Source organism: Papio anubis, chromosome 1 (assembly GCF_008728515.1).
Source record: "Papio anubis isolate 15944 chromosome 1, Panubis1.0, whole genome shotgun sequence".
NCBI lineage: Eukaryota > Metazoa > Chordata > Mammalia > Primates > Cercopithecidae > Papio > Papio anubis.
In genome coordinates this window covers 82663576-82803003 of record NC_044976.1, presented here as the reverse complement: position 1 = coordinate 82803003, position 139428 = coordinate 82663576, and the positions used below count along the sequence as shown (strand labels likewise).

At 39.4% G+C, this 139428-nt stretch overlaps 3 protein-coding genes and 1 long non-coding RNA gene across 19 annotated transcripts; 2 read left to right on the top strand and 2 right to left on the bottom strand.

Annotated features, from left to right (window-relative positions):
* Positions 1-20163: 20163 nt before the first annotated feature.
* On the bottom strand, positions 20164-37223 carry DNASE2B (deoxyribonuclease 2 beta). Of its 6 annotated transcripts, none has more exons than XM_003892114.5 (7): positions 37114-37220; positions 36586-36949; positions 32931-33108; positions 26683-26764; positions 24186-24347; positions 22674-22871; positions 20164-20651 (listed from the first exon to the last, which is right to left on the bottom strand). In XM_003892114.5, the coding sequence occupies exons 2-7, from the start codon at positions 36708-36710 to the stop codon at positions 20311-20313; spliced, it is 1086 nt and encodes a 361-aa protein (XP_003892163.1). In that variant the 5' UTR covers positions 36711-36949; positions 37114-37220; the 3' UTR covers positions 20164-20310. The 6 variants fall into 6 exon arrangements, with proteins under 6 accessions (XP_003892163.1, XP_009210100.1, XP_009210095.1 ...); XM_009211836.4 differs by having other exon boundaries at positions 36811-36949; positions 37114-37218; XM_009211831.4 differs by lacking the exon at positions 22674-22871 and having other exon boundaries at positions 37114-37223.
* Positions 29744-70288, top strand: LOC100998784 (uricase). 7 transcript variants are annotated; one of them, XM_031650353.1, is made up of 9 exons: positions 37333-37504; positions 50656-50874; positions 53359-53475; positions 53575-53653; positions 63189-63375; positions 65371-65494; positions 67539-67622; positions 69573-69665; positions 69734-69822. In XM_031650353.1, exons 1-8 carry the CDS (start codon positions 37397-37399, stop codon positions 69630-69632), a joined length of 978 nt encoding a protein of 325 aa, XP_031506213.1. In that variant the 5' UTR covers positions 37333-37396; the 3' UTR covers positions 69633-69665; positions 69734-69822. The 7 variants fall into 7 exon arrangements, with proteins under 7 accessions (XP_031506219.1, XP_031506213.1, XP_031506205.1 ...); XM_031650345.1 differs by having other exon boundaries at positions 37334-37504; positions 69756-70288; XM_031650357.1 differs by having other exon boundaries at positions 37336-37504; positions 69603-69665; positions 69756-70288.
* A 14131-nt stretch (positions 70289-84419) lies between these two features.
* Positions 84420-133796, bottom strand: SAMD13 (sterile alpha motif domain containing 13). Of its 5 annotated transcripts, XM_017962994.3 has the most exons (5): positions 130396-132926; positions 130177-130277; positions 128907-128991; positions 109626-109737; positions 84421-85586 (listed from the first exon to the last, which is right to left on the bottom strand). In XM_017962994.3, exons 3-5 carry the CDS (start codon positions 128957-128959, stop codon positions 85443-85445), a joined length of 309 nt encoding a protein of 102 aa, XP_017818483.1. In that variant the 5' UTR covers positions 128960-128991; positions 130177-130277; positions 130396-132926; the 3' UTR covers positions 84421-85442. The 5 variants fall into 5 exon arrangements, with proteins under 5 accessions (XP_017818485.1, XP_017818472.1, XP_017818483.1 ...); XM_017962996.3 differs by lacking the exons at positions 130177-130277; positions 130396-132926 and adding an exon at positions 129507-130170 and having other exon boundaries at positions 84420-85586; XM_009211873.4 differs by lacking the exon at positions 130177-130277.
* LOC103886326 lies at positions 132921-137425 on the top strand. Its single transcript, XR_002524324.2, has 2 exons — positions 132921-133015; positions 134035-137425. It is a non-coding gene; the product is annotated as an uncharacterized LOC103886326 (long non-coding RNA).
* Positions 137426-139428: the final 2003 nt, after the last annotated feature.

Below are 139428 nucleotides of genomic sequence, written 5' to 3'. Positions count from 1 at the left end.
ACTCTCTTGGGGTCACCAGGGTCCTCTTAACAAAGCCAATGGTTTCTTGAAGTTCTCATCCTTGGCATGTCTTTGGTTTTGAACACGGTTGACTTCTTTCTTGAAATTTTCTTCTTCTTTGACTTCAATCCAATAATAATTTCTCTTAGTTTTTCTCCAAAATCTCTAAGCTTTCTGTTTCACTTTCCATTAATGGTTCCTCTTCTGTCTATTCATTAAGCTTTGGTGATGTTCCCTAAGTTTCCATGCTCAATCCTCTTTTTATTTTCTACATTCTTTCTTAGAATGATCTCACCCATACACATGATTTCAACTATAACATATAGGTTGATGATTTTAAAATTGATAACTCCATGCCCCAATCTTTCTCCTGAACTCTACTCCCTCTGCTAATAGCTAACTGGATAAATTGCAGGCACCTCACATTCATTGGGGCTCACCTGCCCCTCCACAATCTGACCAGGCCATTCCTACCGCTTCTCACCTTTAATGTTAGACGCATTCAATAAAACCTGTGGTGCAAGACACTTAAGACCTCTGTGGAATTCTCTCTTTTTTTCCTTTTCCTTCTTTACAAGTGACTAGTGATTAGTAAAAGTCACTAGTTAATATTATAAGCAATTTCCTGTCCTGGGCCTTTACAAAAATTCATTGGCATCCCAAAATAATTTTATTAAGGTGAGAAGGATCTGAGTCACTAGGCCCACCCTGAGTTAGAAACAGTCGGGGCGTGGTGGCTCATGCTTGTAATCTCAACACTTTGGGAGGCTAAGGTGGGTGGATCACTTGAGGCGAGGAGTTCAAGACAAGCCTGGCCAATGTGGTGAAACCTCGCCTCTACTAAAATACAAAAATTAGCCGGGCCTGGTGGCGCACACTTGTAGTCCCAGCTACTTGGGAGGCTGAGGCAGGAGAATTGCTTGAACCTAGGAGATTGAGGTTGCAGTGAGCTGAGATCATGCTACCATGCTACTGTACGCCAGCCTGGGCAACAGAGCGAGACTCTAAAAAAAAAAAAAAAGCAAGAGAGAGAGAAGAAACAAAGACAACCTCAAGCAGTGGCACGTGGTCAGATTTTGCTTTTTGTCTCATATATAGCAGGAAAGAACGTTTCAGGCATCATTTCAGTAAGTTTCTGATATTCTTGCAATACAGTTTTGCAGGTAAAGCCCAAAGTTATTTGCTAAAGATGTCTAATTGCCCTTTTCATTTTGTTTTAAACTGAAAAAAAGCAAAACAAAGCAAAACAAGAAAACAACATCCTGGACTTCTTGGTCAGCAGGGGGAGCACTATCACTTTGCTCTGGGAAGATTTTCACCAAGGCAACAACTATCTTTTAATATAGACCACATCCTAGCAACGAGGAGGAAAAAAATAATGACACGATCGATACATTTGCTCCCTGGTGGTTGCAATTTTTAAACACAGCTTTTTTTTTAGCCTTTGTATTTGAAAAATGTTTGCTTAGGAAGAGGTCATCAGCTGTCTTTTCATCTTTTCTGTCCTGCCTTTTAGTCACTTTCTAATTTGAGAGAAAGGTATTTAATCCAGAAGACACGGTTTTAAATGTGTCGTGGAGGCTGAGGTTACAGCACCTGGTTAGTATCTGGGCTATGTCTGTGTGACACAGAAATAAAGACACTGATTTGCTCATTTTATTTAAACTAGTCAATACAGTGAGAGAAATCAGCCAAACTGGATTTCTGTCTAAAGTGACCTTTTGTTTGAGTGAATTGATTCAAGGAAATTGAAATGGGGACATGGTGTCCTTCTCAGACTCAGCTGGAGCAAAGCCTATCAAGCGAGGGTGGCAGCATCGTCAACAGGAAGCATCGGGCAACCGGGCTCTCATCTGGCTTCTGCTCTGTGATCTTGGACAGAACGTGTAACTCTTTGTACCATGATTTCTTCTCTTGTAAACATCTCACACTTTTATGATGAGGAAATTACAAAATGGATTTGGAAGCATCTTGAAATATCAAGAAATGTCTATATTATAATTTACACAAAAGACCTAGCTTGGCTCATATATATCCAGACATATATAAGGTATAGAGGCATATATAGTACATATATACCCTACGTGTACATATGTATATACGTGTGTGTATAGCTTAATCCATATATTTATATCTATGTAAGATATATATACACACATGTAAGAGATATTATAATTATACACATAAAGGAGGTGTTTAGGTGAAGACAATTCTTTCTGAAAGTATGACAGTTTATAGTAATTTCCCCACTTACAGAATAATAATAGCTTACAGGCAGAAATAATAAAGAATCCAGGACTCATTTGATAATCTTTTACTTCCTAAAATTCTTATTTGGTGAAGAGAAGTTTATATCACTTACTTTCCACGCACATTTTATAAAGAAGGAATTCTAATCTCTAGATGCTGCTTTAACTAAAGCTATCCTTATCTAATAATATACCTGATTAAATAGTCTGCCAGAGTATTTTTCTCTCATCTCCTTTGTACCCCGAATGGAAGCATTGCATCAAAATATTTCTACAAGCATTTTAAGAGAAATAGATGAATAAGAGGAAATCTAGTTGGCACCAAAGAAACGTGCATTTTATTCACTCAGGATCTAAAATGGCTGACTCATTCTTTTAAAGTAAATCTTTCTCTTTTCCAAGTGACAACAAATAATTTAATGTGTGACATTAAGCCTTTTTTAAGTAATGAATTTTTAATAAACAAATGGAATAGCTTTCATTTTTAATAATATATTCTTCCATTATAAAGTACAATTTGATCTATTTGATCTGTGGCTTGTTAACTCAGAGGTTAAGAGTGAGGCGCTAATGAATTCAAAGAAATAAGTTAAATTCCTGTGAGGTTCAGGGTTATTTGATACTATGGCCACAGACATATCCCTAATCCTGAATAATCATCCGTCTTAAAAATTATTATCACTATCCAAATCTGAGACCACGCAATGTAATTTCAGGTAAATAAGGCAAAACTATTTCTACCATTAAGAGGCCACCAAGTCCATCTGTCCACTTGTAAGTGTTTTCAGTATCACCTTGGGATAGCTCCTTCATAATTATAGTTTATATTTTTGGAGTACTTAGGAAAGGTATAAGTTGGGGAATTCCAGGTATTTTAATTAAATCTTACAGGACAACTGTGGTATCGTACCTGACAAAAAGCTGAAGTACTGTGAAAAATATCTAGACTGGGAACTAGACATACTGTGTTTGAATCCCACCTCTTTCATTTATCAGCTTTGAGCCCTTAGACAAGTCATTTAATCTTTCCCAGCCTTGATTTCTTCATGAAAATGAGGACAGAAATACCTATCTCCCAGCTTATTGTAGGGTTTAAATGAATTAATATATGTGAATATATGTAAATGAGTTTATATATGTACTTAGCATGGTGCTTGGCACATAGTAAGTACTTAGTAAATAGTAGCTATCTCTAGCCTTCTCATCATTATTAGAACTCCTACATAAAAGGTATTGTAAGAATTAAATGAATATTGAATATGGACCACATTTTTTTTTTCTTTATTTTTTTTGAGATGAGTCTTCCTCTCATCCAGGCTGGAGTGCAGTGACTCGATTGCAGCTCACTGCAACCTCTGCCTCCGGGGTTCAAGCGATTCTCCTGCCTCAGCCTCCTGAGTAGCTGAAATTACAGGCATGCACCACCACGCCTGGCTCATTTTTTGTATTTTAAGTAGAGACGGGGTTTCACCATGCTGGCCAGGCCAACTCCTGACCTCAAGTGATCCACCTACCTTGGCCTCCCAAAGTGCTGGGATTATAGGTGTGAGCCACCGTGCCCGGCCCACATTCTTTCTTGAACTGAAGATATTTTGTTTAAATTAAATAAGCATTAAATTCATAGTAAAATGTTACAATTATCTCTTTATCCATTAATTAAAAACTCACATGACAAGTTATTGTGTATTATGCACAAAATATTGAGGAATCACAAGAGATTTTTTAAAAAGTGTGAGTATGAGACTTTCACTTCTGGGTAAGATGTAGAAGTTCATGGAAGACCAACACTCTCAGTGCAACAACTTGGAGTAACCTGGATAAATGTAGTCCCAGCTACTTGGGAGGCTGAGGCAGGAGAATGGTGTGAACCCGGGAGGCGGAGCTTGCAGTGAGCCAAGATCGCACCACTGCACTCCAGCCTGGACGACAGAGCGAGACTCTGTCTCAAAAAGAAAAAAAAAATTATGTTGTAAAGGCATCAAGTTTCTGTGGAAGCATGTGGATTAGATGAACCAAAATTCCAGATAAAGTAGAATCCTTGCCAAAGTGAGCTGACACTATCTTATATTTTTTCACCAGATATATGCCGATCCTGAGTGTGGGTTGAAGGATTTGCCTACACAGAGAATCTCTGCTGGGACAAAGAAAAACCAGTAAAGTTCTTGACAGTTATAAAGGGATGATGTGACAAATAGGAAGAAGGCAACTCAAACACATGGCTGATTTTCCCATAACATATTTGCTGAATTCTGGTACTGCACAGAGGGATATGAAACTAAGGCAAAAACTTTTAAAAGAGTGAAATCTATCTCTCATTGTCTTGTAAGGCTTAGGAAACAGGTCCTCAGGATACCTTCCCTTATATACACCTCCAGTTTTTTTCTTAAGACACTTGCCAAGTATTGAAGCTATGAGGGACAGAGGGCTAAAGATTTAGGCTGGAACTGCTGAAGGACAGAGCTGTATCTCCTGCAGTCTTTCAAGGCTGAGGAGATGAAGACTCCAAGGCTCACAATCACAAACCCAGAAGGAACATACCCTGGAACAGGAGCAAATTAGAGGTAGAGCAAGTCTTAGTAAAAATGCCGCTCACACTCTGCACAATTTCTCATTGTATCAACTTCTCCTGTGATCAAAATGACCAACTCCTTACCCTCTCTGCCTCACAGAGGAAAGGGAGAACCCTCTCTGATAGAAGGTAGCATTTGGAATCTTCACATTTTTTATACCCCATGTCTGACACCTAATAAAAAACTCGTAGATATGGGACAAGGCAATAAAATGTGGCCAGTAATAAAGAGAAAAGGCGGGTAATAGAAGCAGACTCATAGATGATCTAGATATTAAAGCCAATAGACAAAAACCTTAATTTAGAGCATAGGGCAGAGGCCAACAAAAGAACCAACACTTCCAATATAGAATAATAACTATTTATGATTGAGCGATGGTTTGTAGGGGGCTGTCCTCAATTGGGAGAAATTTTCCTGTTTCTCTTGTCCTTATTGAGGGAGGGGAGTTGGTAAGAATGGAGGAGAAGTGGTCCTTGGACTGTACACCAGGACCAGGCCTTGTGGCCTAGATTGCGAGTGAGAGTAAATCTTCTAGAGTTCCAGAAGAGGGATGGTGAGGCAGACTGGGAGAGCTGGGTAACCAAGTCTCAACTACCAAAGAGGAGCAAAGAAGCAGAGGTAAAATGTCCAGGAATCAAAGAGAACTGATGCATCAAGGTGGAGACTAAAGACATTTCCTGATATAAAATGCAGATAAAGCAGGACATAGGAGGCAAGCTGGAGGGAATAGATTTGAAATGTTAACGAGGCACAATCAAGAGGTGGTGGTGATTGTTTAGATGAATGAATGAAGGAAAGAAAAAAAGCCCATATGTCTCCAAAGCTGGGTTACTGGATTAATGGTTCCCAGAAAGGGACACTCAAGGAGGAAGTGTTCTGATGAGCAGATAGGAGTCATGGATATGGTATGTTTTCAGTGTCATCCAGGTGGAGGTGTTTACTACACAGTTTTTCACACCCACATGCATGTGCATGCAGACGCACACATACACACACACACACACACCCCAAGTGAGAACTTTGTCAGAAATATAATATGGGTGCCATCAAAGTGATAGTGGATAAGATTGCCCAGGGAAAATGTTGCAAGTGAGAAGAGATACAAAGATAGAACCTAGAGAAGTATTGACATTTAGAGTTCAGACAGAGAAAGGGAAACTTGAAAGGAGACCCCAGTAAGTCAGAGGAAGAAATGAAATAAGGTAAAGCAGAATCTCAGGGATGTGGAGGAGAGTGTGGCTTAAGAAGGGGGCACAGGCCAGTGGGCAAAGGATATAAACAAATCTTTTTTTTTTTTTTTTTAAAGCATTGAAAATTAGCAAGAGAAGAGTCATTGGAGAGGTAGCCGCAAGATTGAGAGCTTTTCCTACAAGTTTGATTGTGAAGGGAAGGAGAGGCATAGGTCAGTTCTAGGATAGGGTGTGGTGCTATAGAAACCAGGCAGGTTTTTTGTTTGTTTTGTTTGCAAGGTGGGAGAGCCTTGAACATGTTTCTATGGTAAAGAGAAAGATCTAATAGAGAACAAGTGGCTGAAGAAGCGGGAGGAGATAAATAATGGTGTCAAGTCCTGGAAGAAGTAGGAAGATATGAGATCTATTTAATAAAATAACCAGTGGTGAGATTTGATTAAAAAGTACACACTGTGTGACCATGTGCGCATGTGTGAATGTATATATGTATGTATAATATACTTATATATCAATAAGAACATATAAGTAAAAATCAATTCTTTCTGGATGGGGATTTTTAATAATGTAGTCTATCGAATATATCAAGTGGTACTATTAATTGTCAACATATTATAACCTAAACTTAAATGACAATTTTAAAATTTGATTTTAGAAAGTGATTTTTCCAAAACGTTTTACGTAGTACTTTGCCTTCTTAAATGAAATATTCGGAACACAATTTGACCTTTTCTTGATGACTCACTTTGAACATCAATCATTGTTCAATTCTGTAATACTGCCATGCCCTCAGGAGCCACTAAGGTCCACAGGGCTGTTCACCCAGTGCTAAATGGCTCCAGACAGCTGTGCTGTTAGAGTTCTTCTGTCTTTCCACCCTGTCATTTGTCACTTCTCTGCTTTTGTCAGTTGCCAAGACATCCTGCTTCTTTTTCTTTTTCTGTTTTTTTTTTTTTTTTGAGACAGAACTGTGCTTTGTCGTCCAAGATGGAGTATGGTGGCATGATCATGGCTCACTGTAGCCTCAATGACCTGGACTTCAGTCCTGCCTTAACCTCCCAAGTAACTGGAACTATAGGCATGCACCATCATACCCAGCTGGTTTAATTTTTTTTTTTTTTTTTTTTTTTTGGTAGAGACAAGGTCTCACTATGTTGCCCAGGCTGGTCTTGAATTCCTGGGCTCAAACGATCCTCCCGCCTTGGCCTAAGACTTCCTGCTTCTTATGTGCTGCCTTCACTCTGTATAAACCTACTGAGTGAGGACCTAAGAGCGGCTGCAGCCATTCCTAAAGTGCAGACACAGACACAGGGACAACTCGTTCAGACACTCGGGGGTCTTTTTGCAAAGCCCTGATGGAAAGATGGTTGGACTGGCCTGCCTCCATTCCTCCAACTGGGCCAAGGAATGGGCTGAGGTTGGCTGCAAGTCTGATTTCTTGGATATAGGGAAACAACTGGCTTGCAGCATGTACCAGTCTCTCCTTGGTCACCAGACACTGCTCCATCTCACAGAGGTATGTAGATAGACCTGAGTCATCCGGAGACTGGTTAAACCCTTATCTGCATATGGTCCTGAGCTACTGGGTATTACAGTAAATTAGTCATGAAATCTGACCAGTGTTTTGTTTTTGTTTTTCTGATGATGAGGACAAATTATGTTGTCTGTGGCAAAAGTAACTGGATTTTTATAGCTCCTTTTCCTGCTCTCTAGAAACCAGCTACCCCAGAGACAGATTGTCCCGTTGTTAAAATCTTTGTCTAACACCTCTGGGAGGAAGCACTACCTCCCTCGCACACACATCAAAGCGTGGGATTGCCATTTTCTTCCTTTGCCCCTTACCTCTCGCTCATCATTTGGCTGATCCAGAGTGGCTCAGACCAGCTCTATCTCCAAAGTCAGCAGCTCACAGCCCGCTCATGAATCAGCAATCTTTTCACCCAAAATGGAAACAAAAAGAAGCAGTCCCCTTTCCAGAAGGTTGTAGATATGTGACATTGATATAAATCCATTATTTAGGATAATCATTTTAAATTATACCTCTCCTTCAATTCTTTTTTTTTTTTTTTGATGGAGTCTTGCTCTTTTGCCCAGGCTGGAGTGCAATGGTGCAGTCTTGGCTCACTGCAGACTCCGCCTCCCGGGTTCATGCCATTCTCCTGCCTCAGCCTCCTGAGTAACTGGGACTACAGGTGCCCACAACCATGTCCGGCTAATTTTTTGTATTTTTTAGTAGAGATGGGGTTTCACTGTGTTAGCCAGGATGGTCTCGATCTCCCGACCTTGTGATCCGCCCGCCTCAGCCTCCCTCAATTCTGTTTTAAACACCTCTCAGCCATACAGTGATAATTCGAACATAGGGGAAGCTTAACACAGTCCAAGTATATTGAGAAGATTGTCTTCTGTGGCTAGCTCTCCTGCCAAAGTACCAGAAACTTCCTGATCTTACAGGAAATGAAGAAAAACAGTGGTGAAAGGAAGATATAGGATCTTGGGATTAGATTAGAATACTGCAGACCTAGCAAACTGGTGGCTTCGCTATCTACAAAGGTAATGAAGAAGATCCTGGACTAGCTATTGAGTACACAAAGTACTTCCATTAAAGCCAAAACAAATGACCAAATATTTATTGAACACTTGACTGCCTAATACCCAGATACAAAGTCTTCCTTTGTACTAAAGCACCATGTACACTTCAGATGTTGCAGCCCAAAAACCCTGATCAGAACACACAATTTTATTCAGCGAACCTTGTCCTAAGAGGGTAGGGATGCAATATATACTACCTGTTTATCTTGTGTAAGAACCTTATATATATTATTTTTCTAAATTTTCTCCATTTTACAGGTGAGGAAATCAAGGCTTTGAGGATTTAAGAAAATTGTCTGAGTCTGTAAAGTGCCAGGACTGTAATTTAAAATTCCAAAACCCTATTCTCATGGCATCGTGTATGTCTGCTCTGTAAATAATTACAGCAGCACCCTTTAATCTGCTTGTTAATATTATAGCAGGAACTTTTGTTCATACTGACAGCATTTGCAAAGAACTCCTTGGATGTTTATAAGGCTTTTGGGCTTGTGTTTGTAGCTTCCTCTTCCTTGAGAATATTTCTTCTAGTTAATTCCTCTTCCTTCGTCAAGTATGAGATAAAGTAAGAAAAATATTGGTCTTTATCTATTTGTCTGTTATTGAGAAAACACTATCACCATGGAGAAAGGGAACAATTCCAATAAATAGCACTCTCAGTTCCTTTATTTCTACCAATCTCTTAGACTGATTTCTTCACAGAATTGAGTAGTTGTTAGAATGTGGTACAGACAGAGCATTTGCTTTCCCTCAACTTCTGAATTAATATGATTAATTAATATAGTTAATATTTGTTGTTATTCTGCCAGTTAAAAATGGAAGGTAAAGTTTTTATGTGCTGGCATTGAACTGTTTACAGAGATTGCCTTATGCCTATTATTAACATTCTTGTTTTTCAGTTTAGAAACTGGCTTAGAGAGGTTAAGTAATTTGTTTAAGGTCACACAGCTCATAATTGCTCAAGGTTGACAAAGCTAGGTTTTCACCCACGCTGTGTGATTCCAGAGCTGTTATATTGTCCTCTGCTACCACCCAAATCCAACTGGGTTCTCATGGGATGTCATACTTAATTGATTCAAATAACACTAATGTATTTAACATTTCCTTCAAAGAGCTTTGCAGAAAATATGGGGAAACAATGGGAAAAAAATCAAGTAATATTAGAAATAAATCAGGCATGTAGAAAGCGAAGAAAAGAGGGACCAGTTAACAAAGAAGAGAGAGTGTAGTGGGGCTAGGGAAAGCCTGGATCTTGGACTCTAACCATCACTGCTTAAGGCAAGGAGTTGTGTGGATGCTTTAAAGGGTGTTTGGCAGAGAGTTACATGGCAAGAGTTACATGGCAAGAGTTACATGGCAACACACTGTCTACAGAGTGATGAGACATTTTTCTTGTTTGGTTAACATGGGGCTTCTGAAAGCCTTTCCTAAAGAGAAGTGTCAGAAAAAATGAGACTAGGATATGGGCTTTTAAAGTGATTAATTCCAGAGAACTACATTCATTTGGCTGTATTCAATTTTAAAGTGATTAATTGGAAAATATGACATTTATGTAAGTGCTGGTGAGATGGATAAGACATCACTTAAATCTCAATATGGCACTCCCTCATATATCAGGTTATAACAACTGGTCTGTATGGAGAGTGATTCTAATAGGGTCATAGTCATAGGTCACAGATGATGTCTATTTACAGTAGAGGACATCTTTTCCACCTGACCACGATGAGCCAGTTACCTGCAGGACACTGATGACAAAGCCATCTGAGTGAGAGAGTACATGCAAATTCATTTTCATTCTTACACAGGCTTGCAGATAGCCTGCTGATGTTCAATAATATGATCATTTTATGGTAAATAAGCAAATATTTATTGAGCACCTACTATATATTAGGTTCTCATTATGGAAATAACTATAGATATTATTAATTTAGGCATGAAATCATGGTGTTCATCTATCTCCTCAAGAATTTTCAGAGTTAGCTCACTGAGTTTAATTCATTGCTTGGTTTTAAGGTCCTACCTGCATTGCAGCCCCAGTCTACCTGTCTATCTCATTTTTCTCAATTTTCCAATCCACATTCTCTCCTTTAGTCAAGCCTAGCTCCTTACAGTCTTCTCCTCCTTGTATGGTACTTAGGTCTGCCTCTGAGACTTTGCTCACATTAGTCCTTCCTTCTAGAAATCCTTTCCCTCCCATTCCAACTGTCCAAATTCCACCCATCCTTGAAGAGCCCTCAATTTCCACCTCTTCATTAAAGACTATTTGACTGTTCTGGACTTTATTAATCATCTCTCTCTGAACTGATACTATAATTATAATGTGTTTCACAATTTAGTACTTACTGAAAAGGACTTTAAGATTGTCCTCAATTTATGCATGAATCCCCTCTATGCAACCCTCCCAATGAGCTTTTAGTCTGCACTCATCTTGGGAGATATTGCTGTCTTTTATATTCATTAATTTAACCAATATTTACTAAACAACTACATTTCAAGCATTACACTAGGGACTGGAGATGCAATAGTGAGCAAGACTCTAAAATACATATCCCCTCATAAAGATAATATTATATAGTGGTAAATGCTAAAATAAAATAAAATACTGAGTTGTGTTAGAAAGTGATTGGAGATGCTAATTTAAATAGGGTGACCAGAAAAGTCCTCTCATAAAGAATTTCTTTAATATCGAGGGCCACAGAAGGGGCCAGCTCTGTGCACATCTGGGAGAAAAGATTTTTAGACAGTGAGAACAAGTGCATGACTTTGAGGTGGGATTGGATTTGGTGAGTTTGAGGAATAGGAAGAAGGACAATGGATGAAGTGCAGCGAGTGGGTAGGCGAGAAATAGAGATGCAGCTACAGAGAGAGCCCAGGGAAGATCCTGTGGAGCTCATAGGCCGTGGCAAGAGATTTGGACAACATAGTTTGCACTTAATTTGAGCTGAATCTGGCTCACTAGATTTTTTATTCCTTTATCTCAGCTCTGCTTCTAGGCATCATATAGAGCTAGTATAGACCCTCTTCCATAGAATAGCCTTGTATATTTGAAGACAACTATGCTATCCCTAATGAGACTGTTCAGGGATAAACAATTCCATTTCTTTCTACTGTTCCTTCTGCAATCTCAGGAACTGTCCCCATTCTGGCTGATTTCTTTTACACACCACCTATATTACTCCTAAGGGCAGCACCTAGACCATGAATACAGGATACAGTCAGCCTGTTTCCTCACCCTTTCTAGGATATGTTTTGTTCATACAATTAAAAATTGTATTTTTTTTTCTTTTTTTAGCCAATTACACTGTTTAGTCATGGTGAGTTTTCTGCCAAAACCTTTGGATAATTTTCTACATCGTCTGTTGCTAAACTATACTTCCCTTCAACCTGTATCTCTGTGGTGAAGATTGTGTTTTGCTTTATTTTGTTTTGTTTAAAGAGAAGAATCTTAACATTTATTCTTATTATATTTAATATTATTTGACTTAATCCATACGCTAGCCTTTCAAGATCCCTTGGGATGCCAATTTCATCATCTGCTGGATCTGTTATTTTTCTTACCTGCATGTCATATACAAATTTAATAAGTGTATATTCCAAACACAAAAATCATTTAAAATGTTTTTGGAAGAGGACTGAAGACAGAGTCAACTATAAGATCTGTAAGAGCAGGAACTGTTTCGTTCCTTCTTCCTTCTGTTCATTACAATGCCTGGTAAAGAGTATGTTTAATGGATTCAATTGGAAAAAGTGCTTGGGCTCTGCTATAGTATGAATATCTTCTCCAAACCTCATCTTGACATTTAATTGTCATTGTGATGATATTAAGAAGTGGGACCTTTAAGAGGTGATTACATCCTGAGGGCTCTGCCTTCATAATTGGATTAATGTTGTTTTCACAAGAGCAGCTTAGTTATTGCAGGAGTTTGACCCTCTTTTTCTCTGACTTGTGCTCTCTGGCCCTATCCCATCATGTGATGCTTTTTGCCGTGTTTTGATGTGGCAAGAAGGCCCTTACCCGGTGCGGCCCCTAGATTGTGGACTTCCTAGCCTGCAGAATCATGAGCCAAACAAATATCTTTTCTTTATAAATTACTCAATCTGTGATATTCTGTTATATCTGCAGAAAATAGATCAGCACAAGCTCCTTTTAGCCATACTGATCTCTTTAGTAAATGGTTGTTCAGATACATCCTCAGACTTCTGTCCTGAAAATACTCTTTCTTTCTCTAACATATGGCTAGGCAACAAATTTTCCAAATTTTTACCCTCTGTTTCTCTTTTACTTACGAACTTCACTTGAAGGTCAATCTTTCGCTGCCGTAACTGAATGTAAGCTGTTAAAATACCCCTGCCACTTCTTGAGTGCTTTACTGCTTAGAAATTTCTTCTGCCAGATACCCTAGATCATCACTCCTAACTTTGGCTCTCCAGAATCCAGGGTTATGCCCTAGAACTTCCCTGCCTGCAGAACCATGAGCTAAACAAACCTTTGTTCTTTATAAATTATCCAGCCTCAAGTATTTTGTTATAGCAACACACACACACACACACACACACACACACACACACACACACACAAACAAGACAAATACCATTTACCTTTACTGAGAAGAAAGAAATAAAAGAGACAAATTTTTTTTTTTTGGTATTCACAAATTACTGTTAGCTCCATTGTAATCCTGATCCACACATAAGTATAAACCATTGTTTTAACTTTAGTCCTTTTTTTTTTTAAACAATCAGTAGCATTGAGGTGTTAGCCTGCATATAACTCTATGTATAAGTTGATGCCTTTCTTTTATTTTTCCTTGTTCATTGATCTCTTTTTTCCATAATATGTACCTATTAGGTTGTATATATATGAGTTTGTGAGAAGGTAGGCTATGTAGTTACATTGCTTTCTCTAGATTCTTCCTGCCTTTCCTCCTTATGGAGAAATAACATCGAATTTCATTTTAATCTCTTGAGCTGCATTTCCTTCAAGAGTCTTTTGCCACTAAATCACATTTTCTTCTGTAGTTCAATCTCAGACTTTTAAAACTTTAACTGTATTCAGTTTTCCTTTCCCTGATGATCATCCAGGACAGTTTTCTCCTAGGACATCATTTTTTCTTTCTTTTTGTTTTCTTTCTTTCTTTCTTTCTTTCTTTCTTTCTTTCTTTCTTTCTTTCTTTCTTTCTTTCTTTCTTTCTTTCTTTCTCTTTTTTTTTTGACAGGGTCTCATTCTGTTGCTCAGGCTGGAGTGTAATGGTGTATCACTCACTCTAGCCTTGATCACCTCCCAGGGCTCAGGTGATCCTCCCACCTCAGCCCCTGTAGTAGCTGGGACTACAGGTGCACGCCACCATGCCTGGCTAATTTTTGTTGTTTTGTTTGTTTGTTTTTGGTAAACACAGATTTTGCCGTGTTTCCCAGGCTGGTCTTGACCTCCTGGGCTCAAATGATCCACCTGCCTCAGCCTCCCAAAGTGTTGGAATTACAGGGGTGAGCCACTGTGCCCAACCCATTATTTTCGTTTCACCAACAAACCTCTCCTTGTCTGTAAGACTTACGTTCAGAGTGAAAGTTCCTCTAGTTATTTCATCTCTTTGGAAGATGACATTGTCAGTGAAGCCAAAAGTTAATCAAGAATTATACTTGCTGAATGAAATCCTTAGTAAATGTCTGAATATTTGAAGCCCCATCATTGCTCTTTCTTATTCATTCCCACCAAGTTCTTTCTGTTGCTTCCTATGAAAGCATATTCTCCATTCTATGCTACAGTTGCAAGTTTACTTTTTTTAATAACTCATGTTCTGTATCAGTCTGTAAAACATCTGAGATTGTGAGACTATGAGAATTGTTTATGACCTGTGTCTTAATGATTATTTCAATTGAAATGATTTGGAACTGCAATCACAATATCATTCTTGTTTCTACATGACTTAGACAAGAATTGTTTGCTTGCAGAAAACAGGAACCTACTGAGACTAACTTGAACTTAAAATAGGGGCATTTAATGAGAGACTACAGGGGTGTATCTTAGACTATATAACCAAAGAGACTAGTTCAGCTCTGCAAGGAACTCGATTGACATCTGGACAGCTGGGGATTGATTTCATTCTTTCTGTTCTCCTGGGCTTCTTGCAGTGTGTCTGCACCATTCTCCAGCTTCTGTAGCCCCACGTTTTCTGCTTTGGCATACATATGGCAGACAACAACCATCTTATCTCTAGTGCCCATGACCTTCAGATCAAGTGTCCAATCCCAGAAACTCAGTCTTCGTACGTCTACTTTAAACTCTCTCCCACATCTGACTGCCTTGGCTTGGCCTATGACTTACTTTCTTTGGTGTCACAAGCCCACTGTTGATTCAGTCATTTGGAGCTGGAGAGAAAAGGGTCATTGAATACCAACAGACTGTGGAAAATTACTTTTCTAAGAAGGGTGTGAGGGCAGAGCAGAAATGGTTTGGCATTTCCACATTATAACTGCCATTCTCTGTTTATTTCTGTTTTTATTTTACTTTCTCCACAATCACATTAAGTAGTTTCCAGCCAAACACAATCTTATACTTTTTTGTAAGATACACTCTCATCTTAGACTTGTCTTTCATTACAATATATTTTTTGTGTGAATATAATCAAATTATTTATTTAATTGACACATAATAATTGTACATATTCATGGGGTACAGTGTGATGTTTTAAAACATGTATACATTGTGTAATGATCAAATCATGATAATTAGCATATTCATCACCTTAAACATTTATCATTTCTTTACTGTGAGAGCATTCAAAATCCTCACTTCTAGTTGTTTGAAATATACAATGCATTTTTATTAGCTATAGTCATTCTACTCCACAAATAGAACACCAGAACTTACTCCTCCTAACTGTAACATTGTTCCCAATGACCAACTTCTTCCCATCTCCTCCATTCCCACGTTCACCCCAGTCTCTGATAACTACTATTCTACTGTTAACTTCTATGAGATTAAGTTTTTTAGATTCCATGTATGAGTAAGATTGTGTAGTATTTGTCTTAACGTACCTAGCTTATTTCACTTGGAAGACTGGATATCAACATGCAAAAGAATGAAATTTGACCCCTATTTCTTACTATACAAAAATCAACTCAAAATAAAGATTTAAATGTAAGACCCAAAACTATGAAACTACTAGAAGAAAATTCAGGAGAAACACTACACGACATCAGTCTGGGCAAGGATGTTTTTATGCTAGACCTCAAAAGCGTGAGCAACAAAAGCAAAAATAAACAATTGGGACTACATCAAACCAAAAAGTTTCTTTATAGCAAAGGAAACAAATCAGTAAAGTGAACAGACAGCCTGCAGAATAGGAGAAAATATTTGCAAATTATACACCTGACAAGGGATTAATATCCAGTATTTATAAGGAACTCAACTCATTAGTAAAAACGTAATCTGATTTAAAAATGGGCAAAAGACTTGAGTAGACATTTCTCCAAAGAAGACATACAGAGGGCCATGAGGTACATGAAAAAATGCTCAATGTCATTGTATTAGTCTGTTCTCATGCTGCTAGTAAAGACATACCAGAGACTGGGCAACTTATAAAGAAAAAGAGGTTTAATGGACTCACAGTTCCACTTGGCTGGGGAGACCTCATAATCATGGTGGAAGGCAAAGGAAGAGCAAAGTCATGTCTCACCTGGCAGCAGTCAAGACAGTGTATGCAGAGGAACTCCCATTTATAAAACCATCAGATCTCTTAAGACTTATTCACTATCATGAGAACAGCATGGGAAAGACCCATTCTTATGATTCTGTTACCTCCCACTGGGTCCCTCCCACAACACATGGGAATGATGGGAGCTACAGTTTAAGGTTTGGGTGGGGACACAGCCAAACTGTATCAGTCACTAACCATCAGAAAAATGCAAATCAAAACCACAGTGAGATACCATCTTTTTTTTTTTTTTTTTTAGATGGAGTTTTGCTCTTGTTGCCCAGGCTGGAGTGCAATGGCACAATCTTGGCTCACCACAACCTCTGCCTTCAGGTTCAAGCAATTCTCCTGCCTCAGCCTCCTGAGTAGCTAGGATTATGGCGTGTGCCACCATGCCTGGCTAATTTTGTATTTTTAGTAGAGATGGGGTTTCTCCATGTTGGTTAGGCTGGTCTCGAACCCTCGACCTCAGGTGATCTACCTGCCTCAGCCTCCCAAAGTGCTGGGATTATAGGCCTGAGCCACCGTGCCTGGCGATATCATCTTACCCCAGTTAGAATGGATATTATCAAAAAATGGATATTATTATATCAAAATGAATGCTGGTGAGGATGTGGAGAAAGGGAAACTCTTACACACTGTTGGTGGGAATCTAAATCAGTACAGCTATTATGGAAAACAGTATGAAAGTTCCACAAAAAATTAAAAATAGCTCTACTGTATGATTCAGCAATCCCACTACTAGGTATACATCCAAAGAAAATGAAATTAGAATGTCAAAGAGACATCTACACTCCCGTGTTTATTGCAGTACTATTCACAATAGCCAAGATATGGAATCAACCTAAATGCCCATCAATGGAAGAATGGATAAAGAAAATGTGGTATATATACACAGTGGAATACTATTCAGCTATAAAAAGGGATGAGATCCTGTCATGTGCAACAGCATGTATGAGCCTGGAGGACATTACATTAAGTGAAATAAGTCATTCCAGTTTTAGAGGGGGTTTGTTTTTGTTTCTGTTATGAGACAAGGTCTTGCTCTGTCACCTAGGCTGGAGTGCAGTGGTGTGATCATAGCTCACTGCAGCCTCAAACACCTCGGCTCAAGGGATCCTCCTACCTCAGCCTCCAGAGTAGCTAGGACTACAGGCACTCACCACCATGCCTGGTTAATTTCATTCCAGTATTTAAAACCATGATTTAGAACTTAAATTTCATTCGTTAATATCTCCCATATTCTCCTCTTTTTCCTAAAGGGAATCAATAAAATTATCCCCTATTTTCTAAAATGTATCAGTTTCCCTCCAATGATATTATTCCCAAAGATAACTTCTTCAGTCTCCCTGCAAGTATCAGCATGACTGGGTAGCAGTCCTGGGTATATGCCTGAGAAAGATTAGCCCTCTTTGGTTTATTGTGGTTGTCTTTAGGTTCTACAACAAGGAATTACCATCACCAAGATATACCAACACCCCTCCCACAGTAAGTATTAGGTATTCTTGAACTACCAGGACTGTTCAATTCCTTTCCAGCATTTTTTTCTTCCTCAAGGAGGGTCTGGCCACTTTCCATTTCCCCTTCAGCAGGTATCACATCCGTAATGTGTGTCTCCAGTGGGCCAGCATGTTCTTTTTCTTTGTTACATTCCTACACTCTTAATTATGTGAATCGAATTTTGCTTCTCCTCTCCTTCAGATTCAGGGGAGAAGGCTCCTACCTATTATGTATTTTTAGTCCAATAGAATTTCTTCACTTTTGCTTTTTTTCTCCTTTTCATTAATCTCTCTCTTTACCATTGGATCGAGTTTTGGCCCTCTTTACTTTTAAAGTCAGGATCTTGTACTTTAAAATTTTTCTTTAATGTTATTTGGATTACTTATGCTTTTTTGGCCTCAGATACTCTCTCAGAGGCCAAATAATTTTTTTTTTTTTTTTTTTTTTTTTGAGGCGGAGTCTCGCTCTGTCGCCCAGGCTGGAGTGCAGTGGCGCGATCTCGGCTCACTGCAAGCTCCACCTCCCGGGTTTACGCCATTCTCCTGCCTCAGCCTCCCGAGTAGCTGGGACTACAGGCGCCGCCACCACGCCCGGCTAATTTTTTGTATTTTTAGTAGAGACGGGGTTTCACTGTGTTAGCCAGGATGGTCTCGATCTCCTGACCTCGTGATCCGCCCGTCTCGGCCTCCCAAAGTGCAGGGATTACAGGCTTGAGCCACCGCGCCCGGCCAATTTTTTTCAGGCCTCTTTATATTTGCAAGCATGTTAGTTAGCTAGATAGCATACAACATAGTTTATGCTTGCTCCTGACAGGAAACAAAGTTAGTTTTTTCTGTTTGTCATTGAATTAGTGCCATGAATTTTGATTGGTATTGAGATATCAAGATCGATAGCCTCAGAGGTAAGATGGACCTCTATGATACTAGGCAAGTTACTAAAACTATGTAGGCCTTAGTTTCCTTGTCAGTAAAATGGGGATAATAACAGTTCCTACTACATATAATTGTTATGAAGATTAAAGAAAAATGTAATTAATCGGCCGGGTGTGGTGGCTTACGCCTGTAATCCCAACACTTTGGGAGGCCGAGGCGGGCGGATCACGAAGTCAGGAGATCGAGACCATCCTGGCTAATACAGTGAAACCCCGTCTCTACCAAAAATACAAAAAACTAGCCGGGCGTGGTGGCGGGCGCCTGTAGTCCCAGCTACTCAGGAGGCTGAGGCAGGAGAATGGCGTGAACCCGGGAGGTGGAGCTTCCAGTGAGCCGAGATCGCGCCACTGCACTCCAGCCTGGGCGACAGAGCGAGACTCCATCTCAGAGAAAAAATAAAAAAAAGTAATTAATCCTGAATTAATATGAGTTGAATACTTATTACATAGTAAGTGTTCAGTAAGTGCTAGCTTTAATTATTGTTGTAATTACTTTATCTAGGTTGTAAGCTGCTTGAAATTGTGAACAACACATATGTCAAATGTTATTAAACAATTAGTACTTAACACAAGTTTGTTATTATCCATTTATATGCTAGTTACATTTAGTAATAAGAATGCTAGAAAAAGAAACACATTGAAATTAAGATTATTGCATTTGGCTGGGTGCAGTGGCTGATTCCTGTAATCCCAGCACTTTGGGAAGCCAACATGGGAGGATTGCTTGAGCCCAGTTCAAGACCAGCCTGGGCAACAAAGCAAGACTTTATCTCTATTATTAAAAAAAAAAAAAAAAAAAAGACTATTGCATTTGATTCTGGTTTCATTATTTTACACTTCCTTATTTCCCTCAAGTTGATGAGTTGTACTATGGAGTTTTTTTTCTCCTAATGTGACTTTAACATTTTTCTTGTAAAATATTACTCATTTCTGAAACTTCTTTTGTCTTTTTTTTTTTTTTTTGCTGGAATGCAAACTCAAATTCCACTAGTATTTTTAAGTGTCATCTATGTGCCGGGCTCTGGGCTAGATGTTTGAACATATCTAGCTATTATCTCCCTTTCATAGATGAGAACAAACAAAGTTCAGAGAATCCAAGTGAATGGCTCAAGATCATCCAATTAATAAGTAGCAGCTGAAGGAATGACAAATAAGCCTTAACCATAAACCAGTGAGAAAGAACTTTAGGAGCAATATGATCAAATAGTATGAAAGAATATGCAGAGAGAGTTATTTGTTTTTCTTCAAAAAAGGGTGGAGAAGAGAGTCAGGGAAGTCTTTGTGAAGGAAATGAAATTTAGTCTACTAGGTGGCCAGTCAATCTATAAACAATTGGAGTTGACTAATGTGGAAAAATATTTTTCTTTTTATTTCCTCTGTTCTCAGTTGTGTATAATAGTTTATGATATATAGTGTAAAGTAAATAAATTACCATTAAATAGAAGATTAAATGGTAAACATGAGAGAAAAGTATTTTATTTTGTGATATGCAGGTTATGAGTATATTCACAGGCTTTTAAAATATAAAGGTATAATGGAAGAAGACCCATTATTAAGGTTTTCAATGATAGCACATATGTCCTTTCACCAAGTTTAGTTACAGCTTTCATAATATAATACTAATCCTTGAAATGCTTGGTAAATATGCCAGTTCTGGGTACAAATGAATCCTCCACTTCTGAAGGCTTGGTGTGGACTCCGATTTAGGTCTCCAATACATGTCCAGTGATTTTTGGTGCCCTTTTGGGAAATACACCACTTGGCATGATCCTGATAAGAACTGAAATAAGAGTGTCCTGATAACTTAATTGCTTTGATATTGTAGACATGGTAAGGAAGGGAGCAATTTGAGGGAAGCTCTTGTCTTTTTCGCTGCCAGGTTTCTGTTAACAAGTGTGTCTTCAGCCGTTGAGCCATCCAGGCTGCAAAGATGTCTAGGGTTTAGGAGGAGAAAGATAGTGAGGTTGGTATTTACACTTAGATTAGTCTCTGAAAATATACTCTGGAATGGAAATCATCATTCACCCCTGATATGTGGATGTCACAAGCACAATAATAACAATATAATTGAGATAGTGGATGAGAAAACATTTTGTAAATGCTGAAGTGATGTGTAAATGAAAGTTATTATCATCATTACTATGATGATGTTGGTGTTTGCAAACATCTTCTGTTCTATAAAACGAATGAAGCAATATATGTCTTTGTCCTGGAAAAACCTTTGGAAAAAATTAGACTAGAGAAGGAATCAGGGCCAGTTTCTAGGGAACTTTGTAAATCATGCCAAAATGTTTGGATTTTCCTGAAATCAATGGGGAGTTTTTAAAGGAATGTTAGTAAAGAATTAATAGAAACTGGTTTATGATAATAAATATCAGTTTATGATCATAAATATCAGTTGAGAGGCAATGGGCAGGTTTGGGAAGGACGGGTTAGAAAGAAGAAAGGAAAAACATAAAGCTGTCACAATAACTGTGTCAATAAACACAGGTGTGACCCATGGCAGTGGCAAAGAGTTTGGGGAAGATACAATAAATGTGAGTGTTATTAAGGATCTGGAACTGACTGAATTTGATAGTTTGATAGAGGGGTGAGAAGAAGAAGAGATGGGGAGTGACTGGATGACTATGCAGAATGCAAGAAAAAGTAGGTTTGTAGGGGATGATGATGCAGTGAGTTTGGCATGTTGAACTTGGTGTGGCTGTACCACCTTCAAGTAGAAATGTCTCACTTGCTGTTAAATACATCAGACAGTATAGAGGTCTGGGGTAGAGATCAAGACTTGAGAATCATTGGCAGGCTTGCTGGAATTGCCCAGCATGGGTATGTAGAATGAAATAAGGAAGGGTGGGGGGTACATGGCAACCCAGTCACCTAAAGAGTAGTCAGAGGAAGAGGACCCAGCAGAAGAAATTTAGAAGTGGGAGGAAGACCAGGGGACTGCGTATTCCCCAAAATCAGTGAAGGTGAGAATTTCAAAAAGGAAATGATTTCAACAGTGCCACATTCTGCAGAGACTATCTCTGTCCTGTCAAGTTTGAGATCTCTAGTGCCTAACACAGGGCTTGGCTAGTAGTAGTCTTTCAGTACATTTAATTCAATGTATAAAGGAAGGAAGCAATTAATCAAGGAAGACAGTGAGCAATTAATCAAGGAAGACTAAGACAGTCACTGGTGACTGGGGAAAGATTCAAGTGTCTACAGACAGAAGCAAGACTGCAGTGAAGGAACATTGAGCAAGTGAAGGCCCTGATGAGTTTAAAACAAATAAATCTGAAAGAAAAGGAAAAATAGACCTATAGATGCTTTAGAATTGAGGGAGGGTTTTTAGGCATGTTTGTATGTTATGAGGAAGGAGCCTGGGGAGTGGGAGAGCTGAAACAGAACAGAGAGAACAGATCAGGTGGACAAATCAAGGTATGCTGAGGCTGAGATAGGTTTCAGAGCATGGGGGGTTCATCACTTCTTTGGGGGTGGGGGATTACCCTGCAAAAAGGAAGGAGAACAGATAAGATTGTTGGAGGGGTGAGGGGCCACATTGAAGTGGTTTCTCCCTAGCGATCATTGTTCTATTGATGAAGGAGAAAAGGAAGCTATGAGTGAGGGGTCAGAGTAGTGTAAAGGACTTGAGAGTAAGGAAGGCTTAAAATAACTGCTCAGGGAATAGAAGAAATGGAGATGACTATGGCCCCATGCCAAGCAGAGGCTGGAGACTGAGTTTTCACTGGCTCCTGGCTGGATGGCTATGAGATACTTTTGTGGTTGACTCAGCAACCTGGCTATTCAAGTATAGCAGGCTACTGTTTGAACTGATCCTTGACTTTCCTTTTTCCTTTTCTCTTTGCTCCCTTTTTTCATCTCTCTTTCCCTGATACTCAGAATATTTCTCTAAGCTATCCCTACTGAGTTCAGCAGCAGAATTATATAGCATGTTGTTTGATGGTGGTCTTTCATACCGTCAAGAAAAGAATCAGACTTTGCAAAATGGAGGAATTTTTGTCCCTGGGCTGACTGAAGTGTGGTGAGGAGCCTGCCAGGAATCTCTGATGAGCTGGCCCTGGTGCACAGCTGGGGCATGTGAATGAGCTCCTGGTGAAAGGTGGCCGGGATGGAACAGCTATAGATGTTTGGGTTGCAGACCAAGAGCTGAGAATCTGAATCAAGAAACAGTAAAGAAAAGTTGAGAATTAAGACACAAATGGAAATGCTTGCTGATATTATAGATCTTATTGTGGATTAAAACACAAAACAACACAAAAACAAAGGCATTTATTTCTTTAAACCAATAGCCTTCAAATAACTTTTTGTTAATATAACTGACACCTGTTAAGCATTTCCTAGTTTCCAGACATGGTCCTACAAGTTTTACATGGGTTTACTCATTTAATCCTCAAAGCAACCATATTATCAGGTAAATTCTGTTGTTATCATTATCTTTACTTTATGGATGAATTAACTGAGAATTTACATTACATGCCCAAGATTATAAAGTTTGTAATTGATGAAATTGATATTCAAACCCAGGTAATCTGGCCTTGGAGACCATATATTTTTTCTTCTAAATGTACATATACATACACAAAAGTCGAGAATTCCATGTACCAATCAAACAGCTTTAAGAATAATCAGCTCCTCAGTGTGCATGCCTAATCTCTGTGATTTTCAGCATCATTATATGATTTCAACTAGTGAGACTAGAGCTTGACTTGGATGAAGAGCTCAGTGATCCTTGCCATAAGATGGAAATTTGATGAGAAACATTTTCTAAACTTCCTGTATCTATAGGCAAGTTGCTTTTCACTACTATTTAGCTACCAACCTGTCCCTACTTCTCCTTTCCCACCACAGTTTGCCAAATCTAAGTATTTTTGGCTGAGCTTGAAATCTTAAAGGAAGATTATGTGGCTCAGAGGTGTCATGTTGGTGGCCTACAAGGAACATGTGGCCTGGAAAACTTCAAAAAAAATTAAGATTGAGCTCATATTTAGAAATCAGTTTCTCTCTCTCTCTCTGACACACACACACACACACACCCCCTCTAGGTTTCTGGTACTTCATGAGAAATATGAAGATTTGTAATCATTAGGCTTGCGTTCCTGTAGAGCCACAATACAATGGAGCTGAGGCTTTAAGGGAAGCTAGACAAGGGTCAGCACCCCAGTCTGTCACTATCCTCACTTCCCATGTAACATCTGTCTGTTTCACTCATATATGTTATCTACCAGGCCCCTGAATACATTTGAAACTACTGCCCTGATCAAGTTCAACAACTGCACTGGTAGATTAAGAGCCAAAGCCCAGTAAGTGAGCCTGCCCAAGACCTCACTATGGCAAAGTCAGCATTAGAATCTAGGTATCAGAGGGTCTATGAATAGATCAATAAACGAAGTGACACATTTATGAATATATTTCCAAATCCTTTCTTCAACATAGTTATCTGTTTTTTTCCTCACATACTTTAGTTTTACCTATTGCCTCATACTGGTTGTACTTGAAAGTTATGCAGATGCCACTTTGTCCATTTCGTCTCCCTGTGGGTGGATAATCATAGCCTTCTTCCGGAATTGGCGGAAACTGAGGGATGGAATGAATCAGCCAGAACCCTTGAACTCTGTTCCACAGCAGTAAACCTACCAAAGATAAATTTAACAAAGATAAATCAGAAAAACAAAGCTTCTTTTAAAATAGGGTTCACAGTGGCAACATTTAAGCCCATTTATGCTTCAGAGTAGTGTTTTATTAGGCTAATAATCACAAGGATCATGCTTATTTTTCAAAGATTTCAAATACAATTCTGGCACATACCACATTGCCTGATTACTGATAAAAAGCCACCACAAAAAGGGAACCAAGGTAGCCAACCTGTGAAGAGTTAAGAGGAATTTCATGTTGAAATCACATGGAAAATTTGTTTTGGCAGAATGCAAATTTGCTAAATTGGAATTTGACCTTGTTAAACTGTACAGTCACCTAGCAAGATTTAGATAGTGTCTTCGCTGCTAAGCAGCTAGGCTGTTTTCAAAAGCCGACTGAAAAACAGAGTTGAAAGAGAAAATATCACATAAAGAAATGTACTCACAATAATTTGTTATAAAAAGCTGCTGCCCATTTATTGGCAGAAGAGTCACCATTTCTACAAGCCCAATAAAAGAAGCAAAGAGAAAAAAAGGAGGCTGTGCTAAAGCATCCTAGTTAATTACGTTTGTAAAAATCTCTAGAGCAAAATAAATAACATGAAAGCCAATAAGGAAGAAAATAGAAAGATTTTTATCACTTTGTGACATGGCAAAACGAACTTTGTAAAACAGACGCCTGACTATTTTTGTGTTTAGAAATTTATCAGGGTAAGTTTGGTATGATAGCTAGACTTTCCAGTTTGCATATGACTATACAAACATAAGATTCACTCATGTTTGCCTAATTGTTAGATTAAAAACCAAATGTCTTCTAGTTATTTTCTTTTCAAAGAGCCTATTTTAAGAAAGCATAGTGTTGTTCTTTGGGTGGAAATAGAATCAATACCTGTGTCCAGGTGGAAAATTTTGAAAGTTCTGTTGTGTAACAGAACTGGATAACCTTCAAGAGTTCTCCTCTGTGCAGATGAGTGTGCCAATTTGCTGGAATCCTAGCCTCCTGGTGGGTGTGTGTGTTCTCAGTATCAGAATGCCATAGGATATTAAGGTATCTGTTGGCCAAGAGAACCCCTCCACTTCATGTTGCACCCTACTCCTTTACAGCCATTTCACAAAACCATTGTGGCAGCTAGCAGGGTAGATCAGGAATGGTGTGGGAGATTGTTGGAGGAGAGGTTGAAGAATGTAGTATGTTATGAAAATTGTTGGGTTCCCAGTAAATAGGGCATTCAGGAGAGCTACTTTGCTAAATAAAAAGCTTTCAAAGTTCATGACCTTTGTCGCATTGCAAACTATATTCTAAATCAGAGGCTGCAAACTGACATCCATGAGCCAAATCCAGCCTATGGATACATTTTATTGGGCTTGCAGAGTATTTTTTAAACTTTGAACTTAGTGCCAACATTTAAAAACTAGGGAGATTTTCCACAAATATTAATTTTCAACATCTCCTGGAAAATTGTGTCCGTATCAGGCAAGTTGAATGGTAACTTCCTCCTTTCACTTGCTGACATCATTTGCCTGCTCCCTGAAGGCATTTGAATTTGGAACCTTCTGAATACTTGTTGCCATAGAAAGTTATGTATGAGATATTAAATTGAAAAAAGGTTGAAAAATAGTCATTACAGTAGTTTTGTAAAAATGTTTTAAAATATGTATTTTAGAAAAAGTAGAAAGGATTAAATATGGTTTATCTAATGGGTATTATGATTATAGATCTTTTTGTTTACCTATATTTTGAATTTTTCTGTGGTTCACAAACACGTATGCAAAGTTTAGAAATAGAAAAATTGTAAAAGTATAATAAAAATTACTGTATGTGATAATGTAAACAACATGATAAAAATTAATATAAAAAACTATTTAAAATACTTTTTTCAAAAGTGTATATTTCCAAGGGAACTGTATGTTAAGAAGAGTTCATTTTACTGTATATAAATTATATCTCAATAAATCTGACTAAAATGTGTTTGTGCATATATACTACATGCACATATACATATATACATATTAATATGCATATATATATATGTATATATATGAAATTGCTGGTGTGTGTGTCCACAGTGTCAGTGCCTGGATTCCTGCTGCAAAGCAAATATTTTAAAATGTATTAAGAAATAAAATGAGATTTCTAAAAATGAGAATGCCAAGTCAAATCATATAATTATATTATAACCAGTGATACAGAAGTCATACATTTCAATAGCTCAAATAAACTATTAAGAAGAAAAGCTATCTATTTAGTATGAATATAAGGATATTCAAGATGAAATATTTAAGAAAATGTTGATTTCCAATAGGAAAGAGAAACCAAGAATCTTTGTCATACCTTTGGTGTGTCCATACTTCCTGCTGCAATTCACAGATTTAGGGACTCCATCATTGTATATTAGATAGGCTGTGTTGTTACTCTGCAGGAATATACTAGGGTCAGAATGGTAAATCTTCCACTTAAAAACTCTCACAACATTTCTACCAGCTACCCAGCCTACAATACATTGCTTTCATTAATACACATGAGAAGTCATCTATTCCCCTAATAGGCAGCTTCCCCATCAATATGAAGCCTGTGACATGTAAGACAGGGAAAAGGAAGTCCATTTTTAACTATGCATGATTTTTACTCATGTGACAGAAGCCCTATGCATTGTGATCTGTGTTTGAGGGCAATGTTCCTATTTCTCTTGGTTGTTTTGGAACCAAATTTCTGATTAAGCAACCAGTGTATAATAAAGGAGTACTGAATTATTTGTTCAGGAAATGAAGTAGGAACAACCAACCAAGGATTACATCTAAGGTTTTTTCCATTGATATTATAGGCACAGTGCAGAACCGGCTGTCAGGATCTGATTTCCTCTGCCCACTTTGTGCTTCACTTCACTGCTGGGTAGTAGCTTTGTGTTTAATCAGGATTCCTCATTATCTGCTCTCCCTTCCTCCTGTTATGGGAAGATTTTTCTGCAATCCATTTTTCAGTGTCACTTCACCTTTCCAACTTGATATTTTCCTGCTTAAAAATGTGGTGAAATTTACTGTGTGATATTGGGTTTCCTCTGGTAAGGCCAAATATGAGTCAATTTTCAAACAGCCAAATCTTAGAGCCAAAATAAAGCTATTATTTCGATCATATCTATTTTTCATGTTTTAGAAACTTGCTAATATTTGTTTTAGGTGGTTCCATTTAATTTGTGTGATGATACGACTTTTATTGAAGCCAATAATGTCAATATTTTAAAAAATCTCAGTGACATAATTAAAAGCAGGAAAGGATAACCTATGTCCTTAAAAAAGGCCCTTGCTTTTTTCTTAGAAAACGAAGTCAATAAAGAAGCCTCTCATAGTTGCTTATTTGATGTAATAAAAATTTTTTTTTGAAAAATGCACAACATAGTCTGTTGCTGCATTCTTGTCTACTGTGTTTAGGAATCCCCTGAAAAGTCAGCTGTTTTCTTACCTTCATTTTCCATAATTGATCATAACTACTGAATGGCATTCATATCATCATCTGGAGAACTCTGAAGAGTTAGTTACTCTATGAGCCTGCACTGAATGTGGTAAGGAGGCCATTTGTGTGCCTTTGGGGTACAACATGGAGGAATTCTGGGATGATCCAGTAAGGAATTTATTCTTTATGATAAATGAAGTTTATTATTCTGAGTGTAACTACCAGCTGAAGTTAAGTGGATTGTAGCCTTAGTTGGAGGAGAGGCTATTGATAAAGGGAAAAGATCATGGACTTAAGAGTAGGTAGATGTAGGCGTGTGCCTTTGAACAGCTTTATTCCTTTAACACCTATGTTCTGTATTGTTTTGAACAATAGTCATATTGAGTGTTGAACGAGAGGGGTACAGTCTCTGCCCCCTGTCTAGCAGAAAATATAGTCAGACAAGTATAGGTAATATAGTTTGATAAATGTTTATGAAGGTGCATGGAAGATTCTTATTTGTAAATGCAAGAGAAGGGAAACAATTCCAAATGTAACCCAGCTATTGGCCTTGGTCACCTTCACATTTGAGATTTAAAACCAGTTGGTCTAATCTTGCATTTCACGCTCTGTCAGAGGTTCAACTCCAGGTCAAGGGGTGGAGGAGTAATATTCTCACAGTCATTTCTGGCACATAATTCCAGCTTCCAAAGAACACTGAGTCATACCTGGATATCAAACTGCTGTTGCTCCCTTCTTTTGGCTCTGTGCCAATCAAGCATAGAAATCAGTCCCTTTACTGTCATTTTCCCCCCAGAACCTATCACTCAAGACATTGCATGTGGCAGGTTTTACTAAGGGTAAGAAATATTGAATGGTTTTACATCACCATAAGGCCTTATCCCAGTCTCTCTCCGTGTTTCTTATGCTTTTTAATCCCTGGCTTCCTTCCATCCCTTTTTTTGTTTAGCAGAGCAGTTTAACTGTGTCTCCCTGCTAGGGTGTGGGGCTACCTTTGCACCTCCAAAGATCATTATTGTATTGGCCAAGCGAAGGCCTGTCTACTCCAGCTAAGGCAAGTAACAGAGGCTTTACAATGTTGCTCTTTCCTTCTTCCTCCCGCAGCAGTCTCATTGATGGGGAAGGGAACAATGTAGACATTATTTTCCCACTAATAGATATGCTCCTGGTCCCCATCCCCAACCTGGAAAGCAGAAGCAGCTGCGGGCAGTTTTCATTTTATATAATATGGTTGGCCCTTGGGTTTGAACTGCATGGGTCTATTTGTATGCAGGCTTTTAAAAACATATGTTGGACAATTTAGGGGGGATTTTTGACAATTTGAAAAAAAACTCACAGATGAACCACATAGCCTAGAAATATTTTTAAAAATTAAGAAACAGTGAGATACATCATGAATGTATACAACATATGCAGATACTAGTCTATTTTATCATTTGCTGCCCTAAAATATGCACAAATCTATTATAAAAAGTTAAAATTTATCAAAATTTACATACACAAACACAGACCAAACACGGTACCATTCACAGTCAAGAAATATAAACAAACATAAATATGCAGTATTAAGTCATAACTGCATTAAATTAACTGGAGTAATACTGTACTACTGTAATAATTTGATAGCCACCTCTTGTCACCATTGAGGTGAGCTCAAGTCTTGTGAATATCTGCTGAAAATGCCACATGACACTAACAACCTCCACACGAGCAGTTCTCTCCAGTAAATTGCATACTGTAGTCAAAAGTGATCTCTCACAGTTCTTGCGTATTTTTCATCATGTTTGGGACAATATCAGAAACCTTGAATAAAACCATAGGACCTATACTGAGTGCCACTACTGGTGCTGGAAATGCTTCTAAAAAGCAAAGACAAGTCATGACATTACAAGAATATGTTGAATTGCTTGATAAGTTCTGCGGATTGAGGTCTGCAGCTTCAGTTGCCTGCCATTTCAAGATAAGTGAATCCAGCATAAGGGCCATTGTGAAAAAAGGAAACGAAATTTGTGAAGCCCTCACTGCAGCTATGCCAGCAGGTATGAAAACCTTGCACTTTTTACAAAATACTTTTATAGCTCATACTTAAAATTAAAATGCAGCTTTTATATGGGTGCAGGATTGCTATAAGAAAGGAATACCATAGACTCTAATATGATTTGAGAAAAAGTGAAGTCACTATATGACAAAGCAGGAGGAAGGTAGATCATCTAAAGCTGGAGAATTTAATACCAGCAAAGGATGGTTTGACAATTTTAGAAAGAGGTTTGGCCTGAAAAAAAATTAAGATAACAGGAGAAATAGCTTTCACTGACCAAGAGGCAGCAGATGAATTCCCAGATGCTATCAATAACATCATTGAGGAGAAAGAATTTCTTCCTGAGCAGGTTTTTAATGCAGATGAAAAGTCCTTCTTCTGGAAAAAGTACCACAAAGGACATTTATTGGTAAGGAAGAGAAGCAAGCATCAGGATTTAAGGCAGGAAGGGACAGATTAACTCTACTGTTTTGTGCAAATGCAGTTGGGTTGATAATCAGGACTACACCTATCTATAAAGCTGCTAACTCTTGAGCCTTGAAGGGAAAAGATATATACCAGCTGCCAGTTGTACAAGAAGAAGACCTGGGCAACAAGAACCCTTTTACTGAATTGGTTCCATTGATGCTTTGTCTCTAAAGTCAGAAGGTACCTTGCCAGTAAGGAACTGCCTTTTAAAGTTCTTTTGGTATTGGATAGTGCCACTGGGCACTAAAAATCCCATGAGTTTAACACCAAAGGTGTCAAAGTTGTCCACCTGCCCCCAAACATAATGTCTCTGATTCAGCCTCTAAATCAGGTTCATAAGGACTTTTAAGGCTCATTACATATGGTGCTCTCTGGAAAGGATTGTCAGTGCTATGGAACACATGACAGAACATAGGAGAGGATTACAGCATTGAAGATGCCATTTCTGTTATAGGAAAAGCCATGAAAGCCATCAAGCCCAAACCAATACATTCCTGCTGGAAAAAACTGTGTCCAGATGTTGTGCATGACTTCACAGGATGTATGACAGAGTCAATCAAGAAAGTCATGAAAGTGATTGTGGATATGGCAAGAAAGGTTGGGGGTGATGGGTTTCAAGATATGATTCTTGGAGAAATTCAAAAGCTAATAGACACCACACTAGAGAAATTAACAGAGCATGACTCAATGGAACCAGGGCCAGATGATGAGCAAGAAGACATAGAAGAGGTGGTGCAAGAACACAAATCAACATTAGACAATCTGTTAGAAGCATTCTGATCATTCAAGACTACTTTTAGGCCAGGTGCAGTGTCTCATACTTATAATCCCAGCACTTCGGGAGGCCAATGTGGGTGGATTGCTTGAGTCCAGGAATTTGAGACCAGCCCGTGCCACTGCACTGCAGCCTGGGGGTCAAAGGAGATCCTGTCTCAAAAGAAAAAAATAAAAAGACTGCTTTTAACTTCTTTTACAACATGAACCCATCTGTGATACAGGCACTGAAACTAAAGCAAATGGTGAAAAAAAGATTACTACTGCATAGAAACGTTTTTGGAGAAATGAAAACGCAAATACATAGAAGTCTTTTTATTTTTTCATATGAAAGTTACACTGAGTGTGCCTGCCTCTCTTGCTTCCCCTTCCACCTTCCCCACCTCTTCCGTCTCTGCCACCCCCGAGATAGCAAGACCAGCCCTTCCCCTTCTTCATTCTGCTCAGCTGACTCAACAGGAAGATGACAAGGATGAAGACACTTATGATGATCCATTTCCACTTAATGAAGAGTAAATATATTCTCTCTTCCTTAATGATTTTCTTCATAACATTTTCCTTTCTCTAGCTTACTTTATTGTTAAGAATACAGTATATAAGATATATAACATAAAAAATACACATTATTCGACTATTGATGTTATCAGTAAGGCATCCAGTCAAACAGTAAGCTGTTAGTAGATAAATTTTTAGGACGTCAAAAGTTATATATAAATTGTTGACTACATGAGGACCGGCACCCCTACCCCAGCATGGTTCAGGGTCAGCTGTCGTCTGTTTATTCAAAGCAGGGTTGTTGAGACAAAATAATTTTGAAAAGCATCTAGAAAAGTGCTTGGCACGTCACATGTTCTCAAATAGCCTACAGATAAGTTTTAACTTTGTAACTTGACTCTGAAGGCTAGTCTTAATGGCAGGTAAATAACATGAATATTACCACACACCATGTCAGTTCCCTGTGTATTTTGAGTAAATACTCAGATACACATGTGCAGTGCTAGAGGCTAAAAAGGTATTATTGTGGGCATTAAATTACTTGACATATGTGAAGGCCCACCATACGGTCTAGCATATTATAGGAACACAGTCATGTTATGTATTTACTTGTCTATAAGTTATTGTTAGGAAATGCATACATGAGTATAATTGAATGTTAATCATGGCTTGATTTTACTTGTCACCCCGGGTTGGAAAGTAGTATCTTGAAACTAAGCAACAGATGGTGCCTGGGATATTGGGAGCATGCCCACATTAAGCCAGCAGGTCTATTTACCTGTATCTCTTTGGCTGGTTAGCTCATTGCCTGATAAAGTCCAGATATAGCAGGGATAATCTCCACCCAGGCAAGTTAGTGCTAGGGCCTTGAACTAGAGTCCTAGTTTTCAACATATCATTTTGAAAACAATTAATTAAAAGGAAGATCAAGTAGAACCCTTTACTGAGCTCACCACCACTGATAACGCCATGACATAAACAATCCATAACTCATAGCATGTTAATCACAGATCTGTATTGCCCTGCAGCAGCAGAGGCTCCTCTCCCTATTTCTATTAGATGAATAAGCAAACTGACAGACATTTTGGCAGCAGGAAGACTTCAGTATACAATTCACACCTTGCCTAGTGATACCACTGGACGTGGTGCCATGTAAATTTGGCATTGCTGTGGAGTACGATGACATGTTTCATGTCAGATTGACTCAGATAGTTGTCTTGAGCTGGTTCTGAGCTAGCTTACCTCAAGGTGCTAGGATTGGGAGTTGGGTAGGTGAACAGAAAACTCTGGTGAAGGCTTTGGACTCAGTTTTATGCATTTTATATTATTCAAGTGAACAATTAACTATATAACATACCTTAGAGGCATATGCTTCATATAGCTGTTGTAATGTCCTTCCCAAAACACTCTTGGTGGTATTCATTAGTTGCTCACTCTTCCTCCAGCTTCTAGTTGTAGAGTCTAGGTACAGGTACTCTAACCCAGTCTCTCCACTTTCCTTGTTTTGTCTTTTAGGTAACTTATAAAAAGTAAACCTAACAGATAAAATAATTATGAATTACTAACATTTATTGACTGCTTTCCTGTGGCAGTAACTGTGTTACACACTTTAATATATCTCTCACTTATGTTTCACGGAAGGCCTCTAGGGAAAGGGATTTGCTCCAGCTCTCTGTCTCTTTCTTCACCCTTATCTTTGCTCCTCCCCAGAGAAGAAAATAAAAATCTGATTGGATATGTTCTAAGACCTTGGTTATACTGGTGGGTGGAGTCCCTGAAGTGGAAGTCCATATACGTTGAGAGTGGCTCTTTCTGTTGCTTCCGTGATCCATGTGGCTACAGTGGAGAGAAGGCCAAGGCCCAGACCATGCAGTTGGCTGACTGGGTATGAGATTTGGGTTTGGGCTTCAGGAGAGGTGGAAGATACTTTGAGCCCCTGTTCTAAACTGCATTCTTCAGCTCAGTTTATCAGAATACTCTGCCTTGATGATTCAGGGCTAAAACCAAGCAATTAAGTAGGCCCTTTCCTTCCTTTACTATTGTTTTCCATTTGTATATCTCCCTTGGATATCTCACAGGGAGGAGAGGTAGCTCAGCCAAGAAGCATTAAGGCATTATTGCATTACCTAGCTCAGCGTTTCTCAATGTGCTCTAGTCACGTTTTCGGCCAGATCGTTCTTTGTTGTGGGAGCTGTCCTCTGCATTGTAGGATCCCTGCCCTCTACCTATTAGATGCCAGTAGCACTGCCAAGTTGTGACAACCAAAATTGTCTCCAGACATTATCAAAAGTCCTCTGAGGGCAAAATTACCCTCGGTTGAGAGCCACTGATCTGGCCAAATACTTTCTAATAGCATGAACCCCACCATTAACCCCTAAACACTCACAGTGCACCAAACATTATAATATATACACTATTACCATACAACAGTGTCACAAACCCATAAAGGCTGCACACTCTTCACTTGGTCCCCTTCAGTCGTATACTTTATTTAAGTGAACTCTTTCCTGCCCTGCTTATGCTTTCTTACAGGGTTAGGTCCTCACGTGTGGCAGGAAACATGAAATTATTCTTTGGTGCTGACTTGATGGTCCCTTTTCTTACTTGTCTCAATAAATGTTAGCAGCTTGGGAGCAAGTTGCTTATATTCTCTCTAACAGACATTGCTAAGTAATATGTCCGTTCACTTGTGGCAAAAATGATTTTCTATATCAATCACAATTTGGTGGCCCACCAGTGAAGGGTTTGTGAACTATCAGTGTGCTGCGGCACACCAGTTGAGAGCCAGTACTTTTAAACATTTTTCCTGGATGACTGTTTCTAATTACGTACTCAAGAGTCCTCAATCTGTTTCTAGCCCAGACCTTTCTGCTGAGGTCCAGAGAAACCTAAACACAAAGATGTCCCAGAAACCCCCAACTCCATATTTTTGAAACCAAGTTTATAATATTTTGCTCCAAATCTGCTCATCCCACACAGTCACAGAAACAGAAACCTAAAATTATTTATTTATTTATTTTTTGAGATGGAGTCCCACTCTTGTTGCCTAGGCTGGAGTGCAATGGCATGATCTTGGTTCACCGAAACCTCCTACTCCCAGGTTCAAGCAATTCTCCAGCCTCAGCTTCCCAAGTAGCTGGGATTACAGGCATGCGCCACCACCCCTGGCTAATTTTGTATTTTTAATAGAGTCGGGGTTTCTCCATGTTGGTCAGGCTGGTCTTGAACTCCTGACCTCAGGTGATCTGCCTGCCTTGGCCTCCCAAGGTGCTGGGATTACAGGCGTGAGCCACCGTGCCTGGCCAACCTAAAATTATTTCTTAACATCTCCCTTTCTCCTACCTGCTGCAGCCCATCCATCACCAAGTCTTCTCAGCATGTCCTCCTTTCTATTCCCATGACCACTTCTTTTTTTTTTGTTTTTGAGACAGAGTTTCACTGTTGTTGCCCAGGCTGGAGTGCAATGGCACAATGTCGGCTCACCACACCTCCGCCTCCGGGGTTCAAGCGATTCTCCTGCCTCAGCCTCCCGAGTAGCTGGGATCACAAGCATGTGCCACCACACCTGGCTAATTTTGTATTTTTAGTAGAGGTGGGATTTCTCCATGTTGGTCAGGCTGGTCTCGAACTCCCAATCTCAGGTGATCCACCTGCCTCGGCCTCCCAAAGTGCTGGGATTACAGGCGTAAGCCACCACGCCCGGTCCCATGACCACTTCTTTAACTCAGGTCCACACCTCTTCTTACCTGTAATGCTGCAAAAGTGCTCCTGGTCTCTGTGATGCTAGGCTGCTCCCCATCAATCCAGCCCTCACAGTACTGCCAATGGGCTTCCTGAAGTGCAAATCTCACCATTCACACCCCTGCTTGAAGTCCTCCAGTAGCTCCCTTTCAATGTCAAGTTCAAACCTTGTAGCTCAGCACACAGACCCCCGGCTGTTCCTACCTCTGTAACCTCACCTCTGGTCATCTTCCTGTATTCTCCTGAAGTTCCAGCAATACTAAATTACTTGCAACTCCCAAATTTCCATGTTGCCTCTTGCTTCTCTATCTCCTCATTGCTCCTTCATTGGCCTGAGATACCCTTGCACATCCCTTCTTTTTCCAGCTACTTCATAATTGTTCTTAAAACTTAGATCAAAAACTACGTCCTCAGAGACGCTTTTTGGGCTCTCTGTTCCCCTATGTTCCACCTATGCCCTTACCACATAACTGTGAGGTCCTTGAGGGTAGGAACCAGGTTTTGTTCATATTTGTAGTTTCAAAACTCCACACAGAGCTCTGTTGAACTCAGTAACTGCTGTAAGACTGACTACTGCCTTGAGTATATCTGTGTTCTCTAGCCTGAAGTTTACACAAAAAGCTTGACACCAACCATTATGGCAAACTTAAATATCCCAATTAAAGAGTGAAAAAGTAACTAAAGCTTTAGGAGGACTCATGACTATAATGTAAAACAGCATTTAATGTCTTTGACACTGTACAACAGGCCAGTGACCTACCTACCACTCATGGCATCAGCTGCCTCTGCTGCCAGACAAACCGAGGTTAGGCAAAGAGTGCTATGTGTGACCAGATCCCCCTTCTCCTTCTCATAAGGAGAAGCACATACTCCATTTTCAGAAAAAAAAAATAATCTGGCTTCTTTACTCTATCAGTCTTTAAAAGGATGTTGGAAATGTTCTGTTAGGAAAAACCATGATGTAATTAAAAGAAGCTGCCAGCTGCCAGAAGCCGCCAGTTCAATCCCACTTCTGTGGCTACCAGCCTTGCCCTGCTGAGAACAGTGAATCAGGCCCAAGAGGGGCTGCTCAGCTCTTCTTCAGGGGGAAACTCCCTCACTCAGAAGCCTACCCCTGCTTGGGAATGTGGCCCATTTGCACACTTTAACTTCCTTTATTTGTAAAGGGAGGAAAGAGAATGGATATTCCCTTAGGAACTTCGCAGTGAGCCAGACCAACTCCCAGACTGAGGCTGTTTGCATGCGGCAATCCTTCCATTTCATTTACCTACCAGTCCACAGCTTTCCCTTCTTCATTTCTGCATGAAATTGTTGCTGTCCCCAGCACCCCAAAGAGGCCAAGGAAGACCAAAGCAAAGGATGTTCTTAGCAGTCTTGCCATCATTTTCTGTTTCATTTATTTCATGCCACAGCAGGACACTTTCCACATAGATTGTGGAGTCTGAGTTTCAAGGCGCTCTCAGGCTGTGCTGGCTCTGACGTTTGATTCCATTTACCTGTTCTGTTTGCTGTTCGGGGCATTTTCAGAATGGGATGGATCCCATGTAATTGTGCGATTCTGTCACAACATGCCAGCGTGACTCCGGATGTCTTTGTGCTGAATTGTTGACTGGTTTGCAAAGTCATCAAAAAGTTCTGCAGAAAAAAAGGGAAATACAGTTAACTCTTTGTAGTGAGCATTGTTGTATAAAATTCAGTGGGCAGGGGAACATCATTTTAATAAGTAGATGTTAAATATATTTCATGTCTTCTCCTCCTGATTGACTCAATGAATGAGAGCAAATGCAGGTGGTTCGTACATTAAACAGAAATGATGAAACCTCATGTCTTCGTAATAATTAGGATCTGTCACTTATAATAATCTCTGTCTTAAGGAACCAGTTGCTAAGGGGTACTTCAAAGGGTTGTTTCAAAGTAACAGTAAATTTAACTGTATTTTACCAAAGATGTTTACATATTCTCTCCACCTCCCTGGTTTTAGCCACTCAATGTGGTGCTTCACTTCAAAGAAGCTTTGGTGTCCAGTTGGCTGCTATGCAATAGGTAAACATATTGATCACCCACTCTTCAAGTTAATAAAAAATGTTACAAACATCTATTTTGCCCAAACTATGCCTTCTCATTCTCGAAGCTGAATCTGAAGTAGAAAACCAGAAGAAAATGGCCGACTACCATAACAACTATAAAAAGGTGAGAGCAATTTCTTTGTGAAACAGGGAAGTAGTAGATAGACATATGAAAATAATTTCTTTAATGCATACTTTTGCATCAATTATTAAATCTGCCATTATAATAAATAGCAGTTTACATCATGCCTGGAAATACTGCTGCCTCTCTGATAATCACAGTGCTAACTATATAGTTCCAGATCAGAGGATCCAGACCAAACTGAACCCTTGTAAATCAGATTACCTCTGTGGTTGCCCTAGAACTGTTCCCAATTCTCAGGATCCATAGAAAAGGGGAAGGCTTGTGTCTCTCTGTCGTAAGACAGAGTTTTGGGAGGAGGACACTGTACCACCTGCCCAATTATCTGTGGTACCTGCAAAAAAAAAAAGGCAGGATTCTAGGCCTTATTCCAAACCTGCTACATCAGAATTCTTCCAGTTGGGCTCAGGAATCTATATTTTTAATAAGCTTATTGGTGAAGTTGGGGTACCCTAAAGTTTGAAACTCACTGTCCTGAGGCCAAGACTATGCTGTATTTGGTAGATTCACAGCTTTCTGCAGGGAGCAGACTAAATTGGCTAAATGAAGAAATATTTTTCTTACCCATTCCTCCATGGGTATTATTGTTATTATTATTTTGAGATGAAGTTTTGCTCTTGTTGCCCAGGCTGGAGTGTACCCACCTTGGCCTTGGAATCCATCCACCCCTTCCTCCCAAAGTGCTGGGATTATAGGCGTGAACCACTGTGCCCGGTCTCATTTCATTTTATATATTTTCTTCCTGTGTTCAGAAAAAAGGATTTCAACAACCCCATCCTTTTTGTCAATTAAAAAAATTTTTTTTTTAAATTATCAACTGGACGCAGTGGCTTATGCCTGTAATCCCAACACTTTGGGAGATTAAGGCAGGAGGATTGCTTGAGCCCAGAAGTTCAAGACCAGCCTGGGCAACATAGCAAGAACTTATCTCTACAAACAATAAACAAAAATTAGCCGAGCATGGTGGCACATGCTTGTAGTCCCAGCTGCTCAGGAGGCTGAGGTGGGAGGATGGCTTGAGCCCAGGAAGTCAAGGCTGCAGTGAGCCATGATGGTACCACTGCACTTCAGCCTGGGAGACAGAGTGAGATTGCCTCAAAAAAAAAAAAAAAAAAAATATATATATATATATATGTGTGTGTGTGTGTGTATGTATATATATATAGAGAGAGAGAGAGAGACAGAGAGAGAGAGAGAGAGAGACAGAGACAGAAAGACAGAGAGAGAGAGATTACTCTTCTCTGTTAAAGTAAAAATAGGAGACAGAGTCTCGCTGCGTTGCCCAGGCTGGAGTGCAGTGGCGCAATCTCAGCTCACTGCAACCTCCGTCTTCCATGTTCAAGTAATTCTCCCACCTCAGCCTCCCGGGTAGTTGGGATTACAGGTGCCCACCACCACGCCTGGCTAATTTTTGTATTTTTAGTAGAGATGGGTTTCACCATATTGGCCAGGCTGGTCTCAAATTCCTGACTGCAGATGATCTACCCGCCTCAGCTTCCCAAAGTGCTGGGATTACTGGTGTAAGCCACTGCACCTGGCCAAAAAATTTTATTTATTTACTTATTTATTTATCTGTGAGTCTTTTTGGTATTACAACTAATAACAGATACGCACCAGTAGGATTCACTAATGCATTTAGAGAATGTAAGCAAATTGTTTTCAGTTATGTAGGGCTAAAGACAGTTTGTTGAGTAGGATTTAAACTTATTCCTATTTTCTTCTCCTTATTACACACTTAGCACAGTGCCTGGTAATAGTAAATGATTCATAAATGTTAGCTAAGATTATTCTTACTACAACCTGAGCTTTTCCTGTAAGGTGGTCGGGGGACGTCTGTATTAGAATGATATTTACTAAATCCAATTTTATTTCAAGATCTGGAAAGACACTCTTAGGTTGGTTTCTTTCAGATGTCACTTTCAATAAACTTCCTTATCTCCCATTGTTGCTAACCTGATCATGCTGGTTGTCAGTCAACAACCTTTCTTATGCAATCACTACTGTGTCTAACACTGTACCAGACATTGAAGATCTCCAGGGATTTCAACATTACCTAAAACCTAGAGTCCAGTCTGTTTCAGTTTTTGCTAAAAGCAGCGAAGTAATTTGGAAAGAAACCTATGAATTTGGCGAATGAGGAAAATGCAAACTATACAGAATATTTTTCATAATATTATCTGCTTTTGAAGCCCAAGTAGTATAATATTATGTAAATGCCATAGTTCCTTCATAATCTGATTGCCTCTAAAAACAGTAGAAAATGCCCTCATTGTAACTTGGCCAAGTACTATACAGTGTACAAGTAAGAATTCTTTGCTAGGTAATGGGCTTTTAATTTCATGATTGAAGTTTTGTAGTCACCCAATTATTCTGGAAAATCTCAGTCTTGAGCTCTTCAAATAGTGCCTCTTCCACATTCTCTTTATTATATCTTTCTAGTACATTTTATGTGTTGTTCATATATTCTAGCTCCTTGTATGCCTGCATTAATCCTTATGATTATTTATTTAGATCTCTCTTCCAGTTCTCTAATTCTCTCTTTGGCAGCATTAATCTGTTACTTAATCTGTCTTTTCCAAATAACTAATTCTTTTAAAAAATATTTTCTTTAAAAATCTTTATTTTTTATTTGTACATTGACAAACTATACTTATATATATTTTAATGCTTTTTGTGTTATGTTTAATGTGCTTCTTAATCCACTTATTAATGCATTTTTACAAGTTCTATTTTTTTTTTTTCAAATTCACTTGGTCTTTCTTATGGTCTTGTTTCTTGCTCATACACCCAATCTTCTCTTTTATTTCTGTAAAAATATGAAATATATTATTTTATATTTTTGTATCTTATTCAAATACCTGAAGTCTTTGCAGATCAGACTTTGCTATTTGTTATTTCTGAAGCTCTTTCTTATAATACCTTGCTATTGTGTGTACTTTTGATTTTTGGCTATGAGTTCACATTCTGTGAGGATTTTTGGGGATTGAGATAAAGTTGGGTTTCTCAAGAACCTGGTCTCTACTGGCTTCATCAAAGTTCAGTTGTCCTTTGAGGACTCATGGGAGTCAGGAGGCTGGCTTTATTTATTTATTTCCAATAGCTTTTTGAAGTATTATTTACACACTATAAAATTTATCTGTTAAAGTTCAGCTTATTTGTGTTCAGATGTTTACAAGACTGTCGATGGATTGAGTAAAATCTAGAAGTTGACACACTGAAGGAAAAAGTTGATGTACTTGTTGTGGGAGAGTGGGGAGAGGACTTGAATTATTTTGATGAAAAGGAATGAGACAAGCAAATGATTCAAGTATTTATAGATTAAAGAATTTAAAGATTAAAAGATTTGCTACTGAGAAATGCAGTTAAAGGAAAACATAAATACAATAAGTGGAAGAGGACCAGAATATTACGTTTGGCTAATTCCTACTCATCCTTCAGGTTGCTTTGAGGATGCCAATTCTTCCTGGAAGCCTTCCTTGATCTCTCCCAATCTGGCTTAGGTGTCCCTGCAATGTATTCTCAGAGCTCACTATCAATTTGAGTAATTATCACGATGTGTTCCTAATTACTTGCTTACCTTTCTGAGTCTTCCTCTAGAGAGCAGGGGTCAGAAAACTCCTGTGCCTATTTTTGTAAAGTTTTATTGGAATGCATCCACACCCATTCATTTATGTATTACTTATAGATGCTTTTATGCTACAATGGCAGAGTTTACTTGCAACAGAGACCCCACAGCCTAAAAAGCATACAAATTAACTTCTTGATTCTTTACAGAAGAAGTTTGTTATAGTCTATGAAGGCAGAACAGTGCCTGGCTTGTTTACTGTTGCATCTCCAGCACATATCACGGTGCTTGTCACCTAGAATGAGCTAAATAAATACAAGTGAATATACAGATTGAATGAAAAAGTTTTCAGATCCTGCTGTGATTGAGTCAGGGGAAAAAAACAAGAAAAAGTTTTCAGAGACATCTCTTTTGGGGTTATGTGGAACTTAGAATGAATTTAATCAGAAAATATATAAAAGTGGGTATATAGTAGGTAAGAGTCCCATTAGAAAGAATTTTAATATAATGTTTATAAGTCAGAGAGGCAGCTAAGCATAGTAAGAAGAATCAGCCAGACCTGGGGTCCATGGCTGACTCTGCCTCTCACTCGCCATGTGGTTTCCATCAAATGATCAACCATGCTGAGCTTCAACTTCCTTTTCTAAGGGTGGGGCTTATGATTTCTGCCTTCATAGAGTGCTCTCAGGATTCAGTGAGACGCTGTGTGCACAGTCCCTGTCACATAGCTGACTCTCATACATGCTGGTTCCTTCTCACCTTGCATCCTTTTCTTCCATGACAAAGTAACTTTCTTTTCCTTGCCGATAGACTGGAATCAGTCCTTTGGTGAGGTTTTAAATGACCTCAAGCCCACGTTATTTGTGTTTTCAATGCTGTTTATCGGATAAAAGTCTGTGTTCCACTCAAACGAGTGCCATGTTGTTGAAAGCGTGAAGCTGAACTTCCATCTTGCCGCAAGGGGCAACCACCCTAAGATTTGCCTCCTGTTTCACAGCATAAACCTTCCCACCATAAACACAGAATTCATCTGAGTTCAGAATCCTCTGTAATTAAAAAATAAAAATGACTGAAGTGCTAGAAAAAGGGATAGTTTGTGCAGGGGTAGCTCTTAGTGTGGGTAAGTTCTGCCTAGCACAGTGTCTTTCCCAGCTCAGCAGGACTTCTTCCACTATATCAGTCTGCCCGTCATCTGTGTGACTTTGGGTAGCTCACTTAATATCTCTGGGCTAGTTTCTTTCTTTCTTTTCTTTTTCTTTTTGGAGATGGAGCCACGCTCTGTTGGCCAGGCTGGAGCGCAATGGCGCTATCTCGGCTCACTGCAACATGTGCCTCCTGGGTTCAAGTGATTCTCCTGCCTCAGCCTCCCAAGTAGCTGGGATTACAGGCATGTACCACCACACCTGGCTAATTTTTCTCTCCTTTTTTTTTTTTTTTTTGAGACAGAGTCTCGCTCTGTGGCCAGGCTGGAGTGCAATGGTGCGATCTTGGCCCACTGCAAACTCTGGCTCCTGGGTTCGAGTGATTCTCCTGCCTCAGCCTCCCGAGTAGCTGGGACTACAGGCATGTGCCACCATGCCCGGCTAATTTTTGTAGTTTTAGTAGAGACGGAGTTTTGCCATCTTGGCCAGGCTGGTCTCCTGGCCTCAAGTGATCCACCCGCTTTGGCCTCCCAAAGTGCTGGGATTACAGGAGTGAGTCACCACACCCGGCCTCTCTGGGCTAGTTTATTTTTAAATAGAGTCTCTCTACCAAATCACAAGGTGCTTGTGAGGAATAGATAAGATAATATGGATCCTAGAGGGTGGAAATTTTAAAAATGGTAAAGTGGTATATAAATGCAGCTTTCTACAGCAGCATGGCCAATTCCCTGCTTTATTGGAATCAGAATAAATGCTTCCTCTCTTTCCCGAATGAATGGAGGGGCCAGCCATCAATTTGGGTGTAGGGCCTATGATGTAGTGGGAAAGAGCATGTCATCTAGGGGCACATGGGCTGAGCTCTCATCCTCTCTCTGTCACCTAGTAACTATGTGACCTCCGGATATTACCTAACCCTAGTGTCTTTTTTGGTCAAAGTTGGATAATAATACCTATTTTACAGGGCTTGTCAAGAAGTAGAGGAAATAATATATGCTAATTTCCTGACATATGAAACTCTTAATAAATGGTTGTTGCTATTTTATTTTCAAGACATATATTAGGAAACAGACGTCTTTCAATGTGTGAATTTCAGCAAAATGTTCTTTCAGCTGCCTTTTTGGTGGTCTCCATCAATTCTTTATTGTGGAATCTTCTGCCCCTAATCCTAGAAGCTCCTGTGGACCTTGTTACAGGTTCACTGCCCTAAGCCTGTTGGTGCTGTGGAAAGGTTGGCAAGAAAATTAGTATTTCTCCTGGCGATTAGCAATGAGTTTCTCTTTCTTGGTAATAGGTGAAAGAATGAAAAGAAGACTCCTGTAAATGGAGACATTATTAGGTACAGGTTACCGTTTCTGCCACAGTTATGCAGATGAGTTGTTATACTGTTCTTGAAACATCTGCTAGACAAATCCCTTTAGAGTCACTCTTTGAACATAACACATGTCTTCTCCCATGATAGCAATAATAGGCCACTCTGCAGGTTAAAGCAACATGCCATTCTCTACTGGATATCAATATTTTCCCATCAACATTTAGTAGATCCTAAGCAATCAAAAAAATATCAGCTGTCACTAAGATTATCCACCATTATTGTTCTTATCATTATTGTGTATCGTTAAAATCTACCAAAGTGATATTAAGATTGTCCACATGAGTGCTCATTTTTCTCATGTTAGCTCAGCATTTTTCTCTGAAGTCTTTTTGTTCGTGAATGCCCAAAAAATAGCAGTCAAAGGAGAAACCTGGGAAAATAATTGAAAGAATTTCTCTACCACATTCCAAAGACAACAGAGACTGTTGCTATGATTAATTTTTCCTTCTATCCTGGCACACTGCAACTGAATTGTTATTTCTCTATATGTGATGGGTCCTACATAGCTAGTATTTTTGTATTTCTCTCTATTATGGAGAAGAGAGATGATGCTTTAGAAGCTCTTCTAAGACTTGAGAGAAAATTCTAGTCATTTTAAAATTTACATTTATAAGTTTCCCCTTATCTTTCCTAATATTTTTCCAGTCATTTTTCTCTAATTAAAACTACTTACATAAACACACATTTGGTGAACATACACATACACCAAATAAAAATTCATATTTAAGTATTGGAAAAAGCTTAAATTAAACACAACAATAACCTTAAATATCTGCCTTTGCCAGCGGAGTAGAGAAATTTGATGTTGAAGTATGACATGCTAGAATCAAAAACATAAGACTATAGCTAAAAGAAGCTTCTAAAATGAGGCAGTTCTGTGCAAAAAATAAACGAGTATATGCCAAAGATTTAAGTAGTTGGAAACTGTGTTATAATATTACTCCTTCTGCTAATATTTAATAATATAGAGGTCCATGGGTGGTTTCACAAGGATTTTTATTTTCTGAGAATGATTTTGAGCTGACAAGCCACAAAAATCAACCTTATTTCTTTTCCCTATAAGAGTTCTTGTAGGAAAATATGTACTGATATAGGCTGAATCTCCTTATATCCCTCCACCTCATCCTGTAACTTGAAAATATTAACCTGAAACTCCACTGATGAGTGACTTAGAACTGAAAAAACATGTTTTTCCTGCCAAAATATAAAGGACCTAAATTTTCTGAACTAATCTGAAAAATGAGGAAGCTTGTTTCTTGGACAAATAATCGATGACAATTTTCAAAGCACTGTCAAGTGTTATGGGCAAATATAAAGATGATTCGATCTTGCCTTGAAGACATTGATATTGGGAATACTAAGACATGTACACACATGACGATAACCAAGAGAGTGACCTCAGCTGCTAGGAACTCTTCGCCTAAAGTGCACTGGTAGTTCAAAGGTCAGAGGTGTTATTTCCTCTTGGGGGCATTGGGAAAGCTTTATGGAGGAGGTCCAATGTGGAATGAACTATGCTCTGTGGAGAGAGGGCATTCTAGGCTGAGGGTAAGAGTGTTGGTTGGTGGTTAAAATCACAGAGACTTGAAGTCGAATCTTGGTAGTGTGGCCAGAGAAATGTACTTCTTTCTGCCTCAGTGCTTAACTAGAAAATGGAGAAATTCGTTTGGTACCTGGTACATGTAAGTACAAATATCTGAGTGTTACTATTAAAAGGAAGCATGCATAAATACGCACAGAGCTAAAAAGTATGGCACATGGGTGGAGAAGAATATTAGCTCTATGTAAAGATTTTCCCTCAATGTGTTTAGGCAGCTAGGATTCATTTAAAATACAATTAGTATTGACAAGGATTTATTAGTTGTACATCTATAGCACAAAGCAGTGTGCACCTGTGTGGGATCCTCAGTCTTCTTTATCAAAAAGAGATGAAACTCCTGTACTGATCAGTGGTGGAGTCGTGCCTGTGAAGAACCACTATGCTCCAGCCTGGGCAACATAGTGGGATCCTGTTTTTAAAACTGAAAAAAAAAAAAAAAGAAAGAAAGAAAGATAAACAAGGATATCTCCCTATCACTTACTGATGGAACTGATTTGAAATATTTTTTTTTTTTTTGTCAAATTGGCAGGTCAGATAATAATAATAGCTAACATTTACTGACACTATGTGCTAGTCACTTTCAACCTCATGACAATTATAGGAAATAGCTGCTGTCATTACCCTATTTTACAGATCCAAAGGGGAGGGAACAAAAAAAATTAAGCAACTTGCACAGGGCCATACAGCTAGCAGGTGGTGGAGGCAGAAATTAAACTCAGGCAATCAGACATTAGAGCCTTTACCTTTACAATACTGTTTCATTGCATACAGGCAGTTGTACACTGAAAATGACCAAGTCTTCTCCCTCCTGCTGCCTCATGACTAGTTGTCAGACCGTGGCAAAGTCAGTTTGATCCTAATAATTTGGACACCAATTACACAGAATAACGGTTCTTAAACTTTTATAAGTCATGAGGCCTTTTGGAATCTAATGAAATTCTACGAATGCTCTTTCCAGAAAGATTCACCTCTCCCCTCGCCTAAACAAATAAACTTTTAGTTACAACCTCATGGAGTACACCGTTCCAATCCAAATCCATCCACTGAGCTTCTAGAAGCTAAAAGACTCTAAGGTAAGAACCCCTAGACCTGTAGTGACATCTATATCACTTTCATTATGGCCTGAAAATAATAGAACACTTACTATCTTATTGCAGAAGTGAAAATATATGAGTCATTTAAAATCCCTGAGTGCTGTCTCCAACATTACTTGCAGACAAATAATCCCTTTACATTTTAAGACATGTGTAGAAAAGGGGATTTTTCTTGTATAGAGCCAGGTAAAGATTTATTCCTGGCTGGGCATGGTGGCTCACACCTATAATTCCAGCACTTTGGGAGGCCGAGGCGGGAATATCACTTGAGCCCAGGAGTTTGAGACCAGCCTAAGCAACATAGTGAGATCCCATCTCTAAAAAAAAACTACAAAAGTTAGCCAGATGTGGTGGTGTACACCTGTAGTTCCAGCTACTTGGGAGGCTAATGTGAGAGGATCACTCAAATCCAGGAGGTTGAGGCTGCAGTGAGGTGTGATTATGCTACTGCACTCCGGCTTGGGTGATAGAGCAAGACCCTGAAAAAGAAAGAAAGAAAGAAAGAAAGAAAGAAAGAAAGAAAGAAAGAAAGAAAGAAAGAAAGAAAGAAAGAAAGAAAGAGAATGAAAGAAAGAAAGAAAGAAAGGGAAAGAAAGAAAAGAAAAGAAAGAAAGGGAAAGAAATAAAAAGAAAAATTATTCCTGCTGATATTTTTTCCAGAGTATTATTCTAGGAAATCGATCTACTTTTATAACTTCTCAAACCATACAAGCCTGAGGAAGGACAATCAAAGGGATGAGTATCAGTAATCATGAACATTTAAAGAAGGCCAATGTACCTGAGGGTAGGCAGACAGAAGTAGGCCTTATCATAGTAGCAGCCCTTTGATTTGACCACTCCAGCTCTCCATCCGTGTGCACTCTAGGTATTTATTTCTGTCAATAACTGGAAAGATCCTTTAATGCAAAATTTGATGAGTGATTATTGTTTATCAATGATAATTATAGCTAATATGTGCTTATTAATTGAGTGCTGATTATTGGTAAAACACTTTTCTAAGTCCTTTATATTTTTTTCTCATGCACATCAAACCTTAGAGATGGACACTACTATTATTCCCATTTTATAGATGGAGAAATTTGCCTCCATTCAGAGCTAATACGTGGCAAAACAAGGATTCCGCCTGGGCTGCCTGACTGCAGAGCCCAAAGCCTGTCCTTTCAGCCACCTGCCCCCTCTCCAGAAGAGAGCACCCTTTGTATTTTCCTGTATGAGATCTCTACACCGTTCCCTACGTTCTACACAATGGGACTCTGACACCTACTTCTGATTTATTTGATTAGAGAACTGGGGGAGAACAGCCTCGGTTATGGTCCAGGCCATTATCTGCTCTTTGAGTGCAGGGACGCTTTTGGTTGTCCCACACCAGACTTTTTCCACCTGCTCCAGGCTCAGGTGATTAGTTCCCTCCATACGGACTCATTGCCAGTAAACTTGATTACTCAAACTTTGCTCAAGGGCCAACTCTGCTTAGCCCAATCAGGGTCTTGCTAAGGAGTGCTGACCTGTCCTGCACATGTCTTGCATGATCTCTGGTCCGGGATGGCTGTGCTGCACTGGAAGGCTGTCTTATTAGCAATGTGAACATTTTGTGCTGCCTCACTGACTCTCTCTATACTCAATTCTGCCCTTCCTGGGCTTTTTGTTCTTTGGCCAGCTGTGCCTGTGATCTCCAGGCTGTGGTGATCAGAGGGCATAAATTCCTTGCCCCACTTTCCCAGGAAAAGGACTACCTAATTGGGGTCTGAGCTGAAGTGGCTCTTCCTGTATTGAGATCCTTTGTGTGTTTTCATTAACTATGCTGTGTCATCACACAGCAGTGGAGGCGGTGGTGGCACCATCCATTCGTTCATGATACATTTATTAAGCACCTACTTATGTTCCAGGCGTTGTGCTGAGTGCTGAGGTTGCCATGGAGACCAAGATCAAACTTGCTCCTGCTTTCATAGTTTACTGTTTTAGAATGAATCAGACACATAAAGAGGCCGTTGCAATACAATTTGATAAATATTCTGATAAGGCAATAACAAGTATTTTGAGAGCACCTAAAAGGGGCAACTACCCCAGACTCGAAGGGCTGGGGTGAACCCTGGGAGAAGTGGCATCTGAGACCTGAAGGCTGTCTAGAAGAAGCTAGGCAGGCAAAGAGGTTGGTAGTTGGGTAGTAAGGAGGAGAAAGTGTTCAAGAAAGAAGGAATAGCAAATCCAAGGGCCAACAGACAGAAAAAGCATGTAACACCTGGGCAGCCGTGATTAGATCAGCATAGCTAAAGCAAAGTTTGCAATGACTGTGGCCAGATATTATGCTGGTGAGCTGAACAGGAATGCGGATATGAAGGGCGGCTATCATTTAATCTTTCTACGTACCACGTAGGTACCACTTGCCTTCAGAGACTAAACTACTGTTGCTTGAATATATAGGGGCAGGGATGAGGCTAAGGAGCAACATTTGTTGAGTCCTGGTACGTGTTGGGGATGATGGATAATCTCGGAGACCTTTCATTCCAGACTCCAGTCCATACCACTTAAGGGCCCCGACCCAGCCAAATGCCTTCCTCCTTCAGGTAGAGTCCCTTGTGGCTCAAGATACACCAGAATCTTCCATCTGTTACTGCTCGCAGTGATCTCCACTCTGAAAACTGGCACCCTTAGTCAAGGTCCCCTCTGCTACTTCTGCTGCTGCTGCTTCCACAGCCAGACCTGGCCTCTATTGCTGGGATTAACCTGAGTGTACCACTAGCTACTGGGAACTAAGCTAGGCCTTTGACATTCATCAACAGCCCTACAAGGTAGAGGTGCTTCTTTCCATTTGCGCAAATGGGGAAACTGAGGCTCAGAAACATTAAATTACTTGTTGCAAGCCACAAAGCTTTAAGTGGCAGGGTTGAATTTGAACTTCATTTAATCCCAAAGCCACTACCACACAACAGTTTCTCTTTCCCCATCAGGCTTGTAGTTCTTACTGAGATCCCTTGAGTCTGCTCCTTTGGTTTTCCTATTGACCCTTTTCTTCAGCATGAGTCCCCAAATGTTGGGCCAGAGGCTTTTCAAAGGTCTCTGCAAGGGTTTTCCTTAACCTCTCACAAGAAAGAACTGAATTCAGACATCTCAACCCCGGAGGGCATGTTCAATGACCAACAATAGCCTGCCCTGCTCAGCTCTATCTCCAAGATTGGAGGCAGCCTCCCACTCACTACTTTAACAACAGCAGTACTTTCTGACTTTGGCTAGTATTCTTAAATTCCCCTCAGAGAGTCTGGTGATGTTTTTATTCAAATAGATATTTAGGCAGCCCTTGGTACACCTGAACATCCTAAGTATGATTTGCAGATGAGGTTCCCTCTTCGTCTCTCTACCCAGACTCTTACTGCATGCTGTTTTTCTATTTACTTTTATTTTTGTCACCTTCTTTCATTATTTTAATGTTCAATTTCTGTACTAAATAAAATAAGATTTTTCTGTTCTTCTACTCCTTCCTGCCTCTTTCCTCAAACACCAGTAAGGCCCAGGGACAAATCTTATGGATTCTACCAGTGGATATGAACGTGTTCACTAGCCAAGGCTCCAGCTTCAGATAAGGGTAGTAATGCATCAATCACCAGGCTTTTATTAAGTGTCTCCTCACTAAAAGCATAGCTCTCCCTGCAGCCAGACAGCCTTGGCTCTGCACTCCTGAAGGTAATCTGGACCCTGTCACTAATTACTCTTCTTCCCGGCAGCAAGGAGAAAAGGCAATTTTCAAATTGTTTCTATTGATCACAGGGCATTTTCTCCAGAATATCACTCTCTATAAAAAGGGCATGCAATTATTTCCAGCTAACACAGTGAAGACATTTTATAGAAGAAAAGCAGTTCGCATAGTGGCCATTCTACAACTTAGAGTCAATAGACTTGAGTGCAAATCCTGGCTCTGTCCTTTACTAGCCGTATGAATTAGGGCAAATCACTTAATCTCTTTGAAACTCACCCTCTCCCTCCATAAAATGGGAATATTAGTTCCCATTTTACACTGGGATTATAAGGATTTTACAGTGCTATTACAAGGATTAGGTTAGTAGGGATTAAATAAAACAGCATAGGTTTGACCCAGGAGGTCCTATTAACGTATTTATTATCAAAAAAGCCCTCTACCTGTCAGGCTTCAGAACAATCTGATATATTTTCATTCGCTGCTTGGGATTCTCTTTTTTCTATACAAGTTCCCATTCTTCTTCAAAAGTAGAATGTGATATTGCTCCCATATATACTCTGAATCTCATCTTTTGCAATTGTATGATAAAATGAAGGCTTAAATAAGTTTCACCTAACTTTTGGCTTTCATTTAGCCTTCTTCAATAAGATGCCTGTGTTTTCATTGCAGAATGATGAGTTGGAGTTTGTCCGAACTGGCTATGGGAAGGATATGGTAAAAGTTCTCCATATTCAGCGAGATGGAAAATATCACAGCATTAAAGAGGTGGCAACTTCAGTGCAACTTACTCTGAGTTCCAAAAAAGATTACCTGCATGGAGATAATTCAGATATCATCCCTACAGACACCATCAAGAACACAGTTCATGTCTTGGCAAAGTTTAAGGGAGTATGTGTCATTCTTCTTAGATGCTGCCTATCTTGATGCAGAATTTGCAATAAAACAGCATGAGGTGTTACTTGCTTATTTCAAGTCCCCTTTGCATTTTAACCTATTTTTACATTTAAGCCATTTTAAAAAAAATGTTCTTTTCTAGCCTACATGTCTCAGGATTGGAGAAAACTTTGCTGAAAAACAAACAAACCAACCAACCTCACATCTTTGTTTCCTTGGTTCTCATCTCACTGCAATCTTTTAGGCAGAGAATCTTACTGGACAAAATACATGTTATCTCTGATTAGAATCAAAGGAAAATCAAGGTCCTGAAAGAATTTCAGAGTAGAATTTTACACATTTTTGTCATGCATTTCTTTGAGTCTTACCATTTATTTTTAATTTTTTTTTAGAATGGTGTGCATTTATAGAAGAAAATATCATTTCACTTCTTGTTATTAATACAGAAGAATATCTTGACTATGAGATACATTTATTTTTATTGTTGAAATCTGTTTTCCAAATTTTAATACCATTCTAATTTTCCCAACTCTATTACCACTTACTGTTCATATACAGTGGTTATTAGGACTTTTCAAGTGAGACTTAGATCTGATAGAACTGGTATTTTAGCATTTCCAGCTCTGGTTTCTTTTTTTTGCGGGGGACGGAGTCTCACTCTGTCACTAGGCTGGAGTGCAGTGGCATGATCTTGGTTCACTGCAACCTACACCTCTTGGGTTCAAGCGATTCTCCTGCCTCAGCCTCCCAAGTAGCTGGGACTACAGGCACATGCCCCCATGCCCAACTAATATTTTTGTGTATTTTTAGTAGAGACGGGGTTTCACCGTATTGGCCAGGATCGTCTCGATATCCTGACCTCGTGATACGCCTGCCTCGACCTCCCAAAGTGCTGGAATTACAGGTGTGAGCCACCACGCCCGACCCCACTTCTGGTTTCTTTAAGTGTGATTGAAGCTGTGCTGGGTCACCCAGATTTCCGGGCAATTCAAAGTGATTTTTTTTTTTTTTACTTGCCATGAAGTCTAAAAAGACAAGAAATGTAGACTGGAAAGCTTCTTTTCTCATGTTTTTTCAAGAAATCCATACCCATAATTCATTAAATGAACAAACATTGCAATGTAATTTCTACAACTCCTATTTCTACCTTGAACCTTTCTCTTGCTAATCAGAATGACCCAGCAAACATAGATGGGGCTGTGGAAAAAAGAATTGCATTCTTTAAAAAAATCATTTGAAAGTAGACCTGTACTGTGATATGGACAAGGGCCAGGTACAACAGATTCTTGTATTTCCTGTATTGTGTAGGAGTTTGCAGAAAAGTGAAGAAAGGACCCGAATGTTAAAAACTACTTAAAGTCATTCGTTATGGATAGAGTGATCGTGTAACTTCTTATCCAAACCATGACACTTTTGAGCTCAAAATAGGATGCTATTCATAATTATTCTGGGCCTACAGGTATAAAACAGAACTATACTGGGGAAGCCTGTACAAATACTTCACTTTAATTATAGGCAAAGCCATTAATAATTTGCAGACTGTGCTAAGACCATAAAATATTACTAGGGATTAATATGGAAGCTGCATTATGGGGGTGGAGAGCTGGGATCAATAGAAGGCCTGTATGCAAGGTACGGAAGGTGAGGTGGCCCTTCATTAACGTTCCTTGGGAAACTGGGAAGCCTCATAGAGTTCAGAGTGTTATAGTGTGCTGTGGTTGGTACAAGTGATGACTGAACTCACTGTGAGAAGAATCTGAATGTTAAGTTATTTTTTGCTCATCCGCTGACACACCCTCTCCTGCAAAATGGGTTTCTTTTAAAAACAGAAGAGTCTCATCTGGTGATGGTGATTATTAACTTCATTTGGGAGCTCTAGTAAAAAACTGAGATAAACACCTTTTTCTCTTGAGATAGACTCTATTCTGTGCTTGTCTAGTTCTAAAACGCAATTCATCAGGAAACAGAACATCATGAGCAATATCAAAAGAGAAAATTACAACAAGTTTAGTTATAGATTGAATTGGTTTCTATTTACCATTAGGGATAGCTTCTGTTCTACAAAGAAGAGTAAGAGCTTTCACCGGGCAAGAACAGAACATTGGGTTTTGTAAGATGGGAACAAGAAACAGAACAATGGAAAAAAAAAACTGATTGGTTAACATCAGGTTTCAGATTACTTTTTTGGTAAGAGTTAAAGCAGAGGGGACTTCCTTATTATGCTGACTCAGATAGACTGGAATCTTCTGTTTTCAGGAAAAACTGGTCTATTTTGGTATCTATCTGCTTCCTTAAAGCTTCAATTTGATTATGTGGCATTTAGCATAAGTGACTCCATTTTGGTCTGGTCTGTTGGGGCCTAATGCAGGAACTTAGTCCAAAGCGATGACCTCCCATAATTTCATTTAACAGTATTTATAAATTATTTTTAAATGGTACAATGATTTCTGGTTTGAAGCATCTTGTTCCTTTTTACAGATCAAAAGCATAGAAGCCTTTGGTGTGAATATTTGTGAGTATTTTCTTTCTTCTTTTAACCATGTAATCCGAGCTCAAGTCTACGTGGAAGAAATCCCTTGGAAGCGTCTTGAAAAGGTTAACTCACTTATTTGTGCTCTCAGTTTAATTAAAGAAATTGGCTTTATGGCATGTACTGAAATTTTCCTGGAAATAATTTGTTTCCCTAATTTTCAGAATGGAGTTAAGCATGTCCATGCATTTATTCACACTCCCACTGGAACACACTTCTGTGAAGTTGAACAACTGAGAAGTGGTAAGAAACTATTTTTCACGCTTTGATTCTATAGTAGCAACTTCAGGGTGGTTTTGTTTTCTTTTTTCTTCCTTTCTTCTGAACAATGCTGTTTATTAACATGGAGGAAAACTGTAGAGAATTTTTAAGACTTTTAAATCTGAGCTAGAAATGAATATTGTGACTTTGAATTACATTAAAGAATTATCTACTTTTTGTGTTAAAATATAAAAATGAAATAATTCATTTTGCAACAACCCTGGGGATTGAGTCAGGTAGATCATTTTTATTACCAGATTTTGAGGTAAGGCAAAATTTAAAAAGGCACAGGCTGAAAAGAACCCAAATCTCTGAATTTTCTGACCAATATTTTTTGTGCCATATCATGTCACAATTATAGTAACCTTCATAGGAAATATTTACTAAGTAATAGTCAAGTTTTCCTGAAATTTTATTTGTGTAATAAAACCACTAATATTGTAATTCCTATAAAATGTATCTCATTTAAGTTAGCAATGGCAATTATATAATTCTATTTGCTAGGAAATTTCAAAATTAATTATGAAACACAATTATAACATAGGTGTTATTAGTACTGATAATTGAACTTAGCAAATATTAAAATTTCCACAGCTTGTATTCCACAGATTTGTTGAGCTTGTCAGAGTTCAAAAATTGGCTAAGAGTTAGACTAGAGGACCTCTAAGAACCATGGAGCCAAAGCTGGTAATAATGTCTTTATCTCAATAAAAAAAAAACTTTAATGGTTGTTATAAAATGAAAGGGTTGACTCTGAAATTTTTCTATTTTCCTTCCCTCCCTTCTTTACTCCTCCCTTTTTTTTTTCTTTGCTGTTCTCTTCCCTTCCTCCTTAGTAGGAATTTGGAGTGGCATCTACTGAATATCAGATTTATTATAAGGTTAATAAAATATAAGGTCCCTTCTCATTCTGAGTTCTTTTGGATAATGCCCTCCTTAGGAAGTTCTAGTGTATTAGCTATTTTTAAATATTTTCCACTATCTGAATTAAAGTCTATACATACCTAGGGCCTTCTCAATGTTTGATATTTATAAAATTAATGTTATAAAAACAGTTATAAAATTAATGTTAGATAAAAGAGACTAAATAGTTGTTATATTTGGTGGAAAAGATGATCTTTATCACCCAGGTGTGTAGTCATATGCTATATTAGCTTTCTGAGCTATTTGTTAAGTTAAATTGGAACTAAATTCTTTCTTTCCTTCCCTCCTCTCCTTAGCCCTTCCTTCCTTCCTTTCTGTCTCTCTGGTTCCTTCCTTCTTTCCCTCTCCCTTCTCTTCCTCCCTCCCTTCTTCCTTCTTTTCTTCTTCCTTCCTTCTTGTCTTAGATATACAGCTTTGGAGGAGAGAGAAAGAAGTTTCCTGACTCAGTGCTATCCTACCCAAGCCTCATTAACTGCCCTCATAAAATTAGAAACTCGAAATCAGCTCTGCCCAACTAAAGTATAATGTAAGCCATATATGTAATTTTAAATTTGTTTTCATAACCACATTAGAAAAGCAAAAAGAAATCAGGGAAATTAATTTTAATAATATATTTTATTTAAATAGCATCAAAAATATTTCAGTATGCAATAAGTATAAAAATTACTAATGAAATACTGTACACTCTTTTTACAAAATTATCTTTAAAATTCTATATCTTATATTTGTAGCTTATCTCAAGCTATGCTAGCCATAATTCAAGTACTTAATAGCCACATGTGGCTTAGTGGCTACTGTACAGATCAGCGTCGCTTGGAACTGCTTTTTGGTGACTTTTGGGATATGCTTTTTAACATTTGTTACATTTTTCAATTATGTAAAATCATAACAGCAGCTAGGATTAGGCCTCAAGAGAGCTAATTAACAATGAGAGCATTTATGCAAAGTGCTTATGTCATTCATTCATATACTATTCATTCAGCAATTAGACTTTGAGGACCTATCATGTATGCAAAGGGCTGTAGAGAAAGAGAGGAATAAGATGTTCCCTGACCCTGGTCAGACAGATTGATTGCAATATGAGAGGCTAAAGACTATGATGAAGGGATTAAAAGCATGCTATGGGAACTGAGACGTGGAAGAAACTCTTTCCAGAGCAGTCTGTCTGGAAGGCTTGACAGGGGAGGAAAAAATACTCCAATTGACTTTTGAAAACTGATTCAGAATATGCTGCGCATTGAAGGAGGAAAGGGAATTACAGGCAGAAGAAACAGGATACATATGAGTATAATCCATGAGGAGTGGAAGAGGGGAAGTAAAATATTTTGAGCACTTGCCTCATGCTGAAGACTATGCAGGGGAAGTAATTTATTTAACTGTGGAAAGGGCAAAGCATTTAAGGGACAGTAACAAGTTCAGTGGGTCTGATTTCTAGAATGTAAGAAGGGAGATGAAGATAAATAAGTTGGTGGTTTGGGCTGGAATCTGAAGGGCCTCATGTGCTATACACAAGTTTAGTATAAGATGGAGGCAGTTTTGCACAGTGGTGAAGCAAGAGGCCTTGAGATCAGAATGAATCATATTTGAATTTGAGCTCCACTACTTAATAACTTTGTGATTAAGAGCAAGGTTACTTATACTACATTGGTGGGTGGGTTTTAATTTGTAAAACAAGGATACCAGAGCCCACTTCAACAACTGTCCAGGGAAACAAAGGAGATAAATGCTAAATTTATTTTATTAAAGCATTTAGCATAGTACTGGGCACACCGGAAGATCTCCTTAAATAATAACTATAGTTATTGTTCAGAGTGACAACAGAGAACCAGAGAAGGTCTCTAATGGTCAGATTAGTATGTGCATGTTTTTGTTCCGAAACTCTGAACAAGGTATGGTGACAGGCTAGAGAAACAGGCAGTAGTGAGACATTTGGAGACTTCTTGCAAAGATGAAGTGATTGGGTCTAAACTAAAGCAGTAGAAATAGAGCTGGAGGGACTGAGAGGTTGTAGGAAACATTATGTGAGACATTTTTGAAGTGTAATCAATTGGTCTTAGTGGTTGAGTAGGGATGAAAGATTGGAGAGAAAGAGGAGTTAAAATTGACCCTAATGTGGGAGGACTGGACAACTGACTAAAGAGATTACACACAGGGGAAGTTTTCAGGTGGGAAGCTGGTGAATGTGGGACCATGTGATGGAGATAGATTTGGGGCACATCAGCAGATTGGTGGCAGGTGAAGCCACAGCAGATAGGGGGTAGGTAAAGCCATAGGGAAGAAGGAGACCGTTCCAGAAAAACATACAAAGTGAGAAGAGTTTGAAAGAGGAGATGGCCTGAGAAAAATTCCCCACTGTAAGGGTTGGGCAGTTTAAAAACTCAGACAGAAGAATGTTTAGAGAGATAGAAGGAAGATGAGGGATGATAGTGTCATGGAAGCAGAAGAAAAAGACATTTCAGGAAATTAGGGATTTCTGAGTTACTGAGGAACCAAGATGCATAGCAAATAGGCCCATATGCAGTGGCTCAGCACTAGAAGTTTACTTCTTTTTGTAGAAGTCCAGTTCAGTGTCTATGTGTGGGGTTAAGGGGGTCAGGTGGATGCTGTGCTCCATGAAGTTCTTCAGGAACCCAGGTTAGTGGCAGCTTTATATTTTTAATCCTTCCTTTTTGGTGTCATCTTGAGAATAGACCCCCATACCAGACAGCCAAAGAAAGAGCTTGGAGGAGCCAAAGGAGGGGCGAAGTCCCTGACGCATAAACAGCATGGATCATTTCTACTGGAGAGAGCTCAGTCACATAGTCACACCTCACTGCAAGGGACACTGCAAAATGTCATCTAGCTGAGTGCCAGGAGGAAGATCAAGTAGATTTCGCCTCTGCCACAGGAGATTTAAGAAGTTGGGGTTCTGAGAGGACTGATGAGAAACTATGTTGTCAATAAATAGGCGTCACTGGTGACTTCCCAGAATACTTTTAGTAGAGCCATGGAGGTGGAAGTCAAGTGGCCAAGTATAGGGCTCTGCTGATCACAAAAGGAAAATGGACTTCTCTTTATATCCCGTTCTTTCCAGGAATGACCAAGAGTTGCTATCAGCTTGAATTCTAATCACCTGGCTGCAGCTGAGTGGAAAAACTAGCCACCATAATCAGGTTAAAACTTTTTCTTTCTGCAGAAAGATACAAAGCTTCAGGGTATTGAGATCATTGTGGCAGTGTTTCCAGAAGCTCCAGCTTGACTCATCTAGAGTCCAGCCTCCAACTCCCCCTCTGATTTCATGCAGGGCTGGCAGGGATTGGGGTAGCGGAAGAGACATCTGTTGCCTTAAGTGTATACAGGTATGTGTGTACACATGTATATGGGTGTGTGTATCTTTCAGTGTTGGGTGTATGAAGATGACATTTCTACTCTGTCCCTCTTCGGAGAGTAGGGATGTATGCTCTTTTGGTAGCAAAGTTTAGTTCTTTATTTGCTTATTATCCAAGAGCTGAAACTGTAGGAATCGTAATGTGAGAGAATGTTACAATCATTATCCTAAGAAATGCCCTTGTAAAGGCTTAACTAAAGAAAATAGTAATTATATTATACACACACCACTCACAAATTCACATGGTGAAGGCTGTTGTTACAAACACCTGAGTAGTGCTTTGGTGGGGGACTGGCTAGAATGGTAAGACTTCTGCCCCCTCAAACACATGTGCTTAATCACATGTTCAGTCATGCCACTCCCAAAGGGACTCTTCCCAGGAGGAGGTGTGACTGGGTGTCTCCCGATGGACTATATTCATTCTTACACAGCAAATGAACAAACATTTCTAGAAATCCTACTGAACCTCAAGCACCACTTTAAGCCCTGGGAATTGCTCTAAAACTCCCATTACACTGTTTCTTCCTAGTGGATCTTTTACAGCTCCATCACTAGGCTGTATTTTAGTTGTTTCAAAGCCTGCTGATTCCACAGGAGAATCTGGAAGACAGAAATAAATTTGTTTGCCCAGAGGATTGAGGGCTGGTGTTATGTTTGTGACTTCTCAAGCCCTGAGAGGAGAACTAGGCCCTAGGTGTATGATGCAGGCTGTTGGTTTAGGTATCATATGGCATCGAATCTTCGGAACTCTTTCTGTCATTTATCAGTGAGAAACTACAAGCTTAACGGAGCTTTAAGTCATTGGTATGATCGAGTCACTAATTTGAACTAAATCGACCCCCAAACCTCTGCACTATTTGAATTATAACTCACAATTTCTTCAGCACCGAATTTCTCCCATTTGATGCTAATTATGAAATTCAGCTAAAGCATGGCTAAATAGAGGAATGGAAGATGGAAAAGAGACCTCAAATACTAGACTGTGTCTTCTGGTAGTGAAAAATACTTCCTATATATCTATTGACATGAAGGGTAGTGAGGGTAGGGGGATGGTTGTAAGGAAGGCAGCTGATGAAATCCATCCTGGAGGAGAACACATTTAAGAGGTGACAAGATGGGCAGATGGAAGAAGTGAGATGGGAGAAGTGGGAGATCCAGGACAGAGATGGCTACTGCCAAGAAGTCTGTTTATGTCCTTCTGATATCAAGACTAAAGTGCTCTTCGGTTCCTTTGTAAGAAAAATTCTTGGCAGATTTGTGGTCTTTAAAAATCTTCTTGATCATCACCTGGTTGTACAAAAGCCCAGTTAATTTCCTACCATCGGGATGATGTCATCTCTTTCCATCCAGAATTGCACAGAGGGAGCTTTCACTCTCCCTGCATGAGGTAAATGGACTCTCCAAGGCAAATATTTAATCGATCTTTACTTTTTCTAGCACTTTACAAGTTTGAGATTTTCTACTAGAATGATTTAATATGGTTTTAAAATATCTGCCTTTCAGCTATTTGTGTCCTTTTTGGAGGTGTTAAATGTGGAAGCAATTATCCTCTTATGACAAGATCTTTTTCTTGGCTCAATAAAGCTTTGTGCTTTGTGACACCTGATGCGTAGGTAAGGAATTGGGCTTATTTTCTATTAATTCGCAGTGAGTTTCTTTCCCTTAGATAGCTAAAGGGTAGGATGTATGATTCTCTGAGAGATAAGCCACAATCTGCTAAGTGTGTAGGAGGACACTAAAAGCTAGAAAAGATTATGTTCTAGCAAAGTGAAATGTGAAAAATCTTTCTTTTGCATTACTCCATAACCATGGCAGAAAAACAAAACAAAACAAAAAAAGCTGATTAAGTGATTTCATGGGGCGTAACCTAGAAAAGGACAGTTTTTGAATTACTACTTGTTAGTCTAAATGGGAATCGTTTTTAGAGGGTGTGAGGCATCATATTTTTAGTTGATGGGCCCATGATTTTGAAAGCCTCAGGTTCTTACCAATGTTCAGAAAGCTGGGGCACTGCCAACAGAGAAGATAAAATAAGCTCTCTGATTTCATCCAGCATGTCTGATGTGTGCCAGGGAAAAATTCTTTTAACATTCAGAGAGAATCATTTTTGTTGTTGTTGTTGTTTTTAATAGAATGATGAGAGCATCAGAGTAGCTGGTTTGTGTTCTGCCAAAACTGTGGCAATAGTTAATTGTCTTGGGGAACATGAGACATTTTATTCTGTGTGAAACTGATGCCAAAACACATTTTAAAAATACAACTGCTTTCTCCATTTTTAGATTACAGTGAGAAAGCAGATCATTTCAAAGTGGCCTAGTAGGACTGACACTCCCTTAAGGTCAATAAATCTTATCCTAGGGCTGGAGATGGATAGGACGGCACCTTAGAAGTAGTTTTCAGAACCCAGTAAGACTTTGTGAAACGTGGGAAATATTTATAAGTTGTCGAAGTCACCGTGAAAAAGTCAATTATGGCAAAATCATCATCATCACATTTGTAGGGCATTTATGTAGGTCAGCCATTCTACTAAGTCCTTTAGTGCATTCTCTTAGACATGTGGCAGCTGTAGGAAATAGGTATGATTATCGTCTCCATTTTACAGATGACAAAATCAAGTAGAGAGAGGGTAAAAAAATTCCCTCAGGAGCATGGAGGTCATAAAAATGGGGGTTGAGGATGCAGGGAGAGCACTGGGATTTGAGTTCTAGGAATCTGAGTCTCAAAGCCGTCGATTCAACCACTATGCAACATTGCATCCAGGAATCCTTTTACGGTTAACACCATTGGACGAGCCAAAGTTTGACTGGCTCACACAGATGCCAGCAGTCAAGGCCAGATGAATAGGAAGAAAACAATGTAGATAAAGGTTGTCTTTGGTTCTTTTTCGCCTTCTTTTTATTCTCCTGCAAGGGTTTCATTTTAACCCCACTCCTGACTGCAAACCCATGTTTCATTTCTATAGGATTTTGTTTTCTAGAAAGGCTTACCATGGGAAGTAGATTATCATAGTACCTTACAAAGGCTTAATGAGTCACTCCCTTAAGGGATATTTATTTGCATTTCAATAGGAAATGTTTAAGGAATACAAAGGTTTTTAGATACCCAGGAGCCAACTCTAAAAAGTGATTATTCAATCTCAATTTCTGGCCAATGGAGATAGTCTTTTTCAGGCAGGGTGCTCTATCTGAGGTCCTTAAAGCCACTGTGGATAGGAGGTGGCAACCTTGTCTCCTGGAAAGGCCACTTATAGAACACAAATGGGGAAAGGGTCAAAGGAAGGAGGAACCATTGCATAGATTGGAAGTGATCCAAAAAGCGGAAGAAAAGCATGGGATCTCATAATGTGGTGCTGAGTTTAAACTCCACCTCTGACAGTTTCTAGCCATGTGACTATGGGCAAATGATTAAAAGTCACATTAAAATACTTGCTTTATAGAGTTTTGGGAACTAAGTAAGATAAAGACTGAAACTGCAGCAACCAAAGGTACGTCTACAGAGAGGAGTTTCTTAGCCAAGGTTAATACCCTTCCTTTCACGCCCTGCCACACTGTGTGTGAGTTGGAGGGGACCAGGAAGGGAAATGGTAAAGTTTGCTGGGGCTGAACTGTCTAGTAAAGAAAGATACTAAGTTGTGCAATACTTAATCCTTGACATGAATCAATCTTGCTAAACTCATTCATTCATTCAACAGATACTTATTGATTGTTTCTGTAGTTCTACTGGGTTTGAGGCTCACACTCACTGCATGTAACAATGTTGATTTTGTGAGATCATGACTTTATACATTTAGAATCCGATAAGCTCAGCCAGCTGAAGGCATTAAGGCATTGCTGGTATCTTTCTCTTGCTCCTTCTTCAGATGTAGCTTCCAGTAAGTACTTCAGAAAGTTAAACAAGGATGATTTCCTGTTTCACTGCATTATCCTGGGACATTCTGCACAGAATATCTTCTTTAATCAGTACATATCTGATTAAATGTTTTATCTGATAGGTGTATACTGAAGCATGGAAAATAGAGAAATGTAGACTTTATTTACCTACTTTTGAAACTCCACAGCTCCTGAGTTAACTGTAGCAATGGAAACCACATAGGTGATGTAAACCATTGCATTTTTAAGCACTTCCTTGGATTTTAATTGAGGATCATGAGTTATATTCTTGTTCTTCAACTAAGACCATGTGTGTAATGATACCTGACACCTCTGGCTCTTGATTTTTAGATTAAACATACCAAAAAGAATAGATATTGGTCGGAACTAACAAAGAGACTGAAAAAAAGGTTTTTTAAATAATCATGCCATGGCACTTTGCTATTAGGGTTTGTCAAGTGCTCCCTGAATGTCCCCAATTCTTGCCAGCCTGTGCAGACAAATAATGTCATAGTAATGTTAATACTGTTCTTTTTTAGATGACACCTGTCACTCTTCCACCTGCCCCATTACCTTATGAAGGGGCAGTAGAGACAGAAGGAGAGCCATATCATCCCTTCCATTGTTTTCAACTCCCCCCTCTCTCCCTCAGGTACCCATGAAACAACTTTGTCCCTTCTCCTTCAGCAGAAAAAACAAAAGCCTTTATAGATATCAACTTAGGCAGATCTATCCCTTGTGAGTCACCAGCTCCATCTTCCCTGTCTTATTTAGGCTCAGCCAGGCCCACGCTGCTACCCATTTATGAAGCTGCCTGGTTTTGCTGAGCTGATAACCATAAGGCAACTGGGATGCCATCACAGCCTAGTGGAGATTGGGATCATCAGCTACTGTAGCTGATCAGCATGAGCACTACCCCCAGTAAAGGGATCACAGTAGCAGGTAGAGGAATGGCTCTTAAGGACCTTATTAACACATTCCAGCATGATCACCTGTAGGAGGAGATGGAACTCAAAATACATGAGGTGAGTTGGCCAAGAAGACACTCCCGCATGTAGTTGAAAGGAATGTATTCATTTCTGTGACCTTCAATACACAATGGAGTTTAATCTTAGACCTTCAGATTTTCTAGGGCAAGACAGGGCAGGGAGTCATGGAATCCGGATGGAAGCAAAGGCACACTATCCTCTTCACTGGGACTTCAGAGGAAGTAGGATGACAGAAAACATGGGCGGTGATGTAGTTTTTGTACAGAATGTGTCATGTTTTAATGACCAGGATCCTCTGTGCTAGGTATCAGCAGCAAGGCACTGTTTGTTTATGACCTCTGCCACTCCTGACTTTCTACTTGAAACAGGACCCCCCGTCATTCATTCTGGAATCAAAGACCTCAAGGTCTTGAAAACAACACAGTCTGGATTTGAAGGTTTCATCAAGGACCAGTTCACCACCCTCCCTGAGGTGAAGGACCGATGCTTTGCCACCCAAGTGTACTGCAAGTGGCGCTACCACCAGTGCAGGGATGTGGACTTCGAGGCTACCTGGTATGAACATGTGCATGTCGTGTCTGCCCTTGTCCCAGGGGCCCAGACTTCATAGAATCTTAGAATGTAAAAGAGAAACTTAGAGGCTATTCAACTCAACCTCCCACTATTCAGAAATCCCTTCTGTTTATTCAATTTATTAAATTGGTGGTTCTTAAACATGCCTGTGCATCAGAATCACACAGAATCAGAAAACGAAGCTTGCTGGGCCCACCCCCAGAGATTCTGATTCTGTAGGACTGAGGTGGGGTGCAAGAACATGCATTTCTTGCAAACTCCCAGGGGATGCAGATGCCACTGGACCAGGGACCACACTTGAAGAAACACTGCATCAAATGAAGAGAATATCTGGCCTTACTACCTCATAGTGATGCAGGGAAAGCTAAACGAGGGTGACCACTTGTTCCAGTTTGTCAGGGACTTCCTGGTTTTAACACGGAAAGTCCCATGTCTCAGGAAACCTCTTGGTTCTGGGCAAACTGGGATAATTGGTCAATCTAGGCTAAACTCAAAATGATATGATGTTCACAAAAGCATTTTATAAGCATTAAATTCCTTAAAAATATTGTCAACTGAAATAACAAACAGAGAGATTCTCAAAGATAATGAATTTATTTAGGAACACACAGGAAATCTGGAAATTTGTGGGCTGGCTGCAGGAAACATAGGTGTATCCTAAGAGGTTGAGGCAAGGGGAAGCTTTTAAAAGCAAAAGGAAAATGTGTACGTAATTTGTTTTGAGACAAAGAGAACACTGGTTACAGTGGCTATAATGGGAGTTAACGCCAGCTTATTAGTGGAGACCGTGTCAGGCAAGTGTTCTTGTACATCCGGCTAGCTGTCCTTGTGACTCACGTCGCGAGCCGCTGTTTGAAAAGTCCTTGGCAAAATTCTTGTTACAGGCATATGTACATAAGAGCCCTTCAGAGAGTCTTTGCAATAGTTCTTACAGGCATCTGTGCATGAGGGCCCTCCCTCAGCTTCCTGGCTCTATTTATTTATTTATTTAGTGTCTGACACAAGTGACTCCATTTTGATTCTGATAACTCACAATATGGTATGATTATTATTATACCCTGACAGGGAGTAATTAGACCTCTCGACTTTCAGAACTTGCTTTTTGATTAGGTATCTCATTCCTTTGCTAAAGCTCTGTAGAAATTTCTACCCTATCATAAACTAGAATCCGCATGCATACCCTTCCCCCATCACCCACTCCCACAGCATTCCCTCCCACTGGTGTAGTTTTTCTCTGCTTCTTTTATTATGTGATAGGTTTTTAAATGCATGATGAGAACGTCACCTCAGTCTTCCTTCCTTTTTACTTCAAGTGCTCTCCATGGGCAGCAGCCTGATGTATTTATGTTGAAAAGAGCATGAAATTGAACATGCCAGAGGCAGGATAGTACTGTAGGCTGGGCCTCCTACCAAAGAGAGGGACTTAGAGCAGATCATGTAACTTTTAAGCTCAGGTTCTTCTTCTCTAATTGGGGATAATAATAGTACCTACTTCAGCTATATTGAGAGAATTCAATGACATCATCACATAAAATGCTTAGCACAGAAAAATCTGTCTAATCTAAAAACACAGAGGCTGGCACAGAGTAAACCCCCAAATGTAAAAATTCAATGAGCCAGCCAAGCAGAGCAGCAAGATGGTAAGAATACTTGGGAGTCTTCTTCTTAGGTTCTTCGAACATGACAGGAAATTTACCCTAAAATGCCCACCGGGCCCTGGTGCCAAACTATGAAGACAGTCTAGTGATGCTCAATATGTTTGTTGAATGGTGTGTGTGTGTGTGTGTGTGTGTGTGTGTGTGTGTATAGGGGAATGGGAAGTGAGGTGTTTTGTTTTTGGCATTACAAGATACTAATCTTTTCTAAAAACATCAATAACATTGTTTTCTGGGGGACAGATAGGTCACTGCTTCTTAGCTTCCTAATACATTCCTAAAATTCCTTTCAGGATCCTCAGTGACCTTCTCTGTGTTTTAGGGGCACCATTCGGGACCTTGTCCTGGAGAAATTTGCTGGGCCCTATGACAAAGGCGAGTACTCACCCTCTGTGCAGAAGACCCTCTATGATATCCAGGTGCTCTCCCTGAGCCGAGTTCCTGAGGTATGTTCTGTCAGTTGCCATTCTGAGGATTGGGAGAACGTGTGTCTTCTGTCAGCTCTGAGAAAGAGTTGAGAGTTAAAATAAGAAAGTGGAAGACACATGAAAAATGACATCTGTTGTTGTTCAAAAGCTTGTTATAGCAAGTGAGAAGAGAGCAAAAATGGAAAAATCTGTCTAACCTGAAAACACAGGCCACGGTTGTAGTCCTTGAGTTTTGTTGAAAATTGTTTGAGTCCCTTCAGCCTGCCACTGATTTAAGCCTCATATTCAGGACACTTGAATGACTTGAGAGAGAGGGGAAATTAGACAAAGGTTATGTGTTTCAGGAAAACCAGACAATGAAAGATAGATGTAGAGAGATTTCATCCATCCATCCATCCATCCATCCATCCATCCATCCATCTGTCCATCTACCTACTTCCCCACCCGCCCATTCATTCATTCATTTATTGAATGGTGATTATGTCTCTGGCAGCACATGAAGGATACAAAGATGAATTAGATATAGTCACTACCCTCAAAGAGCTCATCATTCAGTGAACAAACAAAATAAGTAAACTAACAATTCAATAGAGAAAAGAGTATTATGAAAGTACAGAGCAAAGCAGCTAACTCAGGTATAGGAGATGGGTTCAGCCAGGTTTTCTAGAGGGAAGGATGTTTGATTTGAGTCTAGAGGTTATCTGAGTTTACTCTCAAGGGTGAGGGAGTAGGGTAGGTATGGAGACAAGAAATAGCATGATACAATTGTTTACTGTTGAGGGTCTACCACGTGTGAATGGATATATATGAATGAATTATAGTCACTCCATATAGAAATGAGGCAGGAACTACAGGAGCCAGTCAAGAGGGCCTTTTTAGGCTTATTTATAGAGTCTGTACCTTATCCTGAAGGCTTCCGGGAGCCACCAAGGGGTTTAAGCAGGATGTTTTGTGCCAGATTTGTACTCTAGAAAAATCACTGTGACAGAAGTGTGATGAATGAAAAGGTTGATGGACCATAGGCAAGGAGACATGTTGGGATCTATTTCAGAATCTTGCAAAGAGAGTCTGGGCCATGGTGGGGCTGGAGAGGAGGAGTACCATCCTTAGACCTGGACAAGAGAGACTCCGGCCATGGCTCAGCATTTTACAGGCCCCGTTAAGGCCTTCCTCTGGCTATGCCTCCCTGCACTGAGTGAACAATCAGTGGGGCCACAGCAACGTACCCTGCAGAGGCCCAATGCATTCCCCAGAATTTCCTGTCCAAATAGCCGTGAGACTACTTCTGGAACCTGGGCAAATCTCTTCTCGAGATCTGTCTTCCAGAGGGCGAATCGTGCTATTGGTGTTCACACTTAGGCCTGAGAGTAGGCAAAGGGGCAGATGTTTGCAGGAGGTATGGATGGCGCTTGACATGCAAGCTGGAGTGTCTACCCCTGTGAGTCCAAGAGAGAAGGTGGGATGGGCCAGGGGCAAGGGGCTGGCTCTTCCCATGCTGCCATGCCCCAGCATGGTACTCCAAGAAGTTAGAGAATTTTAAATTAATACCTGGCCTTCCAGGTTGTTATGAAGGGTATATTTGTCAAGTTAGAAGAGTAGAACATATTTCACTCAAAAAATTTTAGCTTGATTAATAAAACTTTAAAATCTTTATACATTTGGTATGTGGGTCTCCAATTATACTCTTACTGCAGGGCCTATAAATGTTAGGTACAGGCCTGAAAGGTGGGAGTGGAATGAGGAGGAATTTAGAATGTTGACTGGCCAGTACCTGGAGGCCAGTTGGATGTCGAAGAGGTCTCCCACATTTCTAACCTGAGGAGCCCCTTCTTTTCAGAGAAACAGATGTTGTACACTGAGGGGAGAAGAGTAGGCCCACCATCTAATCACAGAACTAGTAGGAGAGAACAATGTCGGGCAGTGGAGGTACATCAGAGGGTGTCTCCAAGTCAGAGAGAGAACCTGAGTAATGGGTGCAAGGGTAGGGGAGGTGAGGGTGGCTGGAGTGACAGAGATGGAGGCTCGCAGCTCCTAATGTGATGCATGCCACTGTGGATTCCAGATAGAAGATATGGAAATCAGCCTGCCAAACATTCACTACTTCAATATAGACATGTCCAAAATGGGTCTGATCAACAAGGAAGAGGTAAGAGAACTTTAAATATATTTAAAGCACATCTCTGTCCCATCCCCTTCTGCCCCTTTTATAAGCCTGGGATGATAGTGTCACCGAATAAAACTCTTAGCAACTGTTGCTTTGGGGAATATTTATAGTTGCCAGTGATTACAGCCCTCTTCAATTCTGGGCCTTTCAATGCCTGAGGTTGGAGTGCCCTCGAAGTGGATGAATAATTATAGAAGGTTGGTAGTCCAAGAGAGAAAGACAGAGAAGGAACAGAGTGTGCCCAAGGAAACAACTCTGAGATCTGCTTCTCCAAAAAGTGCCATACAAGGACACAGCTTCATTATTCTCCATCATGAGGCAATGAGGAGAAAAAAAGATTCTATTTTTCACTTTCTTCCATCATTCCTACCTTTTGATTAACTAGTCAGTTCAGTGGCATAAAATACACATAGGAAAACATGAAAGAGTATTTATGTTTCTAATTGCAATTACAGAAGGTAAAGTGCAGAAATTAATTTTTTGAAAAGAACCCTTTGTCTTGGAAAAAGCATTTCTCCTGCTTTTTTTTTTTAAGCCATGGCAGAATGTTAAACCACTCAGTGTGTCTGATTAGACAGCCTGAAGTCCTGACTGGTGGGCTGGTGTGGTCAGTTCTTGGGAGATCAGAACCATTCTTCCCTCTTGGACCACATTCAGAATAAGATTTCTCAATTTGCTGCAGCTTCCCACACATTTCTATTATCTAGAAAACATTATTTTGAGTAACTTCTTTTAGTATGTGTTGGGGAGTAAGATAGGGAAGCAGCCATCTATTAGCATGGCTCTGCTCTAGTAGACTTATATCCTTTGGTGGATAAGCGCTAATGAAGGGGGTCTTCAGAAGGTCCCACATTCTGTACCTGCTGGCCCAGAAGCCTCATAATCCTTCGGGCCAGGTACCTCCTTTCTGTTTTGCGAGTAATGTGGGTGGCCTCTAGCAGGCTTTGACCACCATCAGCTGCAGGTGGAGGCTGGGGGAGTCACATCTGGAAACAAAGGTCATGCTTAGGTGCCCACATAGGTGATCTAGAGTTCTGAGTTGCTGAGGAGAGCAACCTTGGTCCCACATGTTGTACATCCAGCCACAAAGAGAGGCAGCACTATTTACTTTAGAGGAAGGAAAGGATATGGCTACCAGAATGTCATTCATTAGAATGTAAAGTCTTTTTAAAGCTTTCTAAAGGGCAGAAGAGGGACCTGAAAGTAATCCTGGCCAAGTCCACCAGAGGCTAAACAAATGGACCCTAAATAGAAAAAAGGATCAGGTGTCATGGCTGGAGCAGTGCTTAGCTCAGAACCCCAGGCAGAGAGAGGAGGCCTCCTGAGGGCCCCCGACACCTCAGGTCTGCACTAATCCCAGCGTGCTGGGGGCCACGCCCACAGGGTTCTTCCCTCTAGGAAGTCAGACTCGCAGCTCCCTCGTGGAGCCCAGCTGGGGACTTGGAGTCAGGAAGGCCTGAGTTCCTTTGGGTCAGGGCTCTACATAAAGGCACCTGAGTGGCTGAACAAGCTGTCCTTGTGTCTGAACTTTGAGGATGGCTGGAGTCACTCTTGGACTCTCACCCAGCAGGTATGTACAAAGTGAACATAACACATGAGAAACAGGAAGTTGGACAAATTGACACCAGCAGAGAAGTGACAAATGACAGGGTGGGAAGGTGGAAGAACTCTAAAAGCACTGCTATCTGGAGGCACTTAGAATTTAGAATTCTATAATTTAGAATTGAGTGAACAACCCTGCAGACCTCAGACATTTCTGAGGGCATGGTGATCTTACAGCATTGGACAATGACTCATGGTCAAAGTGAGTCACCAAGGAAAGGTCAATTGTGCTCAATACACTGCATTTACAAAGCAGGGATATGGAATGCATTTTTAGAAACATTTATATCTCAATGATTAACATTTTTCAAAAGCTTTTAAATTTTCTAGAAAATTGACTCATCTCTCAACTATTGCCAGAATAATAAGGCATTACCATGCTTGAAGTAACTTTAATGGAGGACATATACATTTTCCTGTTTAGTAAGTTGTTTTTGTTTTTAATATTGAGTCATAGAAAGGAGGAGAGAGCTATTTTAATGTCCCTTAAGTTACCATGTGGTTTTTCTACAGGTCTTGCTGCCATTAGACAATCCATATGGAAAAATTACTGGTACAGTCAAGAGGAAGTTGTCTTCAAGACTGTGACATTGTGGCCACCCATAGGAGTCCACTCTCAGCTGAGGAATTCCTTAAGTCATTTGTGATGCTGGAGATGATAGCATGTAGCCATGTAAAATTTCACACTAGTATATTGATTTATAGTGTTCACTTTCCTCCAATATGAAACAATTTATTTCTTCTACACTTGGCTCAGCAAGGCATTCTGTGGATTACCTTATTAGTAATTATAACATGCTTTATGGCTATAGTTTACTTTAAAATGCTGAGCAGTATTAGGACAGTTATAAATCAATATTTCTTTTTGGTTGTCTTATGCCTTCGTATCTTAGAGAAGCTTTAGAATCAATTCATTAAGAAAATAATCATTAATGGGTGTGTCACATCAATTAATTTGTGCACAGTTTTAAGAAACAAATAATGTTTTCATCTTACTGATGCTTCTAAGTAATGCAGAAAATGAAATAAAATTATATTGAAAAATATCACCGTTGTTACTTCATTTGACTGAATATTTGATTTTAAGAATGCTCTAGCATATATATCATTGATTATTTGTTTCCACTCTGATGGTACTTCTGTGATCTTAAGGTATTGATTTTAAACTTTTTCAATCCTTAAAGAATATTTAATACATATGAGGGTACTGAAAACGAGTATAAATTGTTTCTCTTTGAATAATGCATCCATTATATGCATGAAATGTCACATTTAATAAATGTTAAGACAATATACAGATGGGTGGATGTACATTTAGAAAGAAGACCAGAGAGTATATATGTGAAAATATCAGCAATGACAATTTCTGGATGATGGGATTATGAGTGATTTTTATTTTTCACCACGTACTTTTCTGAATCTTTCAAATATGAACAATTATTCCTTTTATAATCAGAGAAACAAATATAGTTGATGATTTAAAGATGCGTACAGATTTGAAGGCTGGTTATATCAATTGACTAACACTACCATTCTATACATATAATAAAACTTCACAAATTACAACTTTAGAAACCCATGATGAAAACCTGTCCACATGAACATTCTGGGTAACCTCTTCCATTTAAAAAAATCTTCATTTAAAAGATAAAATCAAATCTTCATTTTTAAGAATTGCGTACATATGAGCCCTTAGTATTATTTGTTAATAAGACTTCATTTACCTTTATACTACTACTACTTAAGGTTGCATGGTATAGTGGTTAATTGCACAAACTCATTTAAATCCTGGCTCCACCTCTCAGTAAGTATAAGACCAGTTTCTTCATCTGTAAAATGGAGGTGAAAAGAGAATCTACCTCATAGGTCTTTTGAGGATCAAATGGGTTAATGCTTGTAAAGTGCTATGGTAGTATTTGGCCTGACACAGAAATTTCTATATATGTGTTTGTTGAATGTAATAAATGCCTGCCTTCTTTTCATTTGTTATTAGGCCCACATAGAAAAGCCATCATTGGCCTCTGGGTCAGGCAACAGATGGGAGGTGTTGAGAGCAGCAAACCCTACAAGATGCTGGAGGCCATTCACAAGCAAGTGCCTGTTTGGAAAATAACGTGGGATAAGAGCAATGAGATAATTTGATGAGGAAAGTGTTGTGCTACATTGAATACTCATGTCACAAAATGTGCTTCTACATTATGTAACTTACATGGTCAAATGACTGGTACATTTTATTCCTCTGCTAATTTGTTAATTCTGTTCCAAGAGGAAAGAGTCTAACATGACTTTTCAAAAACAAAAAACAAAACAAAACAAAACCCCCAACTTAATTAGGCCTTTCTTACTTGATGTTCCCTTACTCTTGTAAGTTTTAGAAACACTGTATTTGCTTCAGAGAAGAAACCCATGTTAGTGCAGAATCCTTAGAAATTGTGGCCCATTTATACATATGTGCATTTTGCTTCTCCTGAGCTCTTAGCACATTTACTGCGATAGATTGCAAATGAGCTATTGGATGTTATATCCCAGGTGTGTGGCGGAAAAGCCTGTAGTATGTGAAATTTTCAAGGACCAAGTTCCTGTTTTGTGAAAGATGTTTCCTTCTTAGAATTGTGAACGATGGGGCTGAAAGCCAGCTTTGAGTTTCACCCGTTCCTTTCAGTTTGGCAGAGGGGCAGGCAGAACTGAACTGTAAACACCTGTGAGGTAATTTGTTTTAAAAACACTTCATGATTTTGCTAGGAAGGCTCCAGGGATTCAGTTCCAGTTCTCTGGGAAGCAGAGTTGCCCTTGCAACACTCTCCTCTCTCCTTACTCTCTCTCTCTGCTTACCCCAACCCTATCTTAAGTACTTTCATGGAGGAATCGTGCAGGTGGTTCCAAGCCCACGTGCTGCTGGGGAGGCAGTTTCCATGGCATTCAGTGGAGCGGGCTGTCATGTGGGGCTTGTGGTTTTGGCAGCCAAGATTCTGCCTAAGGTTTGTTTCATATTCTTTAAATTTCATCTCATAATTTTCATAGTGACAGACTCAGAAAATATATATCCTTCCTTTTCCTTTTTAGAGTCAGACTTAAGTTCATACCATTCCTTATTTTTAGACACCAATGTTTTCCCTCTCTTTTTTCTACCCCAATATAGAAGCATAATAAGTCTTTTGAGACAACATTTTACTGATTTGTCATTGTAATAGAATTTACCTTCTTCAATCACCTGCAGATTTTAACTAGAGAAATTTGAACTTTTTCCTAACCTCTTTATACTTTGTCCAGAAGGAGCATTTCCTTTCCTCCAGACTCTGAGGTGTGTGGAGTTGGCCCTTTGCAGTTGCCTTTGCTAGACCTTTACAACTTCTGCTTTCTTCTCTGCACTCTTGAGGAAGCCAAAGCTTCTTCCCAAAGAGATGAAGCCTTCTAACCAGACACACAGGATCCTTCCAGCTTCCACATACTTGAAACTTATTCTCTGTATGTTTCACAGTCTTAGCACTTGTTTCTCTTAGAGCTTAGCTACCTGTCATTTTTCCATTTTCCCAGACTCCCTCTCAGAAATTCTTAGTTTTGTGGATCCTATTAAGACCCTATTGAGAATATGATGGCTATGGACCTTCTTCCCAGGAAAACACTCATTCATGTCTCTACAGGTGCCTCTACCTCTGCTAAGGAAGTAGTTCACACATTATCTTTAAAGTGTAAAGGATTCCAATAGAAATCTGCCACATGAGCAATATATTCAACCAAACTTAGAAAGTATACTGCTCACCTTTACATAATAAAGAAATAAATGTAGTATTAGTTTCCTTAGGCTGCCATAACAAATTACCATAAACTTGGTGGTGTAAAACAATAGAGATTTATTTCCTCATAGTTCTGGAGGCCAGAGTCCAAAATCAAGATGTGGGCAGTGTGCTAACTCCAAAGACTCCAGGGGAGATTCTGTTTTTGCCTCTTCCAGCCTCTCATGCCTTCGGGGGTTCCTCGATTCGCAGCTGCATCACTCTAGTCTCTGCCTCCATGGCTGAATTGCCTCCTCCTCTTTCTGTCTGGCAGGTCTTCCCTGTATGACTCTTATAAGGACACTGGTCACTGGATTTGGGGCCCACCTGGATAACCCTGGGTGATCTCTTCATCTCAAGATCCTTAATGACATCTGCAAAGATCTTTTTTCCACGTAAGGTCATGTTTGCAGGTTCTGACAATGAAGACATGGTCTTCTATTTTGAGGGCCACCATTCAACCCAATACACCAAGTAAGAGGTCAGTGAGCTTTTTAAGGGCAGCTCTTCTGGTGTATGTGGATCTTAGCTATACACAAGCTACTCTTCCCTTTAGATCTGGGGGATGGTACCATACACCTCCTGATTTGATCAATTGTCACATAGATGTTTATAAAAGGGTGAAGAGCATGGACTTTGGATGCAGATAGTACTAAGGTTAGACTGGGCTCCACCAATTTCTAGCTGTGTCATCTTGAGCAAGTATTCTCTAAGCTTAAGCTCTCTTGTTTATGAAATGGGAATAATAATAACACCTACCTCACAGCATAGGGTAGCCAAGCATTAACTGAGATCATGCATGAGCTAGAATGCCTTTGGCTGCAAGTAACTGAATACCTAAGAGTGTCTTAAACAGAAGAGATATCGTGCTTGCTTCAGAAGTTTAAGAAGTAGGCTATCCCAGGATGGAATAGCTAATTCAGTGATGGCATCAGGACTCAGGCTCATTCCACCCTTTGCCCTGCCATCCTCAGTATAGGGTAATGTTTTCTCTATGGCCACAAAATGGGGGATAAAGCTCCTGTTAAAGATGCGCTGGTACCTCCTGCATGACAATCTCAGGGTCTTACTGTATTTTTCATGGGGAAGCTGACCTGTGATAGTAAGAGTAGTTCCAGGAAGGAGACTTGAAAATGGGATTTTGGAGCTGGATCACCCACTGGCTCACTAGCAATGAGCCTTTGTAATACTGTAATCACACAATGGTTAAAACCGTCTGCAGAGGTGAATTGGGATAAGATACTGGAGAAAGGAATAGACTGGCAGGGGCAAAATCTCAAATGCTTGAGAGGTGTAGGGGAAATGGTTATTATAAGCACTATGGAATTTGAATGAGTGTCACTGGGGACCATTAATACATTAAGAAAGGCAATGATAAGTTGAGGATAATTAATAACTAATATAAAGTAGACCATGAAAGCAAGAGGGCCTCCTTGGCAACGTATGAAGACAGTATACATCTAGATGGCACAAAAAAAGCTTAGGATCAGACCCAGGTCTTAATTATTAGAATAGCAGAGCTCCAAGGAAAATTGAATTCTCCACCCTTGACAGCTCTGTCACACTAAGGTCAGAGTCCTGATTGATGCACTTCAAATCTTGAATCGTCAGCTTTCCCTGAATTCTCTGTGCCTGCAGAACTGGATTATTTCTCCATGTTAAAAGCTAGCACTGCCCCTCTTGCTTGAAGACAATGCAGAAGCTTTTGCTTACAAGGAAACACATGCCTCCTTGGGATATATCCCCACCTCCTGACCACCAGATCTATAAATAGGATAAGTCACATCGTACACCAGCTAGACACATGCTGGGCTTGCTAAGGAAGGAAGGAGACCACAGGCCAAAAGAGTGGCAAAGGCCCAGCCAATAGATATAAAAGCTGGAAGATTATACATGGGTGCTGGATAAAACCCATCCATTTTTCAAATCAAGAAGCAAGAAGAGAAGCAGTTTGCATTCACATGGATGGACATTTGCATACATTTATAGTGTTGTCCCAGGATGACATTAAATTTTCTAGCCTTTGTATATGGGACCAGGATCATCAAGACATTCCCTAGGACATCAAATTGGTCCATTATACTCATGAGACTATGTTAATTGGACTGAATGACCAAGAAGTGACACTTATACTCTGGAGAATGGTAGATTAACCCATCAAAGGCCCACCACGTTAGTGACGTTTTTAGCAGTCTGGTGGTCTGGGACAAGGATTGGTGAAATCTGTCCCACCACTCATTTTTGTAAGTAAAGTTTTATTGGAACACAGCCATGCCCATTTGCTTATATATTGCCTATGGTTGTTTTCATGTTATAATGGCAGAGTTAGTAGTTGAAACAAAGACTATTTGGTCTATGAAGCCTAAAATTTTTTATCCTTTGACCCTTCATAGGAAAAGTTTGCTGAGGGTATTATAGGACATCCCCTCCAAAATAAAGGACACATTATTGCATCTCAAGCTTTATACCACTAAGAAGAAATCACAGTGCTTGGTATTCTCTTTTGGAAGACTCATATTCCACATGTGGTAATACTTCTCCAACACATTTACTGGGTAGCAAGGAAAGCTTCCAGCTTTGTTTGGGGCCCAGAGAAGTAAAAGGCACTGGAGTAGGTCCAAATGGGGTACAGATATTCCTTCTGCTTGAACCATGTGAATCAGCAAATTCTATGCTATTAGAGATGTCTCTGATTGGGGAAGATGCTGTGTGGGGCCATGAGTGAACTAAAACACACAAGCATTTATTCTCTCAGTCAACAATAACAATCAACATAGAACACTTCTGTCAAATGTTTGGGGATTTCTCTCCACAACAAGCAAGCAATCAATTCTGCAGCAGGCATCCTTTGAGTGCCCTCTAATTCCATTCTATTCTTACTCTATCTACCTGGAGACAGCATCAGATGCCATAGCTTAAGGAATTAATGCCCAAGACTGCCACCACCGCCCCACTCCAGGCAGCCTTCAGACACCAGTCTTAAGCTCCAGGTTGTTTTACCTGTGCTTCTGACCAACTGGCTATAAATCAGGGATCCCACACTCCCCACACACACCCCACTCCTTGGGTTAGATTAATTTGCTAGAGCAGCTCCTGAAACTCAGGGAAACACCTACTTACATTCACCAATCTATTATAAAGGATATTACAAAGGATTCAGATGAAAACATGCATATGGTTAGGTATGGGGGAAGAGGCGCGGAGTTTCCATGCTCCCCACAACCCCTGGGTGCACCATCTTCTAAGAGCCTCCATGGGTTCAATTATTTGAAAGCTTTTCCAACCATGCTCTTTCGGGTTTTTATGGAGGCCTCATTACGTAGGATTGATTGATGACATTGTTGGCCGTTGGTGATCAACTTAACCTTCAGTACCTTTCTCTTTCCCAGTGGTTGAGAGTGGGCTGAAAGTCCCAACCCTCTAATAAAGCCTTGGTCTTTCCAGTGGCCAGCCCCCATCCTGAAGCTACCTAGGGACTGCTTGCCGTCAGTCAATTATTAGCATACAAAAATACATCACTTTAGAGATTCTAAGGATTTGAGGAGTTGTATGCCAGGAAATTGAGTGAAGACCAAATATATGTTTTACATTCTCACAGGGGCTTATGCCAAGACCCAGTGGGAAAATTACAACATAAACTCCCAGGATTCTGGAGCAAGGCTATGCTATCTGTAGCAGAGAATCATTCACCATTTGAAAAATAGCTTCTGGTGTGTTACTGGGTTTTAGTAAACACTAAAGTCTGACCACGGAACATCAACAGAATTTGTGGCCAGAGCTGCTCATCATAAGCTGGTTTCTCTCAAACCCACCAAGTATTAGGGTCTGGCAGGCCCAGCAGCAATCCATTGCAAGATGGAAATGAGAGATCCAGGAGGAGGTAGGGGTAGGGCTAGAGGGCACAAGAAAGGCTCATGAGCAGGTGGCCCAGATCCCCACTGCTGTTTCTCCAGCACCTCTCACACTATGGCCATTAAGGAGAGGGTGGTTCTTATGACAGTGGTGAAGGAAAATCTTCCCAATGAATACAGTTTTAGGAAATACACCAAAGAGTCATCTACTTTGTGTGTAATGTGTTTCTAGGTAATAATGTATACAAACTTGTGGGCAGTGGCAATTGGCTTGGTTGGTTGGTTGGTTAGACACTTGGAATGAGAAAAATTAGGAGATTGGTCAGAGGAAAGAAGCTTGTAAATGGGCCTGTGTGGGTGGACATGAAATCTGAAGATTTTTGCTTTGCATCTTAATGTCCACTGAAGAGCATCAACCATGGATGAGACACTAAACAATCAAGCAGACAGAATGACTTTGCCAGTGGATGTCAGTCGGCCTTTGTCATTGGCAATCCCAGCGTTGGCACAAGGAACTCATGAATAGCCATGGTGGCAGGGGTAGAGGACATAAATGGGCCCAAAAGCCAGGGATCTGGCTTTCCATTACTAATAATAACTATTGCTAACAAACACCCAAACTTCCAGTGGTAGAGACCAATATTGAGGGAGACCTTGATATGGCACCTACTTGGCAGCAAGTTAAACACATTGGGCACCTTTTACTTTGAAAAGGTCAGTGATTAATTCTGACTAAAATGGATACATATTTTGGGTATGACTTTGTCTTTCCTACCCACAGGGTCTCAGTCAGCACCACTATCCAAGGGTTTACAGAATTCAACATAACATCACTCAGACCAAGGGACAAAGAGATCCTCTTTAAAGTAAAGGAGATGTGACAAGCTGTAAGTGATCATATAGTCCTATCACATACTCTACTACCCCAAAGCTGCTGGCCTGAGAGAGTGATGGAATAATCTCTTAAAGGTACAACTGAGATGTCAGCTTGGAGATAATACCCTGTGATGATGGACTACTGCCCTCCAGGATGCAGTGCATTCCCTAAATACTTGGCTCTTATATTGTGTTATGTCCCCAATATGTAGAACACGTGGATCTGGTAACCAAGATGTAGAAATAGGAATGGTTCCACTTGCTATCACTCCCAGTGATCTACCAGGGAAATCTGTGCTTCCCCCACCCCCTCAAATCTAAGCTCTGATTGTCTAGAGGGCCTATTCCTGGGGGGATACTTTTACCAGGGAACACAGCGAGAGTCATTTAAACTTAAAGCTATAGGGTTATGCAATCAGCCAACTCGACAATTCTCAAGATAAAATAGCTGTTCCAGTTTATTGCACAGAAAGAACCATAATCAGACCAAAACTTTAGAACATTTATGAAAGGGAAATGACGTTGTAGAATGTGACAGTGCTGTGAGTTTTAATTGAATGGTGGAGGGGGCCAGTGACACATATAACTCAGTTCACTGCATTTTTAGAAAATCATAGAAATTGAGTGCCGAAATAAACCTCTAATTGGACATGTTTATTTTAGTGGCAACTGAAGCAAGAGAGGTTAAGACTTGTACAAGGTCTTGCGGATATTTTAACAGCTGATCTGGTACCAGAACCCAGGTCTTCTGACCCCAAGTCCAGGATTCCCTGCATCCACCACTATGGATGCATAGCTCCACAGTTTTCCTTTTTAACCATGTGTGGATTAGGCCAATATTAACTTACTTTGCATTCTGTATATGCACCATACAGAAGGCTGATCAATAACTTGCAGACATTCTGGTGGCAAGAAGTCACCTTAGCATTAAAAATTCATAATAGAAATTTGCCCAAATAGGCAATTTAGCAGACTGGTGTCAACCTAATTGGCTCAAATTAATGAATGCAGCTCCACTCAGATTTTTTTCAATTTTATTAATTTTTTTTCTATTTGTTTATGACCCACATATACCTTTATTAAAATCACAACAGTATCAGAGACCTCCCTTTCATTAGTCTCACAAAACCATTTTGAATGTCATTGAACACTCATTTTGGATTGGGTACAGGATCCATTTGGAATTCACCAATGCCTCAAACCAACTTCTCTAAGTCTTTGGGGACCAACAAAAACATATATGCATTTTGCTTAGCACATTCCCCTTAACTCGACATAACAATTTTTCAAGGAGCTTCAATAATGCAAGGTTTCTTTTTTTTTTTTTTGGTTTATGTGACCTTTTGAAAACAAAGCATCTAGAACCACCCAATATCCATTTTCATCCACCTATAATAATATTTTATTTTAGCAGTATTAGGATGCATCCCATCAGCAGTATTTAGGTTCAGCATACATTAATTAATTCTGTGACAGTACTGAGCTTGAAGTGGAATGAGATCATAGTAATAAAACCATATTTTTAATGCATTTTTAATGTAATACAAACAACTGTACAGTGTACTCTCCTCAGTCTTCCATCAACTTATGAGACTGGTACTATAGAAGAATTGCCAGCTTCTCCAAAGTATCCACCCTCCTGTCCCTATTTATCTGGATACTTGGCTTCCTGAAATAAAGACTACAGTTCCAACCTCCCCTGCAGCTAGGTATCACCAAATGACTAAGTTCTTGTTAAAGGGATGTCAGGGAAAGTGCTATGCGCAGTTTCTCATACGAGGTGTCCTTCTTTACGTCTTTTGCTTGGCTGGAATGCAGTTGTGATAACTGAAGCCCAAGCAGCCACGTTGGATTACATGGGGAACTATGTGTTGAGGGTGGTGGAGCCACACAAAAGGAATGAGACCCTACCATTATGTAGCAGCCCTGCCATCCCTGAACTGCTTACCTTCAACTCATATGCATCATAGAGAATTTCTATCTTAAGTCATTGTTATTTTTATCAACTAAAACTAATCCTGAATGATACACTTGAGCTACATTGTCCTGAGATGTGCAGTAAGCATGAAATACACACTGGATTTCAAAGGCAAATGAAAAGATTTTACAAAATATATCATAATAATTTTTACGTTGACTATATATTAAAACTATAATATTTGGATAAATTGACTTAAAATCATATTATTTAAATTATTTTTTCCTGGGTCACCTTTCCAAATGTGATTACTGGAAAATTTTAATTTATTTAAATGGCTCACATTCTGTTTCTATTGGGCACTGCTAGGCTGGTGCTGCTCTGCTCTGTTTCCGCATCTGCACTAGAGAATAGATGAAGTTCCTGAGGCTAAGAGGAGCCATATGACTTACCCAAGTTCCCATGTCAAGTAAACGGCAGGACTGGATTCAAGCTCAGGTCTATCTGGTGCAACTTCAGTGACTTCACCTCCTACCTATTGTGTATCTCAACTGGTGTCGTTGGGTTCAGGTGTAGCAGACAGAATATTATCCCAAACACTAATTATTATAGGCAGAAATTGCCGGTGGCTTGGAGTTTTATTGACTTGCACTGAAAATGTGTTTATAATCTGATGAAATCTATCATATTTTCTCAAATCACATATTCCCCCGCACATAAAAATAAAATGTAATCATTGAAAAAGGCTATGAAACACAATTTGCTGAATGCTTCTGCTCCCTTTGATTCAGAAAGAAGACATTTAATTTGGAAAACTTTGCCACAGATCTCCAGTGACAGAGTTGGAGGCCCTCATGGCAAAACTTTCCTTGGTTGCTTTATCTCACTTTGCTGGAAGCTTAAGGCCTCTAACCCCTCTGACCAAAGATGCCCCATGGATGGTGCCTGGGTAATAGCATCAATCATTTTGCAGCATATTTCCCTTTATCTGGTTGAATCAGGCATCCTCTGCAGGTAACGAGTATGTTCAGTTTTATTTACACCTTTACTTACCCCTTTCCCACTTCTTCAAAATAGGTGGTAGGTTGTTTCGTGTACTTGTTCTGTGGAAGAGGGGCACAGTTTCTATTTGGAAATGGCCTGGCATCCCCAGCTTTCTTGATTTCTCCCTGAAGACAGTTGTGGACAGGAACACTCTGACTTAACTGAGGTGCAGGGATATCAACTCGCTTTAGCCACAGGATCCTCCATTATTATGCTCCAGTGTTAGGCTAGACACAATTCTTCCTTGGGGTTCACCACCTCCAAGGGATTCTAAGACGTAAGACAGCCACGCTCACCAATCACTTGGATGCGATCATTTTAATCTTCTTCTTGCTCTATAGTACTGCCACGACTGGCTAGAAATGGTACCCAGACTCCTTAATTGCCCATGGAGCTATAGCATGAAACTAACGAGCTGTTCATTAATGCATCCATTGCTGGCTCTCTCCTTCCTGTGGCTTCTGTTCCTCCTGGTTTAGAAGCAGAATTAACAAGTTTTCTCCTAAGAGGCATATCTGTCCTGCAGCAATCAGCTCTTTGAACATTTAACTTCATCTTCCAAATCATTCCAGAAAACACTTAATGGCTCTGGGCCCAGACCTGACCCCTGCAGATCCCATTTACAAAGACTGTCAAAGACAGATGAATCACCACCAGTAAGTTCCTTTTGCATTTGGCTTCCAAATATGGGAGTGGCTGGGCAATGGTGGGTCATTAGACTTTTGCAAATTAAATTCCCCCAAAGATATATTTCGCTAATGCAACTGAAGGACAGTGTGTGCCCCTGACTGCAGAAGCTAATCTCAGAGAGACAAAAACCTGTATTCGGTCGGGTGCGGTGGCTCACACCTATAATCCCAGCACTTTGGGAGACCGAGGCGGGTGGATCACGAGGTCAGGAGTTCAAGACCAGCCTGGCCACGATGGTAAAACCCCGTCTCTACTAAAAATACAAAAATTAGCCGGGCGTGGTAGCGGGTGCCTGTAATCCCAACTACTCAGGAGCTGACTCAGATAATTGCTTGAACCCGGGAGGCGGAGGTTGCAGTGAGCTGAGATCACGCCACTGTACCCCAGCCTGGGCGACAGAGCGAGACTCCGTCTCAAACAAACAAACAAACAACAACAACAACAAAAAACCCCACCCTGTATTCACGTAGGATATTTGTTGAGGACAGAAAGAAAAGACTGTTACCAACTGGCCTTTTTTTCCTCATATTCATCATACCCACTAGGTATAAAAAATGATGCTCAAGTCTGCTGCACATTCCAATGCAATATGCTAGCTTGTTTTCTTTTCAGCTGAATCTATTTGCAATTTTCAATTCCTGAATGAACTCACTGTTTTTCTGCTTTTTTTGTTTAGATCGGGTTGGGTGTGTGTTTGGCGGGGGTTACGTTAACGTAAGTGTAAAGTTGCTGGTTTTAAGATATTAGGGAATGGAAGAGTAACAAATTCGAGTTTTCAGCCTCACTAGAAGTGGGTAAATGTGGTTTTTAAAACACACACATACTGCATTGGCCAAAGTAAAACATGTTGGCTTAGATTCCACTGAAAAGTGGCCAGTTTGTGACCTCACCTTTAAATCAATTCATTCAATCTCCTCTGCAGAGTCTGAACCAGAGGTTCAAATGTGGGGGTGGCGGGGAGTAGCAATTACTTTCTCAAATTCCTTCTGATTCTGATATCCTGTCTGCTTCTCTGGTTGAGAATAATCAAATTCAACATTTGCCAATTCTCGTATAAACCTTCGCCATTAAATATATTGCCATCAGGGCACACTCACAGCCATGAAGTGCTTCCCCACACAGCACATGTATCTGCTACTCATTGCAGATCCAGATCACATGAACGGAAATCCAGTGTGATATGAAAAGGAACCAGACGTCTCTGGTTTTTACAGCTGTCTGGAGACAAAGGTTGCCTACCTGCTGAATTTCAAGTACTTCCGGCCTCTCTTTTTGGCCTATTTTGATCACATTGGTTTTCCCCTAAATAGAGGGAGATGAAATCACCTTGAGCTGTTGCCAAGGTGTGCAGGCCTGCCTCTCCTAGGCCTTTATGCTGAGTGTAGGAAAGGCAGACTATCTTTAAATTGCTAATTTTGCCTGAAAGTTCTCATCAGAGACTGAAGGATGATTTTATACTTTTCTGTTTGCTTTTCAATTCCACTCGTCCCCAAGTACTCATAGAGGAGTCCAAATCTGAGGTTTAGTTGACTTAGTTGAACGCAAGTTCAAATCTCGAGAAAAAATACCACCAAAGACACCCTTTTAGTGTCATTTGCTATGAGTGTTTAGTGGTCAACTGACAGCAGTAACAGCAAGTTGTCTTTCAATATCCGTTTTCCGTTATCTACAGAATAATGGAAATTTGAATTTTAACTGGGCTCATGGTTTCCAATAAAAACATGAAATATTTCAAGTAATGTGATTGACTTCCAGTCCACAAGATATGAAAGGAAGTAGTAGGTACAATTTCTTGGAAGTATCCTTAAAGGAAGGTCTGTTCCTTTCCCCTTTCTTCTCCCCACTGGTCGGAATTCAAATGATGATGGCAAAAAATAGCATCTACTTATGAAATGATTCTGGGAATGGATGTCATGCATGATGGAAAAAAACCACAGGTGGAAACTGTGTTCTTACCATCATGTAGGGCCGCACCACCTCTGGTCCCGCTATCTGGACATTTACATGAGAGGGAAGTAGGTGTCTATCTAGTTTATTAATTGGTGGGTGTGGGAGAGACAGTTTCCATCGCTCACAACCAAACCTATTCCAAATGACTACAGAACATATCAGGTGGGTGCACAAAAGCAAGGCTTAGAAATACCTCATACTATCCCTTTGAGGTAGAGACGGGTCAAACATCATCATGATTTTACTGCAGAAAACTCCTTCACAGAGGTTTTCATCAAGATCCTCATTCCATCTTCCTTCTGCTTGATCCAGGAATCCCTTCTTTCCTATCCAGGTCTCCAGCAGCTGCCATTCTCACCTTTTGTCTCCATCACTCCTCACAACACTTAACTATATATTTTGCCTTTTACTTGTGTTTTCTGTCTTAGGTAGACTGTGGTAACTTGGAGATAAAAAAAGTCTCTTTTGTAACCACTTTTCCCACTTACAGTGAAAACAAAGCATTACTTAAATTTCAGATACTCCGTACGCTCTATAATTGAATTAATTTGGAATGCATTTTTAAACCCACCTACTATCTATACCACTTCCTGTGTTTTTTTCACTGTCATCTTCAGACTTTCTGTTCTTTCAAGAAATTATCTCCACAGGGGACTGAATTATGGTATTCTCTAAAATAGGAACTCTTAACTCGAGGAGGAGGAAGAGGGAAATTATGAGTCCACCAACTCTCTGCAAGTTTTGTATGTGGAAATGTGAGCTTCTGTCTGCAGAGAAAGTCAGTAGCTTTTATTAGAATTTCAAAAAAATCATGACCCCGCCCTGGCCTACAGCAAACAAAAAAAATCTTTGGCTAAAATAATACCTAAAATTGGGGATGAGAGAAGAAATGAGATCCACTCGAATGATTCACTTTAAAAAGAAGATAAATCCACACATAGATTTATACAGTTTCTACCTCTAAAGTTTTTTCCCCCCAAAATGCTTAATTTTCTTTCCCTGGTTTCCAGGAGACCTTAATCCTTAATCCCAACTGAAGAAGCAACCAAACAGAAAAGATCAAAGATACACTGGCAAGAAACTGAAGCAATGCTTTATTGCAAACACAAAGCACCAATTCAACAAGGCGTTGACACACAGAGATTGAACAAATGTCTCTTTGAACAGAGATGTAGCAAGCCCACTTTTTCCAAGCTCTTAAAAACAAGTACTTAACCCAGGAACTGAACAAAGCATAGGACAATTAAAAAAATTACACCATCATGAAGGAATATATAAAAAAATATTCTGTACTAGTAACAAGGCTTTTTGACCTGTAACTCTCAGCAAACTTCTTCAGAAACAAATTATTATAAATAAAACCATGAAGTTAAAAAAAATCCTTTCTTCAGAAACAAAGAACCAATTTAAAAGAAAATCTATGCAGAAAATATCATTACCCCATTTGAAAGCTAGCTGAATATGGATGGATATCCTCAGTACACAACGGAGCTTCTCTTTTCAGAGCTATGATTCTGCTCCTGAAGGGGCTGATGCATGTTCATTTCAAACACTGCAGCATATCCCAATAAAACCTTAATAAGGTCAAGTGGAGAACCCTCTATAAAAAAGGGTGTCGGCAATTCCATCCAAGTAACACAAGCTCTAAGGAGCAGAGGAATTCAAGGGAGACAGCAATCCCTTTCGTCTTTCTCCCCCTCCCCAAATTTTCTTGTTTTTACTCATCCTACATCTGTAACCAAAAGATGGTCATTCAATTAAATTCTTTTATAAAGATTTTGGGAAAGCAATCTATAAAGAGATGAGGAAAATCCTTATGATTTCAAAGCCTTTGTGGGGAGGAGTGTCTAATCGTGTCAAAGATCATTCTATTTGACAAACTCCATGAGGAAAACCACCCTGTGCGCATCTTGTCCTTGCTCCTCCTGGCTGATTTCAGGTCAGCTGATGAATTGCCTAGTCTATCCAATAGGATAACGTTTCATTTGATTGAAATTCTTTACATATACACATGTATGTATTCTGTTTACAAAGTTTCATCACATGAAACTAAATTATGTCATCATGTATTTTTTGAGGTCGAAGACCCCAATTTGTACTATGAAGAGTTGTTCCTTAAATGCTTTGTCTGCAGAGGTTTTACATGATATTCGTAGATTTTCAGAGCAGGCCCCAATTTTAACTGAAGTCCTGTCAACACATCATTTCTTGTCATCAATAGCAGGGATTTTCCATCAATTTCCTATAATGGAAGCAGAAGGTAAAGCCAACATGTGAGTCCAAAAGCTCAAGGATAATGAAGAAAAAAGGAAGTTCAGAAGTAAAAGTCGTACCAATTGTGCCCAAGCTAAAAATATAACATTTGTAGTAGTGCCAAAATGGAAAAAAATGCAATCCTCTGTTTTTATCTTACATCTTTTAGCTATATTTTGGCATTAAACACAATCCATAGCTGATCTTGCTTTCAAGATCCTATCACAAACATCACATCTTAAAAAGCAGATAGCAAGCTTACTGCATGTACCCTGAAGGATCAAAGATGTTGCTTCTGAAAAGAATAATGACACTTTCCATTTATAAAATCTATTAAAGTTTATGCAGAATTTTCCATGAACTTAATTTCTAAAACAACTCTGTAAATTACAATGGGCAGAGATGATCATATCTATTTTACAGGCAAGCCAAGGATCAAGCAAGAAGTTCACCCTCTAAGATCAAGAAATTAGGAAAGGGGTGCATAGAATTTGAACTCTCATATACCTGCAGCCAAAGTCAATGTTCTTTTTATAATCCCCCTCTGCTTCTCTTGATACTTAAATATATGGTTTTTAGATGATCCTATGGGGACTAGAGTCTTGGGTTTCCTGGAGTCTTCACAATTGCAACATTGGGCATTAGAAAAATGACTCACCGTCTGGGAGACTTTCCTGCCCTTTAAAGGGGGAACCATCCTGCCTCAACCCAAAAATCAACCTCTCCAAGGTGAGTTTCTCTACCACACTCCCTCTCAAACTTCCAAATAAGGCAGTGAGGGGTAGGGCCCCGCCAGCTGAAAATCCCTTCCCTGTTCTGCTCAGAGTGCATTCCCTGCACCCTTAGGCAGAGTCAGGTACGCTGTACTCCAGGTATTTGGGAGAGACTACAAAACTTTGGGTGAAATAAAAACAGGCTTCTCACAAAAGAGATGGGGATCCCAAATATGCAAAGTGGTTTGAAACTTTTGGAAAGGAAGCACTGAGAAGAATGCTGAATGCCACATTATTTTTGTTATTGTTTGCTGTGGGGACCTTGTGTCTCTTAAGAACCTGAGCTGGTTCTTAGGTGACTTGGATTCAAGAGTTAAACCAGCTGTGCGCGGTCGGTGAGTCATGACATTTCTGTTCATGGTTATACCCACATACTTCTGTACCTACCTCCTCCACTGACCGACAGACATGGGGACACCGTGTGTAGCTGCAACTACATAAAACAGACTCCCTCCCACACCATCCCCAGGGCAGCTCCTCCAACTCTCATGTGCCTTGCTTGCCAGGCTGGGAAGAAGATGTGCTTTGAATTCCTGAGAGTGTGGGAGAAATAGCAGCAGGCTAGGCGGCTGAAGAAACACCCACTTTGTGACCTTAGGCAAGTCCCTTCTCTTCTCTTTCCTCCTTGGTGGGATTTCTGACAAGATTCTATGAGAAACTGCTCTTGCAAATGCTCCCTGAGCTATGAGTTATACAATCACTTGTCATTATCCCTTCCATCATTCTCGACAGGACCAGATCCTCGTTTTACTTGTCACCCACCTAATATGAACCAGAGCAGAACAAGGAATTACTTCTCCCTGGTCTATGGTGGTTTTCAGTTTGGGAAATCTTTATTCTGTCAGCTACCAGAACATAAAATGTCTCACATTAATTTGTGAGAGACTGTAACATTAAAAAGCAGCTGATTCATAGTACAAGAGCAGGAAATTCCTTAAGGACAAAGGAATTGACTCAATAATCCTAAAGTACTTTTCTTCCTATTAGCCAAGTAGTAATCCTAGAGATTGCCGATTAGTGAAACCTGCACGTCTGAGACCTGGCAGAGGAGCCTCTGGCCCCTGGAAACCACAGTAGCCGTGCTGAAGACACTGTGAGGTCAGAGACCGAATTAGATGTGACCTTAAAGCTCACGCTGTGTCTTGCACACTGGCTCGGAATGTTATACTGAACAGCAAAGCCCTCTTGCCCTCTATCTTTCCTTGGCTGTTGTGTGCTCACACCTCACTTACTACATGTTTTAAACAGACATCAGGAAGAGATGACACTGCTTTCATTTCTATACACCAAGAAAACTTCCTCGACTAACTCAAAGTGAATTTTTAAAAAACCTTTGCTGGCAAAAAGTCCTTTGACAACTCAGCATTTCTGTCAAAAGCCAACTATGCCTGTGAAAAATGCTGAAATTTGGATTTTACTTAAGACAAAATGGAAAAATCATGTTTCATGCTCCAGTCTGATTTTCCCTTTGTTCAGTAGACACACTGCAGTTCACCTCAGACCAGGGTTGGTAAAAGAAAGCTCCATCTGGAAATCCTCATTTTAGAAATGTTGAAATAAATATAGTTAATTCATACATACAACCAAACATTCCTCTTAAACCCTGACTAGAGCAGCTCAAAGGAATGAGAGTGGAATAGAGCATAATGAAAGTGAAGCTTACGGTCAGGCAAGCTGCAAACTGAATCTTGTCTCCAGAAACTGCTATGTGACCCTGGGTAGGGGACTTAACTGCCCTGAGCCTCAATTTCCTCACCTTAAGATGGAAACAAACCCATGAAGGACTTTAGAGATTAGAAATGATGGATGCAAAGCACCACCCACAGTGCCCGACATGTAGGAGGTTCTCAGTGACTATTAAGTGGAAATGGATAGGCTTTGAAAGAAATGGGATGTGTTCTGATTCCAAATCCACCTTCTGCTTCCTTTCTGCCAGTGTGCTCCCCTTTGCCAGAAAGATGTAGGCATATTCCTGTTTAGGCTCAGAAAATTCACTGAGATTAAAAAGTTCAAAGACTACATAAAACATTCGTTTCATACAAATTGTACACACAGGAAAGTTCCCTGATTAAGAAAGCTAATAATTTGATACATAACTTCCATGGGATGCAAGTGAAATCCAAATTCTGCCAACAGCATGCTGTACTACAATGAGCTTGGGATTGGAAACTGGAAGACAGGTTCTAATGCAGACTCTATCACTAACTTTCCATAAGGAACAACTCCTCTGGATCCCAGTCTGTGTATTAACATAAATGAAGGGGTTGGAGTGTGACCAACTCCAGCTAAACAAAACAAAACCAAGATTTTGCATGTACATCATGATGAGGTCCAAAACAAAAAGATATTTCATGTCTTGGGAATTGTGTGTTAACTGATAATCATTTGTTAGTGTCAGTAAAACTTTCACATTGATTGTGTCTTCATGTAAAAGTAACCTTCAGGTTTCTGTTGGGCAATAAAAAATGTTTACATACTTATTAAGTTCCAGCAAGTACTCATTCATGGAAGTAGAGTTTAGAGATGATAGGTTTAAATTTCCAATGATGGCAAGAATCTAGATTTAAAAATAAATGAGTAGGATGCATAGATATTACAGCTCACTAGCTAAGCATGTGATTTAGACTAAGACACTACTTTATTGCTTATTAGTGGGGCCTAGGGCACATTACTGAATTTTTCTAAGCCTCATTTTCTTATCTTATGTGATGGGGGAAAGTAACTACCGTATTTCACTGCTGAAAGTATTATTGAGATAACTTTTGTGAAGTAGAATTCCTGACATGCACTGATCACTCAATAAATGTTAGCTATTGAAAAAAGCATATAAAAGCTGGGTATGGTGGTATATGCCTGTAGTCCCAGCTACTTGAGAGGCTGAGGTGGGAGGATTGCTTGAGCCCAGGAATTCAAGGCCAGCCTGGGCAACATAGTGAGATCCTATCTCTAAAAAATTAAAATTAAAAAAAGTATAAATTTTAAAAGCATATAAAGATCTTAACCCATTTACTTTTCACTCATTCTCTCTGCCAACATTAATCTATACCTAGGTAACTGAATTGAAGCTATTTGTGATATGGTCCATGGGAAATGTATAGGAAAAAAGAATAGGTAGGAACAGAAGCAGCAAAGAGAAAAGAGCCTAGGAAGAGACAAACAGTAGCCATCAATACAGGCAACTAGGCAATTACAAGGTAGGGCAGGAAAAAACGTTGAAGAGAAGTCAATGGAATTTATGATGGCAGGGCTCTGCGCTGACTGGGAAGGCCATATTTATGGTGGTGGCCTCTACTGTCCCAGATGGTGCATAAGGGAAAGGAGGCTCAATTTAGAATCAGAAGACCGGGGATGGATGCTCTACCCCGCTACTTACTAGGTTCTTATGCAACATCAGGCACATTATCCCCCTCCTCTGTGAAATGAGAGGTTTGAACTAAGCTGACCTCTGTCCATTCTCGTTCAACACATTCTCAAATTCCAATTCAGTCTTTCATAAGCATCAAAACACCCCAGCCTCATATGAAAATCTCCCTGTTAAAGAACACAGTGGCAACTTCTTACCAATGATGTGGAGGAATCTCATGAAACAGTCTTTCTTTTTCTGCTTCATTCTTCCCCCTCACATCTTCCAGCACTTTCTTTGTAACAACTCTCTTGCCATTTACTGTCTGGCTACAAGTGGTGACCAGTCTGAAGTTTCTCATTCCGCTGCTTACAAAGGGTTCAAATGTCTCAGAGGTAGGGGTAGTTGCTCTGGAGCCCAGAGATACGAAAATGGAAAATCCTGTGTCCAACATGGGAGTCACATTAAAGATGGAGGAGTGGAATCTCCTGGCTTTACCCGCAAGGCCAATGGAAAAATTATCTCCTGAGAATCCTGAGAATGCATAGTTCCTCCTCCAAATGTTTTTTGTCTCTGCCACCTCCTCTGTTTCCCTTTTGGTTTGGTTCCTTCTGGATTTGTCATACTCATTTCCTGGCATCAGACAAGACCTCATAGGCCTCTTGCTACTTGTTTGAATTTCTTCTCAGATGCCTCCTTGTTCCCTGGGTTCTTGTCTGGGTGCACCTGCAGAGCCAACTGGTGATAAGACTTCTTAATATCAGAGGAGGAAGCATTTTGAGGCACACCTAGTGCTTTGTGGTAATTCACCATGTTTCTTTAAACAGCATTTCCCCACCAAGTCAGGGTTTATTTTCGGAAGAATTTCCATATAAGGTTGGAAAGGAAGATGGTGAACTATTCAAGTTTACACCAAGGCCTTTTGAATACTATCACATGGCTCTTGGGATAAAGTATCTTCTGGAGAGAAGTTCCTCTTTGTTGTACAGATCTTTCACATGCCTCCACCCCCGCCCCACCCCCTTTCAGCAGCTCCTTGTGGGTGGAGTGACTATGGGCTCAACATTCCCAGCCAATGACTCTCAGCTGATGGCTGTGCTTGCCTTGCCTTCCTATTGGTGGGAAATTTAGAGTGGATAATATACACTTTGGGGAGGCTTCACCTTATTTAAAAATGAACACTGAGCAGCTTATTCAGAGGGAAACTATTTGTGTGGCTCAAATGTCTTTATTTCATTTGTTGAAGTAACAGTCACAAGCAAAATGGCTTTTGCACTTAAATCGGATACAAAATCCATTTTGGCTCACTGTAAGGGCTAATGCTTTCAGTGACTTCATGAGTATTTCGTAGTGTTAGTTAATATTTTCTGCTGGCACAAAGTAGGTGATAAAGGGTCTGTATTACAAAAAACAAAAAACAAAAAAACCCTTAAACACATTTCTGATGAAGGAAAATAAGTAAAACCCATTTTATCAAATGAGAAAACTGGGTCATAGAGATGAAACTAGGCAGATGTTTAAAAATAATAGATTTACAAAATATAGCTAGAATTGAAAACCTCCCATAGATTGTCAAATAAGTCTTCTTCAGCTGATTAAAAAAATTTTTAATTTTAATTTTAATTTTATTTTAAGTACATGTGCAGGATGTGCAGGTTTGTTACATAGGTAAATGTGCGCCATGGTGGTTTGTTGCACCTATCAACCTATCACCTAGGTATTAAGCCCAGCATGCATTAGCTGTTTTTCCTAATGCTCTCCTTCTCCCCACCCTACCCCTGACAGGCCCCAGTGTGTGTTGTTCCCCTCCCTGTGTCCATGTGTTCTCATTCTTCAGCTCCCACTTACAAGTGAGAACATGCAGTATTTGGTTTCTGTTCCTGCATTAGTTTGCTGAGGATAATGGCTTTCAGCTCCATCCATGTCCCTGCAAATGACATGATCTCATTCCTTTTCATGGCTTCACAGCATTCCATGGTGTCTATGTACCACATTTTCTTTATCCAGTCTATCATTGATGGCCATTTGGGTTAATTCCATGTATTTGCTATTGTGAATAGTGCTGCAATGAACAGACATGTGCATGCATCTTTGTGATAGAATGATTTATATTCCTTTGGGTATATACCCAGTAATGGGGTTGCTGGATCAAAGTATTTCTGATTCTAGATCTTTGAGGAATTGCCACACTGTCTTCCACAATGGTTGAACTAATTTACATTCACACCAACAGTGTAAAAGCATTCCTACTTCTCCACAACCTTGTAAGCATCTGTTGTTTCTTGACTTTTTAATAATTGCCATTCTGACTGATGTAAGATGGTATCTCACTGTGGTTTTGATTTGCATTTCTCTAATAATCCGTGACGTTGAGCTTTTTTCATGTTTGTTGACTGCACTAATGTCTTCTTTTGAGAAGTGTCTTTTCATGTCCTTTGCCCATTTTTTAATGGGTTTTTTTTCCTTGTAAATTTGTTTAAATTCCTTGTAGATTCTGAATATTAGACCTTTGTCAGATGGATAGATTTCAAAAATTTTCTCCCACTCTATAGGTTACCTGTTCACTCTGATGATAGCTTCTTTTGCTGTGCAGAAACTCTTTACTTTAGTTAGATCCCATTTGTCAATTTTTGCTTTTGTTGCAATTGTTTTTGATGTTTTCATCATGAAATCTTTGCCCGTGCCTATGTCCTGAATGGTATTGCTTAGATTTTCTTCTAGGGTTTTTATAGTTTGGGGTTTTACATCTAAGGTTTTAATCCATCTTGAGTTAATTTTGTATAAGGTGTAAGGAAGGGGTCCAGTTTCAGTTTTCTGCATATGGCTAGCCAGTTCTCCCAACACCATTTATTAAATAGATAATCCTTTCCCCATTGCTTGTTTTTGTCAGGTTTGTCAAAGATCAGATGGTTGTAGACGTGTGGTCTTATTTCTGAGTTCTCCATTCTGTTCCATTGGTCTAGGTGTCTGTTTTTATGCCAATATCATGCTGTTTTGGTTACTGTGGCCTTGTAGTATAGTTTGAAGTCTGGTAGCATGATGCCTCCAGCTTTGTTCTTTTTGCTTAGGATTGTCTTGGCTATATGAGCTTTTTTGTTATTGTTGTTCCATCTGAATTTTAAAATAGTTTCTTGTAATTCTGTGAAGGGTCTTTCACTGTTAGCCTTTTCAAAATTTATCTCTGGACTTAAGAACTAAACTGAGCAGCAGCATCAAAACAACAAATGCTTTTAAAAAGGGAGCTGCTGGTTGCTCTTTTTGCAGGACACACAACTACAGATTTCCCAGGCTTCTTTGAAACTTAGTGTGGCCATGTGACTAAGCTCTGGCCAATGAGATGGGAAGGGATGATGCATGCCTCTTTCAGGCTCATAAAACTACCTGCACAGGCTTCTTGCTCTTTTTCCTTATGCTAACTTACATCAATGCCCAGATGATCTTGAAAGCTATTCAACTGATAACAAGGCCTCCTTCACCTGGGTCTTTGAATGACAGTGAAGCAGAAAATCCCCACTAGCTACCTTGGACTATTTGTAGGAGCAAGAAATAAAATTCTACTATAATTAAGCCATTATACACTACTTGTCGTATCTGTTGGTCTACTTTAATACACCAAACATTTCTACAATTTCTCCTTCACATTTACAACCTCTTCTTATCACGTCGTCAACTAAAGGAGTCCTATCTCTGCAACGTTGAAAGCCCAATATTCTGTTCTGTCTCTCACTCCTCACTCTCATTAAACCCACTTTTTCATGTCAACTCCACTGTCTCCAGGGTTATCAGTCCCTTTCTGACTCCTTTTTCATACCAAGTCTGAACCTGATGATTGGCCTGGGAACAATTCTTTTATTAGCCCTCTAAAATAGCCCTCTTAAGCCATTAGCTTTTTGCAGTGTCCATCCCACAAACCCCCCATCCAGGATGAGTCCAGCAATCCAGCTTCTCTAACTCCTCTACCTAGTGCAGCTGCGGAAAAAAATCAAGAAACCATGAAGATGAAACACCACACATTTGCAGTGTACCAATTGCAGCTGGCCAGTAGAATACCTCAACTGTTCTTTCGTTATCCTTGGTCATCTCCCTCTCCCATCCCCTTAGTGGCCATTCTTAACCTTCACTGCTCTCCTCCAGTTCCTTATTAAATCTGTACCAATCCCTATCCACCCCAAGCAGAGGAGCTTGACTCTTGTTTAGCAAAGGAAATAGAGACTGTAAGGAACTCTGTTAATGTCCATGAAGACAAAGTATTAGTCAGGGTTCTCCAGAGAAACAGAACCAATGAGATACTGGTTAGATATGACCAACCTGCATGCTGGGAAAAGAGGAAAGCTAGTGGTATAATTCAGTCCAAGTCTGAAGGACTGAGAATGGGAGGGTGAGGTGGGGCTGATGATGCAAGTCCAGTCAGAGTCTGAAGGCCTGAGAACCAGAAGCTCTGATTTCCAAGGGCAGGAGACGATGGATGTCTCAGGTTAAACAGAGTGATTTACCCTTTCTCCACATTTTTACTCTATTAGGGCCATGATGGGATTAGGTGATGCTCACCCACATGTTAGGGCCATTTTCTTTATCCAGCCTACTGATTCAAATACTACTCTCCTTCACAAACACCCTCACAGATACACCCAGAAATAATGTTTTGCCAGCCATTTGGGCAACTCTTAGTCCAATCAAGATGACACATTAACCATCACATAAGGACAATCTTATTTATATCTGTACACAACTTCACCTATGCCCCCAACTCAGAGGAAGAGAACCCTGTCTTGCTCGGTGCTAATTCCTTAATATTTTTAAAAATAAAATACTTGAATATTTTATTGACCAAATTGAATCATGACATATTTTATGCTGGCATTACATTTTAAAAACTTTATTGGGATAAAATTCATATAACATGAAATATGCCATTTTAACCATTTTTAAGTATACGGTCACATTGATTACATTTATAGTGTTATGAATTATTGCCGCCATTTTAAAAACACTTCCTCCATCCCAAAAAGAAATTATCCACTCATTACTTAATAACTCCCTACTCCCCTCAGCCTCTGGTAACCTCTAATCTACATTGTATCTGTATGAATTTGCCTATTTTAGATATTTCATGTAAGTGGAATTATGCAATATTTGTCTGGCTTATTTCATTTAGCTTGTTTTCAAGGTTTATCCATGTTGTAGCACATATCAGAACTTCATTCCTTTTTATGGTTGAATAACATTCCATTATATGTATACAGCACATTTTAAAAATCAGTTCATCTGTTCATGGACACTTGGGATGTTTCCACCTTTGGTTATTGTCAACAAAAGCTGTAATAACCACTGCACAAGTACAAGTATCTGTTTAATTCCCTCTTTTCAATTCTTTTGGGTGGAACTGCTGGGTCATACAGTAAAGCTATATTTAACTTTTTGAGTATCTGCCAAATTATTTTCCACAACAGATGCACCATTTTATAGTTCTACCCGCAATGTACAAAGAAATTTCTCCACATCCTTGCTCCTCCATATTCTTTTGACCTCATCCCTTTCTATATCCTCAGGGAGTTTGCTTCACTTAACTTTTCTCAATTTATTTCAATTTTAATCTGTCCAATTCTTTTAGCTACTTTCCTGGATGTGAGTAAGTCTGGATGTCTCCTCTCTTAGAAGAGAACTCTCTTGCCTACATGACTCTCTAGTTGCTGCTTCTCCCATACTGGCCTGCCTCCCACTCACTCCTCAACTTGGAAGGAAAGTTCCTCCCCAGCTGATATGTGTGCACCCTGACATGCTGCTGTGGCTGCTGGCATGCATGAGCAAGCACAGATCCCATTGCCACTGGCCCAGTGAAACTCTGTGGCCAGCATCCCCCATCGGAGTGTTGTGGCCAGCAGACAGAGAATACCTCGACCCCTCCAGTAAAGGAGGTTGCTAAACACAAGGGGCCAGAGAATAAAGCTGTGACCCAGTACCAACCCCCCAGAGTTACAGCATGCAGCCCAGAAGTGCCAAGCTGAGCCTTATCCCCTAACATCTTGCAGAAATGAAGACAGTCACCTTATACCACAATCAAAGCCCTAAGGGCATTAAAGAAAATAAAGGCAAAAAAATCACATCCAAAGGACAGCAATTTCAAAGATTGAAGAAGCATGAGCCCATAGAGATGAAACAAAACAAAACAAAACAAAACAACAACACAAAAAACAAAAACCAAATCAAAACAAAATAAAAAAACCTAGTGCAATAACTCTGGCAACTCAAAAAGTCAGAGTGTCTTCTTACCTCCAAATGATTGTACTAGTTCCCCAATAATTGTTCTTAACCAGACTGAAATGGCTGAAATGACAGACATATAATTCAGAATATAGATAGGCATAAAGATCATTAAGTTTCAGGAGAAAGTTAAAACACAGTCCAAGGAATCTACGGTATATATGGGAACTGAAGATGAAATGGTCATTTTAAGAAAGAATCAAACTGATCTGGTAGAGCTTAAAAACTTACTTCAAGGTTTCATAATACAATCTCAGCAGAATAGATCAAGCTGAGGAAACATTCTCAGAGCTTGAAGACTGGCTGATATGGTTTGACTGTGTTCCCACCCAAGTCTCATCTTGAATTCCCACATGTTGAGGGATGGATCCAGTGGGAGGTAATTGAATCATGGGGGCAGGTCTTTCCCATGCTGTTCTCAGGATAGTGAATAAATCTCAGGAGATCTAATGGTTTTAAAAAGAGGAGTTCCCAGCCGGGCATGGTGGCTCATGCCTATAATCCCAGCACTTTGGGAGGCCGAGGCAGGTGGATTACCTGAGGTCAGGAGTTTGAGACAAGCCTGGCCAACGTGGTGAAACCCCATCTCTACTAAGAATACAAAAATTAGTTGGGCATGATGGCAGGCACAAGTAATCCCAGCTACTTGGGAAGCTGAGGCAGGAGAATCACTTGAACCTGGGAGGCAGAGGTTGGAGTGAGCTGAGATCATGCCATTGCACTCCAGCCTGGGTGATAGAGTGAGACTCCATCTTTAAAAAAAAAAAAAAAAAAAAAAAAGAGAAGTTCCCCTGCACAAGCTCTCTCTCTTTTTGCCTGCTCCCATCCACATAAGATGTGATTTGCTCCTCCTTGTCTTCCTCCACAATTGTAAGGCCTCCCCAGCCATGTGGAACTGTAAGTCCAATTAAACCTCTTTCTTTTGTACATTGCCCAGTCTTGGATATGTCTTTATCAGCCGTGTGAAAATGGACTAATACAGTAAATTGGTACCAGTAGAGTGGGGCATTGCTGAAAAGATACACAAAAATGTGGAAGCGACTTTGGAACTGGGTAACAGGCAGAGGTTGGAACAGTTTGGAGGGCTCAGAAGAAGACAGGAAAATGTGGGAAAGTTTGGAACTTCCTAGAGACTTGCTGAATGACTTTGACAAAAATGCTGATAGTGATATGAACAATAAGGTACAGGCTGAGGTGGTCTCCGATGGGATGAGGAACTTGTTGGGAACTAGAGCAAAGGTGACTCTTGTTATATTTTAGCAAAGAGACTGGTGGCATTTTGCCCCTGCCCTAGAGATTTGTGGAACTTTGAACTTGAGAGAGATGATTTAGGGTATCTGGTGGAAGAAATTTCTAAGTAGCAAAGCATTCAAGAGGTGACTTGGGTGTTGTTAAAGGCATTCAGTTTTATAAGGGAAACAGAGCAAAAAAGTTCAGAAAATTTGTACCCTGACAATGTGATAGAAATGAAAATTCCATTTTCTGAGGAGAGATTCAAGCCAGCTGCAGAAATCTGCATAAGTAATGAACAGCTAAATGTTAATCCCTAAGACAATGGGGGAAATGTCTCCAGGGCATGTCAGAGGTCTTCATGGCAACTCCTGCCATCACAGGAGAGCCTAGGAGGAAAGGATGGTTTTGTAGGCCAGACCCAGGGTCCCCGTGCTGTGTGCAGCCTAGGGACTTGGTGCCCTGTGTCCCAGCCACTCCAGCCATGGCTGAAAGGGGCCAACATAGAGCTTGGGCCATGGCTTCAGAGGGTGTAAGCTCCAAGCTTTGGCAGCTTCAATGTGGTGTTGAACCTGCAAATGCACAGAAGTCAAGAATTGAGGTTTGGGAATTTCTGCCTAGATTTCAGAAGATGTATGGAAACACCTGGATGTCCAGGCAGAAGTTTGCTGCAGGGGCAAGGCTTTCATGGAGAACCTCTGCTAGGGCAGTATGGAGGGAAATGTGGGGTTGGAGCTCCCAGACAGAGTCCCTACTGAGGCACCGCCTAGTAGAGCTGTGAGAACAGGGCCACCATCCTCCAGACCCCAGAATGGTAGATCCACTGACAGCTTGCACTGTGCACCTGGAAAAGCTGCAGACCAGCCATGAAAATACCAGCCATGAAAGCAGCCAGGAGGGAGGCTGTACCCTGCATAGCCACAGGGGCAGAGCTGTCCAAGACCATGGGAACCCACCTCTTGCATCAGCATGACCTGGATTTGGGACATGGAGTCAAAGGAGATCATTGTGGAGCTTAAAGATTTGACTGTCCTGCTGGATTTTGAACTTGCATGGGGGCCTGTAGCCCCTTTGTTTTGGCCAATTTATCCCATTTGGAATGGCTATATTTACCTAATGCCTGTACCCCCACTGTATCTAGGAAGTATCTAACCTGCTTTTGATTTTACAGGCTCATAGGTAGAAGAGACTTGCCTTGTCTCGGATGAGACTTTGGACTGTGGACTTTTGAGTTAATGCTGAAATGAGTTAAGACTTTGGGGGACTGTTGGAAAGGCATGATTGGTTTTGAAATGTGAGGATGTGAGATTTGGGAGGGGCCGGGGTGGAGTGATATGGTTTGGCTGTGTCCTCACCCAAATCTCATCTTGAAATCCCACATGTTGTTGGAGGGACCTCATGGGAGGGAATTGAATCATGAGGGCAGGTTTTTCTCATGCTCTTCTCATGGTAGTGAATAAGTCTCAGGAGATCTGATGGTTTTAAAAAGAGGCAGGAGTTCTGATGGTTTTAAAAAGAGGAGTTCCCCTCACAAGCTCTCTCTCTTTCTGCCTGCTGCCAACCACATAAGATGGGACTTGCTCCTGGTTGGCTTCCACCATGATTGTGAGGCCTCCCTCCCCAGCCATGTGGAACTGTAAGTTCAATTAAACCTTTTCTTTTGTAAACTGCCCAGTCTCAGCAATTTATATGTCTTTATCAGCAGCGTGAAAATGGACTAATACACTGGCTCTCTGAAATAACTCAGTCAGACAAAAATAAAGAAAAAAATTTAAAAAGAATGAACAAAACTGTTAAGAAATATGGAATTATGTAAAGAGACCAAATCTACAACTCACTGGTGTCCCTGAAAGAGAGGGTGAGAAAGCAAGCAACTTGGAAAATATATTTGAGGATATTGCCCATGAAAGCTTCCCCAGCCTTGTTAGAGAGGGCAACAGTGAAATTCAGGAGATGCAGAGAGCCCTTGTGAGATACTACACAAGATGACTATCCCCTAGACACACAGTCATCAGATTCACCAAGGTTGAAAAGAAATTAAAAATGTAAAAGGCAGATAAAGACAAGGGGCAAGTCACATACAAATGGAACCCCATCAGGCTAACAGCAGACTTTTCAGCAGAAACCCTACAAGCCAGAAGATATTGGAGGCCTACATTCAGCATTCTTAAAGAAAAGAAATTACAACTAAGAATTTCATATACAGCCAAACTAAGTTTCATAAGTGAAGGAGAAATGAGATCATTTTCAGATAAGTAAGTGCTAAGGGAATTAGTTACCACCAGACCTGCCTTTCAAGAGGTCCCTAAGGGAGTGCTAAATAAGGAGAGGAAAGACCATTACTGACTGCCACAAAAACACACTTAAATACATAGACCACTGACACTATAAATCAAGTGCACAATCAAGTCTGCATAATAACCCGCTAACAATACAATAACAGAATCAAATCCATACATATCAATAGTGACCTTGAATGGAAACAGAGTAAATGTCTCAATTAAAAGGCACAGAGTGGCAAGTTGGGTAAAGAAGCAAGACTCAACTGCATGCTGTCTTCAAAAGGTCCATCTTACACGTAATTACACACACAGGCTCAAAGTAAAGGGATGATGAAAAATCTACCTAACAAATGAAAAGCAGAAAAAAAGCAGGGGTTGCTATTCTAATTTCAGACAAAATAGACTTTAAACCAACAATGATTTTAAAAAAAATGACAAAGAAGCGCACTATATGATGGTAATGGGCTCAATTCAACAAGAAGATGTAACTATCCTAAGTATATATGCACCCAAAACAGGAGCACCCAGATTCATAAGATGAGTTCTTAGAGACCTAGGAGACTTGGATGACTACAAAATAATAGCGGGAGACTTCAACATCCCACTGCCAGTTTAGACAGACCATCAAGGCAGACAACTAAGATATTCGGGACTTGAACTTAACACTTGACTAAATGGACCTAAAAGACATCTACAGAACGTTCCACCTCCAAAATGGCAGAATATATATTCTTCTCATCTGCATATGCGACATACTCTAAAACTGACCACACAATTGGCCATAAAACAATTCTCAGCAAATTCAAAAAAGAGGAAATTATACCAACTGTACTCTCAAACCACAGCACAATAAAAATACAAATCAATAAGAGGAAGGTCACTTAAAACTGTACAGGAAATTAAACAACCTGCTCCTGAATGAGTTTTGAGTAAACAATGAGATTAAAGCAGAAATCAAGAAATTATCTGAAACTAATGAGAACAAAAATACAACACACTGGAATCTCTGGGACACACCTAAAACAGTGTTAAGAGGAAATTTTATACTGCTAAGTGCCCATGTCAAAAAGTTACAAAGATCTCAAATTAACAACCTAACAGTACACATAGAGGAACTAGAAAAACAAGAGTAAACCAACCCCAAGGCTACCAGAAGACAAGAAATAACTAAAATCTGAGTTGAACTGAATGAAATTGAGACACGAAAAACCATACAAAAGATGAACAAATCGAGGGGTTGGTCCTTTGAAAGAATAAATGCCATATACAGACCATTAGCTAGACTAATAAAGAAGAAAGGAATGAATATCCAAATAAATAAGATCAGAAATGACAAAGAGGACATTACCATCAACCCCATAAAAATATCTTTTAAAAAACCCTCAGAGACTATTACAAACACCTTTATGCATACAAACTAGAAAATCTAGTTGAAATGGATAAATTCCTGGAAACACAACCTCCTAAGATTGAAGAAGGAAGAAACTGAAGCCCTAAACAAACCAATAATGAGTTCTGAAATTGAATCAGGAACAAAAAGCCTACCAACCAGAAGCAGCACAGTACCAGATGGATTTACAGCCGAATTCTACCAGAGGTATAAAGAAGAGTTGGTACCATTCCTACTGAAACTATTCCCAAAAATTTAGGAGGAGGGACTCCTCCTTAACTCATTCTATGAGGCCAGAATCATTTTGATACCAGAAGCTGGCAGAGATACAACAAAAAAAAGAAAACTTCAGGCCAATATCCTTGATGAACATAGGTGCAAACATCCTCAACAAAATGCTAGCAAATGAATCCAGCAGCATATCAAAAAGCTAATCCACCACAATCAAGTAGGCTTTATCCCTGGGAAGCAAGGTTGATTCAACATATGCAAATCAATACATGTGATTCATCACATAAATGGAACTAAAACCCCAAACCACAAGATCATCTCAATAGATGCAGAGGAGGCTTTCAATAAAATTCAACATCCCTTCATGTGAAAAATCATTAACAAACTAGGCATCAAAGGTAAATACCTCAAAATAATAAGTGCCATCTTATTATTGACACGAGAAACCCACAGTCAGCATTATACTGAATGGGCAAAAGCTGGAAGCATTCCCCTTGAGAACCAGAAGAAGACAAGGATGCCTACTCTCACTACTCCTATCCAACATTGTACTGGAAGTCCTATCCAGTACAATCAGGCAAGAGAAAGAAATAAAAGGCATCCAAATAAGAAGAAAGGAAGTCAAACTATTCTTGTTTGTAGATGATATGATTCTATACCTAGTAAACCCCATAGTCTCTGACCAGAAGCTGCTTGAGCTGATAAGCAACTTCAACAAAGTTTCAGTATACAAAATCAATGTGCAAAAATCAGTAGCATTCCTAACAACAACCATACATTAACAGCACCTAAACTGACAGCCAAATCAGGAATGCAATTCCATTCACAATTGCCACAAAAAGAATAAAATACCTAGAGATACAGCTAACTGGGGAGGTGAAAGGTCTTTATAATGAGAATTACAAAACACTACTCAAAGAAATCATAGATGACACAAACAAACGGAACAACATTCCATGCTCTTGGATAAAAAGATCAATATCATTAAAATGGCCATACTGCCCAAAGCAATTTACAGATTCAATGCTATTTCTATCAAACCACCAATGACATTCTTTACAGAACAGAGAAAACTATTCTAACATTCATATGGAACCAAAAAAGAGCCCAAATAGCCAAGGGAATCCTAAGCAAAAAAATCTGGAGGAATCACATTGCCTGACATCAAACTGTACTACAAGGCTACAGTAACCAAAATAGCATGGTACACATAGACCAGTGTAACAGACTAGAGAGTACAGAAATAAAGCTGTACATCTATAACCATCTGAGCTTTGATGAAGTCGACAAAAACAAGCGATGGGGAAAGGACTTCCTATTCAACAAATGGTGCTGGGATAACTGGCTAGCCATATGCAGAAGATTGAAACTGGACCCATTACTTATACCATATATAAAAATCAATTCAAGATGGTTTACAGACTTAAATGTAAAGCCTAAAAGTATAAAAACCCTGGAAGATAAACTAGGAAATACCATTCTGGACACAGGCCCTGGCAAAGATTTCATGATATAGACGCCAAAAGCAATTGCAACAAAAACAAAAATTGACAAATAGGACCTAATTAAACTGAAGAGTTTCTGCATAGCAAAAGAACTATCAACAGGGCAAATAGACAACTACGAAATGGGAGAAAATATTTGTAAACTATGCGTCCAACAAAGGTTTAATATCCAGAATCTGTAAGAAACTTAAACAAATTAACAAGCAAAAAAACAACCCATTACATATTGTGCAAAGGACATGAACAGACACGTCTCAAAAGAAGTCATACATATGGCTAATAAGCATATGAAAAAATGCTCAACATCATTAATCATTAGAGAAATACAAATCAAAACAATGAGACACCATCTTGCACTAGTCAGAATGGCTACTATTAAAAAATAATGAAAACAGATGCTGGTGAGGTTGCTGAGAAAAGGGAATACTTATATAGCAGTAGTGGTGGGAATGTAAATTAGTTCAGACATTGTGGAGAGCAGTTTGGCGATTTCTCAAAGAACTTAAAATAGAACTACCATTCAACCTGGCAATCCCATTACTGAGTATATTCCCAAAAGAATATAAGTTGTTCTACCATAAAGACACTTGCACCTGTATGTTCACTGCAGCACTATTTACAATAGGAAAGATATGAAACCAACCTAAGTGCCCATCAACAGTAGACTGGATAAAGAAAATGTGGCACATATACACCATGGAATACTACATAGCCATTAAAAAAGAATAAGAACATGCGCTGCGCAGCAACATGGATAGAGCTGGAGGTCATTATCCTATAGGAACTAATGCAGGAACAGAAAACCAAATACCTTACATTCTCATGAGTGGGAGCTAAACATTAAGCACATATGGACACGAAGAAAGGAACAATAGACACTGGGGCCTACTTGAGGGTGGAGGGTGGGAGGAGGGTAAAGACTGAAAAGCTGCCTATTGGATACTATGGTTATTACTTGGTGATGAAATAATCTGTACACCGAACCCCTGTGACACACAATTTACCTGTATAACAAACCTGAACATGTACCCATGAATCTAAAATAAAAGTTAAAAAACTTCAAGTTTTTTCCTTATCAGTTTTCAATTTTCTTGGCTACTTTCTTATTATTAGCATTACCAACTTACTTGTGATTTCACCTCTTTTCTAAATTTTCATGGGCTGAAAGGACACATCAGCAGAGATTGAGTTGCCACTTCCCCTGTTCATTATGCTATAAAATGTTCTAAGCGTTTCAGTAGCCTTTAATTGTTAAAAATTATCAGGCATCAAAGCACCTCAAATATTTTCAATACTTGGTATGATTAGATGCTGATGAAGTAAATCAAGTTATTCTCAATCTGTGAGGTTTTAACTGGTCTAATTCAAAGTCAGATTTGCTATGAAAGGTAATGATGTTTAAGTTTCACCTTAACAAGTTTGTATCCACAATTTTGTAATTTTTTTTTTTCACCGAGGGCTGTTAGAATTGCATAAACTTTAGGCTCCACAAAACCTGAATTTGTCTCTGTTCTAATTAGAAATCTCCATCTAGAATCACTACAACTGAATTCAATTTGGCCGTGATTAGAACACTATGCTCAGGGTTGCTCTGATTGGCCTCTCTGCCCTATGATTCCATTTTGAGGTAGTTAGTATTACTTGGCAATATGTAGCCATGAGAAATTTCATTTATTTTTTATTAAGCCAGCGACTTCAGAAACTTATCAAAAGTTAGCAATAAGCCATCTGTAAAGAGATGTCAATCTTTGCATTTCAAATGAATGACTTAAGCAACCAGTTGGGCATTTCAGAGTATAGATACTATTCTTATTCATGTGGTTTGAGAAAAATGAAGAGGTAATAGAGTAAAATTAATTTGTCACCTTGAGTTGCATATTACTTTGTCATGATTATTTCAGAGATACATATTGTTCTCAAAATAAAATCACAAATGTTGCTTGTAAGTTTGAGAAATCTGAAAAATATGAACTGTATGACATTGATTGGCAGATCTCTGTCTTCCATCTTCTTCTTATATATTCTAAGTATGTGAGTCAAACAGACAAAGACATAGAAATGAAGTGACTATACCACAACAGGCAGAGCTGTCTTTGTGACTTGCCATTAGGGTCCAATTTGAGTGGTGAAGTTACTGTACTAGATTGCCAGAGTTCCTTAAATGGCAACTAAAAGCACTGCCCATAGTTGGCTTTATAACAGAGAAAACTGCTAATTTAGCCTTCAGAGTTTGACAAAGCAAACTTTATCCTAAATGCTCTGTGAGGAAGGGAGGGATGCTTTTGAACAAGATTAGTCAAAATAGTCTCTTAAAAACCAAAGCTCTTATCAAAGTAAAATTCTTGAGGTGCCTTTGACTCTGGAAAACTAAGCAGTCCATACCCATGGACAAGTGTCATTAAAAACAAAAAATCTATTCACAAAAGTTCAACTGTGTCTCAAGTGGTTTTGCACCCTGTGTTGTGCACTGAAAGCATACTTCTTGAGGACCAGTTTTAAGATTACATGTTTTGACTCTTAAAGCAGGAGCTTGAACAGTATTCTGTTTGTTTAACTCAGTATTAACCTTATAGAAATCTGAGTCCTAGAAGGGCAGATTCTCCAGGACCATCCACTAACCATGAGTAAACTGGAAGAAAACATATCAGAAGTCATGACTCTCATTCATTTCCTTCACCAGAGCCCAAAATGTTTGCCTGCTAGAAGGCACTTGGGAAAATAGCCACCATACCACAGTGTCTGTGGGAAAGAGAGATGGTACTAACAAGGCTGTAATCACTGCCTTCTCCAGGGCTCCCACTGCCTCCTGCTTTCATAGGTCAGTGAACCCTTTGGAGTGCTAGCTGAATGAGTCCAGTGGGCCAGACTCCCTACATGGTGAGCAACTGCAACCCTGATGACACAGACCACATGCCAACCCAAGGAGTAGTGACATCGACATCGCTGTCCAAAACATACATGCTGTTGACACTGGGTTATTCGTGATGGGCTGGGCAGGGACTTAGGCCTTAACTCTTGATGATTCTTTTGACTTGTAATTGTGACTAACACAGAAAATTCAAAAGAGGATTGCCAGAAGAAAATTTAATGAAGATAATTGCAGCAGAGGAAAACTTAATGGAGATCATTGTTCTGTGACAGTGGGGTGCCTGCACAGGAAAAAGGAGGTTAGGCAAAGACCACCACCTTAATCCAGCTGCTTCTCCATACCACAGGAACACAGGACAAATCTTGCCCTCCAAGAAATCTTGCTCAATGGTCTGACATCTTCCAAGAGGTCATGCTGCTAGAAAGCCACATCCGAGTCTAGTTGCCACAGCCATACAGTTTCCAATACTGTGCTATGAGACCATACCACAAAGATAGATACTCTCCTGGAAGTCAGGCCATCTGATGGCGGACTTGTTTGCCATCAATATCAGTATTTTAGTCAGTTCAGGCTGCTAGGACAACATACTGTAGATTGGGCAGCATAAACAACAGATATTTCTCACAGTTCTAGAAGCTGGAGGTCCAAGACCAGGGTGCCAACATGGTTGGGTTCTTGGTGAGGGCTCTCTTCCTGGCTTGTAGAAGGCTGTCTTCTTGCTGTATTCTTACACCCAAGAGTAAGCTCTCTGGTGTCTTGTCCTCTTCTTATAAGAGCATTGATCTCATCATGGGGCCTCCATCCTCATGACCTCATCTAAACCTAATTACTTCCCAAAGATCCCACCTCCGAATATCCTCACTGTGGGTTAGGTTTTCAACATAAGAGTTTTGGGGGGACATAAACTTTCAGCCCATAGTAGTCAGCCATGAAACAATAAGTTCCCCACATCACTGGCAACCATGCTGCCCTTTCCGGACTTGCCCTTTTCAAAAGTGGTTTAGGGGATGCTCTCCATCCCTGCCCTGCTTCTGTCAAGTGGAAGGGCAAAGCTTTCCTGAGGAGAGTTTAAGGAGGCAGCTGTTCTAACTGTTTCTCAGCTGCTGTGACCTTGCATGTACCTGCATGTGTCTTGAAAGGGCCATGTGCTTGGGCTGGAGATGGCCTGTATCTTCTCATCAGGATGATGAGTGGGTGCTAACCGACTAGGTTCATTGCTGGGAAGACCCCAGAGGCCACGCTGATGGCCTCTGTAGTGTGATGATGAAAGAGGCAGGTTAACATAGTAGAGGATCCAATTCTCAGTCCTCATGAATATCATAGCAGTGACTTATCTTACCAGCCTAAGCCTGGCCAGTGATTCCCTCCCTGCCCTCCACCTCCTTTAATGGAAAAGGAGAAATGAGAGATTTGAATCACTGCCAGAGACTAATTCAAGGCAGACTTTTCCCCGACCCAATCACCCTTCCATGAGAATGAAGAGAACTCAAGCTTCTGGACTATGCTTGCAAAACTCTGATCCTTTGAGAATTCATTTCTCGGGCTTCCGAGTTGGCAGGTTGAACATAGCAGCAAGACGATGCTCACTTCTCCCTTGGATTTCTGAATGAAATGCTTTAGAAGAGTTTATTCCCATGATGGTTCCCAGTGTCCATGGGGACAGAATGAGATCATCCATGGGAGAAGGGGCCTGCTCGTGGGCCAGGCTCAGAGTTGGCAGTTCCATTTCTGAGGTACCTCACAGAACCTGGAAGGTCCAGAGAGCATCGTGTGCCCCCAGTCTGGGATGTCTGCCTCCAAGGAGTCTGAGCAAAAGCTCAACCTGCAAAGGGCTTTTGGTCAGCTGGGAATCTGGCCAAGAGACCTTTTAGCTAAGTATTTTTTTTTTTTGTTAACCATTTACAATACTACTTAAATTTAATTTTAGAAGAGTGCCATTCAATTGCAGTGACACAAATGGACATTATACCAGTGAAAAACAAAATAAAATATGTTCCAGCTGATCAGCGGCCTTCCACTTTCCAACCTGAGTGGTATTTTTCCATCACAATTTACAAAAATTTTTCAAACATAAAGAAAACTCATCAGAGTTTTATAGTAAATACCCATATTCTGAACACCTAGATGTCACAATTAACATTTTCTGTACTTGCTTTACCACAAATATGTCCACATGGTCATCCTTCTATTTAATGGCCAATGCATATTTTCAATGCATTTTAAATTGAGTTGTATATATCAGTATACTTTCCCCCAAATACTTCTGTTTTTATACCACTGTTTAGGTGTTTTTCATAGTTCTTTTCTTTTTGAAGTAAAATTTATATGTTCTATAATGCACAAACCTGAATCATTTGCATATGCCTGTGTATAAGCAAGCAGTGACCCATGCATACCTGAACCCAAGCCTGTATCAAGATACAGAATGTTACCATCACCCAGAAAGTTCCCTCATACTCCTTCCCAGTCATTCTCCATCCCTACCCAGTCAGAGGCAACCACTGTTCTGATTGTTTTTTACTACTGATTCATGTTCCTGTTCTGGAACCTTATTTAAATGGAACCATTCGGTATGAAATCAGCTATGTAAGGTTTCTCTCAATTGGTAATACGTTTTTGAGACTCAGGCAAATGGTTGTACATAACAGTAGTTCATTCCTTTTTATTACTGTGGAGTATTCCACTATATGAATATACCACTCTTTGTATATTCATTCCCCCATTGATGTACACCTAGGCTTCAAATTTTTGACCATTGTGATAAAGTTAGTAAGAACAATTTTGTACAAATCTTTTTACAGACATGTGTTTTCATTTCCCTTGGGTAAATACCCAGGAGTGAAACTGCTGCATCATGGGATAGATGTCTGAATGTTTATTTCACATTGTCACCAACAATGAAGGAGTTCCAGTTGCTCCACATCCTTGTAAACATTTAATGTTATCAACCTTTCTCATTTTAGCTCTTCTGGTGGGTGTGAAGTAATTTAAGCTGCTATTTTAGCAAGTTTTCCAAATTAGGAAAAAAATACATATGTACAAAGATCAAGTCTGAAGTAAATATGGGTTGAAGGAAATCTAGAAATTGGAGTGTGCAATATTAGAAAAGTTTACCTTATCCAAACTCAGGCCATACAGTTAACAGTTTGAGAGAATAAACAATGGCTGAAGGGATTTTTCAGTTTTTAATTCTCCCTACAATATTATATTAGAAAAGAAAATGTAATGCTTAGAAAACTGCAGCCTTCATTGATGGAGAAATAGGAATTCTGTGTTTACCCACAGAACTGGCCTCGTGTGAACCACACTGTGTTGCCTCCACTTGCCTCCTCGGGTCAAAGCCCCTTGAGGACCACCCCTGCAGACCTGGTGCAGTCTGCAACATGGAGCTAAGAATCACCTAGACAATTGGGATGGACTCCTGCCCCTTCCTCCCTCTTTCTGATAGCAACCCTGGACCTGAGGGAAAGGAAATCCCATTTTTTGAGCATCAACACTATGCCAGAACCCATCCTAGGCACTGTGCATATATTGGCCGCTAATCCTCACAACAACATCCCTATAGAGTTATTGACAGTCTGATGTTATAAATGTGAAACCAAGACTCAGAGAGACATAGTAATGTGCCTAGGGTCACATAGAGATAGAAGAACCGGGATTCGACTATCAATCCTATGCTTTTTCCAGTCTACCTTGCTAAGCACCCAGAAAGCAAATTGCAAAGGGCTTAATAGTTCATTGGGTGCTGAGGCCAGTAGTAGAAGGTGGTGCATGTCTCTTGGTCAGGTTTGTCCCTGCTTTTCCTTTCTTTTCTCTTTCCTGCTTTCTAGTGTGTTTTCACTGAAGGTAGGGCTGATTCACTCCATCCCTGAGTATGATCAGTCTTTCAGAAGACACAGATGTAAATGAGCTTTAGCCTTCTTCTCCACAGCTGCCACTGTCTCCGGCTTTGAGTTTTCCCCTTGCACAAAGGGATAATTCACCTGGAACATCCATTCGCCTTCCCCTCAGTTTCTCAGAGCCTCACTGATTCCTCCCTGCTGTTTGGTCCTCTTCCTCCTCACTCCCTTATGCCCATGGTCAGGAAGGGAGGTAACCATGGGTTCATCACATGTTCATCCCGTATTTCTCTAGACCAAGTTACCTGTTCCTGAAAAGCACTAGCTTGCTCCTCAAATCCCACGGTTCTGAAATAATTGACGACATCCATCACGGCCCAGTCGGCAGGATCAGGTGGTCTCCCATTTTCCATGGAACTGCAAAACACAAATCCAGACAGTTGTCATGGCAGTGTCTGCACAAGGGTGTGGCCAGGCTCACAGACGGGTCTTCTGGGGCAGGCCTCTCGTGTTTCTTGGGTTCAGATGATGATTACTCTCACTGGCTTAGTCACTGCTAATAAACCATTTGACATTTAATGTAAATTATTTCCTCTGGTTTTTAATCCAGAGACATTGAGAGTGGTCCAGTGACTACTGGCAGCCCAGAGTATGATATTCATAATTCTGAGTTCAGAACACCCGGTCTTTTACAATATGACCTCAACATATCTCTCTCTCTTCCTGTCTTCCTAACACCTTCCCTAGCCCCAACCCCACATATCTAGGGATAAAGCCCTTCCACAATAGGCCAAGTCCTTTTATAGGTCTGAGCCTCTGCACATTCTGTCCCAGCCACTTACAATGCCCCCACACCTGTCTCTATTGGACAAAACTCTACCATTTCTACCAGTACAAAACTAACTCCTCTTTGAGGCATTTTTCTGGCTCTTCCAAGGGCATGTTTTAGTCATAACCTCCTTTGACTTCTAGAACTTCATTCAAACTCCCACTGTAGCACCTTCCACATTGAATTATACTCTCTGTTTATTGAACAGTCTCTCCCATTAGAGTCGGAGATGCAGGTTGGAGATATGCATTTGAGCCTAGACCATTTATCATTTTATTATTCCTAGTATCAAGAGTGTACTTAGGAACTTAATCCATGTTGTTCAAATAAATAAACAGATGACAATCAAGCATTTGTCTGAGAGGGTCTGTGAGTAAGGCTCCTCATTGGATTAGAGAGGAGGGAAAGGAGAAGTAGAATAAAGAATGGTAATGACCTGCAGTTACTGGAACTCTGCCTTATTTCTGCACTGGGAGTATTTGTCTCGCTTTCTCTATACCTCATCCAAGATGATTTTCCCAGAGTGTACATCCAATCACATAGCCTAACTTTGCTTTGGAGGTCCTTCAGGACAAAGCCCCTCCTCACCTCTCCAACTAGGAATACACTGGAGAGCAAAACAGACACCACCCTTATTCTTATGGGCCTTACAGTCCTGTGGGGAGTGAACATTGATCAATAATCATCCAAGTAAATATACAGCTGCAAGTTATGCTAAATGTTAAGAAGGACAAGCATCACGTACTACGATAGTTTAAGCAATAGGGGAAGCTTTCCCGTGGGAGTTTCTTTTCAGGTATGCTCTAAAAAGCAGTCAGAAATTAACCGTATGAAGAAGTCACATGAAGAATGTTCCAGGCCCTGTGGCAGAAACACATATAGCCAAGGGAGCCATGCAGGTCTTGGAGGCCACACTGAGGATTCTGGATATTTGTTAAGAGCAATGAGGATAATTGAATGGTCCTGTGTAAAGGGGGTGACCTGATCAGATTCACATTTTGAAAGAGAACGCTGGAGAGGAGGCAGTCAACAAGCAGTCTATTGCAGTCATGCAAGCCAGAGACCATGCTTAGACTAGGGTGATGGTTATGAAAAACGAGAGGAGTGTGTGGATTTAAAAGATAGCTAATGAATAAAATCAGTGTAACTTAGTGCTAGACCAGATATAGAGAATGGAGGGAGTAGAAGTGTCATGGAATTGGATGGATGGTGGTAACATCCATCCAGCTGAACATGCTAAATTTGGGGTACTGTCTATATCCAAGTGGAGATTTAATGTGGGCTATAAGTGTAGAGTGCAAAGCAGAAGAGTGGGCTAGATACACCTGTGGGAGACAGAGGCATTTAGACAATAATGGATATCTTGAGAGAGGAGGAGAAGAGAGCTGGGCCTAGAACTAAGCTTGAGAGGTTCAATATTTAGTAGAAGTTGAAAAGATCCAGGTTACTTTTAATGGAAACAAAATTGGCTAGATTTAGGGAGATTCCTGAAGATCTTTAAAGGTCTAAGAGTCAAGGATCCAGCCACCTCATTCCCCAGGATAATGTTTTGCCCATAGCAGGAACCTAAAATATTTAAGAAAACAAAACCAACTTCTGTACTAGTTAAAGGGAGTCACTGATCAATGGCACATGTGATCGTTCATTTCTCAACAGCACCTAATTTAAAAACATTTAAAGCCAATACTCTAAATGTCTTCTCTTTTGGACTTAAAGATGGTGAATCTATAACCACTGAATGCCTGTATACACATGTACTCATGTGCACACATGCACACACACAATCTTCCTACCATTTAACAGGCAATATACATCAGGAAGAAAACTATTTTTCATCCTAACATTGCTAAATATTATAACTATGTGTTTTTAAATCAATGGTAAATTTTTAAAAAATTATCTATGTGCTGGAATTTTCCATACACTAGCAACATAAGCAATCAGCAACTGACACTGAGGACCCTCTTCAAGGTACCATTTTCCTTCCCTCTCTCTTAAGGTGTCCTTGAAGAATGTTTGGAAAGGAGTTCATTGTTCCAACAAATCTTTACAGTTTTCTAATTAGCTCACTTCTGATAGTGAACACAGAGTCCCATCGAACACACTTTTAAGTGCCCCCAGAAAACATCTGAATTCACTCTCCCTGTGGTTGACTTCAGTTAGTTGCCTTTCCTCACCAAAAATAGTTATCAGACCATCACATGTAGCCCCAAACCTAAAATAAAACATTTTAAAAAGAATACTCAATTGTAATAACAAAATACGTTACATCGTAATTTTAAGATGGGAGGCTTTCCTGATTTTTATTCTGTTGGGATATAACATCATGACTTCCATAATTTTGAAATATTCTTGAGTATAACAATGCCACAGAGAAGAAAGAGTTGTAAAACTGCTGGCAGTGTACCATGAATAGAAGCAATGTGGAACAGGGCACTCTCTCATTCGGAGGGTAAGGGAATTCACCCAGAAGAAACAGGGGGTTAGAAACCAACCAATACAAATGATTGATCTACTTAAGTTTAAAAGCCTGATAGCCCCCCAAAGCCAAATTAACCTGGAAAAAAATCACATTAGACTATTGATATCCTGAGAAGAAAAATCTATCTTCATCTCTGTAGCACCAGCACCTAGCACAGTCTGACTGGTGCACAGTTGATACACAGCAAAATATCACAATGGACTAACAACCAGAGAGCACTTACAACTTAAAATCTGGTTTTCACACATTACTCAATATCAGCCTCCCACCTCTTTGTGAACTGGCTACTGTAACCTGCTTTTGGGAAACGAAGGCTCAGACAGGTTAAGAAACGCACCCCAAATCGCATGGTAGATAAAGCTAGGATTGGATTCCAGATGTGCTTGACTCCAAGTCTATGCTTTTTTTCCACTATACTTATTCATTGACACAACAGATATTTGTTGAAAGTCTGTCTTCTCAGTATTGTGCTAGATGCAGGGTTACAAGGACAGGGAATGCATAGTCCCTGCCCTCAAGGAGCTGGCAATCTGGTGAGGGAAAGCAGATGTGGAAACAGCTAGCTCAGAGGAATACTCGAATCGAGGGGTGAACGAACTGCGGTTGAGGACGTATGTAAGGGAGGGCTGGTTAGTTCAGCCTGCCTAGAACACTTGAAGATTTTCAATGGCAGTTTAAAAAGGCATTTATTGCCCTCAACATGCTCTGAGCGGGGCCCCAGAGAAGGGATGGCTTGCAGAGGCATGTCTCCGCAGGCACACACCATCACTTCTAGGTTGCTTGTGTTAATGCACGATGGGTGATTTCACTGAGCTCATCCAGTGGTTTCAGCAACAGTTTTAAGGAGAAAGCTGGTGATGATCCAAAAATAACATAACAAGGGTAGGCCAAGTGGAAGGGTGTGCAGGGCAGGAGCCAGAGTGCCAAAACCAGATAACATTTGACGTGGGAAGGTATTGGAGGATAGATTTAAGCAGCACCATTCTCTGCTAGGAATACAAGATGTCTCCCCAAGGACTGATATTTTGTCCAAATTGAGACACTTAGTTTTAGTTGTTTCCTTATAAATGGTCCATTCTCACCACATCTTTTCTTATGACCTTTGCATGTCAAATTCCAGAGGGAATTTAAATGTCACACTGTTTAAAATACCTGCCAGGTGGTGGTTCCATTGTGGCTGCTAATTTTGCGCTGATAAAATGAAATGGCAGATACAAAAGTGCCATTTTCGTTTGATATTTATTATTCACTATCGTCATAGCAAAATGTTTCTTAGAATATAATACATGTTAATATGATAAATTTATGAGTATTTTCCAGGCACATAATCTCTAAAATATATATTTTATATACAGCTTTATTATTAAAAATTAGCAAGAAATCTCAGCACTTAATCAAATTATCAATGTTTCCATTTAGCTCAGTCACCTTTTAGTCCTTGTGCATATGGTTAGGTCCATCAAGTATTGATAAAAATTATATCATGCATGAATAATTCACACAAGGAAATGATTATACCCTAATTAAACAATCACCTCGTTTTTAATGAGAGAGAGACACAACCACGGGGACAGAAATGCAATAATAACAAATTTGGCAGATATATGCAGATCAATTGAGCCTTTATGATGAGGTTTTCATGTTGGCACATCATAATTTTAAGTTCTGGCAGCAAAATCTCCATTTCCCTTTGTAAGAAGGCAGGCAGAAAATAGTTGAAACTATTTTCTAGCATATGTACATTTTATGGTATTTATGATATTACGGATGCTGAGAGTTGGTCAGGCCAAAAGGATACTCTGGGGAAATGCAATCCACATGTAATATCACAACTCCATTATATTCATCAATTGTATTTCCACTTCAAAGTTCGGAGCAAGTTACTTTAGACACTGGTTAACATATTATGATGATATATTTGTCACATTACTTTTTTTATAAAGCTGATTCTGAATGTTACTTATTTTTACACTCAGCAGTGCACTCTAACTTTGTGCTGCCTAGATATTTATAACTTATTTTCAAAATGAAATTAACCTACTCTTTGCTCATGTCTTAAAACAGCCTCTGGCTAAAAGCAATTTAGTTCTGCTTCTAATAAATTAATATTGATCTCTTTGCCTATGACATACCTAAGGATGAAGCAACTAAATGAACGTTAGTGTTAGTTCCATTCCTTTCTCCCTCTCCCTTCATGCTAACAAGCAGGAATCTGGCTAAACGGCAGGCCCAAAAAGAGAAAGGATGATTGAAAGTTTATGGACCCGACATTTTTCATTTTTAAATATTCAGACAAATAAGAATTGACTGATGTGCTGCAGCACATCAAAATGATGAAAGCTTTGAAAAGGCAAATAACTCATCAAACCTTCTGTATATTCCAAATTCTTTAGCTTAGAGTTCAGATGCTTGATTCAAACCTAACTGGGCAACATCCTAGACTTTTCCATACCCATGGCTTTGCTTATGTCAGTCAAACCCTTTCTGTTCAAATTCCAGGGATTAGTCCTGCTCATTATAAAGAGACCAGTTTAATTTCCCCTTAATTAATTTTAACCTGCCTACTATGAGCCAGGCACTTAATAAGCATTGAAAACTCATAGTCTAATGAAGAGGATAATCTCAGGTCAGCTGTGGGATGAAGAGGGTCATGATGTTTGTTTCCTGCTCTATTCCAAAAAGTGGTTAAGGAACAGGGGAAATAGATGGGTGAAAGAAGGATGGATAGTAAACATGGCAATGTGAGTCAGCCTGTGCTAGGTGTGTAGATGAAAGGATTTGGAGCCCTGAGTCACCAGTAAGACTAGGAGCAGGCACCCCAGATGGATGGAGCATCTTCCTACAGAATTTCTTTCCTCTGTATAGGTATCTTCCCTCAGGCTAATGGCTTTCCTCTGAAATCATACAGCATTCTGTCCTTGGCATACCTCTGCCTGGAATGTCTTCCCAACCCATCTTTCTGAAATCAAGGGATCTTATAAACAGCCTCTTTTCCTTGTCCTCTTTTTATTTGTACATTCTAGTACAACTAAAATCCCCTAGTGTAAATAAGAACACTCCTTTTTTTTTTTTTTTTTTTTTTTTCCTGTCACCCAGGCTGGAGTGAAGTGGCGGGATCTCAGCTCGTTGCAACCTCCGCCTCCTGGGTTCAAGCGATTCTCCTGCCTCAGCCTCCCAAGTAGCTGGGACTACAGGTGCATGCCACCACACCTGGCTAATTTTTTGTATTTTTAGTAGAGACAGGGTTTCACCATGTTGGCCAGGGTGGTCTTGATCTCCTGATCTCAGATCCACCTGCCTTGGCCTCCCAAAGTGCTGGGATTACAGGTGTGAGCCATTGCACCTGGCCAAGAACACTCCTTTCAAGAAGACTCAATGAATAATTTTCATTCACCATCAGATACAATTCATGCCAAACACAAACATAAACATTTCATATCCTAATCATTAATACTAAACACAACAGTCTAGAGACTACCTGAAGAACTTTTCCTCCCTGCTCTGAGCCACAGCACAATGGTCTTTGTTCCAAAGGATTTGGGTGTGGCTTCATTGCTTAGACAAACTTGGTTTTTCTTCTGTAGGGATCTCAGCAGCAAGACAGAAACTATATAAAAAACAGCAGTCCTTGAGGGCTGACAATGTATAAAAGACATATAGTCAATGTCTGTGAATTCTGCTGGCATTGATTGAAACTCCTTTTGTTTTCACATTTAAAATATGATGTCTTAATATGCTTAACTGACTCTATAGTTTTATGCATTTTACTCTTTTGAAATGTACACTTCAAGGCAGGTATTTACAATGGAAAAAATAGTATAACTCAAAATAATAAACAGACTCAATTCTTAACCCATTATCATTTAATCGAAGGGAATAATCAAAGACTTATTTATCATGAGACCATATATCAGAATGAACAGATAACTATAACACATCAAGGAATGAATTTTACCTTCAGTAAGAAAAATAAAATAGTGCCATTTACAAGTATCACTATTAATTCCCATATATTATCAATATTCAAGAAAACATTCAACAAAGAAACAGTGAATTTGAACAACACTGTAGACCAAGTGACCCTAACAGACATATACAGAACATTCAACCCAATAACTGCAGAATATACATTTCTTTTCAAGCATACACAGAATATTCTCCAGGATAGATTACATATTAGGTTACAAAACAATTTTTAACAAATATATAATTAATGAAATCATACAAAATATCTTTTTTGACTGCAATGGAATGAAACTATAAATCAATGGCAGAAGGAAAACTGAAAAATTCACAAATACATGAAAATTAAACAACACACTTTTGAATAACCAATAGGTCAAATAAATGAAAAGTGAAATTGGAACATATCTTGAGACAAATAAAAACAAAAACACAACATATCAAAGCTTATGAAACGAAACAGAAGCAGTATTAAGAGGGAAGTTTCTAGTCACAAATACCTACATTAAAAAAAGAAAGATATCAAACAACCTAACTTCCTACCTAAAGAAATTAGACAAAGAAGTAAAATAGAGAATAGAAAAACAGTAAGAAAAAATCAACTCAGACTCGGTCTTTTGAAAAGATAAACAAAACTGACAAACCTTTAGCTAGGCTAAGAGAAAAGAGAGTGAAGACTCAAATAAATAAAACCAGAAATGAAAAGACATTACAACTGATGCTACAGAAATGAAAAAGGTCATACAGACTACTATAAACAATTATAGGTCTACAAACTGGATAAGCTAGAAGAAATAGGTCCCTGGAAGCATACAACCCACCAGATTGAATCATGAAGAAATAGAAAATCCAAGCAGACCTATCTGTAAGGAGATTAAATCAGTAGTATAAAATCTTCCATAAAAGAAAAGCCCAGGATTAGATGGCTTCATTGGAGAATTTTAGTAAATATTTAAGGAAGAATGAATGCCAATCCTCAAGCTTTTCCAAATAACTGAAGAGGAGGGAACATTTCTGAACTTTTTTTTATGAGGCCAGTATTACCCTCCTACCAAGCCAGAAAAAGACACAGAAAAAAAGAAAATTATAGGCCGATATCCCTGATTAAATATAGATGTAAAAATCCTCAACAAAATACCAGCAAACAGAATTCAACAGTACATTAAAAAGATCATTTGCCATGACCTAGTGGGATTTATTCCTAGGATGGCACAACATACGAAAATCAATTAATGTGACATATCACATTTACAGAATGAAGGATAAAAATCACACGATCGTCTAAGATAAAAAAGTGTTTGATAAAATTCAAAATCCTTTCATAATAAAAAAAAAAGTCTCAACAAAGTAGGGATAGATTACCTTAACCTAATAAAGGCTATCTATGAAAAGGCTATAGTTAACATCATACTCAAAGGTGAAAAACTGAAAACTTTTCCATTAAGATCAGGAACTAGGCAAGGATGCCCATTCTTGCCACTTTTATTCAACATAGGACTGGAAATCCTAGCCAGAGCAATTAGGCAAGACAAAGAAATAAATAGCCACCAAGTTGAAAAGAAAGAGTAAAACTGTCCTTACATTTACAGATGATATGATCTTAAATAGAGAAAACCCTAAAGACTCCACAAAAAAAACCTGTGAGAATGAATAAACAAATTCAGCAAAGTTGCAGGATACAAAAATCAACACACAAAAATCAGTTTCATGTCTATACAATGATAATGAACTATCTGCAAAGGAAATTAGGAAAACAATCCCATTTACAATAACGTCATACTTAGGAATATTCTTAACCAAGGAAGTGAAAGACATTCATACTAAAAACTATGAGACATTGATGAAAGTAATTAAAGGAGACATAAACAAATGTAAAGACATCTCAAGTTCATGGATGGAAGATTTAATACTATTATAATTTCCGTATGACCCAAAGCAATCCACAGATTCAATGCAATCCTCATCAAAATCCTAATGATATTTTTACAGAAATAGAAAAAAATTCTAACATCCATATTGAACCAGAAAAGATCTTGAATAGCCAAAACAATCTTGAAAAAGAACAAGGTTGGAGGCAACACACTTCCTGATTTCAAAATATATTACAAAGCAACAGTGATTTAAACAGTATGACAACGGCATAAAGACTGACATATAGATCAATGGAACAGAACAGAGAGCCCAGAAATACATCCATGGATATATGGTCAAATGATCTTTGACTGGAATGCCGAGAATACAAAATGGGGAAGGAAGAGTCTCTTCAACTAATGATGTTGGGGAAACTGGATATCCACATGCAAAAGAATAAAATTGGATTATCTTTTACCATACACAAAATATCAACTCAAGATGGATTAAAGACTTAAACGTAAGACTTGAAACTGTAAAATATCTAGAAGAAAATACAGGGGGAAATCTTCAAGACATTAGTTTTGGCAATAGTTTCATGGATATGACACCAAAAGCATAGGCAACAAAAGCAAAAATAGACAAGCAGCGCTACATAAAACTAAAAGGCTTCTATACAGCCAGGGAAATAATAGAGTAAAAAGGAAACCTATGAAATGAGAGAAAATACTTGCAAACTATGTATCTGATAAGAGGTTACTTTCTAAAATATGTAAGGAATTCTTACAATTTTATAGCAAAAAAACTAATAACCCAATTTAAAAAAATGGTCAAAGGTCATAATAGATATCTCTCAAAAGAAGAAACACAAACAGCCAATATGTACATATATGAAAAGAGGTTCAAAATCACCAATCATCAAGGAAATGCAAATCAATGCAACAATGAGATATCATCTCACACCTCTTAGGATACTATTATCAAAACAACAATGACAAATGTTGGCAAGGATGTGAATAAATCATAACCTTTGCATACTGTTGGTAGAAAAGGTAGAAATGCAGAATGGGGAAGCTGCTACAGAACTGTAGATTCCTCAAGAAATTAAATATTGAACTACTAGGTGATCTAGCAACTCACTTCAGAGTATTTATCCAAAGGAATTGAAATCAGGAACTCAAAGAGATATTAGCACTCCCATATTCACTGCAGCGCTATTCACCAAGATATGGAAACAACTAAAATGTCCATTGACAGATAAATGAATTTTTAAAACACAGTGTAATAGTTGGGCTTGGTGGCTCATGCCAGTAATTCCAACTACTTGGGAGGCTGAAATGGGAGGATCCCTTAAATCAGGAATTTGAGACCAGCCTGAGCAACATAGGGAGACCCACCTCAAAAAAGAAATGCTATACATACATACAATGGCATATTATTTAACCTTAAAAAAGAAGGAAATCCTTACATTTTCAACAAAATGAATGAACCTTGAGAACATTAAGTGAAATAACCAAGTCAAAGAAGGCAGAATATTGCATGATTTCACTTATATGAGGTATCTAAAATAAACTCATAGAAGCAAAGAATAGAATGGTGATTGGCAGAGGCTCAGGGAAGGGGGAAAGGGGACGTTGATAATCAACAGGTATAAAACTTCTGCCTGGAAGATGGATACGTTTTAGAGATCTGTTGTACAACATTGTGCCTACAGATAATAATACTGTATCGTACACTTAAAAATCTGTTAAGAGTGTAGAACCCCATAGTAAATGTTCTCACCACATTAAAAAAGAAAGTGAAAAAAAAGAAAGAAGGAAGGAAAGAAAAAGAAAGCGAGAGAGAGAGAAAGGATGGAAGGAAGGAAGGAAGAAAGGAAGGGAGGGAGGGAGGGAGGGAGGGAGGGATGGAAGAACCATAGCACACTCTAACTTATCTTATCATACGCATCTGGAAAAGGGTTTACAACATCAGATCCTGGCTAGAAAGGTCACTTTTCAGGTTTGAATTATTGGCTCAGTTTGTTTCTTTCTTTTCATTTTCTGACAGACTGTTAAGAGATATTTAATAACAAGCCACTTACAATGTCTTGGGAGTTAATACTTTCCCTGGCTTTTAGGATACAACATCTTACCATGATGATCACTGCCGCACTCCCCACCCCTCCCCCACCTCTTTCCACATTGCTGTTTTTTTGGGAAGAAGAGCATTCCAGGAACCATCACACATTCAGGTAGGGTCAGGGCAGTGAGGTTGTGGGGACTGGGAAGAGTGGACAGAACAGACGAAAGTGTGCCTGATGGAGAGATCACGCAGAAACTACCTAGCAAGCTGAATAAAACCCCTCACTGCTTTCGAAGAAGATACATCTGAGGCTTGATAATTATTTATGCTCTATACTACAAGAGGACAGGCTTAGGAGTAAATAAACAAATGCTGAAGTCAGTGATCAGGCACATAGCTACTTCAGTCGGTTTCCCATTCCTTTTTTCATGAGAAGTCAGACCAGGCTTCCGGGCAAACAATCAAGGACCTGTGAGGTTTTTAATTCATTTCTGGATGTGACTGCTTCCCATGGAGATGCAGACCTGACTGACCTGTAGATTGCTGTACATGTATGCATGGTTGGACTTTTTTTTAATGAGCTAATAGTAGCTGTTGTTTTATTATTGTTATATGAAAAGTTCTCTTTTCTACAATGTTTTATACAAGTTCTTTTAACTCTACAATGAAGTCAGAGTTTTGAAACTCTAGCAATACCATAGCAGTTTCTAAGTCTACCTTAATATTTTAGTTCTGTCATTCACTTTCTAATCCTCTAATTCACATGAGCAAAAATGGTAATTTCTTTAACATAATACACGGCTTAACAGGTATACAGTTAGGTTTCAGAGAGGGCTATTTCAAAAGTAATTATTTCACAGTTAGTTCAAAACCTTACAACATTCATTACCAAGAAAAAAAAGCATCATATTACTAATTATGACAGGAATGTTAGTTCCAAAAATGTTTTTTAAATGCCTTTGCTTCAAAATGAAACAACACACTGAACACAAAGGCAGAGGAATATGGTGAAGACGCATGTGCAAGAAAAGAAGTGGCATTAATAAGAAATGGCTTGCTTTGAAAGTCCTTGCTAAGCTTCATCACTGGGAACTTTCTACTGCAGCAGGTCTTCTCCACTGAGGGGCTTGGGGGCACGGTGGTGGTAGGGAAATAAACTGCTTCCTGTTGAAAAGGAACTTACTACATGCATGTGTCATGTGGAAACATTGATTCCTTCTCCTGTCCTAGGATAAAATGAAAAAGGGAGAAAAAGACATTTTTCATCTGAAAAAGGGAGAAAGACTAAGCAAATGGGGGAAAAAAATTGAATTCTCATGATTTGAACAGATATGCACATACATGTTAAATACATGGATTAAAAAATTTTTAGTCAAAATTCTAACATGAATCTAACATGGCCAAACATAGATCAATGATAAGAGTGTGTCATGAACCAGCGTTTATAATTAATCCCAAATCTGTGCATCTGAAATCCACAAATAGAGAATACGATGATCCCATTTGTTCGATAAAAGCCTATTTGTATGTGTGTTTTGAATATATGTATACATTTTTGTGTATGCTGCCATATATGTGTATATTCTTAGTGCATGGGAATATATGTATATATTCTTGTATTATGTATACATGTGGATACATACAGTATGTGTACAAAAACTGCCAAAAAGGATATCTCAACTATTCAGATGGCTCCATCTTAGTTATTTAGGTAGCTATTTTTAAAAATGAAATAAATACGGACCTACTAGGCAAAATAAAATCTGGAATCTTAATAATAATCATATCTATCTACATGATTCAGAGCTCCCCATTCATGCTCTCCCCACCTGAGTTAATCATCACCCTCAACCTCATGTTCATATAACCTTTCCCCTGATGCAAGAATTTAGTTTGGGTATACACCTGTGCTTTTCAATATGGTAGCAGCTAGTACCATGTGGCTACTGAGCACTTAAAATTTGATTGAGGAACTAAGTTTTAAATTTAATTTAGTTTAAATGTAAAAACTTGAAGTGGTACAAAACATGCTTATGTTAAACACAATTCCATCATTTTGCCTACATTTTATTTGAACTGTTCCATCCTATAGGGTACTATGGTTGAAGTTCTCATGGCAGGTGCATGTGTCCTCTCTGGTAGTACATCCCCCGTTTGATTGGTGTCAGAGATTGATTCAGTTCAAATTAATTTTTTCCTATTCACCCAGGTAACACTGTAATGTGTTTGCTGAATGCTTATGGACAGCAGGAGTTATGAGGATCCCTTTCTATATTGCGATTGGTAATTAAATTGAAATTTTTATTATTATTTTAATTATTATATAATTAAATATTTTTAGTTAAAAATAAGCACAGTTAAATTTTAAAATCTAAAAAGAAAGCAGAATTGAGAGGAGATGCAGAAACTAGTAACATACAATAAAGAAAAAAGGGACCGAAAGAAGGTATGTTGGAAATTTCATGATGAAGAGCAATTGCAATTTGTTAGAAGATAGCAAGAGAAAGAAAATGCTGTTTGTTGTGTAAAAAAAGGTAAAGATAATATGATTTAAAACAGAATCTGAGCTTATAACTTTGTTTAGCTATAAATGGCTTGGATCTTTACATAGACAAAGAACCAATTTTTCAATGGACATATGGTTATTTCAGTTATAGAAATTTTGCCAGAATATTATCTGAAAAGACTCAACAGGTATATCACAACATGTAAAAGATTTCCGAATACAAGGTCTTTCTAACAAAACCTAAGACCAACTGATTCAAAATGTAAAAAGCCATTAAAACTTTAGTTTTAGATGAAAGTACAACATAAAGACACTGCCTAATTAATACTTGAGGTATGCTGCATCTCAGAAGACTTCCTAATTTATAAAGAAATGTCAATTTAGAACTTGAAAAACTAAATTCATGGTTTAGATATTTTTGAATCTTTTATCTCTGTCAAAGAATTTTAGCTAGATATACAAAAATTAAATTCTATCCAGATGGATGGTGCTTCAGCAATGCTAGTTTTTTTAAAAATCTGAATTTTAAAAATTGGAATTTATTGTAATTTTAAAACAAAAGACCAATGTTTTCTTACTGCTTCATTCCACTGTATGGTATCTATGTTTCATTTTCTGAAGCAGACTCTTGAAAAGGGTTACAGATACTACTGTTGAATTGTTCAGCATATATTTGCAAATGCTGTGGATCAATGCCAGTTAATGGAACTGTTAAAAGAAATAGAAGACAATGAATGTAATAATCTGTGTTCTTTGCCAACGCTTGTTGACTAATAGAAAAGATTCACAAAGATTTGCTCTACTGTTCAAGATTTTACTGAAACAAAAGGAATACTTGTCAATTATTATTATTATTTTTATTTTAGGCAGTCTTGCTCTGTTGCCCAGGCTGGAGTGCAGTGGCACGATCTCAGCTCAATGTAACCTCCGCCTCCTGGGTTCAAGCAATTCTGCCTCAGCCTCCCAAGTAGCTGGGATTGCAGGTGCCCACCATCATGCCTGGCTAATTTTTGTATTTTTAGTAGAGATGGCGCTTCACCATGTTGGCCAGGCTGGTCTCGAACTCCTGACCTCAAGTGATCTGCCTGCCTCGGCCTCCCAAAGTGCTGGGATTACAGGCATGGGCCACCGCGCCTGGCCAAATATTCAAAAATTAAAGACAAAAATGACTGAGTAACTTTGATATCACACTGCATATGAAACAGCTAAATTTGAAGTTCCAAGAAAATGAAAAGCTGATTTGTGATCTAGCTAAAGAGGAACAAAATTTTAGGCTAAAATTGCAAATTTTCAGAGTGCAATACAATATACAATAATAATTTCGTACATTTTCTAACATGAATAAACTTCAAGAAAATCTGCAGATTTATTGAAATTCATAAGATTATTGTTGTTTATCATTTTACGCAAAACCTCTTTGAATTCGATGTTGGTAATATTGACATGTGTTAATAAATTGACTTAACTTGAACAGACATAGTTTTGAAATCAATATGCTTTTGCTTCAAAGTCAAATCAAGACAAATCAGTTGTGTCAATGTGGATGTAAATATTGCAAGAAACTAATTTCTCACATAATTCATAATTCAGTTTTTGGAAAACTTTTAAATATGTTTGGAATTATTTAGGTATGTGATCCTACCTTTTGAACTGTAAATTTTAGGAAATATAAATGCAGATTAAATATGTCCAATGAAATGTTTATGTCCAAAATGAGAGACACTGTAAGTCAAGCTTGTCCAACCTGTGGCCCATGGGTTCCATGTGGCCTAGGATGGCTTTGACTGTGGCCCAACACAAATTCGCAAACTTTCTTAAAACATTATGAGATTTTTTTTTGTCCTCATCAGTTCTTGTTAGTGGTAGTGTATTTCACCTGCGGCCAAAGACAATTCTTCTTCCAATGTGGCCCAGAGAAGCCAAAAGTTTGTACCCCTCTGCTCTAAGTGTAAAGTACACAACAGATTTAGGAAATTTAGTGCAAAAATGTAAAATACTTCATTGATAATGTCATGTTCATTACATGTTAAAGTGATATAATGAGTTAAATAAAACATATTATTAAAATGTATTTTACCTATTTAAATATGGCCACTAGAAAATTGAAAATTACATATGGGGGCTCAGATTTTATTTCTGTTGGACAGCACTGACTGATACATATATCCAGAAATTGAATTATTAATGTATAAAATATTCCACTGTTTAACACTAGAAAAAGTACCAAACTGTTCTGCAAAGCTGCCCTATCAGTTAATATTCCTACTAGCATTGTATCCTATCCATATCTTCACTAATGTTTAGAATTGCCTCGTTTTAAAATTTTCGCCAAGTGAATGGGTACGTCATTATGATCTTAATTTGCATTTTTTGGTCACTAATGGTACTAAACATCTCTTCATATGTTAATTGGCCATATATATTTCCTCTTCTGCGAAATGTTTGCTCATGTTTTGGCCATTTTTCTTTGGTATTTTTCTGTTTGTGCTTTTCTTACTGATTTATTTGTTATTACCATTGAAGACCCTGAATATAAAATTAAATATAAGATTCACTTACTCTTCCATCTCAGAATGTGTGATCTGCCCACTTTGGCCTCCCAAAGTACTGGGATTACAGGTGTGAGCCACCATACCCAGCTCACCACTTTTTTCAGCTTTTCACTGCAGGTTCTACTCAGTGTAATAAAGTAGGAGAAAGAAATACAAGGCATTCAGATTTGGAAGGAGGAAGTAAAACTGTCTTTATTCACAAGACGTAATTGTCTATGTTACAAAATGTGGTGTAATCTACTAAAAAGCTACTAGTAGTAATAAGTGAGTTTAGTAAGGTTGTGGCATATAAGATCAATATAAAAAATCAATTGTATTTTTATACGTTAAGATAATTGAAAATTCAAATTAGAAAAGCAATACCACTTAAAATAGCATCAAAAACATGAAATGTTAGGGATGCATCTGGCAAAAAGGTGCAAGATCTTCACAGTGAAATCTACACAATATTGCTGAGAGAAATTAAAGAAGACCTAAGCCAATGGAGAAAAATCCTGTGTTCATTTTTGGAAGACACAATATTGTTAAAATACCAACTCTCTCCTAATTGATATATAATTCAATGCAATGCCAATCAAAATGTCAACAGATTTAAAAAAAAAATTGGTGGAAACTGACAAGCTAATTCTAAAATTCATATTGAAATGTACAGAGGCAAAACACCCTTGAAAAAGAACAAAGTTGGATGGCTAACACTACCTGATTTCAAGTTACATTTATCAAAACAGTGTTGTATTGGCATAAATATACACAAAAAGATCAGTGGAATAGAATACAGAGTCCAGAAATAAGCCTGCACATATATGATCAATAATTTTTCAACAAAGTTGCAGAAGTGTTTGAACAGAGGTGGGAAGATTGGATATCCACAGCACCACTACCACCACCACACAAAGCACTTCAACACTTCAAACCCTTATCTTACACCACAAACAAAAATTAACTCAAAAACCGTAGTCCTAAACCCTGAAACCTAAAATTGTGAAACTTCTAAAAGAAAACCTAGGAGAAAATAACTGTAACCTTGCATTAGGCCAAGAATTCTTAAATATGACACCAAAAGCACTATCCACAAAAGAAAAAAATTGATAAACTAGACTTCATTAAAATTTAAAAACTTTGATACTTTGAAAGATACTATGGAGAGAATGAAATGACAGGTCACATGCTTAAAGAAAATATTTTCAAATAGTATATATGATAAAGGACACATTCATAATATATAAAAACTCTCCATACAATAAATATGAAAGAAGTAGCCCAATACAAATATGGGCAAAAGATTTGAACAATACTTCATCTAGGAAGATATATGAATGGCAAATAAGCACAGGAAAAGATGCCCAACATCATTAGTCATTAGGGAAATAAAAATTAAAACATAAAACACCTGATATAACGTCTAATATGAAAGTGATTGATCACACTAAGCTCACGAGGATGTGGAACAACTGGAACACGACACCCACTGCTGGTGAGAATGAAAATGGGACAACCAGTTTAGAAAACAGTTTGGCAGTTTCTTCAAAAGTTAAACAAACACCCACCATAGAGCCCAGCCAGTTCCATTCCTAAGTAATTATGAAAGAGAAATGAAAGCATATGTCCACACAGAGACCTGTACACAAATGATCAAAGCAGCTTTATTTATAATACCTAAGAAATAGAAACAAACCAAATGTCTATCATCATTTGGATGGTAGTAAACAAATTGTTATAGATCCAAACAATGAAATATTACTGAGTAATTAAAAAGTAATAATGTATTGATATACATGATAACATGGATAAATCCCAAATTAATTATGCTGAGTGACAGAAACTATATGTGTGTGTGTGTGTGGGGGGGGTGTATACACATTCATTTATATAAAATTCTAGAAGCAGCAAACTAATTTATAATGACAGCGTAACAGTGGTTGCCAGGGGATATAGGGGCAGAAAAGGACAGGAGGGAGAGATTACAAAAGGTCATAAGGAAATTTTGGAAGTGATGGAAATATTCATTATCTTAATTGTGGCGGTAGTTTCAAGAGGGGATAAAAATATCAAAACTTACTTTATATACATGCTATTTATTATGCAAGGATTATACTTCAGTAAAGCTGTTAATTTTAAAACTAATTACAATTAAGTAAAAAATAAAAGTTCAGTTTCTTATACTAGTCACATTTCATGTTCTTAGTAGCCACATGTGGCTAGTGGCTACCATTTCAGCACAAATACAGAACATTTCCATCATTGTTGAAAGTACTGTTGGATAACACTGATCTAACTCATACATAAAACAGCATCTGTTTCTTTCATTTCTCCTCCACCTACCTACCCCAAACTTTAGGGATGGTAATAAGCAAGGCAGTATGGCACTGATATATAAATTACCCGAGAACTTTAAAAAACAGATTTTATTACGTTAGTTTTAATGTAACTTTGCTGTGGAGCAAAATATACCTTCTATTCATAAACATATAGCACACAGTTTCCTCATTTAGATATCACAGCTTCTATGGATTATATTTAATTAGTTTCCTCCAAAGCTCAAGTTGATGTCAATTTTAAACTAAATGATATGGAAAGAAATGAAACAGATAACTCGCTCTTGGAACTTACTTTCTCCTTGTAATCAAAGTACTTATTGCTTTGCTATAACTCCTAAGTGAGAATATACATTTTTTCATATACTCATAAATATCAAAATATTATGTTACATATGCAATTGAATGTTCCCATTTAAAAGAATCAAGTATATAACTCTTACACAACACATAGAAACACAAGTTTCAAATGTGAGAACAGACATTAACATAAACACCATGTATGCACTGAAATGTTTCACATTCATTAAACAGTTCATAAAATTAGGACGGAGAAGTTGTTAAACTATATTCTATATTCTTACTGAAGCTTTTTCCCTTCCTGCACTATAGCTCTTAGTTTTCAGAGTTAGAGGTGACTGCATCTCAAAAAAAAAAAAAAAAAAAAAAAAAATTCGAACTCAATTTTCTGCCCTCATTCTGTGTTGTCTACGAAGAGTCTCTGCTTGGAGTTTTTGTTTCAATATACAGAATGCAGGGCTGAAATCCTCAACCATCCTTGTTCCAAAGCCTGATACACAAACCTTTCATATATATTTTGATGTCTGAGTCATCTCTGTCTTAGAAATGGAATACGGAAAAAGGTAACTGGGGTAGGGGGGAGAAGGGAGGTTGCTGGCCAATGTAGACAAACCAAGGCGACCTCCGAACTGTGTATTGTAGTAGATAAGCAAGAAGTACGAAAATAGAAACCAAGTCCCTCTGTTGTTTGCAGAAGCAGAACTCAGAAGCCAGCTTCACTTACTTTTTTACACCGACAGAGCCATTTTCCTTGTTTTCCATGTCAACAGATAGCATGGGAAGGCTGCAGGGTTCCTTTACTTCAGCAACTAATCAATAAGGGAGAAAAGCTTGTGTTTAATTCTTAGAAAGTGAGAGAAGAATATATATTCTGAATCGGAAACATAATGGTCCCTTTTACAGCTTCACACCAGTTCACGTATGTTTGTTTAAATCTCCAGTTCCCTCGGCGATTGGAGAGATGTGATTAAACCTAAAGAACTGGAGGAGACGGATTGGGGTGCTTTCATCTGTACTGGCACTCCCTGCCTTGACAATAAGCATTTGCAAATGAAATTGAATCCTTGTTGAAAACAAGTGCTGTGTGAACTGGCACAGCTTCTCCTGGGTGCCTAGCTCTCACTTAAGACACTGCAACTCATAAATGAGTCAAAGTAGAGAAAAACAATCCCCCTTTTCCTTCCCCCCTCCCATTATGGGCTGTGATTTGTTTTTTCTTATTGCATTTGTTTTTTTTTTTTTGGTCCACTCCCCCTTGCTCCTAGATTTTTTCATTGCAATGCAGAAGGACACTTAAAGCTTTTGTCAGTAAGTATTCCCCTACCTCACATTCTCAACGAAAGCCTCAAAAACCCGTCTGTGAGATGGCCATGCTGTGGTAAAGCAGGAAGCTCACAAAAAATGCCAGATAGCCCTTAGCACAGAAAGGTGGTGCTGGGGTGTGTGTGTGTGTGTGTGTGTGTGTGTGTGTGTGTAAGAAAGAGTAGGTAGCTCATTAGATTTATGAAAAATCATCAGAACATTTAAGGAGATATTGTAGCATCCATCATTCTCTCTTTTTGTTTAGTAGGATGAGGGCTGTGAAAAATTAAAAGCCTTCCACAATTAATATGCAATTAGCAAAATGAAAAAGCTACGAACAAAACTGCTTTAAGAAAAAAAAAAAAAAAACGGAAGCAACAGTCCCGAAACGTGTTTGCTCTTATTCAGTGGAAGCCATAAATTAAATACATTTCCACTCAAATCACTTTATACTTCGGCACTCCTTCTCTAGGGATTACTCTGACATGGCAAGTGCATCATTTAGTATATTCGCAAGATTTTATCACTGTTAGAGAAGTAGATGATTAACAAATAACACTGTAAGTGTGGGATAATTTTCACTCCTGAAACACACACATACACACAAACTTCCAGTTGCTAAACCACTTAGATCACTGATAGAGAAATCCAACATTTAATATATAGATAGATATTAGCATACATTCACACACCGTTAGAGAGTAGACAGGAAGATAGTGCTGCTGCTCCATGCTAACAGAATATGATTTCACTTCAGTTGGAAACTGTTACACATTCACCATTTTCTAAGCATCTCAGAAAACAAAACAAAACAAAACACTCACAATGATACTCTGCAACATCACACTACATTGTCTTATTATTATTACTATTATTTTCTTTTTTTGTGGAAAAGTAAAAAGAAAACCTACCTATAAGCAACTAAAAAATATCATTTTTTATAGGCTTATCAAGAACAGCCAAAGAAACCCCAATGTTTTCTTTCACAAAGTAGGCTGGCAAAGGAATTCAATAAGGAGGTACAATTTGACACAGTGAAATAAAACCAGGCTGGCTCTCAGCCAACATGACGTTAGGAATCACACACAAGCTGCACCAACTGCCTTCTGGTTCATGGCTGACTTTTTAAAGCTACAGTGTGCCTGTTCACTTTTGCTAACTACCTTCAGCACAATTAGTGCAAGAGAATGAGTCAGGAGTCCAAAACCTGCAGAATTCTCCCTGCACCTGTCTTGTACAAAGAAAAACAAGCTCTCTCAATAGCTTCTTATTTTCTCCCTCCCCTTCATTGTTGCTGCATGATAGGTCTTAGCTGTTGTTCTGAGCGTGAATGTCATGTTTCAAACTATTTCGTTTTCTCCCCAGAGGGAAAAATAAGAGTGAGAACCCAGTGCTTATGGGCTATAACCAGAGAACACTTGGAAGCTGCAGTCCCATGTTACTCTTTTTTTCCTAATAGAGATTGGTGGACAAAGTTCCCAGGGCTGGCTTTTAAGTAATCTCTTTGTGAGAATAAGGAAAGCACTGCCCAGCAGCAAATCCTTTTACTTCATTATGCAGGAAGTAACATATTTCAGAGAGGATGCAAAATAGATGACCAGATCTCCTGAAAACGCCCACATTCTTTTATTTTGGCATTTATCCTGCCAAATGAAGCCAGCAAAAATTCAGACTGAAACAAACAAAACCTTATTCTACAAAATGAAAACAATTAGTTCTGGGAGGTTTAATTTTAACTGTTTATCCCAGTTGCACAAAAAGCATAATTCAAGAAATTCAACCAACACTTACCATCTATGAGTACCCAGTACTATATTAGTTGCATATGAGTAGAAAGACATTATGCCCACCCCAAAATTCATAGTCTCTCCCGCCATCATCCTAAATACCAAATCAGAAAACTGGGAGGTGGAGCAGAGAGGCTGGGCAAGATCTTTTGTTTACGTTACCCTGGTCATTCTCACAGTTTCCGTGCTTGGCTTCAACCACTTTTCCAGGGGAATCATCTCATCCCATAAATGTTCTGCACATACACAGAAGACATACATGGTTGCCTCTTCATTGAAATAAACATCAATCAACATTTGTACACTTTTAGGTCAAGATGGTCAACAAAACCACTCAAAACAGGACACAGAACACAGGTTTCCCAGAAAGATCTTGGAAAAGTTATCTGTTGCTGTAATATCCTGTAGAATTCAGGTAGAATCCGAGGAGAAAGTTGCCTGCCTCCCTTCTTAAAAATAATCTTTTAGGACATTAGAAGATCAACTTTGATCTAAATTTGGAACCCGAATTTCAAGGTCAAAAATTGGTCCTTTACTTATTCCAGGAATTATATTAGAAATGTTCGACTTCCTTAAAGATCACTGCCGAGAAAGATTTCAAATATTTGCCATTGCTCCCTTGAAAAGGCAAACAATAGTAATCTAGGAACCAATTAAATATTTTTGAGCACTATTTTTGAGCACGGGTCAGGCATGTGGATCTTTCACCAGTGCTGATCTCAAAATGATGGACTCTTACCGAGATAAAAAGCTCTTTCACTAACAGATTCCATAATGCTTTTGGACTTGATCTGAAATTCCTGAACTATTCTCCCAGTAAATCCAAATTGGAAGCGAGTTGGACTGGGAGTTCTGTGTCCTGGGAAGCTGGGGTTGTCCTGACAGTGCTGCTCAGAACAAAAGCATGTTCAGCTCTCCACTCTTGAGGGGGAAAAGGCAGAGACTGTAGTTACACCCAGCTCTTCCTTAGACACAGCCGCAGGAGAAAGGATTCTGTGATGTTTTTCCAAGCATCTCTTCCTACATGTACAAAGGGACATCCCCTCCCATCTGGCCTGCTGTGATCAAAAGTTTGCCTGTTACACAACAGTAAAGTTTCAGAAAGTGTTGTAGGAAGTTAATCCCGTGGTATAAAAAGTGAGCCACAAAGACACTCTAAATTATGACAACAGGAGGTTTCACTTACCAGCTAGTTTCTAACTTTGGTAGTAAACTGACACTTGTGAATATAAATATATATATATACACACACACTAGTACTCACACACTCCCTCCAACAAAATGTTTGACATCAATCCTCTGCTGATAAAAAGTTGTGTGTGTAGCGTGTAGCATAAAGTATGTATGTGTAATGTGTGTACTATGTGGTGCACTTTGTGTGTGGGTGTGGTACATATGTGGGTGTGTATGTGGTGTGTGGGGGTGAGGGAGAGAGGCAACCAAACAAGACCTTCTGATCCAGCACATTATGGGATATGCTGAAATAACTTTGGAGATCCTGAAATCTCCAAATTATATGCTGAAATTAACTTTGGTGTCAGTATTCTGGAACAGAAGTTTCGACCCACTTGGGAACGGGCTCAGATAGGGAGAGGGGAGGCGGTTAGGAAGGGCGGGAAGCTGCTGACTTTGATTGGCTTCTTTTCTAGATCAGCATTCATCCCCCAGGCAGAAAGGACTCGCCTAGGGAGCCAGCGCGGTCCCAAAGGAGCCGCCGGCCCTGCCTCCCGGGATCCGACCCCAGGTGCGTCCAGCCTGAAGTCGCCCGAAGGCAGGGCCGACCTCACCGCGCCGGGAATGGCGTCTCAGGGGCAAGTGAGAATTGGCCCGGAGAGGGGACGGTAGGGGCAGAAGACGCCAATTGCCTCTTGGACCAGCAGCGCCGGCCCTGAGCCACACGACTCTCTGTGGCACTGGGGACAGAGCGGGGAAAGTTTCTGGCTAAGACTTTCACGGAGAGACGGTTCGCTGGCGTTTAGTGCGGGGGCTCCCCGGGGAAGCCGGTCTTTGGAAAGTGGAGGGTGTAGGTGTGGCGCTTGCGGGGCACCCCGCCGAGTCGTGCCACCACCCCGTCCCGCTCCCCGAGCACTGCCAGCAGCCCCAGGCGAGCCCCGGCTCTCCGTGGGGCAGGGCACGATTCTGCCCCCATTCCACTCCACGGTGAGAGCCCACGTCCGTGGGTGCAACGAGCTGCAGGAGCACCGAACACTGCCAAGATGAGGGAGGGCAGAGCGGTTTTCATTGCGGCATTCTTCGTTTCCTTCTATCCTGGAGAGAGGAGAGGGCGGGCGCCTTCCCACGCCCTGGCCGCACAGGCGGATTACTTACCTCCCCGCATGGCCGCGCTGGGAGGTTTGCCCCGCGCGGAGCTCGGCGGCCGCCACGCGCAAAGCCCCCGTGCAGCCGGCCGGACGCGCGCGGCACGCCGGGAGTTGTAGTCCACCGCGGGTCGGCTGGGGTCGGAGGGGCGGGGACCCCCAGGAATGGGGAAGGCCAGGACTAGAAGGGACAAGACCTGGGCAGGACAAGGGAGGATGTTTGCAAAAACTTAAAACTTCCAGGGACCTGGGGGGAGGGGAACCCTACTAGAGAGATTTTTAAAGTGAGGATTTTTTAGGTTAATACCATTTTCTTCCTGTCTTACTCGCTTATCACAACCCCAATGAAGTTTTAAGCTGGACTCTGGCAGTAATGTTAAGTAGACATTTTCCCGGCCAACTTCATATTATTTAGGGCTCTATTCTCCCTTTATCTTGAACACAGATGTGCCATTCTCTGCTTGGACGCACACAGAGTATTCTCGCTCACAGAATATCTCAGTTGAAGCCCTGAGCATGTAAAAGGAAGGTGAGTAGTTAGTTGCACCTTACACGTGCAGGGTGCTTTATAGCTCTCTTTACAAAGCACTGTGTACTTGATTGGTTCATTATATAAGAATCATAAAGCAACCCTGAGAGTTAGTCAGAGAAAAGCTAAAGATGCAGGGAGGTTTTTTTTTGTTTTTTTGTTTTGTTTTGGTTTTTTGAGACGGGGTCTTGCTCTGTCGCCCAGGCTGGAGTGCAGTAGCGCGATCTTGGCTTGATGCAGGGAGTTTTGGAGTTTTGTGTATCTGCATCTGCAGAGGTTGGAGTCATCCTGTCTATTCATTTCTTTCTCCAGCCTCTCATAGCAGCTGGGAAGAGAGAGTGGAGAGAAAGAGGGCTCAGGACAGGTGTGGACACGGTGGAAGAAGAGGAGCCTGCTGTGACAGACTTCCTTGAAATGACTAACAAGTAAATCTTTAAGGAAATAAGTAAAACCAAAAGAAGGACTTATGGGTTGGAAGAAGGGAAGGAGAAGGAAAAGGCAGATGGGATAGGAATAGGCATTAAAGATTGCAAACAGGCTAGTAGCAAAGAAAGCAAGAAAACAAACAGGGTTTTTAGAAACCAGATAAACCTTGGATTCCTGGTGTTGTCACTTCTGAGCTATCTCTGTGACCTTAGGTAAGTTCTTTAACCTCCCCAAACCTATTTTGCCTCATCTGTAAAATTAAAAAAAAAAAAAAAAAAAAAAGTTCTGACTTTATCATGTGGCTGTGCCTATTAAAAAGAGACAGGAAGCACATAGTATAGTGCTGGGCATATGATAGGCAATTAATGTTGTCTACTATTATTATCTGCAGAAATTCCCTTTGTGTAAGTATCAAAAAATAAATTGGAGTGAAAGTACCAGTGGAAGTACCAAAATTAAATTGGAGTGGCTGTGACAATACTCTAAGCTACTGGCAATGATAGCTTGAACTACATTGACAGAAAGGCAACCATGTTGCCATGAGATGGGAAAAACAGCGAGTACAATCAATTGGATGTGGGGAAGGAAGAACAAGAATCAAATTGGTTGTTATTTCTAGATTAAGTAGATGATGTTGTCATTCTCATAAATAGATACAACTGATGGAAAAATGGGTTTTGGAGGAAGATGACCACTGGCTTTCCTCATTTTATTGTGCTTTGTTTTATTGCAGTTCACAGAAAATGTGTTTTTTGTTTGTTTGTTTATTTTACAAATTGAAGGTTTTTGGCAACCCTGTGTTGAACAAGTCTATTAGTGCAATTTTTCCAGCAGTATGTGCTCACTTCATGTCTCTGTGTCACGTTTTGGGCATTCTCATAATATTTTAAGCTTTTTCATTTTTATTGTACCTGGTATGGTGATCTGTGATCATTGATCTTTGATGTTACAATTGTAATTGTTTTAGGGTGCCACAGACCATGCCCATTAATCTATAAATGTTGTGTGTATTGAGTGCTCCACCTACCAGGTGTTCCCCACCTCCCTCCCTCTGCTGGTCCTCCCTATTCCCTGAGACACAACAATATTGAAATTCGGCCAATTAATATCCTTATAATGGCCTCTATGTGTTCAAGTGAAAGGAAGAGTCATACGTCTCTCACTTCAAATCAAAAGCTAGAAATGATAAACTTAGTGAGGAAGGCATGTCAGAAATCCAGATAAGCCAAAGTTAGGCATCTTGTGCCAAACAGTTAGCCAAATTGTGAATGCAAACAAAAACTTGAAGGAAATTAAAAGTGCTATTCTAGTGCATACCTGAATGATAAGAAAGTGAAACAGTCTTATTCCTGATATGGAGAAAGTTTTAGTGGTCTGCATAGAGGATCAAACCAGCCCCAACATTCCTTTAAGCCAAAGCCTAATCCGGAGCAAGGCCCTAACTCAAGGTTGAGAGAGGTAAGGAAACTGTAGAAAAGTTTGAAGCTAGCAGAGTTTGGTTTCTTAAACAAGGTTTAAGAAAAGAAGCATAACATAGAAGTACAAGATGAAGAAGCGAGTGCTGATGGAGAAGCTGTAACACGTTATCCAGAAGATATAGCTAAGGTAGATGGAGGTGGCTACAATAATCAGCAGTTTATCAATGTAGACTTAATAGCCTTCTATTGGAAGATGCCATCTAAGACTTTTCTAGCCAGAGAAAAATCAAAGCCTGACTTCAGAGCTTCAAAGGACAGGCTTATTAGGGGCGAATGCACCCAGCGACCTTAAGTTGAAGCCAATTTTCATTTACCATTATGAAAATTCTCGGGCCCTCAAGAATTATGCTAAATTGACTTTACTTGTGCCTTATAGATGAGAGAAAAAGGCCTGGGTGACAGCATATCTGTTTACAACATGGTCTTCTGAATATTTTAAGCCTACTGTTGAGAACTACTACTCAGAAAAAAAGATTCCTTTCAAAATATTAATGCTCATTGACAATGCACCTGTTCAGCCAAGAACTTGATCGAGATGTACAAGAAGATGAATGTTGTTTTCATGCCAGCTAGTAAAACATCCTTTCTGCAGCCTATGGATCAAGCAGCAAATCTGACTCTCAATTCTTATTATTTAAGAAATCTTTTTTATAAGGCAATGGCTGCCACAGATAGTGATTCCTCTGATGCAGCTGGGCATCATAATTGAAAGCCTTCTGGAAAGGATTCATCATTTTATATGCCATTAATAACATTCATGATTCATAAGAGGAGGTCAAAATATAACATTAACATGAGTTTGGAAGAAGCTGATTCCAAGCCTCATGGGTAACTTTGAGGGGTTCAAGACTTCAATGGATGAAGTCACTGCAGATGTGATAGAAATAACAAGAGAAATAGAACTGGAAGTGGTGCATGAAGATATGACTGAATTGCTGCAATCTCGTGATCAAACTTGAATGGATGAGGAGGTGCTTCTTATGATTGAGCAAATAAAGTGGTTTCTTGAGATGGAAACTATTCCTGGTGAACATGCTATGAACATTGTTCAAACGACAACAAAGAATTTAGAATATTTCATAAACATAGCAGATAAAGCAGCATCAGAGTTGTAGAGGATTTACTCCAATTCTGAAATAAGTTTTACTGTGGTTAAAATGCTGTTCAATAGCATCACATGCTACAAGGAAGTCTTTCATTAAGGGAAGAGTCAATTGATGTGGCAAACTTTATTGTTGTCTTCAGAAATTGCCACAGCCATGCCAACCATCAGCAACTGACTACCCTGATCAGTCACCAGCCATCAACGATGAAGCAAGACCCTCCACCAGCAAACAGATTACAGCTTGCTAAAGACTTTAAGATCGTTAGCATTTTTAAGCAATAAAGTATTTTTAAATTAAGATATGCACTTTTTAGAAGATCTAATGCTAATGCATACTGAATATACTACAATGTAGTGTAAACATAACATTTATATGCACTGGGAAACAAAAAAATGTGTGTGACTTACTTTATTGTGATATTTGTTTTATTGTGGTGGTCTGGAACTGAGCCCACAATGTTCCCGAGGGGCCTGCAGTTTGATTTTGGACATGCATAACTTAAGGGTTTATCTGAGTGAATGACCAAGTGGAAGTTGGAAATGTGGATTTGGATTTTTCATGTAGAAATGGGACTTTGAGAGTTGATTACTTAGGAGAGAAAGTTGAAGAGCATGTGGAGAGGAAAAAGAAAGGACAGCAGGTGTGAGCATGGGGAGATGAGAAGTCAGATAATAATGGCAGGCAGGAATTGGTTAAGGAGGAAAGGAAAGCTTCAGGGATGTAGTGACATGGGATGCGAGGGAGGATGGAGAGATGAGGAGCAGCTTCTCAACAGGTTAAATGCTCCAGAGAGGTAGCCAATGACAACAGAAAAGAGGCCTCTGGATTTATAGATCAAGAAACTATTGGGATTGAACTGCTTCCAGGGGTTCTTTTGGAAATTTACCAGAGTGATTTTACTTGTCCCAGTGATTGGGGAGTGTATTAGTGCATTTTCACACTGCTGTAAAGAAATACCCAAAGCTGAGTAATTTATAAAAAGATTTAATTGACTCACAGTTCCACATGGCTGGGGAGGCCTCAGGAAACTTACAATCATGGAGGCAGGGGAAGCAGACACCTTCTTCACAAGGTTGCAGGAAAGAGAGAAGTGCTGTGAAGGAGGAACTTCCAGTTATAAAACCGTCAGATCTCGTGAGAACTCACTCACTGTCATGAGAACAGCGTGGGGGAAACTGCCTGCATGATTCAATCACCAGCCTCCCTTGACACATGGAGATTATAATTTGAGATGAGATTTGGGTGGAGACACAGAGCCAAACCATATGAGGGAGTGGGCACTACTGGAATATAGTTGGTGGGGTCAAAGATTCTAGACATCCTCCGTTGACCAGGACAGTCACGCAGAGCAAAGAATTGTCCTGCATTCTGTGTGACTTAGTTGTCTCACTGCTCAGCTCATTTATGTAGATGAAAAATCTGTTTATAATTATCTGAGCCTAGAATCTATGTTATACATAAACATAAACTGTTTTCCACACAGTTTTAAGTTATATCAAATTTTCCTGGAATGAAGTAAATTGAATGGCAATATCATTTATGGAATTTGTATCACCAATACAGTTCATTCTGTGACTGTCTCTTTCATGGTGATTCTGCATGTGGAACAAGTATCTGACTACTTTATTGTGTCTTTTAGCCTAGGGGTGCTTGAGCAGTTGCATGTTGGATCATGCAGGGTTTTTTTTGTTTTGTTATGGTTTGGTTTGGTTTTTTTTGAGACGAAGTCTCGCTCTTGTCATCCAGGCTGGAGTGCAATAGCGCTATCTCAGCTTACTGCAACCTCTGCCTCCCAGGTACAAGCAGGTCTGCCCCAGCCTCCCGAGTAGCTGGGATTACGGGTGTCTGCCACCACGCCCTCCTAATTTTTGTATTTTGAGTAGAGAGGGGTTTTACCATGTTGGCCAGGCTGGTCTTGAACTCCTGACCTCAGGCAAACCGCCTGCCTCAGCCTCCCAAAGTGCTGGGATTACAGGCATGAGCCATTGCACCAGGTGGATCATGCAGCATTTTATGGTAAATTACTTTATTTTGTACTTTATATTATAGTTAAGGTATTGCTTTAATTTTAGAAAATTACATATGCAGGTAGCTTATGTCTTCTGCTTCATAATAGTAAAAAGCATATTGTTTCATATTTGTTATGAAAAGGGATCATTAAGATTGACAAGATGGAGAACTATTTATTCCTTCAGTAAATAAATATCTCTGGAGTCCCTACTCATTCTGGGTACTTGAGATACATCAATATATGAAACAGAAAAAGTTTATTGCCTTTATGGAGTTAATATTGCAATGTG

Excerpts from the sequence above, each read along its gene's own strand:
- SAMD13 (XM_017962983.3), bottom strand. The coding sequence starts at position 90,368 with ATGAGGTCTTGTCTGATGCCAGGAAATGAGTATGACAAATCCAGAAGG. Across the intron at positions 85,587-89,931 it reads GAGATTCCTCCACATCATTG|GAAATTGATGGAAAATCCCT; the intron begins GTAAGAAGTTGC and ends CTTCCATTATAG.
- DNASE2B (XM_031650333.1), bottom strand. The coding sequence starts at position 36,710 with ATGAAACAGAAAATGATGGCAAGACTGCTAAGAACATCCTTTGCTTTG. Across the intron at positions 33,109-36,585 it reads GAAGGGAAAGCTGTGGACTG|GTTTACTTTTTATAAGTTAC; the intron begins GTAGGTAAATGA and ends TTTATCTGTTAG. Across the intron at positions 24,348-26,682 it reads GAAGTATGGACACACCAAAG|GTTTACTGCTGTGGAACAGA; the intron begins GTATGACAAAGA and ends TATCTTTGGTAG.
- LOC100998784 (XM_003892119.3), top strand. The coding sequence starts at position 37,397 with ATGTTACAAACATCTATTTTGCCCAAACTATGCCTTCTCATTCTCGAA. Across the intron at positions 50,875-53,358 it reads TCTTGGCAAAGTTTAAGGGA|ATCAAAAGCATAGAAGCCTT; the intron begins GTATGTGTCATT and ends TCCTTTTTACAG. Across the intron at positions 53,654-63,188 it reads AGTTGAACAACTGAGAAGTG|GACCCCCCGTCATTCATTCT; the intron begins GTAAGAAACTAT and ends TACTTGAAACAG.